The 107048-nt window shown below is 46.6% G+C and overlaps 1 protein-coding gene across 1 annotated transcript; it reads left to right on the top strand.

Moving 5' to 3' along the window:
- The first annotated feature begins 27868 nt into the window (after window positions 1–27868).
- LOC137524536 (cytochrome P450 2K1-like) lies at window positions 27869–98483 on the top strand. The gene is made up of 9 exons (XM_068244523.1): window positions 27869–28070; window positions 36730–36892; window positions 37728–37877; window positions 70836–70996; window positions 83903–84082; window positions 85975–86116; window positions 93538–93725; window positions 97243–97384; window positions 98102–98483. The coding sequence occupies exons 1-9, from the start codon at window positions 27876–27878 to the stop codon at window positions 98287–98289; spliced, it is 1509 nt and encodes a 502-aa protein (XP_068100624.1). The 5' UTR covers window positions 27869–27875; the 3' UTR covers window positions 98290–98483.
- The last annotated feature ends 8565 nt before the right edge of the window (window positions 98484–107048 follow it).

Here is a 107048-nt window from a genome sequence, read left to right as displayed (position 1 = left end):
ATGGGCGAAGGATTACTGGGAGTGGTACCTTTATTGCGTTGTACTGTGACATCACCCTTAAACGCACTGTAAAGCATAGTTGCCAGCTTGTTCTGCAAGTGCTGCATCCTTTCTGCCTTCTGGTGATTTGGAAACATCTCAGCCACTTTGTGCCTATACCGAGGGTCTAGTAGCGTGGCCACCCAGTACAGTTCATTCACCTTGAGTTTTTTTATACGGGGGTCCCTCAACAGGCTGGACAGCATGAAAGATACCATCTGCACAAAGTTGGATGCAGACGTACTATCCATCTCCTCTTGCTCTTCCTCCATGATGTCAGCTAAGTTCTCCTCCTCTCCCCAGCCATGAACAATAACACGGGAAAGTTGAGCAGCACAAGCCCCCTGCGACACCTGCTGCGGTTGTTCTTCCGCTTCATCCTCCTCCTCCAAAATAACACCTTCCTCATCATCTGACTCCTCTTCCCCAAACGACTCTTCCTCCTCCTCCTCCTCCTCCCCCCTCTGTGCTGCCGCAGGTGTTGAGGAATCATCTGCTTCTGCTGAGAATTGATCCCACAATTCTTCCTCCTGTTCCTGTTCCTGTTCATGCTCCTCCACAGCTTGATCCACTACTCTACGCACGGCACTCTCCAGGAAGAAGGCACATGGGTTCAAGTCGCTGATGGCGCCTTCACTGCAACTCACCAGGTTTGTCACCTCCTCAAATGGCCGCATGAGCCTGCAGGCATTTCGCATCAGTGTCCAGTGCTTCAGCCAGAACATCCCCCATCTCCCCAGACTGTGTCCTTTGACTGTAGTTGTAGAGATACTGTTTGACAGCTTTCTCCTGTTGTAGCAGGCGGTCAAACATCAGGAGGGTCAAATTCCAGCGAGTCGGGCTATTGCAAATCAAGCGTCTCACCGGCAAGTTGTTTCTCCGCTAAATATCGGCAAAACGTGCCATGGCCGTGTAAGACCGCCTGAAATGCCCACACACCTTCCTGGCCTGCTTTAGGACATCAGGAAGCCTGGGTACTTAGACACAAATCTCTGAATTACGATATTGAGCACATGTGCCATGCAGGGTACATGTGTCAACTTTTCTAAATTCAAAGCAGAAATGAGATTGCTGCCGTTGTCACACACCACGTTGCCGATCTCCAGTTGGTGCGGGGTCAGCCACTGATCCACCTGTTTGTTTAGAGCAGCCAGGAGAGCTGCTCCAGTGTGACTCTCTCCGCTTTGAGGCAAGACATGTCTAAGATGGCGTGACACCGTCGTACCTGGCATGCAGCATAGGCCCTGGGGAGCTGGTGCTGTGTAGCTGGAGAAAGGATCGCAGCACCAGTAGAGTTGCGCTGCCACTCAGCCAAGGGCAGGAGGACGACAGCGAAGAGGATGTAGCAGGAGGAGAGGAGGTGGCAGCAGGCCTGCCTGCAAGCCGTGGAGGTGTCACAAGTAGGTCCGCTGCACAGCCACGTACTCCCTGCTTGTCAGCGGTCGACAGGTTGACCCAATGGGCTGTGTAAGTAATGTACCTGCCCTGACTGTGCTTGGCAGACCAGGCATCCGTGGCCAGATGGGCCCTTGACCCAACGCTGTGTGCCAGAGATGACACCACTTGCCTCTCAACTTCATGGTACAGTTTGGGTATCGCCTTTTTAGAGAAATAATTGTTGCCTGGTATCTTCCACTGTGGTGTCCCAATGGCCACAAATTTACGGAAGGCCTCAGAGTCTACCAGCTGGTATGGTAACAGCTGGTGAGCTAACAGTTCCGCCAAGCCAGCTGTCAGACGCCGGGCAAGGGGGTGACTGGCAGAAATTGGCTTTGTCCGCTCAAAGATTTCCATCACGGACACCTGATGGTTGCTGTGGGCAGAGGAGCAGGAACCGCTCAACGTGAGAGGCGGAATGGAGGAGGGTGGCTGTGATTTTGAAGGTGCAAGGGAGAAAGAGGCTGAAGATGCTGCACCTGAACGAGGAAGAGGAGAAGGAGGGTGGCTTTTCTTTTGTGTGCTGCTTGTCCTCTGGTGCTCTTTCCATTGCAGTTTGTGCTTTTTCTGCATGTGCCTTCGTAAGGCACTTGTCCCTACGTGAGTGTTGGCCTTTCCATGGCTCCATTTTAGGAGGCAGAGAGAACAGATGGCATTGATCTGATCTAAGACAGACACACCAAAAAATTTCCAAACTGCTGAGCCCCCCTGGGGTGATGGCACTTGGGTGGCATCAGCAGCTTACGTTGGCTGACTGTCCATAGATGGCGATACATGGCGCCGGACACTGCCACTAGCTGTTTCTGACGACGAGCTCCCCCTGCTTCTTTCAGGAACCCGTCTCCTCCTACTCCTCACTGACTCCCCCTCTGAACCGTCCCCTTGGTCATCTTGTCTCTTAGGATCCCACACGACATCTGTATCATTGTCATCATCATAATCATCCTGCCCAGCTTCATTTGCCTCAGGCGCCTCATAAGCTGCACCAACAGCAGATATTTCATCATCCTACTCCTCACACCTTACGTCCATAGTGTCGCCTAACTCAGACATATGAGGTGGTGTAACTTGCTTAGCGCCTTCATCGTGTTCTAACAGTAGTTGCTGTGAATCAGTTAATTCCCCACCAAATAACTCCTGCGAAGTGTCAAATGGAACGGATGTGGTGCTAGTAGTAGCACTGGTGGCTGCGGAAGATGAGGTGTTCTGTGTTAAATAGTCAACCACATCCTGACAATCTTGGGAGTTGATGGGACATGCCTTCGTCTGAGCACTGTACTTTGGTACAGGGCCGCACAAAATCACATCAGCACAACCTCAAACAGACCTGCCAGGTGGCCTTCCTCTGCGTCTTCCTCTGCCTCTACCTGTTTTGTCCATATCAGGGAGGATGAGGGGAAAGGTATGCGCTGACTTGACTAATACAATGTGCAGTCACACAGGTGCAGTTAACAGGTATGCACGGACAGGTATATCACACTGCGAGCGCTCATGGTAGGTAGGTGGGTGCACTGAACAACAGGTAGGTATATGCAGTGATGGGTATTACAAATGTGCACCTGTCACACACGTACCGTGAACAGGTACAGTGACTGGTGGTATTAAATAGCACACTGCGTGCGCTCACGTAGGTAGGTGGGTGCACTGAACAACAGGTGAGTATATGCAGTGCTGCTGGGTATTACAAATGTGCACCTGTCACACACACGTACCGTAAACAGGTGCAATGACTGGTGGTTATAACAATGCGTGCGCTCACGTAGGTAGGTAGGTAGGTAGGTGGACTAAACAGTGAACAGGTGCAGTGATTGGGATTACAAATGTGCAGCTGCCTCACACACACAGGTAGTCACTGAATGTACTGGGCCTGGGAGTGGCACGGTAGGAATTAAGGGGCCAAAGGCCAGCTGTGACTGACTAACAGGGCTGTATATAAATATAATGCAAGTGGGCCACACACACACAAAAAATAGATCACAAGAACAAGATTAGCTCTCAAAAGAGCTGTTGAGGGGTGCTTTTTTAGCAATAAAAATCAAACAGGAGCAGCTAACAAGCCTACAAGAGCCTAACTAAGCTTTCCCTATGAGAGTCTGCAGCAGCTCTCCCTTCTCTAATTACTGCAGGCACACAAGTGAGTCCAATGCCTGATGCTGCCTGCATTTTATAAGGGGGGGAGGGCCTCCAGGAGGGAGTGTAGCCTGATTGGCTACAATGTGCCTGCTGACTGTGATGTAGACGGTCAAAGTTGACCCTAATGATGTACTATGGGGGCGAATCAAACTTCCGGAAAAGTTCACGGTTTTCCGCGATCGCGAACACCGGAAGTTCGCCGGCGAACCATTCGAGCCATCTCTACAGCTAAAAATGATTTTATCGCCACAAATTAGGCTTTCTTTGGGTGGTACTTTTTGCTAAGTTACTTTATTTTATGTGCATTTTAAAGGAAATGAACAGAAGAAAATGAGAAAAAAAAATCATTATTTCTCAGTTTTTACCCATTATGGTTTTAAAATAAAACATGCTACTGTAGATAAAACCCACAAATTGTATTTGCCCATTTGTCCTGGTTATAACAATGTTTAAATTACAGTATGTCCCTGGAAATCAAGGTGTATTTTCTCCATTTTTGTGTTTTTGGTTCTCTCATTGTACTCTATCAATAATTACAAGCCCTCATAATAGCTGTTATACACGCTCATGGCATACATGTTTAAAAAGCTAAATCCCTAACATAATGCATTGTTTGTTTTTTAAACTCAGTCAATTTGGCTGTGTTATATGGTGGTAGGGAGAGGGACGAAGGTGTTAAATGAGCTTGATATAAGTATAGAAAATGTATTTTGTATTATTTTGTATATTTTGTATTGTATTTTTTTCCCCACTAGATGTCCCCACACACTCTCCTGTCTCCTGCATTCTAGCAGCAGGAAGTTACTTTTTTTTTTTAATGTAATGATTACTGATGCTCATTGTAACCGTAATCATTATACATTAGACACTTAAATTGGCTTTGGGAATATATGTTCCTGTGCATTACCGTGTGACAGTGTAGGAGCGCGTGCGCCACTTGTACACAGGAAGGGACAAGTATCTATGTCCCTGAGAGCTCAAGTGCAGTTTTCAGGGACATAGATATTTCTCCTGCAGGAGGGCAAGTGGTTAATAAGCACAATTCAAACGTAGTTGCCACTAGCATGTAGCTTTTTCAAAAAATAGATGGCAGTATGGGATTTAATTTGGTTTCACAGGTTACTTTTTTTCACGCCTCACTCTTTGTTAACATTGAAAGGCAGCTTCTCCGAGGCAGAACCTTGAAATGCATTTATCTTTAAAAATAGGATTATTGTCATTGAAGCTGTGAGACAAGTATTTAGACTCTCTCCTTATGCCCTAAGTCAGGGGTGCCCACACTTTTTCGGCTCGCGAGCTACTTTAAAATTTGCCGAGGCCAGGAGATCTACCAACGTCCCAAATGCTAAGCACGCCCCCCCCCCGACGTAGGTTAGCCAGGTGTATGTGCCTGCAGCATAGGTTACGTGCCCTCAGTATAGGTTAGCCAGGTATATGGGCCCTCAGTATAGGTTAGCCAGGTATATGGGCCCCCAGTCAAGGTTAGCCAGGTATATGGGCCCCCAGTGTAGGTTAGCTAGGCATATGGGCCCCCAGTGTAGGTTAGCCAGGCATATGGGCCCCCAGTGTAGGTTAGCCAGGCATATGGGCCCCAGTGTAGGTTAGCCAGGCATATGGGCCCCAGTGTAGGTTAGCCAGGCATATGTGCCCCAGTGTAGGTTAGCCAGGCATATGGGCCCCCAGTGTAGGTTAGCCAGGTATAGGGGCCCCCAGTGTAGCTTATCCAGGTATAGGGGCCCTCAGTGTAGCTTAGCCAGGTATAGGAGCCCTCAGTGTAGCTTAGCCAGGTATATGGGCCCTCAGTGTAGCTTAGCCAAGTATAGGAGCCCTCAGTGTAGCTTAGCCAGGTATAGGGGCCCTCAGTGTAGCTTAGCCAGGTATAGGAGCCCTCAGTGTAGCTTAGCCAGGTATATGGGCCCTCAGTGTAGCTTAGCCAAGTATAGGAGCCCTCAGTGTAGGTTAGCCAGGCATATGGGCCCCCAGTGTAGGTTAGCGAGGCATATGGGCCTCCAGTGTAGGTTAGCCAGGCATATGGGCCCCAGTGTAGGTTAGCCAGGCATATGGGCCCCAGTGTAGGTTAGCCAGGCATATGGGCCCCAGTGTAGGTTAGCCAGGCATATGGGCCCCAGTGTAGGTTAGCCAGGCATATGGGCCCCCAGTGTAGGTTAGCCAGGTATAGGGGCCCCCAGTGTAGCTTATCCAGGTATAGGGGCCCTCAGTGTAGTTTAGCCAAGTATAGGGGCCCTCAATGTAGCTTAGCCAAGTATAGGGGCCCTCAGTGTAGCTTAGCCAGGTATAGGAGCCCTCAGTGTAGCTTAGCCAGGTATAGGAGCCCTCAGTGTAGCTTAGCCAGGTATAGGGGCCCTCAGTGTAGCTTAGCCAAGTATAGGGGCCCTCAGTGTAGCTTAGCCAAGTATAGGGGCCCTCAGTGTAGCTTAGCCAGGTATAGGAGCCCTCAGTGTAGCTTAGCCAGGTATATGGGCCCTTAGTGTAAAGTGTAGCTTAGCCAGTTATATGGGCCCTCAGTGTAGCTTAGCCAGTTATATGGGCCCTCAGTGTAGCTTAGCCAAGTATAGGAGCCCTCAGTGTAGCTTAGCCAAGTATAGGGGCCTATATTTGGCAGCAGATGCACACAGTATCCCCCCCCCCCCACACACACACACACACAGTGTGACATGAAAGCCCCCCTCCCAACCCCCGTATATTTGGCAGCAGATGCACACAGTATCTCCCCCCCCCCCCCCCACAGATACACAGGTACCCACATTTATAAACTTAACCCCACTAGCACTTAACCCCACTAACCCCCCCCCCCCCCAACGATCGTTCTCCCCCCCACACAGCACATGGCTTCTAATATTACACTAAATCCCCTTCCCCCTGCACATACCACTACCCCGCAGTAAGAATCCACTCGACCTCAACAGCGACCGACCCGACACACCACGTAATGTGCCCACCTCAAAGCCTCTCCGGCGCGTCTCACAAGACAAGATGGCGGTCAGGTGTCGGCCTCGGCGCGTGATTGTAAGACCCGCGGGACCTGGGGGGGCGTGGCCACAACTCCTGCCCATCAGAGAGGAGAAGCTCGCAATTGGCTCCTCTCCCCTTCAGCCACACCTCTGTGCTGTCAGCCGTGCCTCTCCCCTCCGTGTGCTGGGAGCCTGGGAAGCATTTTCTGACAGCCGCGGCCATTTTCTGACAGCCGCGGCTGATTAGTTCCAATGCGCGGCTGGTGTATCAAACAACACGCGGCCAAAAGGCCGCGATATTTGTCAAGACGCGGCCAAGAGGCCGCGATCTACCAAATAGGCGGTCGCGATCTACCGGTAGATCGCGATCGACCTATTGAGCACCCCCGCCCTAAGTGATTCAGATAGGTGATATGTCTACATGAAAGCATCCTATGGCAGACCTCAGTTACACGCAGCCCCTCCATGACAGACGCAGTAATAGACAGCACCCTATCCAATCTAAAAAAAAAAAACACACTGGAGGGCGCTGCTAAGATAGTGTAAAGTGATCAAAAAAGCTTCCTCCTGCTGCAACCGCCCAAGGTGTGGTTACCCCCCTACCACACCTGACCTCTTAAACTGATAAATAATGCACTGGGTGGTGCGCTGGATATCAAATAGTACACAGTTCTGATATAAATTAAAAATGAGAACGTGTTTATTAAAATAGTGTTCCAATTAATAATGCTATAACTCAAGCACATATGTATTGCACACAAACAACCTTTCACACAAGAAAAGCATGCTAGTTCCCCTTAAAAAATCATGAATAAGTATCCAGCAGATCTGCAAAAAAAAGGCATATAAATGTATCCTCATAAAAAATATAAAAAGTTAATTCATGGAATTGAAGACTCATAGATACTGATTGCATCCCCTGTTAGGTAATGGAGCTTCTCTATGGAAGGAATCAAAGGAGTAGATTGCACCGCAGATGTCAGGACAAAAGCCCCACTACACTTGATAAACTTGTTACACTGCGGACTTCTTACCAGGTCCTGCCGCTTGTAACGTTCATGGGCAGTCTCCTTCCCGGAGAGTCCTCTGCTCCTGTCCAGTATAGTTCTGAGGATGTATCGCACAGTGCCGCTCCGGCGGTCAGCTGTAGTTTCCCGAGCGCTGCACCGCAACTCACTCTGATGGAAGACTTCCGGTTCTCCGATCTCAGGGCAAAGACGTCACTTCCCTGTGTACGTCAGCCCGATAGCTGAAAGTGATTTCCTTGCGTTCCACCGCTACAGATCCACTCGTGGGTCACAGTCAGTAGGCGACAGGTGGACAAAAGCAAGGAGTCAATCTATAATCAATGGGGCGCCCCTATAGAGTCAAAGACAGCAACTTGATTGACATGTTTCGACGACACGGTCGTCTTCGTCAGAATCTGGGGAACCATATGGAAGTCGCTATCTTTTATAGGATGGTGTTTCCTAATTAGCCCCTCCTTATGTTGTATTAAAGTGGTATTCCTCTCCTTGTCTTCTTGTTAATCACAGAAGGACTTTTCCTTAGAACTTGATGTTGTATAAGTGGAGAGTTACAACTTTTCACAGCAATAAAGGGGCACTCTATACCAGTGATTTCATACTTCACAGAAATGGAGAGTTCTTACTTCTCGGATTCCTGTTATATTAAAATGGTGCTCCTCTCCTTATCTTCATCTTATTCACAGAGGTACTTTTCCTTGTAACTTGATGTCGTACAAATCGATAGTTCATACTTTTCACAGCAATTAAGGGGCACTCTGTATCAATAACTCCATACTACACAAGGATTGGAAATTATTGCCCCTCAAATTCTTGTTTCAATTTATTTAATTTAATAGATACCCCACATATCTCTAAATACAATCGCCATTACATGATTGAATTTCACATTCATATGATCACACATAGAATGTTTTGTTAATATTTTGGGGGAATCCAGCAGTGCTTTAGAGAACCAGAATGCTTATACCACAAGAGGTGATACACTAGCTCATAAAACCAAACAGTTCCATCTCATCATTCAGACCTTTAGGTATTAGGGTGTCTAGATTAAAAATCCACCTACTCTCCTGTATTGACATTTTGGCTATATAGTCACCCCCCCCCTTATATCTCTATGTACAACCTCCAGGCCAAAATATATCACCTCCCGTACCCTACACTTATGGAATTCCCTGAAATGTTTAGACAGCGGATGTCCCTCCCACCCCTTCCCAATATTGTTTAAATGTTCACCGATTCTGCTCGATAGGGTTCTTTTAGTACGGCCAATGTACCTTTTATTACATGGACAAATGAGGCAGTAAATAACACCCTCAGTATCACAGGTGATTAGATCTCTGATTTTGAATGTGTCCCCCCCTTCCACTACTTCCACTATCTTTGTGTAATTCTTGGTCTTTTTACAATTAATACATCTCCCACATCTCACAAATCCCCCATTGTCTCTCAATTTAGGGGCATATGTATAGCTACTGGCCGCCGTTGCTACCTTAAGGCCTATATTGCTAGATCTTCTGTAGACAATTGAGGGTTCTATAGGCAGGATCTCATTCAGCAGCTTGTCCTGTCTCAAGACACTCCAATGTTTAGAAATGATGTTGCGCACTATTCTACTACGTGGTCCATATCTCAGGTTTAGTTTTAATGAATGATCCTGTGTTTCCCCTCTTTTTTTCTGGCAGTATTACGTGGAAGATGGGGTAATGAAGACGCGGACATACTCCAAGCCCACGGACGTTAATAGCTATATATTAACTACAAGCTGCCACTTCCCCCCTTGGTTGAACACTATACCGAAGGGTCAGTTCATACGCCTCAAAAGGAATTGTACAGAGGTTGAAGAATATAAAAAGGAGGTATCAACACTCTCGGTGAAATTCAGTGAAAAGGGTTACACCAAAGATAATATTGAAGCAGCAAAGAATGCTGTAGAGGGTATGGAAAGAAAAGACTTACTCATTAAGAAAAAAAGAGGGGAAACACAGGATCATTCATTAAAACTAAACCTGAGATATGGACCACGTAGTAGAATAGTGCGCAACATCATTTCTAAACATTGGAGTGTCTTGAGACAGGACAAGCTGCTGAATGAGATCCTGCCTATAGAACCCTCAATTGTCTACAGAAGATCTAGCAATATAGGCCTTAAGGTAGCAACGGCGGCCAGTAGCTATACATATGCCCCTAAATTGAGAGACAATGGGGGATTTGTGAGATGTGGGAGATGTATTAATTGTAAAAAGACCAAGAATTACACAAAGATAGTGGAAGTAGTGGAAGGGGGCGACACATTCAAAATCAGAGATCTAATCACCTGTGATACTGAGGGCGTTATTTACTGCCTCATTTGTCCATGTAATAAAAGGTACATTGGCCGTACTAAAAGAACCCTATCGAGCAGAATCGGTGAACATTTAAACAATATTGGGAAGGGGTGGGAGGGACATCCGCTGTCTAAACATTTCAGGGAATTCCATAAGTGTAGTGTACGGGAGGTGATATATTTTAGCCTGGAGGTTGTACATAGAGAAATAAGGGGGGGGGGGGGGTGACTATATAGCCAAAATGTCAATACAGGAGAGTAGGTGGATTTTTAATCTAGACACCCTAATACCTAAAGGTCTGAATGATGAGATGGAACTGTTTGGTTTTATGAGCTAGTGTATCACCTCTTGTGGTATAAGCATTCTGGTTCTCTAAAGCACTGCTGGATTCCCCCAAAATATTAACAAAACATTCTATGTGTGATCATATGAATGTGAAATTCAATCATGTAATGGCGATTGTATTTAGAGATATGTGGGGTATCTATTAAATTAAATAAATTGAAGCAAGAATTTGAGGGGCAATAATTTCCAATCCTTGTGTAGTATGGAGTTATTGATACAGAGTGCCCCTTAATTGCTGTGAAAAGTATGAACTATCGATTTGTACGACATCAAGTTACAAGGAAAAGTACCTCTGTGAATAAGATGAAGATAAGGAGAGGAGCACCATTTTAATATAACAGGAATCTGAGAAGTAAGAACTCTCCATTTCTGTGAAGTATGAAATCACTGGTATAGAGTGCCCCTTTATTGCTGTGAAAAGTTCTAACTCTCCACTTATACAACATCAAGTTCTAAGGAAAAGTCCTTCTGTGATTAACAAGAAGACAAGGAGAGGAATACCACTTTAATACAACATAAGGAGGGGCTAATTAGGAAACACCATCCTATAAAAGATAGCGACTTCCATATGGTTCCCCAGATTCTGACGAAGACGACCATGTCGTCGAAACATGTCAATCAAGTTGCTGTCTGTGACTCTATAGGGGCGCCCCATTGATTATAGATTGACTCCTTGCTTTTGTCCACCTGTCGCCTACTGACTGTGACCCACGAGTGGATCTGTAGCGGTGGAACGCAAGGAAATCACTTTCAGCTATCGGGCTGACGTACACAGGGAAGTGACGTCTTTGCCCTGAGATCGGAGAATCGGAAGTCTTCCATCAGAGTGAGTTGCGGTGCAGCGCTCGGGAAACTACAGCTGACCGCCGGAGCGGCACTGTGCGATACATCCTCAGAACTATACTGGACAGGAGCAGAGGACTCTCCGGGAAGGAGACTGCCCATGAACGTTACAAGCGGCAGGACCTGGTAAGAAGTCCGCAGTGTAACAAGATTATCAAGTGTAGAGGGGATTTTGTCCTGACATCTGCGGTGCAATCTACTCCTTTGATTCCTTCCATAGAGAAGCTCCATTACCTGACAGGGGATGCAATCAGTATCTATGAGTCTTCAATTCCATGAATTAACTTTTTATATTTTTTATGAGGATACATTTATATGCCTTTTTTTGCAGATCTGCTGGATACTTATTCATTATTTTTTAAGGGGAACCAGCATGCTTTTCTTGTGTGAAAGGTTGTTTGTGTGCAATACATATGTGCTTGAGTTATAGCATTATTAATTGGAACACTATTTTAATAAACACGTTCTCATTTTTAATTTATATCAGAACTGTGTACTATTTGATATCCAGCGCACCACCCAGTGCATTATTTATCAGCACCCTATCCAATGTTCGTAGTAAGGGTTGGCACCCCCAGTAATTGAAAGGTCTTTTGTCATAGATCCGTTTACAAAACCAGTGCAAGCAAAACCAGTTCAGCAGGTACAGTGACAGCCCTCTGCTTCAGAAAATGCACTCTTTCTCAAGCTCTATAGCTCATCAAGTCTCAGGAGGAACCATCAACTTCCATTTATTTGTAGCTCACAAGTCAATCATCATCATCAACAAACAGAAAATTCAAACCAATCATCTCCCAGCTGGTCAGCAACAGACCTAATGAAAAATGGCAGAGGTCAGGAGGTTGTTGTTGTCTCATGATACCTGATCAGCTATACAGCTTTTGAAAGTGTGTTGCCCGAAATAGTATGCTGTCGCTGTACTTGCTGAACTTATTCTGCTTGCACTTGTTTTGAATTTTAAAAGCATTGCCAGTAAAAGAGCTTTTTAATTACTGTGGTGCTAGCCAGGGGCGTAACTAGAAATCACTGGGCCCCCCTGCGAATATTTGGATGGGGCCCCCCCCATAGGTGCCAAATAATCGTAATGGGGCAGCGTTTTACTGTAAATTAATTGTAAAGTGGGCAGCATTTTACCAGACAATCGTAATGTGGGCCAGAAAATTGTAATGTGGGCAGAGTTCACCAGAAAATCGTAATGTGGGCCTTTAGAAAATCATAATGTGGGCAGAGTTCACCAGAAAATCCTAATGTGGGCACCAGTCACCAGAAAATAGTAACGTGAGCAGCAGTCACCAGAAAATTGTAACGTGGGCAGCATTCACCAGACAATCGTAATGTGGGCAGCGTTCACCAGAATATCGTAATGTGGGACAGAAAATCGTAATGTGGGCAGAGTTCACCAGAAAATTGTAACATGGACAGCATTCACCAGACAATCGTAACTTGGGCAGTGTTCGCCAGAAAATCGTAATGTGGGCCAGAAAATCGTAATGTGGGCAGCATTCACCAGAAAATCGTAACGTGGACAGCATTCACCAGACAATCGTAACGTGGGCAGTGTTCACCAGAAAATCGTAATGTGGGCCAGAAAATCGTAATGTGGGCAGAGTTCACCAGAAAATCGCAATGTGGGCAGCAGTCACCAGAAAATCGCCATGTGGGCAGCAGTCACAAGAAAATTGCAATGTGGGCATCAGTCACCAGAAAATCCTAATGTGGGCAGCAGTCACCAGAATATCGTAATGTGGGCAGCAGTCACCAGAAAATCCTAATGTGGGCAGCAGTCAGTCACCAGAATGTCGTAATGTGGGCAGCAGACACCAGAAAATCCTAATGTGGGCAGCAGTCACCAGAAAATCCTTATGTGGGCAGCAGTCACCAGAAAATCGCAATGTGGGCAGCAGTCACCAGAAAAATCGCAATGTGGGCAGCAGTCACCAGAAAATCCTAATGTGGGCAGCATACACCAGAAAATCGCAATGTGGGCAGCAGTCACCAGAAAATCGCCATGTGGGCAGCAGTCACCAGAAAATTGCAATGTGGGCATCAGTCACCAGAAAATCCTAATGTGGGCAGCAGTCACCAGAATATCGTAATGTGGGCAGCAGTCACCAGAAAATCCTAATGTGGGCAGCAGTCAGTCACCAGAATGTCGTAATGTGGGCAGCAGACACCAGAAAATCCTAATGTGGGCAGCAGTCACCAGAAAATCCTTATGTGGGCAGCAGTCACCAGAAAATCGCAATGTGGGCAGCAGTCACCAGAAAAATCGCAATGTGGGCAGCAGTGACCAGAAAATCGTAATGTGGGCAGCAGACACCTGAAAATCACAATGTGGGCAGCAGACACCTGAAAATCGTAATGTGGGCAGCAGACACCAGAAAATCGCAATGTGGGCAGCAGACACCAGAAAATCGCAATGTGGGCAGCAGTGACCAGAAAATCGTAATGTGGGCAGCAGACACCAGAAAATCATAATGTGGGCAGCAGTCACCAGAAAATCGCAATGTGGGCAGCAGACACCAGAAAATCGCAATGTGGGCAGCAGACACCTGAAAATCATGTGGGCAGCAGTGACCAGAAAATCATAATGTGGGCAGCAGACACCTGAAAATCACAATGTGGGCAGCAGTCACCAGAAAATCACAATGTGGGCAGCAGACACTAGAAAAAAAAATGCACCTGTGAAAAAAAAACATTTCACTTACCTGACAGAAGTCTTCTCCTCTCCCGGCATCTGGCTCGCAGCTCCCCGAGTCCTCCTGCAGCACATCTCCCGCGCTGACAGGCAGAGTGCAGGGCTACGGCAAGATGGCTGCCGAAACCCTGTACTAGAGACACAAATAGTCTCCAGTGTAGGGCTTCTTCGGCGGCCATCTTGCCGTAGCCCTGCTCTGCCTGCCGGAGACTATGCAGGCTGCTGGTGGAGCGGGGCTGCGGGGAATGAACTGGCAGACGCTGCGGCCAGTTGAGCACCTTGCTGGGGGGTCCAGAGCAGCGCTCCCCCCACGCACAGTGAGCGGGCCCCAGAGCAGCCCCGGGCGGCCGGCCCCCCCTGCGGCTGAGAGAGTCGCATCCCCGGTAGGTACGCCGGTGGTGACAGCCTTTCCTCCTCCGGGCCCCTGACTTGCTAGGGGCCCCCCTGCAACTGCAGGGGCTGCAGGGTCTATTCCTACGCCCCTGGTGCTAGCTCTTACTATGAAGATGGGACTACAGTATCTAGCAGTGTAGTGGATGTTGGTCTCGGCACAAAATCCTGCAATGCATTGGTGCTCTCCTACCATGAGCATTAGGTCCAAGTAGCAGACAGCACTCCATGAGAAGCCCTATCTATGCAGCAAACAGCACCAAGTAACCGACCCCAGTTACAGACTGCACCCCCATGACAGCCCCCCATGTACCAGACAGACTTACATTACAGACCCCAGTTACAGACAGCCCCCCCCCCCCCCTTAAAAGCGGATTCTCATTCGGATTCTGCGGAATTTAAATATCCGCATTTCTGAAACCAGAAATCGAAATTTTGCATAAATTTATGGGAACTCGTTAATTTTAGTCCAATCACACCTAACGGATAAACAGTAACCAGCACAACTGTCATCTTCGTGTTTATCATTTATCTGCATCAGTGTTTTACTTCAGCTTACATCTGGAAATATGCCTGAAGAAGGGGACTAGATCCCAGAAAGCTTGCATCATTTAACTCTATTAGTTAGCCATTAAAAGGTATTATTTTTTACAAAAGTTGTTTTTTTCTACCTATATAGTCCAATCACAGAACTCGGAAGCATTGAACTAATCAGAGAATGCAGAATTTTTCAGCAAATTTTTAAATTAAGACCAATCACAAAAATGATTATCTGTTTTTCCGATTTCTGTTTTTCTGATTCGCGCCTTTCCAATTTTTTTCTTAATTTTTTGCATCCTTAAATTACAAACCCCAGTAGCAGACAGCACCCCCATGACAGTCCCCCGTGTACCAGACATCCTTACATTACAGACCCCAGTAACAGAACCCCCCATGACAACCTCCCCATGTACCAGGCATCCTTACATTACAAACCCCAGTAGCATACAGTACCTCCATGAGAGTTAGTATGTACCAGACAGCCTTTCATTACAAACCTCAGTAATAGACAACACCATATGACAAATCCTCTAGAGCAGACAGCATCCCATGACATACCCCTAATAACATACAGACTCCGATGCCAGTTTTTCTGTAATTGATAGCACTCCTATAGCAGACATCCCCCTCCTGTAATAGACAGGCCACCCCACTCCAAATGCATACTAGTAACAGAGAGTTCCCATGGCAGACACCAATATCAGACAGCACTCTATGACAAACCCAAGTAACAGCCAGCCCCTTCCCCTGAAAAACACCTGGAAAATAAAGTGTCTTCACCCAGAACATAAAGCACCCTAGGACAGTCTGCAGTAAGAGGCAGCACCCACTCACCATAACACCCCAGTGACAGACCCCAGTAACAGACAGCACCTTATGACAGATACCAGTAAAAGGAAGCACCTCACCATGACAGGCAGCACCCATGATGGCTGTGAGCAGCTCAGAGCAGCTGTCAGCAGTTCGGAGCAGACAAGCATTCTGAGCAGCTGACAGTTTTTTTCTAATAGACTCTCTTCCTTAACACGATGAAGCAGGCAGAGACCCATGAAACGTGTTGTTTTTAAGTGTTCTATTGAAAACTTGTTTGCCTCATACAAGTCGTATGACATCTTTTGAGGTAAGAAAATGTCTCTATCCCTTATATGGATTGTGACCATTTATTATTATTTTTTCCTTGGGGAGCCTCAAGTATACTGCCCACCTCTCATGTTTATTGAGTTATGCTACAAATTGTACAAGAGCTTTAAGCAACCTTTTCCTAGAGCGCAACCCATCTGGTCAACAGAAGACCCAAGAATACGAGTGAGGGCGGATTTTCCTCACATGCCTGATACTGTGGTTGTGGTTGTTGACAAGTCACACTTGTGAGTGAGTACTAATTTGTTAAACACACTAATTGATCTGGTGCCCTAAATACTACACTATATAGAGCTCCTGTGTTCTCTGTGTCTGTCTCCTTTTTCTGGAAGGTCCTACGGACTCCTCCAGAAGTCTCACAACATTAGCTCGAAACAGACTCACTATTCTTTTGCCCTCATTCTCTGCTGCCATGGCAAAGCAGCTTTCACACAGCAACAGCACCTGCCCTACCAGGCTCCAAGGTCATGAGCATATGAAAGCCGCTCCACCAGTTCTGTACCTTCCCATGATCACCTGGATTACTGTAGCAGGAAATCCTTCAGGGGTGGGCTACAGTCAAATTTTTCTCAAAAAAAGTAGAAATTGGAGTTTGCTAATTCTTACACACAGCTTAAGTGTTATAAGTGTTGCTTTACATATTTTCCAGTGTTATTTGTGATATACTGATCAAAAGGTATTTGAATTTTGTATTGTTTAAGACTGCAATTCATTTCTGTTATTTTGTTTTGGACAAACATTAGGTTTGCACCCAGCAGAGAAGATTCACATCATTGTGACATAGTCACCCATCTAATAGCAAGGTTTTGTGGTATTGTTTTTCCTCTATTGTTTTAGTTTTTTTGCTTTTTTCTTGTGTACTGTATGTATGTTTTTATATATTCAGACTTGCTCTGTACTGTGCCTGTCCCAAAGGACAAAAAGCACCCAGTACCAGCTTGTATAGTCCATTGTGAGAGTATAGAATGTACAGTTCATAACCTCTATACACTCACAAAGGACTGTATTAACAGAATGTATACTGAACATTAGTGATGGGCCGAACCTCCGATTGTAGGTTCGCGAACCGGGTTCGCGAACTTCCGCGGAAGGTTCGGTTCGCGGAAAAGTTCGCGAACTGCAATAGACTTCAATGGGGAGGCGAACTTTGAAAAATAGAAAAAATTATGCTGGCCCCAAAAGTGATGGAAAAGATGTTTCAAGGGGTCTAACACCTGGAGGGGGGCATGGCGGAGTGGGATACACGCCAAAAGTCCCGTGGAAAAATCTGGATGTGAAGCAAAACAGCGTTTTAAGGGCAGAAATCACATTGAATGCTAAATTGCAGGCCTAACGTGCTTTCAAACATCTTGCATGTGTATACATCAATCAGGTAGTGTAATTAGAGTACTGCTTCACACTGACGAACCAAACTAACTGTGTAACGCACCGCAAGTTACCAGCTGTTTGTGTAGTGACAGCCATGCTAGACTACTGCGCAACATGGCGAGATTGCTCTTCCTCACTCAGTGATGTCAGGTAATGTGTGACTGCCTTCTCAACTTTCCATGGCATTGTTAAAAAGCTTACGTTTTGTTTTTAAATTACATTTTCTACTTGTAGCGGTACTTGTTCAGTACCGCTACAATGAGAATCCTATGGAGGCGGGCAAGTCTGGCATTGTGACCCCGGGTAATGGCCGGGGAATGAGGGATGGAATCCGGTGTGGAGCCTGAGCAACGGCTACCATTACACATCCAAGGAGGGCAGCAGGCAGGCATGCACGCCCGCCCCAAGGTAGTGACCAAAAATAACAATACAGGAGGACTATCGAGGGCTTGCTGTATTTGAAATGAATGTACTTTAAATCCTTTAACGAGAACCAGTTATGGCGGGCAAAGATGAAACCACATTCCTTTCAAGAGAATCATATGGAGGCGGGCAAGTCTGCCATTTGTGACCCCGGGTAATGGCCGGGGAATGAGGGATGGAATCCGGGGTGTGGAGCCTGAGCAACGGCTACCACTACACAGGCAAGGAGGGCAGCAGGCAGGCATGCACGCCCGCCCCGAGGTAGCGACCAAAAATAACAATACAGGAGGACTATCGAGGGCTTGCTGTATGGCGGGCAAAGATGACACCACATTCCTTTCACGAGAATCATATGGAGGCGGGCAAGTCTGACATTGTCACCATGGGTAATGGGCGGGGAATGAAGGTTGGATTCCGGCCTGAGGTGGGAGCCTGCTGAGACCCATGCTGTAGCTGCCCTGACCGTGCTTTGCAGACCAGGCATCTGGGATCAGATGGACCCTTGACCCAGCGGAAGACAAACCGAGTCGAAAGGATTTGCCAAGAATGTTTTACGAAGGGCAAGTTTTTTGCCTTTTTTTCCATTTGTTTGAAACTGTAGATGGTTGTATTTTTAAATTGTTTTAAAATGTAGATGGTTGTATTTTTAAATTGTTTGAAAATGTAGATGGTTGTATTTTTAAATTGTTTGAAAATGTAGATGGTTGTATTTTTAAATTGTTTGAAAATGTAGATGGTTGTATTTTTAAATTGTTTAAAACTGTATCCATTCAAGTGCAAGTTATGCACTGACTGCCAGGTATAATGTGCAGTCACAGATGCAGTGAAAGGTATGCAGTGACTGCAAACAGCCGTTTGTGTAGTGACGGGCATGCTGGACTGGTGCGCATCATGACAAGAGTGCAGGTGATGGTGGCTTTTCAGCCCATATGGTCGCCCGGCTGATGTAGCTGAATGACAGAACAGTGACTGTCCAGCTGATCAAATTTGGTCTGACCACAATGAAACAACGACCTTATTACCTTTGGTGTGCCACCCCCACCCGAGACACTCATATAGCCGGCGGTCATTGCTTCATTGTGATACGCAAGCCCCTTCACCACGGCAAGGTAATGATCACGAAGGGGGATGGGCACATGTACATGCCTTTTGTTTTTTTGTTGCAGCCGCCTGCAGTTCAGCCAGAAAAATTAGGCAGGCATGTGCACGCCCCAGAAAAATTAGTATAGCGGCCGCTGCTAGCAGCGGCCTTAAAAATTCTGGAATCCGCCTAGAGTCCTGGACCCTGGTGGTGGTGGCGGCAGAAGGCAGTCAAGCGGCCTGCAGGCAGAGATGCTGTGTGTGGGGACTGACTTAGTCTTCGGCCGTGCAATAGCCCTCAGGGATCCATGCCTCGTTCATTTTGATAAAGGTCAGGTACTGAACACTGTCATGACTTAGGCGACTTCTCTTCTCAGTGACAATGCCTCCAGCTGCACTGAAGGTCCTTTCTGACAGGACGCTTGTGGCTGGGCAAGAGAGAAGTTGTATGGCAAATTGGGACAGCTCTGGCCACAGTTCAAGCATGCGCAACCAGTAGAGCAAGGGTTCATCGTCGCTGCTCGCAGTCGCAGTGTGTACATCCACACTTAAGGCCAGGTAGTCGGCTACCTGCCGGTCCAGGCGTTGGTGGAGGGTGGATCCCGAAGGGCTACTGCGAGGCGTTGGACTAAAGAATGTCCGCATGTCCGACATCACCCCGAGATCGCTGGAGCGTCCTGTCCTTGCCTGCGTGGACTGGTGAGGAGGAGGAGGAATACTGCCAGTGGTACCTTTATTGCGTTGTACTGTCACATCACCCTTAAATGCATTGTAAAGCATCATTGACAGCTTGTTCTGCAAGTGCTGCATCCTTTCCGCCTTGTGTTGAGTTGCTAACAGAGATAAAACGAAAAAACCGAGAGCCCAGTATAGTGTAGTATGTATTGGAGGATGTAGGGTAAATGAACAGGTAAGTATTATACTCACAAACATGGGTTGCCGTCCAGGCAACCACTATATAGGCAGGTGGGGAGATTAGACCTGTCCCCACTCAGGATTAAGATGTTGCTCTCTGAAAGAAGAAAAGGGTGCAACACCCTTCCACCAAGGGTGAAAAAATTGATGTAGCGAAGTACAGAGGCGCCAATAGGATAAAACACACTAAAAAGTTTAAAAATATTCCGGTGGTGGTGGTGGACCAACCAACCCAAAAACAGACACAATGCTGTCAGTATAGTCAAACAATTTATTCATATACTCCAAGAACAACTGCGATGCGTTTCACGGGCAAAATCCCGCTTCTTCAGGCATTAAACAACTGGAGTATCACACTATAATGCAAATGACAGCGATAACACCAAATCAGAACGCTGCATGTGTACACATGTACATGAACATTAATGAGATTGGTATAATATATTGCTTATAATATATTGCTTGGTCTAATTGACTTTTCAGAATATATTTACATATATCCAACAGTGTGGGGGGGCTTCCTATGTCAAGTGTAAGGTGGGTTGTGGTAGTAAGTGAAGTGTGGAGGCTTTACCTTGGGGCGTAGTGAGGGAACAAACTATCAATTGCTTCATGTAGTAACAGGTGGGGAAGTTCAAACAAAAAACGCTGGGCTTAAGGTGGAACGAAAATTATGTGTAAGGCAAGGAGAAAACAGTGGGTTGAATCATTAACCAGCCCTGTGTAGGTGTAAAAGTATTATTATAAAGTTACTTACCAGCTCTAGGTCCCAATCAGGTTTGGCACCTCTGTATTAGTCTGACCTGTTATGTAGCCGGAAATAGATTGATCAGGGGGATTGCAGGTGGGCAGTGGGCGTGGCGGCTGGCCGTGTTGCCTGGCCAATAGTTGTGGCGAAGAGGTGGGAGGTGGGAGGGGGAGAAGGTCTAGGCTGGTGGAGTGGGATGTGTTCAGTGACGTGGATGGGAAGTGTGTGCGAAGCGTCTTGCCGCCCAGCCTACCGCACACGCGCACCCGACGTCCATGGGTGCCGCGCATGCGTATATGCGGGCAAGGTCACGTACAGCGCACAGCGGCGGGGAGCGGCCCACGCGCATGCGCCGGAGGCAGCAGCGGCCATGTTGGGTTTGGGAAGGTTGGGAAGTAGTTTGAATTACGTAATATGGGTATTCAGAAATGAAGAGGGGGTGTGAGTGAAACGGGGGACACACGGGGTGAATATTAACTGGAGTGGGGATGTTTGGAAGGGAAAGTTAGGAGATTCTGGACGTTTTGTGTTGGAATAAGGTTTCACATTCTGTTGTGGGGGAGCGCTGCCCCCTAGTGTCAATGTTTGGAATACAAAGTGCAGATATAATATAAGACATTCTAGTTAGGTTATTTGCATGTATCTTAATTTTTTGGGGGGGCAGTTGTATAAAACAGTAAAATTGTAAAATAGACATATAAAAGAAGATCAAAATAGCATGTGACAAACAATGCATAAAATAATGTATGGAATAAAAACAAGACTCATAAACATCAATTCATATGGATAAAATTGTAAGCAGTAGGGATAAGAGCGTATATAATATAATGCATAAGTACCGATGTGAGACATGGAGTCGTGCACAATACGCTATAACGGATCAATAATGAACGATAACCATTTGTAATCTATATACAATATATAAGGTATAAAAGATTGATAAAATTCTCTGTGAGAAAGCTGATAAAATGAGAGCACAGATTAAAAAGAGAAGTCTGTAATTGTTTGAGGAGTGAGGCTAATAGATTTTCTCCAGTACTTCGTTGAGACCGTCCGGAGTTAACGTTTTGAGAATTTGTATCCAATACATTTCTCTCTTTTTAAGGGAGTCAAGGGAATCCGGAAAGTGGTGCGGAATAGACTCGATAAAGGTGATACGGAACTGTGCAGGGTTGCTGTTGTGATGTGTGGAGAAGTGGCGTGATATACTGTGTAGGGGGTAGTTTTTTATTATATTCCTTTTATGTTGTCCCACTCTGCTTCTAGCAAGTTGGGTGGTTCTGCCCACATACTGTAGCTGGCACGGACACGAGATGACATAAATTATGTATTTTGATCTGCAATTGATTGCGTCTTTAATGTAGTAATTAGTATTGGTGATTGGGGATGAAAAAGTGGGTGTGTTGAGGACAAATTGGCATGCTGAGCATTTCTGATGGTTGCATGGGGCACTTCCAGGTGTTAGGGTGGTGGAGGGCTGTGTATTGTCTGATGGTGGCTGGCGTAACCTGCTAGGGGCCAGTAAGCTGCGGAGGTTAGGAGCGCGTCTGTATGTAATAGGTGGTTTTGTGGGTAAAGAGGGTCTCAAGTGGGGGTCTTGGAGGAGGATCTCCCATCTTTTGTTCAAGATACTGCGGATAGACTGGTGTTGGTAACTGTATTTCGTGATGAACCGGGGCATGTCTTTAGTTTCTGTGTCGGGAGGTGGTGCTGGAGGTTTGGGGGTTTTAGCTTTTTGGTGTGCGTCTCGTAGGAGTTTTTTTGGATATTTACGGTCCGTGAATTTTGTAGTCAGGATTTTGGATTGGATGTTATACTGTTGGATATCTAACACGTCTGCCCCTTTGTGCCTGTACCGAGGGTCTAGTAGCGTGGCCACCCAGTACAGGTCATTCGCCTTGAGTTTTTTTTGATACGGGGGTCCCTCAACAGGCTGGACAACATGAAAGAGGCCATCTGCACAAAGTCGGATCCAGACGTACTCTCCATCTCCTCTTGCTCTTCCACAGTGACGTCACGCAACTCCTCTTCCTCCCCCCAGCCACGAACAATACCACGGGAACGTGGAGCAGCAGAAGCCCCCTGTGATGGCTGCTGCGGTTGTTCTTCTGCCGCTGCCGCCTCTTCCTCCTCCACAGAAACACCTTCCTCATAATCATCCGAGTCTGACTCCTCTCCTTCCCCACACGACTCCTCTTCTTCCTCCTCCTCCCCCCTCTGTGGTGCCGCAGGTGTTGAGGAAACCTGTGGTTCGGCTGAAAATTGGTCCCACGACTCCTCCTGCCGTAGCTGTTCCTGTTCCCGCTCCTCCACAGCTTCATCCACCACTCTACGCACGGCACGCTCCAGGAAGTAAGCGTAGGGGATCAAGTCGCTGATGGTGCCTTCAGCGCCACTCACCACGTTGGTCACCTCCTCAAACGGCCGCATGGTCCTGCATGCATTTCGCATCAGTGTCCAGCTGTTGGGCCACAACATCCCCATCTTCCCAGATTGTGTCCCTCTACTGTAGTTGTACAGGTACTGGGTGACGGCTTTCTCCTGGTCTAGCAGGCGAGAGAACATGAGCAGGGTGGAATTCCAGCGAGTCGGGCTATAGCATATCAAGCGTCTCACCGGCAAGTTGTTTTTCCGCTGAATGTCCGCAAAGCGTGCCATGGCTGTATAAGACCGCCTGAAATGCCCACACAACTTCCTGGTCTGCTTCAGGACGTCCTCTAAGCCTGGGTACTTTGAGACAAATCTTTGCACGACCAGATTCAGCACGTGTGCCATGCAGGGTACATGTGTCAGCTTTCCCAAATTCAAAGCGGAAAGGAGATTGCTGCCGTTGTCACACACCACGTTGCCGATCTCCAGCTGGTGCGGGGTCAGCCATTGCTCCACCTGTTTGTTAAGAGCAGCCATGAGAGCTGCTCCAGTGTGACTCTCCGCTTTGAGGCAAGACATGTCTAAAATTGCGTGACACCGTCGTACCTGGCATGCAGCGTAGGCTCTGGGGAGATGGGGCTGTGTAGATGGAGAGGAAGAGGAGATGGCAGCACCGCCAGAGTTCAACTGACACTCAGCTGAGGAGTAGGAGGTTGACAGCGAAGAGGATGTAGCTGGAGGAGAAGGAGAGGAGGTGGCAGGAGGCCTGCCTGCAAGCCGTGGAGGTGTGACAAGTCGGTCCACTGAACAGCCACGTACTCCCTGCTTGCTGCCATCGGTCACTAGGTTGACCCAATGGGCTGTGTACGTAATGTAGCGGCCCTGCCCGTGCTTGGCAGACCAGGCATCCGTGGTCAGGTGGACCCTTGACCCAACGCTCTTCGCAATAGATGACACCACTTGCCTCTGAAATGCACGGTACAATTTGGATATGGCCTTTCGTGAAAAATAAGTGCGGCCTGGTATCTTCTACTGCGGTGTCTCAATGCCCACAAAGTTACGGAAAGCCTCTGACTCCACCAGCTTGTATGGTAATAGCTGGTGAGCTAATAGTTCCGCCACACCAGCTGTCAGACGCCGGGCAAGAGGGTGACTGGCCGAAATTGGCTTCTTCCGCTTAAAGACTTCCTTCATGGACACCTGGCTACTGCTGTGGGCAGAGGAGCAGGAACCGCTCAAGGGCAGAGGCGGTGTGAAGGAGGGTGGCTGTGAAGGTTCTGTTATGATCATGTCTGCAGCGTTTACTGCTGGCTGCAGTGGTATTGTAACCCAAGCAGTTCTGATGTCATTACATGCATTTTCTTGCATAGTTTGGTTTGCACTTAAACTAGTTGCTGATTCCATCTGCAGTCACTCTGAAATTAATGACAGTTTAACATGCTCTTGTGTAAACAAACATTGTCTGCTGCAGTGGAGGGGCAGTCCCTTTCCTGCAGGCTGCATATCATTGTCTGCCTTTTCCTGCTATCAGCCTGTGATTAATTACCATTCACTTGTGTGGGAATCTGCAGGTCTGCTCCCATTGGATGACCTCAGTATAAAGAACTGCTTCCTGCAATGCCTCATGGGCTACCATAGTCTCAGATTCTATCTGTTACTCTGCTCGTGCCCCACCTCGTTCCTGGTCCGTGTGGACTGCGCTGACTCCTGCGAAGGGGTCAGCGAGTCCTCCTAGTTCTGCTCTTGTTCTAGAAGTTGTTACTTGCTTGTCTTGTGTCATATATTGGTTCATCGCCAATATATACGCATACTTGCGCATTTTGTTATTTTCCTTGTATTCGTGTTACGTTGATACATCAGTGTCGCTGATATATACGTACACGAACTGTTTATATCCTGTGTTCCGTTAGTCAGCGTTCCAGCACGCTGAGCTAGTTATCCTGTTCCTGGTCCTGTTTGTGGATTGCGTTCATCTCTGCGAAGAGATAGCGAATCCTTCTGAGTCCTGTTCCCTGTATTACTCCAGTCTTAGTCAGAGTTCCTGCTTATGTCATATATCGGTTCATTGCCGATATATACATATGTTAGTCAGACGTTACGAATAGTTTCATTGATAGCTGTAATTGTAATACGCTAGGAAAACATACTTATTGTGTATTTATCTGTGTTACGTTCATCTATCTTGATCCTGCTATTTTCTGACTATTCTGTCCTGTCTTTGTGAGGCACGCCATCGCCGCAACGCATTGGCTGCCTCATTCCAGTCTGTCTGGTTTTGGACGCTTGCTATCGCTAAGTAGCCGCTAGCTAGCAAGCGTTCATTCTGTCTACTTGTTCTGATCTCCTCAGTCCTGGTTTATGCGCTCAGCGCTACTTTGCGCTGAGACGTTATTACGAAAGTGTTGTTTGTGGCTGTTCGGATCTGCACCGGCTCTGTGCACCACAATCTCCTATTGGAGTCAGTCCTCTCCTCCACTAAACTGGGGATATCCTGATCCCTTGTGCTGGTGTGTGTACCTCCTTCACGTCAGCTTATGTGTTGTATGCTGACTGTGGAGATTACACCTCCAAGCTTAACAGGTTCAAGGGAGAAAGCGGATGAAGACGATGCACCTGAAGGAGGAAGAGGAGAAGGAGGGTGGCTTGTCTTTTGAGGGGTGCTGCTTTTCCTGAGGTTTTCTTCCCATAGCTGTTTGTGCCTTCTCTCCAGGTGCCTTCGTAAGGCACTTGTCCCTACGTGAGAGTTGGCCTTTCCACGGCTCAATTTTTGCTGGCAGAGACAACAGATGGCTTTGCTCCGATCTGAGACACACACGTTAAAAAATTTCCAAACCGCTGAGCCCCCCTGGGGTGATGGCGCTACGGTGGCATCAGCAGCTGACGTTGAAGGGCATGTTGGCTGGCTGGCCATAGCTGGCGATACATGGCGCCGGACACTGCCCCAAGCTGTTTCTGAGGACGAGCTCTCTCTGCTTCTATCATGGAGTCGTCACCTCCTCCTACTCCTCTCTGGCTCCCCCTCTGAACTGTCCCCCTGGTCATCTCCTCTATTGGGAACATACGTGGCATCCGTATAATCGTCATCATAATCCTCCTGCCCAGCTTCGCTTTCCTCAGACAACTTCACAACTGCACCAACTTCAGGTGGTTCATCATGCCCCTCCTCACACATTACGTCCATACTATCGCCACCTAACTCAGACGTATGAGGTGGTGTACCTGCGCCTTCTTCTTGTTGTTGCAGTAGTGGCTGTGAATCAGTGATTTCACCACCACCACCACCAAATAACTCCTGCGAAGTGTCAAATGCAGCGGATGTGGTGCTTCTACTAGCGCTGGTAGCACTGGCTGCGGGAGATGAGGTCTTCTGTGTTAAATACTCAAGCACGTCCTCACAATTTTGGGAAGTGATGGCACGTGCCTTCTTCTGAGCACTGTACTTTGGTCCAGGTCCGCACAAAATCACAGCAACACCACCTCGCACAGACCTGCCAGTGCCAGGTGGCCTTCCTCTGGGTCTTCCTCTACCTCTTCCTCTACCTGGTTTGTCCATTTTGTCCATCTCGGGGGGAAGCTAGGTATATGCAGTGAGGTGAGTTCACTCAACAGAAAAGGTAGATATGCAGTGAGGTGAGTTCACTGAATGCAAAAGGTAGCTATATGCAGTGAGGTGAGTTCACTGAACACAACAGGTAGTTAGATGCAGTCAGCTGAGTTCACTCAACACAAAGGTAGTTATATGCAGTGAGGTGAGTTCACTCTACAGAAAAGGTAGATATGCAGTGAGGTGAGTTCACTCAAGTTAAAAGGTAGTTATATGCAGTGAGGCAAGTTCACTCAACAGAAAAGGTAGTTATGTGCAGCGAGGTGGGTTCACTCAACACAAACGTAGGTGTATGCAGTGATGAGGTGGGTTAACTAAACACAATAGGTACTAGTAGTAGGTAAATGCAGTACTGGGTAGGTAGTACAATGTGCAGCTCCCTGTCACACACACAGGTGTCACTGAATGTGCTGCTGAATGCTGGTGGGCTGCTGGCAGTGGGACACACACATTATGAATTAGCAATGCTGTCTAAGCAACACAAGTGTCTCACACACACAGGTAGTAGTCACTGAATGTGCTGCTGCTGCTGCTGCCAGTGGGACACACAGTATGAATTAGCAATACTGTCTAAAAAACACAAGTGTCTCACACACACAGGTAGTCACTGAATGTGCTGCTGCTGGCAGTGGGACACACAGTATGAATTAGCAACGCTATCTAAAAAACACAAGTGTCCGTTTCAAACACAGAAAAAAAAAATGATCACACGAGCAGGATGAGCTCTGAAAAGAGCTTTTCTGGGGCGTTATTATACCAATAAGATTCAGCTAAGCAAGCTAAGAAGACAAGAGCCTGACTAATCTGTCCCTAGGAGAACAAGTCTGCAGCAGCTGTCCCTATTCTGTCTCTAGCAGGCACACGAGTGAGGCTAATGGCCGCCGGAGCCTGCCTTATATAAGGGGGGGGTGGGCTCCAGGGCTTAGTATAGCCAGATTGGCTACAATGCGCCTGCTGACTGTGATGCAGAGGGTCAAAGTTGACCCTCATAGAGCATTATGGGGCGAATCGACCTTCCGGGAAAGTTCGCCTTCGCCGGCGAAGGTTAACCACCCGAAGTTCGCCTGGAACCGTTCGCCGGCTAACCGTTCGGCCCATCTCTACTGAACATCCAGGATTTACTAATTCTTATGGGGCATAGGAACTGGACTGACTACAGGATTACAATAAGTCCGGTACATGGAGGCACTGCAGTCTGTGTTCCTGAACAAATCACCCTGACATACTCAGGCTCTGCAGTTTTCATTATCAGTGTATGAACTTTAATACCTGGCATAAATCAGAGCACACAGCATGCAACATGATTACATGATAAAACAAACATTCCATATCAACTTTATTTTATTTTTTGTAGCTGCAAGTAAGGGAAGCTGGCCAGTAATGTGTGTCCTAATGAAGATTAATGTTAATTATTAAGCCATGCTTATAAATATGTGCCGCTAGCACTCTGAGAAAATCATTTTAATGGTTATTCCGCTATGGCGATTCTCAGCTACTTTCTAACACGGGTTGACCTGCTATTATATGTTACAACTTGCATTGTACTGTTCCTCTACTGGATCAATGGATCTAAGAAGAGCTCAGCAAAGATGCCTCCGGGCCCCAAACCTCTTCCTCTCATCGGAAACTTTCACCTGCTGGATCTGAAACACCCACATAAGTCACTAATGAAGGTAGAGTCTGCTAAATTGAATACTTTAAAATTGTCCGTCACCCATTGTAAAATCTTTCCTTAGAAAAGTAAAAGCAAGAGCTCTTCCATGGTATAATACCAGTTTAATGCTAGTGGAAATTTACCAAATTGTAAACGTACAGGATAAAATCTTTTAACAGGCTTATCTCACGTAACCAGAAAATGACTTTTGCATCAGGTGTCAGCTGTGGCCGGTGGGGTACATTGTGCAGGCATTGTGTGGGGGTGGTGTCACTTCATGAGCAGACACAGTGTGACTGAAGGACAACTTGTGTCTGGAGTGTCTTCTTCACGTCCTGATAAACATACTTGCTGTGTGTTAAAATGCGTAGATCTGATGAAGACATGAAGACATCCATTGTGTGTTGAAACCATAGCCGGCCTTTGACCTGAGCGACCGGAGCGGTTACTCACAGCACCAGCTTCCAAGGGCACACAGCACAGTGTCGCCACTTGCCACCCCATTCTGTCTCTCCCCGCCTCCGCTCCCACCTGTAATTAGAGCAGGCCTACAAGAAAATGGCTGCCGATGTCCACAAATGCGGACATCAGTGGCCATTTTCTTGTAGCCCTGCTCTAACTACAGATGGAATGGAGGCGGAACAGTGACATCAGCATTGGAACTTGCAGTGATGGTGAGCGAACCACCACCACTGCCGCTGGCACATACACTGAAGGGAACCTACAGATGACTACCTATACTAGAGGCACCTACAGCTAGCAACTTGTATTGGAGGTATCTACAGCTGGCTATCTATACGGGTTGCACTTACACCTGACTTCCTACACTGGAGGAACCTATGCTTGGCTACCTATACTGATGCACCTACACCTGACTTTCTATACTGGGAGAACCTATTTTTGGCTACCTATACTGAGGGCACCTACACCTGACTTTCTATACTGGGGCATCTATAGCTGGCTACCTATACTGAGGGAGGGCACCTACACCTGTCTACCTATACCGAGGGCACCAACACCTGGCTACTTATACCGGGGGCACCTACACCTGGCTACCTATAGGGGAGACCTACACCTGACTTGCTATACTGGGGCACCTATACCTGGCTACCTACCTACCTACCTATACTGAGTCTGATCGCTTATTTTTGGTGGGGGCGCACTGCAGCTATAACACGTGGTGCAAACTGTCGGTGCTGTGCTATCATTCCAAATTGGGAAGGGGGGCCTAACTATCCCACTGTTTCTAGCCTTCATTTTTAAGCGTATTCAGGATAATGCACTCTTTCCATCCATTTCGTGGTTATTATTAGTATTTTTCTATTATTCTTATGTGATGTGTCACAAAGATCTGAGCATTTGGCGTCATGTATCACGACTTTAAAAAGGTTGGGAACCACTGTCCTAGGAGATAACTCAGGAGAAAAGGTGAATTGCATATGGGCCTGTGTGTGTGTGCACACACGCATGAAAAGGATGAAGGTGGGGCCCAAAAATCAGTTTTCGCTCAAGGCGGCTGACGCCTGATGCAAAAGTGGATTTCTGGTTACATGAGATGAGCCTGTTATACTATTTTAACCTGTGCATGCACAAATTGCCACTAGCATTACCATGAAAGCGCTTTTACTTTTGTTTTTCTAGTTACTTCAAATCCCATACTGTTTAGTCTGTCTACAAGATACCGTCCAGCTGAATAGCTCTCAGTGATGGAACATTATTAATCTATATCCTTTGTCTGTACGGTCTAAGTTCCTTGCATTGATTGGGCACAGAACATTTGTTGTTAAAATCTTTCCTCACTCTGAAAAGGGTGATATCAGGGGATGTCTGTGGAAGGATGGTTTACTGTAAATTCTGAAGCCCAGGGGTCGAGTCCTGCGTGGACGCGGGTGAACGGCGTCCACCCACTTATTCTCCTGGCTTGTGTGGAGGGGAGCAGAGCAGAGAAGGCGAGCTATGGGGACATCCCCCCCCCCCCATCCATCACCTTCGTGCTCCCCTTCCTGCCTCTCCCCTCCGGCGTTTTGAAATGTCGGGCCCGGCAGTGAAAGTTGGCGGAGACTTTCCGCGTTCCAGTCGCAAGGGACGCTTCGCTCTGTGTGCGGCTAGAAGACCAGACTAGTGTTGGGGGAACATCTAGATGTTCGGGTTCGGGCCGAACAGGCCGAACATGGCCGCGATGTTCGGGTGTTCGACCCGAACTCCGAACATAATGGAAGTCAATGGGGACCCGAACTTTTGTGCTTTGTAAAGCCTCCTTACATGCTACATACCCCAAATTTACAGGGTATGTGCACCTTGGGAGTGGGTACAAGAGGAAAAATTTTTTAGCAAAAAGAGCTTATAGTTTTTGAGAAAATCGATTTTAAAGTTTCAAAGGGAAAACTGTCTTTTAAATGCGGGACATGTCTGTTTTCTTTGCACAGGTAACATGCTTTTTGTCGGCATGCAGTCATAAATGTAATACATATAAGAGGTTCCAGGAAAAGGGACCGGTAACGCTAACCCAGCAGCAGCACACGTGATGGAACAGGAGGAGGGTGGCGCAGGAGGAGAAGGCCATGCTTTGAGACACAACAACCCAGGCCTTGCATGAGGACAAGAAGCGTGCGGATAGCAATTTGCATTTTGTCGCCATGCAGTCATAAATGTAATACAGATGAGAGGTTCAATAAACAGGGACCGGAAACGCTAACCCATCACAGATGTTCATTGTTCATGTTACTTGGTTGGGGTCCGGGAGTGTTGCGTAGTCGTTTCCAATCCAGGATTGATTCATTTTAATTTGAGTCAGACGGTCTGCATTTTCTGTGGAGAGGCGGATACGCCGCCGATCTGTGACGATGCCTCCGGCAGCACTGAAACAGCGTTCCGACATAACGCTGGCTGCCGGGCAAGCCAGCACCTCTATTGCGTACATTGCCAGTTTGTGCCAGGTGTCTAGCTTCGATACCCAATAGTTGAAGGGTGCAGATGGATTGTTCAACACAGCTACGCCATCTGACATGTAGTCCTTGACCATCTTCTCCAGGCGATCGGTGTTGGAGGTGGATCTGCACGCTTGCTGTTCTGTGTGCTGCTGCATGGGTGTCAGAAAATTTTCCCACTCCAAGGACACTGCCGATACCATTCCCTTTTGGGCACTAGCTGCGGCTTGTGTTGTTTGCTGCCCTTCTGGTCGTCCTGGGTGTGCGGAAGTCAGTCTGTCGGCGTACAACTGGCTAGAGGAGGGGGAGGATGTCAATCTCCTCTCTAAAGTCTCCACAAGGGCCTGCTGGTATTCTTCCATTTTGACCTGTCTGGCTCTTTCTTCAAGCAGTTTTGGAACATTGTGTTTGTACCGTGGATCCAGAAGGGTATAAACCCAGTAATTGGTGTTGTCCAGAATGCGCACAATGCGTGGGTCGCGTTCAATGCATTCCTAGGCCGAAGAGGTCATAGCCTAGGGTCACAAAACCTGTTTATTTGGGCAATTTCAATGGTGGCGAGTCTGACGTACATAAATCGCAGCAATGGCCGTTAGCAACGTCTGAATCTCACGAAATGTCTCATGCAGGTAGAAGACATATTGTTAGACTTGGGCTCCAAAGATGGGTTCCCTACATCTCTGCAAACCAGAGTTACAGGGCTCCAAATTTGGTAAAATCCCCCATAGGCTTTCATTGGGCCTCCTATTTACAGTTCCAAAATCTCACATCTTTTCAAAGGGCAATTACTCAGCAGTACCAAATTTTCTAGCATTGTAGGGACCCTTAGGGGGAACATGACTGGTGAGTTTCGGGCCCCTAGGCCGAAGAGGTCATAGCCTAGGGTCACAAAAACCTGTTTATTTGGGCTATTTCAATGGTAGTGATGGTGGCGTACATAAATCGCAGCCATGGCCGTTAGCAACGTCTGAATCTCACGAAATGTCTCATGCAGGTAGAAGACATATTGTTAGACTTGGATTCCAAAGGTGGGGTCCCTACATCTCTGCAAACCAGAGTTACAGGGGTCCAACATTGGTAAAATCCCCCATAGGATTGCATTGCCTCCCTATTTCACTTTCCAAAATCTCACATCTTTTCAAAGGGCAATGGCTCAGCAGTACCAAATTTTCTAGCATTGTAGGGACCCTTAGGGGGAACATGACTGGTGAGTTTCGGGCCCCTAGGCCGAAGAGGTCATAGCCTAGGGTCACAAAAACCTGTTTATTTAGGCTATTTCAATGGTAGTGATGGTGACGTACATAAATCGCAGCAATGGCCGTTAGCAAAGTCTGAATCTCACGAAATGTCTCATGCAGGTAGAAGACATATTGTTAGACTTGGATTCCAAAGATGGGGTCCCTACATCTCTGCAAACCAGAGTTACAGGGGTCCAAAATTGGTGAAATCCCCCATAGGATTGCATTGCCTCCCTATTTCACTTTCCAAAATCTCACATCTTTTCAAAGGGCAATGGCTCAGCAGTACCAAATTTTCTAGCATTGTAGGGACCCTTAGGGGGAACATGACTGGTGAGTTTCGGGCCCCTAGGCCGAAGAGGTCATAGCCTAGGGTCACAAAAACCTGTTTATTTGGGCTATTTCAATGGTAGTGATGGTGGCGTACATAAATCGCAGCCATGGCCGTTAGCAACGTCTGAATCTCACGAAATGTCTCATGCAGGTAGAAGACATATTGTTAGACTTGGATTCCAAAGATGGGGTCCCTACATCTCTGCAAACCAGAGTTACAGGGGTCCAAAATTGGTAAAATCCCCCATAGGATTGCATTGCCTCCCTATTTCACTTTCCAAAATCTCACATCTTTTCAAAGGGCAATGGCTCAGCAGTACCAAATTTTCTAGCATTGTAGGGACCCTTAGGGGGATCATGACTGGAAAATTTTTTCCTCTTGTACCCACTCCCAAGGTGCACATACCCTGTAAATTTGGGGTATGTAGCATATAAGGAGGCTTTACAAAGCACGAAAGTTCGGGTCCCCATTGACTTCCATTATGTTCGGAGTTCGGCCATGTTCGGCCCGAACCCGAACATCTAGATGTTCGCCCAACACTACACGTGACCCGTTCGGCCAATCACAGCGCTAGCCGAACGTTCGGGTAACGTTCGGCCATGCGCTCTTAGTTCGGCCATATGGCCGAACAGTTTGGCCGAACACCGTCAGGTGTTCGGCCGAACCCGAACATCACCCGAACAGGGTGATGTTCTGCAGAACCCGAACAGTGGCGAACACTGTTCGCCCAACACTAGACCAGACTAGCCGCACACAGAGCGGAGCGTCCCTTGCGGCTGGAACGAGGTAAGTCTCCGCCCACTTTCGCCGCCGGGCCCGACACTTCAAAACGCCGGAGGGGAGAGGCTGGAAGGGGAGCACGAAGGTGAGGAATGGGGGGGGGGGGGAGATGTCCGCCCATCCCCTCTGTCCCCATAGCTCTCCTTCTCTGCGCTGCTCCCCTCCTGCTGGCTACCTGGGCACATATCCCCCTGCCTACATATACTGGGCACATATACACCTGGCTACATATACTGGGGACATATACACCTGGCTACATATACTGGGCACATATAAACCTGGCTACATATACTGGGGACATATACACCAGGCTACATATACTGGGGACTACTATAGCCCTGACTACATATACTGGGCACATATACCCCTGGCTACATATACTGGGCATATATACCTCTGCCTACATATACTGGGCACATATACCCCTGCCTACATATACTGGGCATATATACCCCTGGCTACATATACTGGGGACATATACCCCTGGCTACATATACTGGGCACATATACCCCTGGCTACATATACTGGGCATATATACACCTGGCTACATATACTGGGCACATATACCCCTGCCTACATATACTGGGCACATATACCCCTGGCTATATATACTGGGCACATATACCCCTGGCTATATATACTGGGCACATATACCCCTGGCTATATATACTGGGCACATATACCCCTGGCTATATATAATGGGCACATATACCCCTGGCTACATATACTGGGCACATATACCCCTGGCTACATATACTAGGCAACTACACCTCTGGCTACATATACTGGGGACTACTATACTCATGGCTACTTATATTGGGGACACCTATAGACCTGGCTACCTGGGGGTACCTATTTTGGGGGAACTGCTGTCAGATTATCTGCATTTTTGTGGAACCGCTGTTATGTATTTTGGGGAACAGCTGCCAGATTATGTGTATGTTAGGGGAACGGCTGCTGCCAGATTGTGTATGTTTAGGGGACCACTACTGCCAGATTATATGTCCTTTGGGTGTTACGTGTATTTTGGGTGATCCGCTGCCATGTTTCGCGTATTTTGGGGAACTGCTTCCAAATTATGTGTATGTTAGTGGAACTGCTGCTGCCATATTGTCTATTTTAGGGGAACCACATCCATATTATCTGTATTTTGGAGGAACTTCTACCAGATTATGTGTCTTTTTGGTGAAATGCTGTCAGATTACATCTATTTTGGGGGATATACTACGGCAGAGCTCAAACTTCCTCGGCAGACCTTTTACATCACTGCTAAGGTCATGTATATTTGGCCCCACCCATGACCACACCCATGGTGTGCTTGACCACGCCCATTTTTGGCACGCCGCGCAGAGGTTCTCCAAGTGAGTCCACTCACTTCTTTTCCCAGGACTAGACCCCTGCTGAAGCCGGTACAAAATATACCTGGCCTCCCAGAATGCTCTAGGGGAAGATTTCCTCATAGCTAATCACAGGGGCATAACTTGAAATCACTGGGACCCCCTGCAAAACTTTGGATGTGGCCCCTACTACCCCACCCCCTCATTTTTTGCATAGGTAAACTTAGAACCAATGTTATTCAATTAACTAGTGCACAGTTGAATGTGTTTTCCCCATGCAGATAAAAACAGACAGCAGTGAAGCACTGCACACATTTTCTCTATCAATTACATTAGCTTCTTTGTTAAATATGCATGTTTTCACACCTACAGACACACATGGTGTGCAGGTAACAGAAAGCTTTTTTTTCTCAGTGCCCATACTCCTCAAGCATCACTACAGCACTTGAAGAGGGGTAGAAAGGCTGGGGGTAGAGCACCGCTTTAGATAAGACTCTGCTTAACATTGAATAGGGATTGTCTACAAAACTTTGTCTGCAAAATTTTGTATGATTCCTTATCAGTGGATGTGCAGATGCAGTCATTAGAACAATTGTACAGAAATCTTTTTCTCTCGGTGCTCTTAGTTGTCAGTCTCTCAGGACAGGGAAAATAAACTTCTCCCCTCACAGGGCTCCCTGCTGCTTCTGAGCCCCCCTGCAGCTGCATCCCTTGCAGAGTCTATTGTTATGACCCTAGCTAATCAGCCTAGGCTAAACATCACTAGAAGAGAGCAGGGCTACATTTAATATACAGCAAAATGTAGATATTGAAAGGGTTTCTAATGCTGAAACCAGGAATATTACTACTATATGTCACTACAGTTCCTCTTTAACTGTGTTATCAAGCATTGTCTTATTTTATACAGTTGCCGAGTTGGTTAGTTACAATGTTCTGATCAGAATTTACCTGTAGGTAACTAAGGCACGTTGTTGAAAGTGATCCATTCTCTCTTACACACAATAAAGCTATAGACAGATAAGTGTAAGAAGCGTACATATGGTTACGCCGCTGGTCAGCTGGGCGCAGGGCGAGTTGAATGATGAATCGCCCTGCTGCCACTGAAATTCCTAGTGGCGAAAATACTATTCCCCCTCCAAGTAGTAGAAACTTGGGGGGGGGGACATACCTGGGGGTATGGCACCCAAATTACAGATAAGCAGGTGCGGACTATAGCATTGCTGATAAAGCCGCACCAATAACAGGCGGTACGAAGACACATGCGTGTGCCCACATGACCTGATCAAACCAGTGTGGTACTGTTCCCTCACCCCTCATAGCAAGTAGCGCCAGAACCCCTGCCCCCCACACAGCAAGTGAGTCCCGTGTAGTACTGCTCCCCCCCCCTCCCCATGGCAACCATGGGCAGAACTCCGAGGGGGCTAGAGTTTGTTTAGCCCCCTGCTGAACAGTATAAGCTTAGCTACCACTTGAAAATAATAATAAAGTCTCGTCAGGTATTGAGATCATAGCAATAGTTTGCTTTCCTTAAAATGGGATAAAACTCTGAAATAACATTCAATAAGCATGGTTTTCCCACTTTTTATTACCCATACAGTTAATGTATTTGCTTTTGTGGACAAGTAATAATGTGTGTTTACAAATTACAAGTTCCTAAAGTACAGTTTATCTGCTCTGAAAGCTGCCATTGCATTTGACTGCATAGCAGCTGTATTTATATAATAAAATCTATCTAGTGATCACTTCTCAGCTTCCTGCTTCTACAGCAGAGAGAGCTCATTTTCAGCACAGCTAGGAACGTAGCAGACAACGGAATGTAAACAAAAATTAATGTTATCATCTCTTCGAATGGGTCATAAGCTGCCCACTGAAGCAAGGAACTTTACACTGCGGAACAAAGTGTTGTGTTTAACTGTTTAAATGCTGTTCTGCTACTTTTTTTTTTTTTTTTTTTTTTTTTATCTGCAAAGCCTATGTCTGTCTATTGAAAATATTCTTGGTTAAGGTTGGTGGATGGATGTCTTTTTTCCCATTAAAATAACTCTGTAAATTGTATTGCAGCTTTCTGAGAGATATGGGGAAGTCTTTACTGTGCACTTGGGATCCCAGAAACTGGTGGTGCTTGCTGGCTACAATGCAGTGAAGGATGCCCTTGTCAACCAAGCAGACGATTTTGTAGAAAGACCAGATACACCACTTTACAGACTATTTAGTACCGGAAAAGGTAAACTTCAAATGATGACCTTAACCTAGGAATTAATGGTAAATTTTATGTGTGCATCCAGCAGACATAAACTTTACTTGTGTTTATACAAGCAACTGAAAAACTGATAAAAAAATATTTAGGTTTATATATAATAGTGTATGTGGGTGTATTTTTACTTTTCTCCACAAAATTTCACCAAATTTACTGTAATTCCTGTGTACTGTGAACAGTACACAGGGAGCACAGAAAGTATTCTGTGTATCCGTTTTACATTCACTTTGTGAGTGAATACCCGCATCTTGGTGACACCAACTTTCATTCATCACAGGCACTGTAATTGACTTTGGGAACAGCTGTTCCCATTTACTGATCACAAAATGGTGGGATGGCAACGTAAAGGAACGTGATCGGCGAGGTAAATAAACATGTACGCGTATGTACGCCACTGGTGTGTATGTTAAGTTTAAAGGTGTGGAGATATGCATACCAGCAGTGGGGAAGGGGTTAGGAGATGTCGCACAAATAGGTTGTGTAAGGTACTGTATATTACAATGTCACATCTCATGTACATAACATGAATTGCGCTACTTGTGCAACTCATGTTACATTTTATTTTAGTTTTAAATAGTGTGAAAAGGGTGTTAAAACTTTTGGCACTTCTTATTGTTGTCTGAGTACTCCTGAACAGATTTGGTTGCATTACCTGTCTCCAGCACTTCTGGGGAACTCTGTGGCTTTAATATGAAGACTGGTAGTCCTGGGCACTTATTGGTTAATGTACTTTTCTTTTCTTGGAAGTCTTGGTGTTACAAATTAACTACATATTTGCTACATATCCCTGTCTGTATTTTAGGAATAGTATTTAATAATGGGGAATCTTGGAAAACCATGAGAAGGTTCACACTGTCAACCCTTCGAGATTTTGGAATGGGGAAGAAAACAGTGGAAGCCAGAATCCAAGATGAATTAATTTACCTTATAGAACATTTTAAATCTCACAATGGTAAGAAGTCCTATGAAACGTCATATGTTTAAAATTTGTACAGAAACGACTCATTGGGATTTTCACAGGGATTAATTAATTACTCATAAAAGGGAGGAGAGGTTTTTTTTGTCATAAATCAGCTCATTTGTCCACAGTTCATCTCCCCTCCCCCAGATCCCCTCCCCCAGATCCCCAGCGCTTGCTGGAACAGAGGATTTACTTACCGTGGCCTCTGTCCAGTGGCAATCAATCACACATCCTCCCCAGCCATGTACAGCTCCATCTACTGTCTACAGTACTGGGACGCGGCTTGATGATGTCATGAAGCAGTGTCTCAGTACTATAAACAGTAGATGGAGTTGTATGCGGTGGGGAGGATGTGTGATTGCCACTGGAGAGAGGCCACGGTAAGTAACATCTCTTTTATGCACAGCACGGGGGATCTCTGGATAGGGAGGGTAAGCACGGGGGTACCTATACCTGGCTACCTATACCTGTCTTCCTATACTGCGGCACCTACAGCTGGCTACATACACTGGCAGGACCTATACCTGGCTACTCATACTGCAGTACCTACGACTGGATTCATATATTGGTGGCACTTATACCCGGCTACATATACTGGCGGTACCTATACCTGGCTACATATACTGGTGGTACCTATACCTGGCTACTTATATACTGTGGTACCTATACCTGGCTACTTATATACTGTGGTACCTATACCTGACTACTTATACTGTGGTACCTATAGCTGGCTACCCTATACTGGGCGTACCTATACCTGGCTAGCTATACTGCGGTACCTACAGCTGGCTACATATGCAGAAATCCAGTGGAAATGGAATGCCAGGGGGTTATTTCCATAGAAAAGCAAACGTGAATAAGAAGTAGAAACAACATGATTAAAAGTTTCAACCAAAGCACCATAATCAAATTCATATTAGTACATAATTAAAAAATGCCTAGTTGATGTGCCCCAATAATTCAGGGGTAGTTGAGGTCCCAGAATGAACGATTGACACTATACAGTAGGCCATCTCTCACTGTGAGTAAACACACTATTTAAAGCGGAATATAACCCAGCATTTCAACTTTGCTCTAAAACATTAATTACAGCATATTATATGCAACCAGCATTTATTTTTACTAGACCAGCATTCAAAGGGTTACAAACAGAGCTTGAAAGTTCCATGCAGAGAAATGCTGCCGCAGCCGAACTTTCAGGTAATGATACATTTGAGTAAACACAAGATAACAAGTGTGGAATGTGACACATTCTCTGACTGGTGGACACAGAGTCAAACCATGCCTGGCTGTAATGCATAATGTATAAAACCAGTTATTAATAAAATGCAAAGTCAGCTCACAAAGCAAAAAACTGTACTTTTGGGAACCTATATCTTATAAATGAATAATAATACTAATGCACAAATGCAAATATGATAACCGTATGGCATATAAAAAGTAGGAAAACATGTTTTTATTGAATATTATGTCAGGGTTTTAAACCGCTTTAACCATTTAAGTACCAGCGGTTTCTGCCCCCTTAAGGACCAGAGACCGCTGGTATAATAATCCAGATGAATCGCTGCTCATAGCCGCCGCAATCGCTGTTCCCGCCGCACGCTGGACTCCTTCTAACATCCGCTTTCATTGGCTCCTGACCGTGCCTATCAATGTAAGCCAATGGGAGCGCCTTACATTGATAGACACGGCCAGGAGCCAATGAAATTCGCTCCTTACCGATTCACATGGCTCTGCCATCATAGAGACAGGCAAAGCCAGTGAGCTCTGGAGCGAGATGTTGGGTTTTAGCAGCGCAATCTGCGGGAACGACGCAAACGGTGGATGCGCACTGCGGGCGGTGATTGAAATCTACACCCTGCCAGCCAGGAGCCCACCAAAACAGGGCGTAGATTTCAACTATTATGGTCCTTAAGTAGTTAAAGGGCCACTATTGCAAAAAAAAAGTAAGCTTTTGGACTAGTCCATCGCTTCATGGGGGATTTTCAGGGTTTTCTTTGTTTTCAGAAGCACTTCCTGAATGGCAATTTAACTGCCAAAACAGTAAGATACCAGCCAGCCTTACTACTCACTTGCACACTATTTTGGCAGTTAGACTTGGCAACTTTGGCAACTTGGCAAAATGCTATTGAAATCAAAGAAAGGCTCGAGATTCCCCCATGATGAGATGGACTGGTGTAAAACCTGATGGACTGGTGTAAAACCTGTTGGTTCTGTCAACTTTTAACTGCTAACTTCTTTGTGATAGTGGTTCTTTAAGGTAGTTAAACATAACACAATTTAATTTATTAGAGCCACCATGAACTCTTACTCAGTAAATTTTAACCCCTACCTAGCCTTTTAACCCCTTTTAAACCCCTGACATACCTATACATGTAAGTGTTACTGTATATCACTTGGATGTGAAAAGTCATGAAAATGTTATTGTCCTTTCGATAGATATACAGTTCAAGTGTCAAAATTGTCAGTAATGTACAGGGTAAAAACTCATGAAGGAGTAAAATGAGCGTTTTTCATTGCAACATGGTGGCTAAGCAAACACAAAGTTTGCACACCTCCAAAAGCTATAAAAGTAGAAAACTTTATTTTATTATCCATAGAAAAGCATATAAGGCCACAATGACAGCAACAGTGTTTCTTTCTGCCCTTGCCAGATCCTTAGTCATAATAATTTTAATACAAGACATGTTAGACTTAAAGTGAACCGAGGTGAAAATAAGCTGATGTGATAAACAATAGTATTTATCCTCCTACTCCTAAAAATGACTTTTTTTTTAGATATCCCATGGTTTTGTTTTGTATTTAAACATTTACAAAGTAGATTGAATGTTTTATCGTCTCTGTTCAATGGCAGTCTATTAGGAGTCTCAGAGTTAAAATACATGAATTATTGACCCTTTTCTATATCTCCCATGCGTCACAAGTTGTATTTTACCAGGAAAACGTTTATGGCTTTAATTTGCTTATTGGTGATCTTTACTTTATTTCTGACAAGCTACTGACAAGACAGAAGCTGTCACTTCCATGCCCGAAAAGTAACTCTTTCAAGCAGCAAAATAAAACAAGTAAAACAGCCTGGTCCTTAAGATGTTTTTCACTGTACATACACATGTTTATCTCATCATGTCACATGTCACCTCGGGTACACTTTAAAGGACTTACGAGCCCAAAACAGTAAAAAAATTGTCTGTACCTGTATGAAGTAGCGTGGATCGGGGAGGGAGGCCCAGAGCTGCGCAGCCGCACTCGCGTCGGTGCGGACTGCGCAGCCGCGGCCTCCTCTGGCGGCCATATTTGAGGAGGCAGGAGAGCCCGAACCGAGCAGTGGGGTCGGGGTCCGGCCGGGGGGAGCATAAGCAGCGGGGAGCCAGCGGAGCTGCACGGAGGGCGCGGATGGCGTCCTCCGTGCCTTCCAACTTCATACAGAAACAGACATTTTTTACTGTTTTGGGCTCGTAAGTCCTTTAATAACCTTTAAAGAGGGATTGTCAGCTACAAAATCAAATTCCATTTACCCACTGCCCTGTGTTCATTGTGCAGTCAGGAACCTCTCCCTGCAGTGCAAGCTCTCCAATCTATCCAGGAATCTTTCTGCTGTAATAAATCTTATCGTACAGTCAGCCTGGCTCTATTCTTGCCATCGCCGAAGAAGAGCGCTTGTCATCACCCCTCCCACATTCCTGCTCCTCATTGATTGGCTGAGAGGCACTTCAGTGTGAAGCTGCTGAGATAAAATTGGATGCTGTGCTCACACATTTTACAAGCAAGCTAGCTAGAAGACAGCAGATTGGAGGAGAAAAAAAAAGAGTAAGGGAGGATATTACATCAGGATTGGCTTCAGTTCAGAAGGAACCAAGATGACAAATGCTAGGAACAGAATTCTCTTAATTTACTATATGAAATTCACTGAAATAAAAACGTGGACAGTACAATACATGTGTTATGTAAGTAGAACAAGTAGTTATCTACTTATTTATGTGCCTATGTGTTTTTTTCCTGGCATAGTATGGCTGACCATGCTGCTTTAACCACACTTATTTCCCTCAACACCCACTAATTAGACCATTTCTACTTAAAGAGCATTTGCATATCACATGGGGTAGAAGCGGAGCATATGTAAAAACATCAGTGCAAAACGCCTACAATGGCTCTGCAATAGATCAGCAAAAAAAACCAAATCTGATCCAAATTTTAGATCCAAAAGAGAATATTAGCAATTCAGTTAATCAAAGTTGCAGCAAGTATAATATAGCAAATAGTGCATAAGTATACATTCAAACAGAGAGCAACATCCCATCTGTAATGAAGAAACCCCGGGGCTCCTTAGTCTCAAGAGTAACATCCAGAGCGTCTCATGTTCTAGGAAGTTTTCTTTGTTGATCCCCAGTATGAACATTTAACCTTATTCTCTCTATGCTATGGAAGGTAGGCCATCTCTCAATTATGGCAGTTACAGAAATGCTTACATATGATAGAAGGGTTACTATAAGCAAAGCAGGAAAAAAGTACTCAGGAGTCCTTTTGGAAAAGATGGCGCTGCTTTAGGCGCCTGTAATAAAAGCCACATTTTGCAACATGGCAGGGAAATTTTGGTGCACAGCCGCTATCGGGCGCCTCTGGATGCTGAAATGTAACTTTTTTGCTGCAAATTGTGGCTTATAGAATGGGCGTGATATGCAGCAAAGAAGGCACATTTTGGCGCCCAATTAGCAGCAAGAGGCCTAAATAAAGTAAAATTCGGTGCCCAGAGGTCACCAAAATGTTACCTTTTTTGCTGCATATTGCATCTGTAATGATCAGCAGTGATCAGCTCAGCGTGCTACTGACATCAGTATACTGTAACCTCCTTGACGGTTTTCCCAACCTGAGCTCGGGGTAGAAAAAAGAAGCTGTTAGCGGTGATCCCGAGCTCAGGTCGGGGTAGGGAGTGCAGCACTTTACCTGTAGTTGTGGAGTCCCGCGCGCGATCGCGCTGCGCAGCGGGACTCCAGCCTCTCTCCTCGGCAGTGTGGTGTCTTTCCCTGGCCACCGGGATCCCCATGTCCCTGCTATTCTTCCGGGGACCCGGCGGCCAATCGGAGCAGCGGAGCGGCGTGACGTCATCAGGGGCGGGGCTAATATTTAAAACGAACTTCTCTATATTAGAGAAATATAGAGAAGTTAGTTTATATGTATATTAGTGCCATCTTGTGGTCAAAGAGAAAACTGCAGCGCAGGAGCCCAGGAAGGTAAATTTTTTATTCTACTGCAGATCTCCCTGCCAGAATGATTTTTTTCAGGTTTTAGGGTCTGAAAGAGAGGAAAAAATTGCACCTCTTTTAGACTCTAAAATCTAGAAAGAATCAGAACGGCAAGGAGGTTAATAGATGTATATGCAAGTGTTTGGTGCACACGTTTTCACAACAGTAAATATAATAGCAATACAGAGGTAGTAACCTCCAGTGGGGAGGGCCCACTGGTGGGAGCGAGGTCAGACAGGCAGAGGTTGGCAACAGATCAGATTGGTAAAGGTACAGAATCGTAATGCAGAATCAGAGTAAGTATTCAGGCAGAAGTCGGCATCAGATCAGATTGGCAGAGGTACAGAATCGTAAGGCAGAATCAGAGTCAAGAATAGGCAAAGAGTCATCAACAAGTAATCAATACAATGTATATATATTAATCCACCAATCAGCAAAGAGAGACAGCAGCCAGATGTCAGCTGACCGGCCGATCAGCTGACTCGTCTCCTAAGCCCATAAAGGTCCTGCCACTCCGTGCAGGAGTGTGCCGACCTGACCTGATGTGCAGCAGAGAGACCTGTTCTGCCGGAGGCCAGGAGAGACGCCTGTGATGATGCGGCGACAGGCGCCATGACATCAGACACAGAAGCGGCGGTCGCGTTGCCATCCGCCACTGAGGTAATTTCACTATTCCTAACATAACCCCCCCCCCCTCCCTTGAGACGTGGACTTCGTACACGCCCAGAATGGTTTCTCAGGATGTGATAAGTGAAATTGTTGTTTTAATTCCTCAGCATGAAGACGATTGGCTGGTACCCATGACCTTTCCTCAGGACCATAACCCTTCCAGTGGACCAGATACTGCACAGAATTCCGCACCTTGCGATAAATCCAGGATCTCCTCAATTTCATATTCAGGTTCCCCATCAATCACTATGGGGGGGGGGGGGGAGGAATCCACATGCACAGCAGGTTTTAACAATGAAACATGAAAAGATTTTACACCCCTCATACTGGCTGCAAGAGCCACCCTGTATGTCACCTTCAGTAATGGGATACGGACCAATATAATTATGCCCCAACTTAACTGAAGGGTGTCTTAAGACTATATGCCGGGTGGAGACCCACACCATGTCTCCTGGTGCGAAAACCCACTCAGGAGATCGCTTTTTATCAGCTTGCCTTTTTTGAACCTCAAAGGCTTTCTCCAGATTGACTTTCACCATGGCCCACGTTCTCTTTAAGGACTCTTGCCATCCTTCCAATGCAGGGAAGGGAGAATTACTCACAGGTAATGAAAAGGTGAAAAGCTTGAGGACGAGTTTCTAAGATTGTTATGTGCAAATTCTGCGAAGTGAAGGAACTTAACCCACTCATGCTGAGCATCTGCCACATAACATCTAAGAAACTGTTCAAGGGACTGGTTCATCCTCTCTGTTTGACCGTTCGTCTGGGGGTGATATCCAGAAGAAAAAGACAAGGTCAAACACAATGACTGACAGAAAGCTCGCCAAAACTTGGAAATAAACTGAACTCCCCTGTCTGAAACCACATTCACCGGTATCCCGCGCAGCCGGAAAATGTGGGTGATAAATAAGTCAGTAAGTTCTTGGGCAGAAGGAAGTTTTTTCAAAGGTACAAAATGAACCATTTTGCTGAAACGGTCCACTACCACCCATATGACTGGCTTCCAGGCAGAACTGGGGAGCTCCCCCACAAAGTCCATGGGAATGTGAGTCCAAGGCTCCGCAGGCACCGGCAATGTTTGCAGTGTCCCTGCAGGAGCTTGCCTGGAAGATTTGCTCCGAGCACAAACTGAACAGGCCATCACAAACTCCTTGCAGTCATTCTTAAGCGACGGCCACCACACATATCGGGACAACAGTTCCTGGGTTCTGGTTATGCCCGGGTGTCCCATATTCTTATGACCATGAAACAGTTGTAAAACATGAAAACGCAGATGGACTGGAACGAACAGGAGATTATCAGGTTTCCTCTCTGGAGAGTCTTGTTGATAAGGCCCCAGGGTGGTAGTTAGATCCTCCTGAGGTTCCGTAGCTGCCACCACTACACGCTCAGGTAGAATGTTTACAGGTGATGAGGGCTGAACTGTCTCTGGTTCAAAGCATCGGGACAATGTGTCTGCTTTGATGTTTTTGTTACCCGGTTTATAAGTTATTATGAACTTGAATCTAGAGAAAAAGAGTGCCCACCGAGCTGGTCTTGGGTTGAGCCTCTTAGCCCCTTCAATGTACTCCAAATTCTTATGATCAGTATAAACCGTGATCACGTGCTCAGCTCCCTCCAACCAATGACGCCATTCCTCAACCGCCATTTTAATTGCCAACAACTCCCTGTTACCAATGTCATAGTTTTTCTCTGCTGATGAAAACTTGCGAGAAAAAAATGTGCATGGGTGCAAACGTCCCTGAATGTTGAGACAGAACAGCCCCCACTTCTATCTCAGAGGCATCTACCTCCATAATGAAAGGACGTGTTACATCCACATGTCTGAGGATAGGGGCAGAAAAGAAAAGTGTTTTTAACTGGGAAAATGCTGCACAAGCTTCCTCAGACCAGTTGCAGACATCTGCCCCTTTCTTGTCAGGCTAGTGAGAGGAGCAACCACAGACGAGAACCCTTTGATACATTTTCTATAATAATTTGCAAATCCCAGTTATCTTTGGAGTGCCTTCAAACCAGAGAGTTGAGGCCACTCCAACACAGCAGAGATGTTCTTAGGGTCCATGGACAGGCCAGTAGTGGAGATAATGTATCCCAAGAAAGGAACCTCAGAGACTTCAAAAAAACACTTTTCAATCTTTGCGGACAAGCAATTTTGTCTTAGCTTATTCAACACAAACTTAACATGCTCCCTGTGTTCCTCGAGGTTTCTAGAGAAAATCAAAATGTCGTCTAAATAAACGACCACGAACCGGCCCAGTACATCTCTGAAAATGTCATTCACCAACTCCTGGAACACAGCTGGAGCATTGCATAGCCCAAAGGGCATGACCAAATACTCATAATGGCCATCAGGTGTATTGAAGGCCAAGTTTTACGCCCCCCTCAGGTCCAGTTTAGAAAAAATACGAGCTCCTGATATCTGAGAGAAAAGATCATCAATCAGGGGCAGCGGGTATCGATTCTGAATAATAATTTTGTTCAAAGCTCTGTAATCAATGCAAGGGCGGAGTCCTCCGTCTTTCTTTTGAACAAAAAAGAATCCTGCCCCTGCCAGTGAGAGTGATGAATAAACCCTTTTTCAAGATTTTTTCTTTGATATACTGTTTCATGGCAATCTGTTCTGGACCTGAGAGGTTAAACAGATGACCTCTGGGGGGTATGGTACCAGGCCTTAATTCAATGGGACAATCAATCTGTAACCATCGGTGTAACACAGAGAGGGTCTGATTACCGGTGATCTGCAGTATCACCGAGAATGCAGAATATACCCGATTATTGATGATCTGCAGTATCACCGATAATCAGATATATATTCTAACCTCTGGACACCTGAGAGATAAGAGCGTTTTGGTGTAACAGTAATACTTAGAGTATTGCACCTGAGGGGCAGGGGCGAGGCAGTACAAGTACTGCACAAGAGACAAGTTCCTTCCACTAGCCTGGACTCTCCCGAGAGAGGAGTCAGGCTGGAAGTGGGAAGGACAGAGTGAGAGTGACACCAGTGAGGAGGTGTCACTAACAGATCTGGGAACTGCCTCTAACAGTAAGGTCAGTTCTCGAGGTCGGGCAAGCCAGGTCGTTAACACACAGACAGATAAGATACAGAATCAGAAGACAGATACGGAATCCAATGGACAGGCAGAGTTTGGCAACGGAGTATCAGAATGGCAAGGTTCAGAATCAAGAGGCAGACACAGAGTCCAGGAACGAGCAGAGTTTGGCAACAGGATATCAGAATAGCAAGGTACAGAATCAGGAATCAGAAGAAGGGTCAGGCAGGCAGAAGGTCATAACAAATAATACAATACAATATTCCTAACGCTAAGGTGTGAGCTCCTTGATCATCAACACCTTTGGAAACTGAGCTAGAACACAGATACTGACAAGGTCTGAGTGCTACCACGTAGTGATCGCAATGCCAGACGCCAGAGAAATGACCAGCATCCAGTATATATACTATAGCGCTCTCCAGCGCCACCCCTAAGTGCTGGACCAATGGAAGGTGGTGAAAATGTCAGCTGACCAGCTTGGTCAGCTGACTCTTCTCTGGCTGTCATATAAGCTCTGCCTCTCAGCGCGCGCGCGCGTCCTTATGAACCTGTGTGGACTAGCAGTCCCAGCCACACCAGACATGTTTTGCAATGTATCCGCTGATTCGGGCGCGGGAGCCGCCGCGCTGCTCTCCAAGCAAGCGGCGGCTTCCCTGCGTCCAACCACAATGTCAGTAGCATTGTTATGCGCGCAATCCGCCGCATCCAATGCAGACTCCACCGCTCTGCCCATGCAGCATGCGGCGGTTTCCTCGCGTTGTGCCGCCATGTTGGACATGGAAACAGCCACCTCATACTGAGCACTTGTGGCGGCTTTTCCGCGTTTCCTCACAGTACCCCCCCCCCCCCGAGGAGTGGACTCCGGACAGCTCCTACCAGGCTTCTCAGGACGCAACGCGTGGAACTCCCTTCTTAGCTTGTCCGCATGCATGCGACACTCAGGTACCCAATGAACCAGATATTGTACTGAGTTCTGAACTATACGTGAGTCTAAAATCTTCTCTACTTCGTACTCAGGTTGGTCATCTACCATCACAGGAGGAGGAGGAGTGGGACCCACATGGACTGCTGGCTTAAGCAGGGATACATGAAAGGATATTACGCCACGCATGCTGGCAGGAAGATCAATGGCAATAGTAACATTGTTGATCTTCCTAGTTACTGGAAATGGACCCACAAACCTGGGGCCCAACTTGGCTGAGGGCTGTTTCAGGGTCAAGTGACGTGTGGACAACCAGACTAAGTCTTCTGGTTGAAACTTCCACTCTAAGGAGCGTTTTTTGTCAGCTTGACCTTTTTGACTCTGAAATGCCTTCTCCAAATTATTTTTCACGATCCACCAAGTGTCTTTCAATTACCTTTGCCAGGCCTCCAGAGCTGGGAATGGAGTGGAGGCGACTGGCAATGGGGAGAACTTAGGCAACTTCCCAGTCACTACCTGAAATGGACAGAATCCCGAGGAAGAACTTTTCAAATTATTGTGCACAAATTCTGCGAAGGCGAAAACTTGACCCAATCATTTTGCGCTTCTGCAATGTAACACCTCAAAAACTGTTCCAATGACTGATTGACTCTCTCCATCTGACCATTGGTCTGTGGGTGGTAGCCCGACGAAAATGACAGTTCCATGCCCATTTGGTGACAAAATGCCCTCCAGAATCTAGAAACAAATTGGACTCCCCGATCTGACACTATGTTTTCCGGAATGCCATGCAATCGGAAAACGTGGATGATGAACAAATCGGCCAATTCCTGGGCCGAGGGGAGTCCTTTCAAGGGCACAAAATGGGCCATCTTACTGAAGCGGTCGACTACCACCCAAATGACCGACATGCCCTCAGACCGGGGAAGCTCACCCACAAAATCCATGGACAAGTGGGTCCACGGCTCACTCGGGGTGGGCAAGGGCTGCAACGTTCCCACAGGTGCCAGCCGGGAGGGCTTACTTTTTGCACACACCGCACACTCTCTAACATACTCTTTGCAAGCTGTTGCCAGAGAAGGCCACCATGCACACCTGGCAACAAGATCCTGAGTTCTGGAGGCCCCAGGGTGTCCCGCATTTTTGTGTGAGTGGAACATCTGTAAAATCTGAAGACGGAATGGCAGTGGTATAAACATAACCCCTTCGGGCTTTCCCTCCGGGACGTCCTGCTGAAAGGGACTTAAAGTCTCTGTCCAGTCTTTTCAAGTCTCTGTAGTTGCTAGCACCAATTTCTGCGGGATAATGGTTTCCGGGGAAGAGGGCTGTGCTGTCTCTGGCTCAAAGCATCTGGACAGAGCATCTGCCTTAATGTTTTTGCTACCCGGAGTGTACGTAATTACAAATCTGAACCTCGAGAAAAACAATGACCACCGAGCCTGACGGGGGCTCAATCTTTTAGCTCCCTCGATGTATTCCAAATTTTTGTGATCAGTGTAAACTGTAATCGTATGTTCTGCTCCTTCCAACCAATGACGCCATTCTTCAAAGGCTAATTTAATGGCCAGGAGCTCCCTGTTGCCTATGTCGTAGTTTCTCTCTGCCGGAGAGAACCTACGAGAAAAATAGGCGCATGGATGCAATCTACCCTGCAACCCTGACCGCTGAGACAGCACAGCCCCCACCCCGACCTCCGAGGCGTCCACCTCAACAATAAAGGGATAGGAGGTGTCAACGTGTCTTAGGATGGGTGCAGAGCAAAACAAATCTTTCAGAGTGGAGAATGCATGTAGAGCTTCTGGAGACCAATGGGTAGTATCTGCCCCTTTCTTAGTGAGACTGGTGAGGGGTGCAATGACAGTGGAGTACCCCTTTATGAACCTTCAATAGTAATTAGCAAAGCCTAAAAATCTCTGAAGAGATTTTAATCCTTCTGGCTGAGGCCATTCCAGAACAGCAGAGACCTTGGCAGGATCCATAGACAGGCCCAAGGTGGAAATTATGTACCCCAAAAAGGTGACAGATGTTACCTCGAAGATGCACTTCTCCAATTTCGCGTAAAGCATGTTCTGCCTTAATTTGTCCAGTACAAACTTGACGTGTGTTCTGTGCTCAGAGAGGTTGTTTGAGAAAATAAGTATGTCATCTAGGTATACTAGAACGAATTTGCCCAACACCTCCCTGAATACCTCATTAATTAGTTCTTGAAAGACGGCCGGGGCGTTACACAGCCCGAAGGGCATCACTAGGTACTCGTAATGCCCGTCGGGCGTGTTAAAGGCCGTCTTCCATTCATCGCCCTTTCTAATCCGCACCAGGTTGTATGCACCCCGTAAATCCAATTTTGAAAAAATCTTAGCGTCGGTAACCTGCGTAAATAAGTCGTCTATCAAGGGCAAAGGGTAGCGATTCTTCACTGTGATTTTATTCAGGGCCCGGTAATCAATGCAAGGCCGCAGGCCTCCGTCTTTTTTCTTAACAAAAAAGAAACCTGCGCCAACAGGCGACCGGGAAGGGCGAATGAACCCCTTGGCTAAATTTTCACGAATGTATTCCTGCATGGCCACTTTCTCTGGGCCAGACAAATTGTAAAGATGGCCCCTAGGGGGCATACAACCCGATCGGAGATCGATGGGGCAATCAAAGGGGCGATGTGGAGGTAACTTATCTGCAGCCTTGGGACAGAACACATCAGAATACTCGGAATATTGTACTGGTACACCCTCCAAATGAATCCTGGTTTGGCCCAGTGTCACCTTCTCTAAACACTGCTGAATACAATGATCTGACCAACTTGTTAGCTGACCAGTGGCCCAATTGATCTGTGGGGAGTGAAGGTGCAACCATGGCATGCCAAGGATGACTGTAGAGGTTGTCATGTGTAACACAAAAAACTGTAGTTTCTCCTTATGTAGCACCCCTATAGTGACTTCCACCTCTGGTGTCTGAGACAGAGAATGATTATTTTGCAGGGGGGAATCATCTACTGCTGTAACCTGAACGGGTGGTCTCACCGGGGTGAACGGAATACCCAATTTCTTTGCAAATTCGAAATCCATAAAATTAGCTGCAGAGCCTGAATCAATAAAGGCCTCAGAAACCTCAGTTTTATCTTCCCATGTAACAGTACAAGGAAGAAGTAACCGTTTATCCTCTAGGGGTAAAAGTCATGCGCCTAGGGTGTTACTCCCTACAACTCCTAGACGGTAGCGTTTCCCGACTTGTTAGGACAATTACGTACCCTATGACCCCCTTCTGCGCAGTAAAGACACAGTTGCTCAGACATCCTGCGTCTTCGCTCCACTTGGGATAGTTTCGACCGACCAATTTGCATTGGCTCGGGTGGAGGCAAGACTGGAGGAGGTGGAGTCACCGGAGGCGCAGCGTAAGACACCATCCTTACACGGTTACTACCCCGGGTCTGCCTCTGATAGCGCAGCCTGTGGTCGACTCGAATGGCCGATGAAATGGCCTCATCGACTGTTTTAGCTTCAGGCTGACTTAACATAAGATCAGAGACCTCATCTGACAACCCTGATAAAAAACAATCCAAGAGGGCATAGGTGTCCCACCTGGCTGAAACTGACCACCTCCTAAATTCTGCTGCATAATCTTCGACCGGACCCTTGCCTTGACTCAAGAGCTTGAGCTTCCGCTCAGAAGTCGCAGCAAGGTCCGGGTCGTCGTAAATTATTGCCATAGCTTTAAAAAATTCATCCACTGTAGTGAGGGCTAAGTCTCCGGTGGGCAGACTGTACGCCCAGGTCTGAGTATCGCCTGATAACAACGTCTTAATAAATGTGACCCTTTGGGCCATATTTCCAGAAGATCGGGGTCTCAACTCAAAGTAAGATAACACTCTACTTCTAAAATTTCGGAAGTCAGATCTGTGACCAGAAAATTTCTCAGGTACAGGCAAACGTATGTCAGAGCTAGGAGGGGATCGAACCTCGTCCACTGCTGTCTGGAGGGTTTGTAAAGAACCAGATAAGGCGTCAATCATAGTCTTGTGACTACCCAGCACTTGGTTGATGTTTTCCACCGAAGTGGCAAGTGCGCCCAGACAGTCAGTGTGTGCGTCCATTTGCATTTTGGTCTGGCGTTCTGTAACGATCGGTGTAACACAGAGAGGGTCTGATTACCGGTGATCTGCAGTATCACCGAGAATGCAGAATATACCCGATTATTGATGATCTGCAGTATCACCGATAATCAGATATATATTCTAACCTCTGGACACCTGAGAGATAAGAGTGTTTTGGTGTAACAGTAATACTTAGAGTATTGCACCTGAGGGGCAGGGGCGAGGCAGTACAAGTACTGCACAAGAGACAAGTTCCTTCCACTAGCCTGGACTCTCCGGAGAGAGGAGTCAGGCTGGAAGTGGGAAGGACAGAGTGAGAGTGACACCAGTGAGGAGGTGTCACTAACAGATCTGGGAACTGCCTCTAACAGTAAGGTCAGTTCTCGAGGTCGGGCAAGCCAGGTCGTTAACACACAGACAGATAAGATACAGAATCAGAAGACAGATACGGAATCCAATGGACAGGCAGAGTTTGGCAACGGAGTATCAGAATGGCAAGGTACAGAATCAGGAGGCAGATACAGAGTCCAGGAACGAGCAGAGTTTGGCAACAGGATATCAGAATAGCAAGGTACAGAATCAGGAATCAGAAGAAGCGTCAGGCAGGCAGAAGGTCATAACAAATAATACAATACAATATTCCTAACGCTAAGGTGTGAGCTCCTTGATCATCAACACCTTTGGAAACTGAGCTAGAACACAGATACTGACAAGGTCTGAGTGCTACCACGTAGTGATCGCAATGCCAGACGCCAGAGAAATGACCAGCATCCAGTATATATACTATAGCGCTCTCCAGCGCCACCCCTAAGTGCTGGACCAATGGAAGGTGGTGAAAATGTCAGCTGACCAGCTTGGTCAGCTGACTCTTCTCTGGCTGTCATATAAGCTCTGCCTCTCAGCGCGCGCGCGCGTCCTTCTGAACCTGTGTGGACTAGCAGTCCCAGCCACACCAGATATGTTTTGCAATGTAACCACTGATTTGGGCGCGGGAGCCGCCGCGCTGCTCTCCAAGCAAGCGGCGGCTTACCCGCGTCCAACTACAATGTCAGTAGCATTGTTATGCGCGCAATCCGCCGCATCCAATGCAGACTCCACCTCTCTGCCCATGCAGCATGCGGCGGTTTCCTCGCGTTGTGCCGCCATGTTGGACGCGGAAACAGCCGCCTCATACTGAGCACTTGCGGCGGCTTTTCCGCGTTTCCTTACACAATCTCTCTGTGTGGAGGAAGTTTATCGGCAGATTGTGAGCAAAAAACATCAGAGTAAGCCCGATACTGTGGTGGTACACCATCAATTTGAATGTTAGTAGAACACACATAATTTTCTCCAGACAGTGATCTTGACAAGCAGAAGACCAGGCCAGTAATTGACCAGTGTGCCAATCTATTTGGGGAGAGTGTTTGCGTAACCAAGGCAACCGAAGCACCACTGTAGAAGAAGCCGTCGTTAACACATACAATTGAATCTCCTCCTTATGCAGTGCCCCTACCCTCAAACTAAGAAGTGGTGTCTGAGAGAGGGGTTGTTTGTTCTGTAGAGGAGAGTCATCAATGGCGGTTACATAAACCTGTCTGTCCATGGAAAGCATAGGTATCTTCCATTTTAGATCAAAATCAAAATCAATGAAATTAGCTGCCGAACCTGAATCTATGAATGCCTGAGTTAGTATCACAACTCAAATTCTCTAATGAGATAGAACAAGGTAATAACAATTTACCCTTTTGAGGAGGTAAAACTGGTTCGCCTAGGGTATTACCTCCAACTACACCTAGGCTGAGAAGTTTTCCGACTTCTTATTGCAATTTTGAATAAGATGACCCTTCTCCCCACAACACAAACAAAGGCCCTCTCTTCTCCTCCTACTTCTCTCCGCTTCAGAGAGCCTGGAATGGCCTAACTGCATCGGCTCATCTGAAGTGGACGTAACTGAGGGAGTGGAAGATAACCTGTTGAAATGTGCCTCAGACTTGCCCTGTTTGTGGAACCAAATTCTCCGGTCAATTTTAATGGCCAAAGAGATGGCCTCATCCAGGGATTTAGATTCTGGATGACTTAACACAACGTCAGCAACAGATTCTGATAACCATGTGAGAAAGCGGTCTAGCAGTGCATAATGTTGCCACCAAGAAGAGACTGCCCACTTCCTAAATTCAGAAGCATAGTCCTCCACAGTACCATGCCCCTGACGGAGATTTTTTAACTTTCTCTCCGCTGTAGCTGCAATGTCTGGGTCATCATAAATGACTGCCATGGCCTCAAAGAATGCCTGCACGGACGTCAAAGCCTCATGTCCGACATGTAGACTATAGGCCCAGGTTTGCGAGTCACTGTGTAACAATTTTTTAATTAAAGTTACTCTCTGTAATTCAGTGCCTGAAGCGATAGGCCTCATTTCAAAATAAGACATACATCTATTCCTGAAATTCCTAAAATCTGACCTGACTCCTGAGAATCTTTCTGGGAGTGCCATTTTAGGTTCCAAAACATGAACGGGAGGCAATGACGGTGCAGGTGCCTGAAAAGTACGTACAGCACCAGACAAAAGGTTTAATTGTGTCTGTTGTGAATTGACAGTGTTGGTCAATTGATTCACTGCCGTGGTAAGGGTCTGCACCTGCCGACAAAGTGCCTCCATAATATTGGTCTGTTGTTATGTAATGATCAGCAGTGATCAGCTCAGCGCACTACTGACATCAGTATACTTTAATAGATGTATATGCAAGTGATTGGTGCACAGTGCACACATTTTCACAACAGTAATTATAATAGCAATACAGAGGTAGTAACCTCCAGTGGCGAGGGCCCACTGATGAAGGTGAGGAGTAACCCCCAGTGGGGAGGGCCCACTGGTGGGAGCGAGGTCAGACAGGCAGAGGTTGGCAAAGTGGTAAAGGTACAGAATCGTAAGGCAGAATCAGAGTAAGTATTCAGGCAGAAATCGGCATCAGATTGGCAGAGGTACAGAATCGTAAGGCAGAGTCAGAGTCAAGAACAGGCAAAGAGTCATCAACAAGTAATCAATACAATGTATATACAGTATATTAATCCTAGTCTAGTGTGAAATCCCCGGGGTCCTGCCGGATCAAAGCACACAAGGTTCTGACTAAGGTCTGAACGCTAGCACCGCAAAGTATTTGCAACAGCAGACAATGGGCTACTGACATCTCCAAGCTTAAACGCAGACAGGCAATTCCAAATGTCCCACCCAGAATACTTCCACCAATCAGCAAAGAGAGACAGCAGCCAGATGACAGCTGACCGGCCAATCAGCTGACTCGTATCCTAAGCCCATAAAGGCCCTGCCGCTCCGTGCACGAGCGAGCTGACCTGACCTGATGTGCAGCAGAGAGACCTGTTCTGCCGGAGGGCATGAGAGACGCCTGTGATTATGCGGCGACAGGCGCCATGACGTCAGATGCGGAAGCGGCGGTCGCGTTGCTTTCCGCCGCTGAGGTATATTCACTATTCCTAACAGCATGTTTGCAGAAGGGGGTAATTAGGATGGGCATTTAGGGTTAGGCGCCACTAGAGATGTCCTCCGATTTTCGGTTCGCGAACCCAGTAGACTTCAATGGGGAGGCGAACGTTGAATAATAGAAAAAATTATGCTGGCCACAAAAGTGATGGAAAAGATGTTTCAAGGGGTCTAACACCTGGAGGGGGGCATGGCGGAGTGAGATACATGCCCAAAGTCCCGGGAAAAATCTGGATTTGACACAAAGCAGCGTTTTAAGGGCAGAAATCACATTGAATGCTAAATTGCAGGCTTAACGTGCTTTCAAACATCTTGCATGGGTATACATCAATCAGGGAGTGTAATTAGAGTTCTGCTTCACACTGACACACCAAACTCACTGTGTAACGCACCGCAAATAGCTGTTTGCGTAGTGACGGCCGTGCTGGAGTGGTGCGCACCGTGGCCAGAGTGTAGGCCGTGGCGTTTTTCAAGCCCATATGGTCGCCGGGCTGTGGTAGCTCAATGATAGAACAACAGTGACTGTCCAGCTGATCAAATTTGATCTGACCACAATGAAGCAGCGACCTTATTATCTTTTGTGTGCCACCCCCACCCCAGACACTCAAATAGCCGGCGGTCATTGCTTTATTGTGATACGCAAGCCCCTTCACCGCGGCAAGGTAATGATCACGAAGGGGGATGGGCACATGTACATGCCTTTTGTTTTTTTGTTGCAGCCGCCCGCAGTGCAGCCAGAAAAATTAGGCAGCCATGTACACGCACCAGAAAAAATAGTGTAGCGGCCGTTAAAAATTCAGGAATCCGCCTAGAGTCCTGGACCCTGTTGGTGGTGGCGGAGAAGGCAAGCGGCCTGCAGGCAGAGATGCTGTGTGTGGGGACTGACTTAGTCTTCGGTCGTGCAGTAGCCCTCCGGGATCCATTCCTCATTCATTTTGATAAAGGTCAGGTACTGAACACTGTTGTGACTTAGGCGACTTCTCTTCTCAGTAACTATGCCTCCAGCTGCACTGAAGGTCCTTTCTGACAGGACGCTTGCGGCAGGGCAAGAGAGAAGTTGTATGGCAAATTGGGACAGCTCTGGCCACAGGTCAAGCCTGCGCAACCAGTAGTCCAAGGGTTCATCGTCGCTTTTCGCAGTGTCTACATCCACACTCAAGGCCAGGTAGTCGGCTACCTGCCGGTCCAGGTGTTGGTGGAGGGTGGATCCGGAAGGACTATGGCGAGGAGTTGTACTAAAGAACGTCCGCATGTCCGACATCACCCTGAGATCGCTGGAGCGTCCTGTCCTTGCCTGCGTGGACTTGGGAGGAGGAGGGTTACTGCCAGTGCTACCTTGACTGCGTTGTGCAGCCACATCACCCTTAAACGCATTGTAAAGCATCATTGACAGCTTGTTCTGCAAGTGCTGCATCATTTCCGCCTTCTGTTGCGTTGTTAACAGGTCCGCCACTTTGTGCCTGTACCGAGGGTCTAGTAGCGTGGCCACCCAGTACAGGTCATTCGATGTTTTTTGATACGGGGGTCCCTCAACAGGCTGGACAACATGAAAGAGGACATCTGCACAAAGCTGGATGCAGACGTACTCTCCATCTCCTCTTGCTCTTCCTCAGTGACGGGACGCAACTCCTCTTCCTCCCCCCAGCCACGAACAATACCACGGGAACGTGGAGCAGCAGAAGCCCCCTGTGACGGCTGCCGCGGTTGTTCTTCTTCCGCCGCCTCTTCCTCCTCCACAGAAACACCTTCCTCATCATCACCATCATCAGAGTCTGACTCCTCTCCTTCCCCACACGACTCCTCTTCTTCCTCCTCCTCCTCCCCCCTCTGTGCTGCCACAGGTGTTGTGGGAACATCGGGTTCAGGTGTAAATGGCTCCTACGACTCCTGTTGCCGTAACTCTTCTCGTTCACGCTCCTCCACAGCTGTATCCACCACTCTACGCACGGCACGCTCCAGGAAGTAGGCATAGGGGATCAAGTCGCTGATGGCACGGCACGCTCCAGGAAGTAGGCATAGGGGATCAGGTCGCTGATGGTGCCCTCATCGCAACTCACCAGTTTGGTCACCTCCTCAAAGGGCTCCATGACCCTGCATGCATTTCGCATCAGTGTCCAGTTGTTGGGCCACAACATCCCCATCCTCCCAGATTGTGTCCTTGTACTGTAATGATACAGGTACTGGGTGACGGCTTTCGCCTGGACTAGCAGGCGAGAGAACATCAGCAGGGTGGAATTCCAGCGAGTCGGGCTATTGCAAATCAGGCGTCTCACCGGCAAGTTGTTTCTATGCTGAATGTCCGCAAAGCGTGCCATGGCCTTGTAAGAGTGCCTGAAATGCCCACACAACTTCCTGGCCTGCTTCAGGACGTCCTCTAAGCCTGGGTACTTGGACACAAATCTTTGCATGACCAGATTCAGCACATGTGCCATGCAGGGTATGTGTGTCAGCTTTCACAAATTCAACGCAGCAATGAGATTGCTGCTGTTGTCACACACCACGTTGCCGATCTCAAGCTTGTGCGGGGTCAGCCATTGCTCCATCTGTTTGTTAAGAGCAGCCAGGAGAGCTGCTCCAGTTTGACTCTCCGCTTTCAGGCAAGACATGTCTAACACTGCGTGACACCGTCGTACCTGGCATGCAGCATAGGCCCTGGGGTGCTGGGGCCCTGTAGCTGCAGAGGAGATCGCGGCACCAGCCAAGGAGGAGGAGGAGGATGACGACAGCGAAGCGGTGGTAGCAGGTGGAGAGGAGGTGGCTGGAGGCCTGCCTGCAAGCCGTGGAGGTGTGACAAGTCGGTCCGCTGCGCAGCCACGTACTCCCTGCTTTCTGCCATCGGTCACCAGGTTGACCCAATGGGCTGTGTATGTAATGTAGTGGCCCTGGCCGTGCTTGGCAGACCAGGCATCTGTGGTCAGGTGGACCCTTGACCCAACGCTGTGTGCCAGAGATGACACCACTTGCCTCTCAACTGCACGGTACAGTTTGGGTATGGCCTTTTGTGAAAAATAATTGTGGCCTGGTATCTTCCACTGCGGTGTACCAATGGCCACAAACTTACGGAAAGCCTCCGACTCCACCAGCTTGTATGGTAATAGCTGGCGAGCTAATAGTTCCGCCACGCCAGCTGTCAGACGCCGGGCAAGAGGGTGACTGGCAGACATTTGCTTCTTACGCTCAAATACTTCCTTCATGGACAGCTGGGTACTGCTGTGGGCAGAGGAGAAGGAACCGCTGAAGGGAAGAGGAGGTGTGGAGGAGGGTGGCTGTGAAGGTGCAAGGGAGAAAGTGGATGAAGACGATGCATCTGAAGGAGGAAGAGGAGAAGGAGGGTGGCTTGTCTTTTGAGGGGTGCTGCTTTTCCTCAGGTGTTCTTGCCATAGCTGTTTGTGCCTTCTCTCCAGGTGCCTTCTTAAGGCACTTGTCCCTACGTGAGAGTTGGCCTTTCCACGGCTCAATTTTTGCTGGCAGAGACAACAGATGGCTTTGCCCCGATCTGAGACACACACGTGAAAACATTTCCAAACCGCTGAGCCCCCCTGGGGTGATGGCGCTACGGTGGCATCAGCAGCTGACGTTGAAGGGCATGTTGGCTGGCTGGCCATAGCTGGCGATACATGGTGCCGGACACTGCCCCCAGCTGTTTTTGCGGACGAGCTCCCTCTGCTTCTATCATGGAGTCGTCTCCTCCTACTCCTCTCTGACTCCTCCTCTGAACTGTCCCCCTGGTCATCTCCTCTACCGGGAACATATGTGGTATCCGTATAATCGTCATCATAATCCTCCTGGCCAGCTGCGCTTTCCTCAGACACCTCCTCAACTGCACCAACTTCAGGTGGTCCATCATCCCCATCCACACACGTTACGCCCATACTATCGCCACCTAACTCAGACGTATGGGGTGGTGTACCTGCGTCTTCTTGTTGTTGTTGCAGTAGTGGCTGGGAATCAGTGATTTCACCACCACCAAATAACTCCTGCGAAGTGTCAAATGCAGTGGATGTGGTGCTTGTTGTAGCGCTGGTGGCTGCGGGAGATGAGGTTGTGATGATATATAACATAGGACACTGGCAAAGGCTATTATGGAAAGGATCCAGGTGTTTATTATTCCACCAACACTACTATTCCAGCAACACAACACTTAAATAACAGCAGCATAAGCAGAGCTACCATCATCTGTAGTGTTCACAGATAGAGAACTCCAAAAACAGTCCAAGAAGTCCAAAGGTAAAGTCCAGGCAATTAATCCATTATTCCATATACAGGCAGTTGGATTTATTCACTGCTGTGACTATTGGATCCAGGGAATTGGAGAAACGCCATAGCTTGCTGTCCCCTTCACTGACTCACACCAAAAAGCCCCAAGTCCCTGACCTTATATGGCAGATCCAGGATCCTATCTACCTGGAGACGCCTTGCTCCCAGACCATTCAGTAGATACAGTCAATTCCCTCCTCCAGGAGCTGTGTGGTCCAGCAGAAAGCAGTCAGATCATTGTCTATTTGGTAAACAGAGAAGATAAGGACAAGTCTGCTAGCAGACAGAACTATAGAAACTTCAGCAAGCTAAAACCAACAAGACAATATACAGATCACATCAGGAAAAAAATACATTTAACAAGAATAATAAATACCATACATCGCATTCCTCCCCCCATACTTCCATGGACCCCCAGGTGAACCCTTAATTGGGTGAAGCTGGGGAACAGGTACATGTTAAATGTGCATAATTACTCCTTCTTAGTCTTGGTGGGAGTTCATAGTTCATTTTTCTGGTCCTTGTTCGTGCCAGCTTAACTTTTACGCGATGCCCACACAAGATCTGTCCATTCAGCCCAGCTACGGCCCTTTCTGCATCTGCTGGACTCTCAAAGTCTACAAAACCAAATCCAGGTGGGCTTCTTGCAACCTAAACATGATGTACAGGTCCGTAACGGCCAAACGCCTGTCCCAACTCCCACTCGTTGCCCCAGTTTCCTAAGTTTCCAACATAGACCTTGGATCCTGCCCTGTGAACTTTACCAGATCTTTTCATTTCAGACATGGCACCAGTCAATACACCACTTGACAAACTAATGCAATTAATCCCCATGGCATCCTCTCTCTCTCCTGTGGTACTCAAGTTTGGGGAAACATCTGAGGAACCGATCATGACATTTCTGCTACTAGCAGGCTGAGGATATCGGGCAGCTCTTTTGTCTGTGGTGGTTTGAGGACATGCTGCCACAAGGTGCGCATGCGATCCACAGCCAAAACACAACTTTTGACTGGGAGATCTTGAGGTGGAAACAGGATGATATTGAGCCCCACTTACCGCAGTTCTTGAGGGTTCCGTAGGTCTTGATCTGGGTAAGGAAGGAACGACTATCGGAATCTGTGCTTGAATCTCTACAAACTGGTCAGCCAAATGTGTAGCCTCCTTCATAGACTTAGGATTATGGTCCAAAAGCCAACGTTTTATGTCGGGGGCACAGGTATTTAGAAATTGCTCCTTAAGAAACAGTTCCTTTAAGTTCTCCATAGATTGCACTCCACTACCTTGAATCCATTGATTAAAAACATGGTCTAGTTTCATTCCAAATTCTGTGTGGGAATCCTGTGGTAATTTTGTTAAATGGCGAAAGGACTGACGATACGTCTCTGGAGTCTTAGCATAACGAGTAAGAAGGGCTCGTTTCACTTCAGGATAATTAATCCTTTCAGAAAGAGGCAGTGATCTAAAGGTTTCACTGGCCCAGCCAGTAAGTTTTCCCAAGAGGATGCGATGCCATTCCAGGACTGGCACAACATGGATTTCACATATTAGTTCAAAGGTTTGTAAATATGCATCAATCTCCTCCTTCCTTTCATCGAACACGGGAAATAGTGTATACAGCTTAACCACTTCCCGACCGCCCACTACACAGGGGCGGCGGGGAAGTGGAGCCCTGCAGGACGGCCTCACCCACAGAGGCGGCAGTCCATTTAAGGGCATGGGCGGAGCGATCGCGTCATCCGTGACGCGATCCTCCGCCCGGGATCGAAGCACGGGCATTTTGTCTCCGCTCGCCGGCCACTTAGCAGAGCCGGCGAGCGGAGGAATCCGCAGGATCAGCCAATCCCTGAGTATAAGGCACTTTGTTAGGTAAACAAAGTGCCTTATACGTGCTTCCTCCTCGCCTCGTGGTCTCATTGTTCCAGAGACCACCAGCGAGGAGGAAGCACTTGTAAGTCTCACTGCACGCAGCTTGATTTTGCCCACAGCCTCCCTGATCACCCACCCCAGGCCTCATACCCCCCCTGATCACCCCAGCAGACCCCTGCCCAGCACCCTTGCACCCCTGCAAAACCCCCACCCCCCCCCACCTGCCACTAACTAGCGACGCTGCCCCTTAGTTTAGGTCCCTAACTGCCTCCTAGTCACCCCTGATCCCCCCTCCCTACCTTTAGATCACCCCCACACCCCATCCCAGACTACCCCCCTGTATACTGTATACATTTGTATACAGCTACATTACCCTCTGATCCCCCTCTGATCCCCCTCTGATCACCTGTCTATCACCTGTCCATCAGCCCTCAGCACCCCCACCCATCAGAGCAGACCCTAACTGCCCCGCGGGGGTAACCGATCACCTGCCCAGGCCCTCGATTGCCCTCGTACCCCCCTTCTGATTACATCCCCTGCTGTTTGTTTACATCTGTCCTCCCCAGCAATCACTAACTGATCTTTGATCAGTAACCCCCTGTGTCTGCCTCTCATCAGATCAGGACTCAGTCTGCCCCGTGCAGGCTCCTGATCAACCCCCCATCCCCTCAAATCGCCCTCAGACCCCCCCCCCCCTAATCACCGTCCAAGTGCATTGTATTTGACTGTGCTGCGCTTGTATTCGATTGTGCTGCGCTTGTATTCAATTGTGGTGTAATTGTATTTGATTGTCCCGTGATCGGCTTCGATTGCCCCGTGATTGTTTGATTGCCTGAGACCCCACTTCCCGCCACACCCAACCCCACCCTCCCCCCCACCACACCCAACCCCCCCCCCCCCCCCCCCCCACCACCACCTCCAACCACCACCTTCCGAGTGCATCAGATTTGCTTGTGCTGTGATTGGAGTCGATTGTGCTGTAATTGTATTTGATTGTCCCGTGATCGACTTCGATTGCCCCGTGATTGTTTGATTGCCTGAGACCCCACTTCCCGCCACACCCAATCCCACCCTCCCCCATCACCTTCCGAGTGCATCAGATTTGATTGGGCTGTGATTGGAGTCGATTGTGCTGTAATTGTATTTGATTGTCCCGTGATCGGCTTCGATTGCCCCGTGATTGTTTGATTGCCTGAGACCCCACTTCCCGCCACACCCAATCCCACCCTCCCCCCATCACCTTCCGAGTGCATCAGATCTGCTTGTGCTGTGATTGGAGTCGATTGTGCTGTAATTGGATTTGATTGTCCCGTGATTGTTTGATTGCCTCTGAGACCCCACTTCCCACCAACCCCAATACCTCTCAAATACTCCCTTTTTGCTAGGTAGGTGCTCTTTTTTTCTGGGTAGTCTCGGAGGAAAACCCCATAAATTTAGCAATCCAAAATGGCAAGAAGGGGGCTTTCCGATGACGAGGTATACAGGTACATGGACCAGTCGGATGAGTTCTTTTGGGAAGAATCATCCGTCGAATCTTCCGGGTCCGATTTTGAACCTGTAGAAAGCAGTGGTTCCCTGACCGATACTGATGACGAGGCTATGGTCCCGGCTAGAGCCAGGCGTACCAGACCCCAAGTCGTTAGACCGCAGGTGGCGCAGGATCCGCCTCAAGGGCAGCAGGGTGGTGCTAGCGCTGTTGATAGTTTTCTTGGTGAGGCAGGCACCAGCAGCGCAGCATCTCCTGGACTTAGTGCCAGTGCTTCCGTAGACCCTGACGAAGTGGTGAGCGTCAGCATGGAAGTTGAAACTGGTACGGTGGCAAGTGCAGTAGTACCCCCGTCGCAGCCACCAACAAGAAGACGGGCCCGTAGTACCCATAGACTCCCAGAGGTGCTGGCACAACCAGATTGGCAATCCCCTGATTCCGCCGCACCCGTAGTGCCCCCTTTCACCGCCCAGTCTGGAGTCCAGGTGGCGACAGCTCATCTAGGAACGGCCCTAGACTTTTTGCAGCTGTTCATCACCCAGGTTCTCTTGGACTTAATTGTGGTTGAGACCAACCGTAAAGCCACACAATTCATCACCGAGCACCCGGAGAGCATGTATGCCCAGCCTTTCGGGTGGAAACCAGTCCAAGTTTCCGACATTAAAATCTTTTTGGCCCTTATCCTTCACTTGGGACTAATGAAACAGAATGTACTGCGGTCGTATTGGTCTACGAACCCAGTAAATCATGTTCCCTTGTACCCTGCTGCCATGTCCAGGACACGATTTGAGTCCATCCTGCGCTTCCTGCACTTCAACGACGACAAAACCTGTCATGAAAAGGGCCACCCTGCTTATGACCGGCTCCACAAAATTCGGCCCCTCATAGACCACCTGTCATCAACATTTGCAGATGCTTATATCCCTGAACAGAACATCTGCGTAGACGAGTCCCTCTTACGCTTTACCGGGCGCCTTGGCATCAAACAGTACATCCCAAGCAAGCGCGCCCGGTATGGGGTGAAACTGTATAAGCTCTGTGAAAGGGCCACAGGCTATACATGTCGTTTTAGGGTCTATGAGGGAAAAGACTCAAAATTGGAGCCGGTCGGATGCCCTGACTACCTGGGGAGCAGTGGAAAGGTTGTGTGGGACTTGGTGTCACCCTTGTTCCAGAAGGGGTACCATCTTTTTGTGGACAATTATTACACAAGTGTGGCCCTCTTTCAGCACTTAAAGTTAGAAGGAATCCGATGCTGTGGCACTGCGCGGCCTAGTCGCCAGGGCTTCCCCCAACGGCTCGTTACCACCAGACTTTTACGGGGGCAGAGGGTCGCCTTGCGTACTGAAGACCTGCTCGCGGTGAAATGGAGGGACAAGAGGGACGTTTACTTTCTGTCCACCATTCACACAGACACGACAGTCCAAATTCAACGGGCAACTGCGGTCATTGAAAAGCCCCTTGTCGTCCACGAATATAATGTCAACATGGGAGGGGTGGACTTCAATGACCAGAGGTTAGCGCCCTATTTAGTTACCCGGAAAACAAGACGCTGGTATAAGAAAGTGTCTTTTTATCTGATTCAATTGGCAGTTTACAACAGCTTTGTTCTCTACAGTAAGGCTGGGAGAACTGGATCTTTCCTCCAATTTCAGGAAGAGATCATTATGGACATCCTGTATCCAGGAGGTGCCAGGCCCCCCCCCCCCCAGATGCAACTAGCCGACTGCATGGAAGGCATTACGCCTATCAGCTTCCGTGTGCCCCAGGTCAACGCATCCGAAGAAAACGTTGCCGTGTCTGCAGCAGGGCTGGAACAAGGAGTGACACCGTTTATTATTGTCCCCGCTGTCCTGACCAGCCTGGTCTATGCGTAGGGCCGTGTTTTGAGAGGTACCACGAGCAGGTACACTATTAGAACCTAGGGAACTCCAGACACAGGAGTAGGCACACACTCAGTGGTCTTTCGCACATTGTCGCAGGGAGAGGAGAGGTAAGCTTGAAGACCAAACGGGTAAGCATAAAAATGGGAAGAAGGATCGGTTTCCATGCTTGATATTGCTGATCTGTCCTGGGTTGGCGATATAAGACGGCATGTTTGAATTTCCCTTGAGTGTGGACACCCCCGGTTTATATGTGATTTGGGCCTATGATGATGCTTTAATGCCACACAGAGTCATCTCTATTGGCAGGCATATTGCTGTATCCTACAGGCATAATGCTGTATACTAAAGTTCTGAGGCCCAGTCACATAAGTTGGTGGCTCACCCTGAGTGCAGGGTGGCACGGGGTGTCTCTCTCCTGAGGTTATCACTGCCATTGATGTGGAGGAAGATCTGCCATTGATGTGGAGCAAGGTATGTTTGCCGTTCATTTTTCCTTTCAGCCCAGAGTGCATTACTTGTATACCCAATATAAGGAGTATAGCAGAAACTCCTAATACTGGCCATACATGTAATGATTGCAGAGACCCTAAAATGCCAGGACAGACTCCACAAATGACCCCATTTTGGAAAGAGGACACCCTAAAGTATTATGTGAGGTGCACGGTGAGTTCATAAAAGATTTTAGTTTTTGTCACAAGTTAGCAGAATTTTTTTTTTTATTTTTTTTTAACAAAGTGTCATTTTCCGTTAACTTGTGACAAAAAATAAAATTTTCAATGACCTCACCATTCCCCTCATGGAATACCTTGTTGTGTATTCTTTCCAAAATGGAGTCATTTGTGGGGTTTGTTAACTGTCCTGGCAAGTGGGCGGGGTGCTAAATTTTGAGCACCCCTGTAAAGCCTAAAGGTACTCATTGGACTCTGGACCCCTTAGCGCAGTTAGGGTGCAAAAAGGTGCCACACATGTGGTATCGCCGTACTCGGGAGAAGTAGTACAATGTGTTTTGGGGTGTATTTTTACACATACCCATGCTGGGTGGGAGAAATACCTCTGTAAATGACAATCTTTTGATTTTTTTACACACAATTGTCCATTTACAGAGTTATTTCTCCCACCCAGCATGGGTATGTGTAAAAATACACCCCAAAACACATTGTACTACTTCTCCCGAGTACGGCGATACCACATGTGTGGCACTTTTTTGCACCCTAACTGCGCTAAAGGGCCCAAAGTCCAATGAGTACCTTTAGGATTTCACAGGTCATTTTGCGGAATTTGATTTCCAGACTCCTCCTCACGGTTTAGGGCCCCTAAAATGCCAGGGCAGTATAGGAACCCCACAAATGACCCCATTTTAGAAAGAAGACACCCCAAGGTATTCCGTTAGGAGTATGGTGAGTTCATAGAAGATTTTATTTTTTGTCAAAAGTTAGCGGAAAATTGATTTGTATTGTTTTTTTCACAAAGTGTCATTTTCCGCTAACTTGTGACAAAAAATAAAATCTTCTATGAACTCACCATACTCCTAACGGAATACCTTGGGGGGTCTTCTTTCTAAAATGGGGTCATTTGTGGGGTTCCTATACTGCCCTGGCATTTTAGGGGCCCTAAACCGTGAGGAGTAGTCTGGAAATCAAATTCCGCAAAATGACCTGTGAAAGCCTAAAGGTGCTCATTGGACTTTGGGCCCTTTAGCGCAGTTAGGGTGCAAAAAAGTGCCACACGTGGTATTGCCGTACTCGGGAGAAGTAGTACAATGTGTTTTGGGGTGTATTTTTACACATACCCATGCTGGGTGGGAGAAATACCTCTGCAAATGACAATCTTTTGATTTTTTTACACACAATTGTCCATTTACAGAGATATTTCTCCCACCCAGCATGGGTATGTGTAAAAATACACCCCAAAACACATTGTACTACTTCTCCCGAGTACGGCGATACCACATGTGTGGCACTTTTTTGCACCCTAACTGCGCTAAAGGGCCCAAAGTCCAATGAGCACCTTTAGGCTTTCACAGGTCATTTTGCGGAATTTGATTTCCAGACTACTCCTCACGGTTTAGGGCCCCTAAAATGCCAGGGCAGTATAGGAACCCCACAAATGACCCCATTTTAGAAAGAAGACCCCCCAAGGTATTCCGTTAGGAGTATGGTGAGTTCATAGAAGATTTTATTTTTTGTCACAAGTTAGCGGAAAATGACACTTTGTGAAAAAAACAATACAAATCAATTTTCCGCTAACTTTTGACAAAAAATAAAATCTTCTATGAACTCACCATACTCCTAACGGAATACCTTGGGGTGTCTTCTTTCTAAAATGGGGTCATTTGTGGGGTTCCTATACTGCCCTGGCATTTTAGGGGCCCTAAACCGTGAGGAGTAGTCTGGAAATCAAATTCCGCAAAATGACCTGTGAAATCCTAAAGGTACTCATTGGACTTTGGGCCCTTTAGCGCAGTTAGGGTGCAAAAAAGTGCCACACATGTGGTATCGCCGTACTCAGGAGAAGTAGTACAATGTGTTTTGGGGTGTATTTTTACACATACCCATGCTGGGTGGGAGAAATAACTCTGTAAATGGACAATTGTGTGTAAAAAAAATTAACAAATTGTCATTTACAGAGATATTTCTCCCACCCAGCATGGGTATGTGTAAAAATACACCCCAAAACACATTATACTACTTCTCCTGAGTACGGCAATACCACATATGTGGCACTTTTTTGCAGCCTAACTGCGCTAAGGGGTCCAAAGTCCAATGAGCACCTTTAGGCTTTACAGGGGTGCTTACAATTTAGCACCCCCCAAAATGTCAGGACAGTAAACACACCCCACAAATGACCCCATTTTGGAAAGTAGACCCTTCAAGGTATTCAGAGAGGGGCATGGTGAGTCCATGGCAGATTTCATTTTTTTTTGGTGCAAGTTAGAAGAAATGGAAACTTTTTTTTTTTTTTTTTCGTGTCACAAAGTGTCATTTTCCGCTTACTTGTGACAAAAATTAATATCTTCTATGAACTCACTATGCCTCTCAGTGAATACTTTGGGATGTCTTCTTTCCAAAATGGGGTAATTTGGGGGGTATTTATACTATCCTGGAATTCTAGCCCCTCATGAAACATGACAGGGGGTCAGAAAAGTCAGAGATGCTTGAAAATGGGAAAATTCACTTTTTGCACCATAGTTTGTAAACGCTATAACTTTTACCCAAACCAATAAATATACGCTGAATGGGTTTTTTTTAATCAAAAACATGTTTGTCCACATTTTTCGCGCTGCATGTATACAGAAATTTTACTTTATTTGAAAACTGTCAGCACAGAAAGTTAAAAAAATCATTTTTTTGCCAAAATTCATGTCTTTTTTGCTGAATATAATAAAAAGTAAAAATCGCAGGAGCAATTAAATAGCACCAAAAGAAAGCTTTATTAGTGACAAGAAAAGGAGCCAAAATTCATTTAGGTGGTAGGTTGTATGAGCGAGCAATAAACCGTGAAAGCTGCAGTGGTCTGAATGGAAAAAAAGTGGCCGGTCCTTAAGGGGTAGAAAGCCCTAGGTCCTCAAGTGGTTAATAATATCCAAATGCTGTTCCGATATTAGTCTTTGAGCCGATGCTCCTTGTTGACACATTGCCAAGTCACTGACTAGTCGCAAGAGGTTTTCATACCTATCAGAGGTGTCAGGGTCTCTTGGCTGTGCCTCCAGCTGGATTTCTGGACTTTGTGCTAAACGATCAATTCCATCAACTGTCTCTGCCAAAAAACTCACAATATCCTGGTTTTCATTGATGTTCTGAGCCGATTCCAGTAACAGCTGAACCATGGCTGCTTTCTTCAATCCATCAGGGTTCAGTCCACGATTCCTGCATAGTTTACGAAGTGTTCCCAAGCGTAGTTCAAGTAGTGTATCCTCCATATTCTAGCAGTACCAGCGTCCTGGATCCCACCGCTTGCCACCAGATGTGATGATATATAACATAGGACACTGGCAAAGGCTATTATGGAAAGGATCCAGGTGTTTATTATTCCACCAACACTACTATTCCAGCAACACAACACTTAAATAACAGCAGTATAAGCAGAGCTACCATCATCTGTAGTGTTCACAGATAGAGAACTCCAAAAACAGTCCAAGAAGTCCAAAGGTAAAGTCCAGGCAATTAATCCATTATTCCATATACAGGCAGTTGGATTTATTCACTGCTGTGACTATTGGATCCAGGGAATTGGAGAAACGCCATAGCTTGCTGTCCCCTTCACTGACTCACACCAAAAAGCCCCAAGTCCCTGACCTTATATGGCAGATCCAGGATCCTATCTACCTGGAGACGCCTTGCTCCCAGACCATTCAGTAGATACAGTCAATTCCCTCCTCCAGGAGCTGTGTGGTCCAGAAGAAAGCAGTCAGATCATTGTCTCTTTGGTAAACAGAGAAGATAAGGACAAGTCTGCTAGCAGACAGAACAATAGAAACTTCAGCAAGCTAAAACCAACAAGACAATATACAGATCACATCAGGAAAAAAATACATTTAACAAGAATAATAAATACCATACATCACAGAGGTGTTCTGTGTTAAATACTCAAGCACCTCCTAACGATTTTGGGAAGTGATGGCACGTGCCTTCTTCTGAGCACTGTATTTTGGGCCAGGTCCGCACGAAATCACAGCAACACCACCTCGCACAGCCACAGACCTGCCGGTGTCTGGTGGCCTTTCTCTGGGTCTGCCTCTACCTCTTCCTCTACCTGGTTTGTCCATTTTGTCCATCTCGGGGGGATGCTAGGTGTATGCAGTGAGGTGGGTTCACTCAACACAACAGGTAGTTAGATGCAGGATGAGCTCTGAAAAGAGCTGTTGCTGTTGATGGGTGCTTTAAAAGCAATAATAATCAGTCAGGAGCAAGCAAAGCAGCCTAGAACCTAACTAATCTGTCCCTAGGAGAAAAAGTATGCAGCAGCTGTCCCTTTCCTCTCTCTAGCAGGCACACGAGTGAGTGTAATGGCCGCCGGACCCTGCCTTATATAAGGGGGGGTGGGGCTCCAGGGCTTAGTGTAGCCTGAATGGCTACAATGTGCCTGCTGACTGTGATGCAGAGGGTCAAAGTTGACCCTCATAGTGCATTATGGGGCGAATCAAACTTCCGCAAAAGTTTGCCTGGTGCAGGCGAACGCGAACCCCCTAAGTTCGCCTGGAACCGTTCGCCGGCGAACCGTTCGCAACATCTCTAGGCGCCACCACAGGGGTTAGGTTTAGAAACCGGCAGGGGGGGTTAGGAACCACCAGGGGGGGTCTTAGGGTTAGGCACAACCACGGGACTCTTAGGGTTAGGAACCACCAGGGGGGTTTTAGGGTTAGGCACTACTGGGGGGGGGTTTAGGGTTAGGAACCACCAGGGAAGGTCTTAAGGTTAGGCACCACGAGGTAAGGGTTCTGTGTGAGAGTAGGGTTAGCTTTAGCCAGTGGCTGGATAGTGTACTGGTTGAGGGCACCACATTTGACATGGGAGACCAGGGTTCAAATCCTCGTTAGGGTCAGTACCTATTCGATAAGGAGTTCAAGGCAAGACTCCCTAACACTGCAGGGTGGCCGCTTGAGCGTGTCCCAGTGGCTGCAGCTCGAGTGATTTGAGTCCGACAAGAGAAAAGCACTATACAACTGTTCGGATTATTATTATTATTATAGTCATGGTAAAATATTGGTAAATGTTACCATCACCGATATTTTCCTATCAAAATCCAGTAGTAGAATATCATTAATTTTAGCGATATTTTACTAGTGGCAATACCCTGCGTCCTTTTCCAGCTAGAGTTTTAAGCTTAAGACTAAAGACAAAATAAATTACATGGTGTCTTACATTCTCTTCCTGTTTATGTGGATTTACTTTGGTTGATAGATTAATTATCTTCAAATTAAATTGGCCCTAGACAACAGTAGGGACATTAGACTGCTTACATAAAGAATGATAATAATTCTGGGTTTCCTTGTTTCATTGAACATGTTTCAGGAAAACCATTTGACACTGAAATCATAATGAGCAATGCAGTGTGTAATGTCATCAGCTCTATTATTTTTGGGAAAAGGTTTGAATATGAAAATCCAGTATTTAAAAAGCTCCTAAAACGTATAATCGATAATGAAAAACTGGGAGGATCTCCAAAGCTTGTGGTAAGTATTACTTCTATAATTTGTATGAACATTAGCATAGACCTGTGTTGTTTTACTATTACTAAACCAACATATTGGTGGTTATATAACAATTTTTTTAAATAATGCAATGCAGGAAAATGTCGCTATGTTCTCTATGTTCACTTTAAACCTCCAATCAGATAAACATAAACCTAAAAGCATACAACAATAGCTTCACAGCATGAGATGTAAATAATCTCTTATAGAAGTAGAGTATTGTACTACATTAGCCAAGGGTTAAAGCAGAAAGGTTTGATTAAAGGTCCGTACACACGCCGGACTTTAGGCAACGACGGGTCCGTCGTTGCCTCCCGCTGGGTGGGCGTGCCAGCGACAGTCCGGCGTGTGTACGCTCTGTCGTCAGACTGATATGGCTGTTTCTGAGCGATCCGCCGGGCGGATCGCTCAGAAACAGCCGTATCAGTCTGACGACAGAGCGTACACACGCCGGACTGTCGCTGGCACGCCCACCCAGCGGGAGGCAACGACGGACCCGTCGTTGCCTAAAGTCCGGCGTGTGTACGGACCTTAAGGATGATACTGTAATGATCTGCTCAGCTGCCTGTGCAGGCAGGCAGCTTTTTGACCATTGTTTAGGTTTGCATGCTGCAGGACTCTGGAAAGAAGAGCTTCTGTCAGTTTTGCAGCTTGTGCTTGCTGAGGAATTTGCATACGTTGTCATGCAAATTGCCTGGCCACATTTATTGGAGGCGTGTACTATAAGTACTATGTGTTTCCCACAATGCTTGGCTGGTCATAAGGAGTCTTCCTGTGAAACACTCTGGAGAGTGTCAGCCATGCTCTTTGTTTGAAGATCAGCTTAGAGTAATTCCTGGAAAACTGCACTAGGCAGGTTCCCCTAGTGCAGTTAGGATTGTTTATCTGTTTTGTTTGTCTGTTGCAATGGTCCTGTCCCAACGGTGGTCGACAGGAAATCGTTCTGATCTCTGTTCTTGGAGTATAGCTGGTGCAGCGGTTGCTACCAGCTATCTCTTCTGATCTGTCTCACTTGGAACGCGCTGGCATCTTGCGCTAGCGCTGTGGATCCTTCTGTTCTGTCTCCTTGGATCGCGCTAGCCACTTTCCGCTAGTGCTGTGGATCCTTCTGTTCTGCTACTCTGTACCTGGATCGCGCTAGCCACTTTCGCTAGTGCTGTGGATTCTATCTCTCGCTTGTCCCTGTTTTCGTGTGTCTGTCTTGTCTGCTACGAACGCTTGCTGGAGGCTCGGTGAGGTAACCGTTAAGCAAGCGCTCGCGTCCTCTGTTTCATGTTTGTCTGTCGATGGTTAGTTAGGCGTGCTTGTCTCTATTGTGCTTATCACGTGGAGACCGCGCATAACCGCGTGCACTGTTGCGAATGAGTGCGGTGTTCGCGGTTAGCTAACGTTTGTTATTTTCCGCATCTCCTCATTGTATGATTTGCTGTGCCTTCGCTATCCTCGTATTCTGTTCTGATCTGCCTTGTGTCACTTTTGGCAATCGCCTTTCTTGCGGTTGCGTTTCTGTTTCGTATTTGCTGTTGTGTGTGCACTGTCGCGGGGTGGCGACTAGATTGGCGCACACACACATACAACCTGTCCCTTTGCTTGTTCTCATTCGCAATCGCCTCTCTTGCGATTGCGTTCTGCGCTTCGTACAATTCCTGTCTGGCATTTGTGGAGGTACAGAGGATTGGTTCCTCTGCACTCCCCAGCGCCATCTGCCGACAGGAATTTCCCTCTACGGGTGCGTAGCACCTTTTGCTGGGTGCCTGCAAATATACGCTTGTGGAGGATTTCCGCCGTTATCAGCGCACGCGTTGTGCGCTGATCACGGAGAAAGTTCCACAATCGTTACAGATACCTTTTAATGCATACATCAAAAATAAGGGTGCCTGGGAAAAAAGGCGCATGGTATAGCTGAAATTTTAAGATATTGTCTATAACAATAATATTAACGTTTCTTCAGCTTTATCTAACATAGAATAATAAATATGTTAAAATAATGGTGATAAAGTCACAAAATATTGTCTATAATAATAAAAAGGAAAATATAGTTACAGTCCTAATAAGCATAGTAAAACATTAGTAAATATCACCATTCTTATACTACAACTACACCTAACCCTAAACTCACACAGAACCCTCCTACCTTCCGATGCCTAACCTTAACCACTCCCCCTGGTGGTGCCTAAACCTAACCACTCCCTCTGCAGAAACACTCTTTTACACATAGTAACAATAATATCTTTGATAACGTAAAATCTGTACATATAAACAAAATAATATGACAAAAACTATAACGTTGCAAGCTTCTAAAATGATAACATACTCAAAAACTATAATGTTCTAATGTTGTTAACGATATTTATCACAGCGCCCCTTTTTTCTGCTTTTTTCGCCGTATTAACGATAATTGCATTAAAGTTTATGGCAGCGCCCTTTTCGTCCACCCTCAGCCAGCACCCTTTTTTCCTGCTACCCGAAAAAAGGGCACAAGACGAGGGTAGACGAAAAGGGTGCAATTAATGCAATTATCGTTAATACGGCGAAAAAAGCAGAAAAAGGGCACCACGAAAAATATTAACAACATTAAAACATTATAGTTTTTGAAGTAGTTATCATTTTAGAAGCATGCAACTTTATAGTTTTTGTCATATTATTTTGTTTATATGTACAGATTTTACGTTACCAAATATATTATTATTTTGATATGTAAAAGGGTGTTTCTGCAGAGGGAGTGGTTAGGGTTAGGCAAACACCAGGGGGAGTGGTTAGGCTTAGGCACCACCCAGGCGGCGGTTAGTTTTACGCAACACCAGGGGTGGTGGTTAGAGTTAGGCACCACCAGGGGGGTGGTTAAGGTTAGGCACCACCAGGGGGGGTGTTAGGGTTAGGCACCACCGGGGACGTAATTAGGGTTAGGCACCACCGGGGGGGTAATTAGGGTTAGGCGCTACCAGGGGAGTGGTTCGTTTTAGGCACCACCAGGAGAGGGTTATGTGTAAGAGTAGGGACGGGTTAAGCTGTATCGTTGAATTACATACCAATTTTTAACGTTAATATCTTTTGTTATTATTTCCCGTCTGTTATTACAATGGTATTTATCATTAACCAAGCTTGATAATGATGTTTATCATTATGAGAATTTGTTATCCACTCGTGCCATTTGGTTATCCAGCCAAGCCCTTTTTTCACTGCACCCTTTTTTCATGCACGCCTTTAACTACTAAACGACCGCTCCACGCCAATTGGGGTAGACGTGGCGGCAGCCCCGGGACCACTCAATGCCAATTGTCGTAAAGTCCTGGGGTGGGGTTTTGCAGGAGATCTCGCCACTGCGCACGCAACTCCGCTTGAATGATGGAGCTCCTGTAACAAGGTGTCAGCGAGAGCATAAATATCTGATTAAGTGGTGATCTGCAGTATCACCACCAATGCAGATATATTTTGACAAAAGCAATCAGTATCTTTCTGATAGTAGATCAGCGGAAGGCTCACTAACACAATCAGTACTTTAATAAGAGTGTGATCACAGGTGATTAATGCACAGTATACAGGAGTACTTCTATGTGATAGCCCCCTGGCTTTAGGGACTATCACTAGTAGAATGGTCGTACAGGCAAAGTCGGTAAGGATCGGTTAGCGGCAGTACAAAATCGTAGTCAAAGAGGAAGCTGAGGTCGGTAACGGGTCGGACAGATAAGGTACAGAATCAGGAGGCACAAATCAGAGTCAAAGGTACAGGCAGGAAATCGGCAACAGATCAGATAGAATCAGAAATACAAGCAGAGGGTCATACACAATAAACCATCAATATGTTCAGTTATAATTATAGCTATCAAAGGTCTGAGCGCTAACACAAAGTATTCGCAACAGCAGACACTGAGCAACTGACCTCTCCATGCTTAAATGCAGAAGGCATGTTCAGCTAGTCCGCCCAGGGGGCTGGAACCAAAGTCAGTGTGTGATTGGCTGGCTGGAGTCAGCTGATCGCCGGATCAGCTGACCCATCTCCTCAGAAGAGAAAGGTCCTGCCGCCGGGCGCGCGTGTAGCCCTGAGCCTGTGCATGGCAGAGAGACCTGCTTGCGGCGACCTGATAGTGTGTGCGGCGGGGATAGCGGCGGTGGTCATGCCACTGGACCCCGCCGCATCCCCGCTGCTGGTTACAGCTCCACTCCATCATCAGTCTCCCAATGGCGATCGCCGCTAGGAAACTGTTAGACAGCGAAACCACCATCTATTTACATGGTACAGCACTGCAATCTACGGCAGTGCTGTACTGGTGACAGCCGTGTCACTCGACTGTCCCCTGGGCAGATTCACAGAGCAATCAGCTCTCATAGGCTCATGTCTATTAAAACTTCCTCCAAGGTACTGCGCTCTCATGCATCAAAAATCTTCCTCTGTGTAATAGTGTTGCTCATATAAAAACAAACAGAAACAAAACCATAGCATGATACTGTATGAAACTTTTTCCCCATGCACCCAATGCTAGAAAACAGGCTTCTGTGTATGCTTCCACCAGATGAATAGGTACCGCAGGTCCTCACCATATATCATAGCTGCCAGGTAACAGACCGCATTCATTCATTAATTCACCGGCGCTGGGTCACGTTGGCGGAAGTGGATGAGCGGCCATATTGGAAAAGGGAATTTGTGACGATTGAGTGAATTGTAAGTAAAGAATGGTATTTAAGCTGCCGACTAGCCAGACGCCTCCAGCTCCTGATGAGTATGCATATACAAAACACGCAGGGAGGAGTTACAGGCGTGGAGGGTCGGCTTGGAGGAAATTGTATTATGATATGGTCTTTTTTACTCTGGAACATGTGAGTGCACTACCTTTTTAAAAATTTTAATACATGAATGGTTTTACGCTATGAGGAGTTCCTTTAGTTGATTGGTTATGCTAAACAAGAACTGGCATTGCTCCGTGTTGTTGATCCACTTGGTGAGGCTGGATTGCTGATTACCTGCTGGAGATAAACTAAGTGTGGCGTGCTCAGGGCCGGTCCTGGACTTTCTGCTGCCTGAGGCAAAGACCGTGAAGGAGCCCCCCCGATAACCCCCCTCCTCCAGCCGATTGACACAGTCCGGCCGGCCGAGTCAATGACTCACGGTGTGTGCAGGCACGGAGGCGTCACAGCCAGGACTTCACTGCAGAGTCTGCACTGCAGCCTGCAGGCAAATTGAGGAAGCAGCCAATCACTTCCTCGTTATGCCTGGTGCCCAATGGTGTACCTAGGGCATTTGACACCCAGTGCATGCCACGGCGGGTAATGTCAGATATGGGTGCCCCCAGTATAGGTATCCTGGGATTATTACCACCAGTTTAGGTAGTGTAGTATAGCCACAGTATAGGCAGTGTTTCCCTACAAAATACACAATGCAACAGCAGTGTTTTGCCAAAATATATATAATGTGGCAGCAATTAGGTAGCCAGATAATCCCCCCCTTTAGCACAGGTAGCCAGATGAACTCCCCATTTATAGTATAGGTAGCTATATAACCCCCCATTTAGGATAGGTAACCAACATGATACCCAATTACAGTATACATAGCCAGATCTCCCTTTAGTATATAGCCAGAGTCCCCCTTTAGTATATAGCCAATGTATATATTCAGATCACCCCTATATATAGCCAGATCCCCCTGTACACAGCCATTGTATATAGTCAGATATAGTCAGATTCCCCTTGTATATAGTTAGATCCCCCTGTATATTTCCAATGTATTTCTGGCTGAGTGACCACCTTGTGAACACACATATACAGACACACGAGAGCGAGAGAGAGAGGACAGGAGGCAGAAACATAAAGAAGGAAGAGAGAGCGGAGAGAGAGAGAGCAGAGAGAGACAGGAGGCAGAAGACAGGAGGGAGACTGAGCAGAGAGAGAGACCGAAGAGAGAGGGGAGAGAGGGGAGAGAGAGAGAGACCGAAGAGAGAGGGGAGAGAGAGAGAGAGAGTGACAGACACACACAGGAGGGGGAGACTGAGCAAAGAGAGAGAGAGAAAAATAGAGAGAGAGAGAGAGAGAGAGAGAGACACAGGAGGGAGAGACTGAGCAGAGAGAGAGAGAGAGAGAGAGAGAGAGAGAGAGAGAGAGAGAGAGAGAGATAAACAGAGAGTGAGAGAGAGAGAGAGAGAGAGAGAGAGAGAGAGCAGAGAGAGACAGGTGGGAGAGAGAGATGGGGGGGAGAGAGCAGAGAGAGAGACGGGTGGGAGAGAGAGAGAGAGACGGGTGGGAGAGACAGAGCAGACAGAGAGAGAGAGCAGAGAAAGAGAGAGAGAGATGGGTGAGAGAGAGAGAGAGAGAGCAGAGAAAGAGAGCAGAAAGAGAGAGAGAGACAAGTGGGAGAGACAGAGCAGAAAGAGAGAGAGACAGGTCAGAGAGAGAGAGCAGAAAGAGAGAGAGAGACAGGTCATAGAGAGAGCAGAAAGAGAGAGAGAGACAGGTGAGAGAGACAGGTGAGAGAGACAGGTGAGAGAGAGACAGGTGAGAGAGGGACAGGTGAGAGAGAGACAGGTGAGAGAGACCGCTGGGAGGGACAAAGCAGAGAGAGAGAGACAGACAGAAGGGAGGGACAGAGCAGAGGGAGAGAGACAGGGGCGAGGGACAGAGCAGAGCAATGAGAGAGAGAGAGACAGGGGTGAGGGACAGAGCAGAGAGAGGAGGGAGGGACAGAGCAGAGAGAGAGAGAGAGAAGGGAGGGACAGAGCAGAGAGAGAGAGAGAGAGAGAGAGACAGACAGAAGGGAGGGACAGAGCAGAGAGAGAGACAGAAGGGAGGGACAGAGCAGAGAGAGAGAGAGAGAGAGAGAGAGAGAGAGAGACAGAAGGGAGGGACAGAGCAGAGAGAGAGACAGAAGGGAGGGACAGAGCAGAGAGAGAGAGAGAGAGAGAGACAGAAGGGAGGGACAGAGCAGAGAGAGAGACAGAAGGGAGGGACAGAGCAGAGAGAGAAACAGAGCAAAAAGAGAGAGAGAGAGAGAGAGAGAGAGAGACAGAAGGGAGGGAGGGACAGAGCAGAGAGAGAGAGAGACAGGAGGGGTTGACGAGAGAGAGAGAGAGAGAGAGAGAGAGAGAAGGAAGAGACAGGTGGGAGAGACAGGGGAGAGAGAGACAGGAGGGGGGACAGGAGAGAAGGAAGAGAGACAGGTGGGAGAGAGAGCAGAGACAGTCAGAGAGAAGGAAGGAGAGAGAGACGGGGGAAGAGAGACACTGGCAGCTGGCAGGGATGGTGTACTGACCGCAGCGGAAGGTGCAAGTAAGATCCATACCTGGTGTTCTCGGATGGTGTGCCTGGGTGGCCCAGCTGGTCGGGACTCGGGAGATGAGCAGAGCAGCCAAGAGGAAGCAGTGGCTGACATGGTCGCAGGCAGCGGTGGGCCCGCCTCCCGTCTCTGGGATCCCCATGATATGAGCCTGCCTGGAAGGAAGAGCAGAGCACTGCCATCGGGCAGTTGGCAGCATCTGATTGCCCCAGGCGGCAGTGCAGCCGTGGCGGCAGTGCAGCCGTGGCGGAAGCAGCAGCGTCAGGGATACGATCCTCCCCAATGCGGCAGAGATCCAAGTCCCACGTGAAGCCCCGGGTGGGAAGAGAGAGAAGGAAAAGGAAGAGACAGGTGGGAGAGACTGGGGAGAGAGAGAGAGACAGGAGGGGGGACAGGAGAGAAGGAACTAAACATCCTACAAAGTTGAACTAGCCGCGGAGTTGACGGAGGCGGGGCAAATGGGGTCTGAGCTAGCTGCAGTCTAGCAATGAAGAGAAGGGAGACGGAGTGGTGCCGCCCCTCCACTTCCTGCCGCCTGAGGAACCCGCCTCACCCCGCCTCATGGGCGGGCCGGCCCTGGGCGTGCTGTCTTATAATTTGGACGGCAGAGCATAAGGTGAGAGGCCACTTGTGTCTTTGTGGAAGGTGTGGTGCATTGGAAAGAAGTGTGGGTACCTTGGAGATTTATGGTGCTTTTAATGCTTTCTGTTACCTGGCAGCCATGATATATGGTGAGGACCTGTGATACTTATTCATCTGGTGGAAGCATATATGGAAGCCTGTTTTCTAGCATTGGGTGCATGGGGGAAAAGTTTCATACAGTATCATGCTATGGTTTTGTTTTTGTTTGTTTTTATATGAGCAACACTATTACACAGAGGAAGATTTTTGATGCATGAGAGCGCAGTACCTTGGTGAAAGTTGGAATATACATCATATGCTTGGTGACTAGTGCTGCGATCCATGGACACATAATTAATTGATGGACTAAAATTGGTCATATGTGGATGTATTAACACTGAAATTTGTTGTCATTTTTATATTCTTTATATTTTTGTATATTTTTTAATAATTTGTTTCTAGGAATCTGGGCAAGTGAGCGCACATATACATAGAAATTTTATTGATGTCTATTAGAGCCGATCGCTGGGATTGGCTGGCGGGGGAGGGAGGGATGGTGGGGAATGTAAATTAAAGAAAAATTCAAAAAAATTCAATTTTTTAATAAAAGATAATAACAATAATATTTATTAAGAAAAAACAAACATGCTGACAGGGATCAGAGCCCACCAACAGAAATCTCTCTTGGTGGGCAGAAAAGGGGGGGGATCACTTGTGTGCTAGGTTGTAAGGCCCTGCAGCAAGGTCTTAAAGCTGCAGTGGCCTAATTTATACAAAATAACCTGTTCACTAGGGGGGATAAAGCCTGTGGTCCTCCAAAATTACATAATTAAAGAATACAGCTTAACCTAACCCTACTCTCACACAGAACCCTCCCCTGGTGGTGCCTAAACCTAACCACTTCCCTGGTTGTGCCTAACCCTAACCACCCCCCTGGTGGTGCCTAACCCTAACCACCCCCTGGTGGTGCTTAACCCTAACCACCCCCTGGTGGTGCCTAACCCTAACCACCCCATGGTGGTGCCTAACCCTAATCACCCCATGGTGGTGCCTAACCCTAACCACCCCCCTGGTGGTGCCTAACCCTAACCACCCCCTGGTGGTGCTTAACCCTAACCACCCCCTGGTGGTGCCTAACCCTAACCACTCCCCATGGAGGTGCCTAACCCTAACCATCCCCCCTGCAAAAACACTCTTACACACATAGAAAGGATAATGTAACTGATAACGTAAAATCTGTACATACAAACAAAAAAATATGACAAAAACTATAACGTTGCAAGTTTATAAGACAATAACATATTTCAAAAACGTTAACCACTTCAGGATTCTGCATACGCATAAGTACGCCCCTGAATCCTGAAGTGGTTTCCATGGAAACGGCCGCTCGTATGAGCAGCCGTTCCATGTCAGTTCACGGAGGGTGTCTCCGTGAACACCCTGCGAGCCTCCCATCGCGGCTCGCAGGGTAAATGTAAACACGCGGGGAAGATCTTCTCCGCTGTTTACATATATACGGCGCTGCTGCGCAGCATCGCCGTAGAGGAGATCGGCGATCCCCGGCCTCTGATAGGCTGAAGCCTATTTGAGGCGGCGCAGGACGGATTTCCGTCCTGCGCAGCCCATAATGAAGAGGGGAGGGAGGGAAGGAGGCAGAGGGAGGAATAGTGCTGCGGAGGGGGGCTTTGAGGAGCCCCCCCCCTGCTAGGCACAGTAGCGCGGCGGCGATCAGACCACCCCAGCAGGACATCCCCCTAGTGGGGAAAAAAGGGGGGAAGTCTGACCGCCCTGCCTGCTATCTGATCTGTGCTGCGGGCTGAAGAGCCCCCGCAGCACAGATCAGGCTGTAATCCGGAAATCCGGAAGTGGTTAATGTTCTAATGTTGAAAACGAAATTTAGCCCACACCCTTTTTTCTGCATTGTGTGCCATATTAGCGATAAATGCATTAGTCTATGGCGGCACCCAAATCGTTCACTCTCAGCCGGCGCCCCTTTTTTCCTGCTTCCCAGATAATTTTTATCTTCTTCAGACTCCCATCTGGTATACTTATACTTCATAGCAAAACTATTGCTTACATACATTAAGCCATGAAAAAAGAGGTACGCAAACCAATGCCTTTAAGTTATTTAAAAAGGAACTCTAATGAAAATAACATAATACAATTTGTAGCCGCTATTTGCAGCTGCTATTTTTTATATGTAGCCGCTATTTCTAGTCACTATTTGTAGCTGTTATTTTTAATGTATAGCCGCTATAGCCACTACAATTTGTAGCCGCTGTTTGTCGCTGCGGATGGAGATTAAAGGTTAGGAACCACCAGGAGTAGGGTTAAAGGTTAGGCACCACTGGGGGGAATTAAGGGTTAGGCACCTCTAAGGAAGGGTTAAGGGCGAGGCACCACCAGGGAAAGGTTCTTTGTGAGAGTAGGGAGAGGTTAGGTCATAGTAAAATATCGGTAAATATTAACAATATTTTGCGATATCAGTGTAGTGGCTGAATAGAGTAATGGTTAAGGGCTCTGCCTCTGACACAGGAGACTTGGGTTCAAATCTTGGCTCGGCCTGTTCTGTAAGCCAGCACCTATTTCAGTAAGGAGTTTCTTGGCCAAGTTTCCTTAACACTGCTACTGCCTACTGAGTGCGCTCTAGTGGCTGCCTCGCAAGCGCTTTGAGTCCGACAGGAGAAAGGCGCTATACAAATACTGCAATTATTATATCAACTTGCGGCTTTTTAACCTCCCTGTTGTTATGATTATTTCCAGATTTCGCAAACTTTTAGACCCTTAAAACAAGAAAAAAAACTTACCACAGAGAGATCTGCAGCAGCTCCTGCATATAACTCACTCAGGCACGGGATTACCGCTCTGAGCTTCAGACTTCCGTCCCGAGTTTGAATCGGGATTACCGCTAAGGAGGTTAAATTGTATGCTTAAAGTGGACCCAAATTAAAAATACAAGATTTCAGAAATAATATTTATTTTCTAAATTATAATAATAAATAGCAGCCTTTTTTCAGCTGCATGATGACAAAATATAAAATATTTTACATTTATTGGAGAAACCCCTCCTTTCCTTTCAAATCGCTGGGACAAAATCCGGCAAACTGGTAAAGTAGATGGTGTCCAGCAAAGGAGGAATTGCTAATGGCTGCCACCTGTATAACCCTAGTTATGGAAAGAAAAGGGTGAAAAGTATGCACTGAAATGCTCATAGGGTTGAAGGAGTGTTTATTTATCTTTGTATGTGTCAGAGTGGTGCAACTAAATATTTTTAATTAAAAAAAATGTTTGGTTTGGGTCTGCTTTAAGGAGACCACTAGACATCAGAGAAAAATATATAGATATATAGGGGACCACTAGACACCTGGATACTTATAGAGGACCACCGGTCACCAGGGATAGTATATTGGGGACCACTGGGTCATGGCTTGGCTTCTGAATGGAGGAAGCTAGCAGAGGCGGGGAGCGGTGGGGGGGGGGGCTGTAATGGAGGCAGCAATGCGGAGGAGGCTGAATGAAAAGCGTCAGGTAAACAGACAGCTAGCAACAAGCAGATTGTCGCTAGCCGGGCGATATTTTCACTCAGAACAGCAGAGCCATTTTCAATTACAAAGTGCTGAAAAGTTATTTCAAACAGAAGATGAAAATGATCTAAAAGGAGAAAAAGTGAATTGGATCAGGCCAATTGATTGCTGCCTCTTTTCTATCAGGCTCAGAACACAAGGGGGTCCTCCATTAAAAAGAATTCCAAATTAAGAAATATTAAACCTTTGTCACCAAGGATGAGTGGTAAGATCCCTGCTGTATACTGGTGTTGCTATGGCGATAGGGTTTTTACAATGTGCCAACATTCTTCTTGGTCCCTAAAGCGTTGTGTGTGTGCACTGCGTTAAACCAATTTTTGCTCTATATAACTGGGTACTATATAATGGTGTTCTTCTATGTAAGCTGAGAATGTTTTGTGTACTTGTTATTAACTTATCATGCTCTGCTCTGCTCTTTAAAAAAATTAAAGTTTATTTAAAAAAGGATGAGGGGGAGCAGTTTCATGAAATGCTAATCTGCTCCAGGCATTTTTGCGGATGCAGTCGGTAGCAGAAGGAGTTAACTTAGTTACTGTATGTACAATAGGAGAAAGAGGTGCCCAAGTTAAAAGCACATCAGTGAGAGGCAGCAATATAGGAAATATAACCGCTTCTGCCATGGACCGTGCCCTCATACATGTTGGGACAGTTTTGCATTCTGTAAAACCATTCCTGTTTAATTCTTTTTGTCACTTCACGTGTCTGTAAACTGCATGCTGAATGCATTGTTATTTAGCCCATCAAGCAAATCCTTAAAGTCCCTTCATGAACCGGTTTGGGACTGGACGGATGAATTGAAGCACTGTCACTACCACTTTCCTAAAAATTAAAGGACTATCGCGAAAAATTGTAAAATTAAAATACATGTAAACATGTACAAATAAAAAATATGTCTTTTTCCAGATTAAAATGAGCCATAAATTACTTTTTTTCCCACATTGCTATCACTTACAGTAGGTGGCAGAAATCTGACAGAACCAACAAGTTTTGGACTAGTCCATCTCTTCATGGGGGATTCTCAACAAGGATTTTATTCTTCATAAAGACAATTTCTGAAACGGATTTATACAATGATGCTGGCCAGCCTCCCTGCTCGCTGCACAATTTTTTGGCAGTTGGACAGAGCAACTGCCATTCACTAAGTGCTTTTCAAAATAAACAAAACTCTGATAATCCTCCATCAGGAGGTGGGCTAGTCCAAAACCTGTCGGTTCTGTCAGATTTCTACTACTTACTGTAAGTGACAGAAACATAGGAGAAAAATAATTTATGACTTATTTTACTCTGGGAGAAGCACATTTCTTATTCGTATTTGTGTTTACATGTATTTTAAATGTTATGATTTTCGCAATAGTGGTCCTTTAACTGTCATTTCAAATATTTTAGTATAAAGTCCTAATTACAATTAATTTGTCTCCACAGCTGTATAACTATTTCCCTCGCATCATGTCCTTTTTTCGAGTAGAGAAGAAATTCACACAGAACATTAGTGAGGTCAATGAGTTTCTTTCAAAGCGTATTAAGCAACAAAGGCAGGAGTTTAATGCGAATGATATCTCTGGATACATAGATGCGTATCTTCTGAAGCAAGAACAGGATCAGGTAGGTACATCTCTCATTTACTATGTGCTGGATCACTGCATGAAATAGTTTTCAGAGATGCAGTCCAATTCCCTGAGAAATGAGGTCCTAGTGATATAATCTTTGCTTATAAATGCTCACCTCTAAACTTTCTCCGCGTATCTATATATGGTACAAGTCCCATTTATCTGGAACTCAGACATATGGAAATCTCAAGCAACAATTAGGACATGGTGGGGATGGGGGAGTTCCTTTCTAATTGTGCATAGCAGTGAGCGGCAACAATACTTACAAAAACTTTGAGGGTTGGTCCTCTTCACTCCTGCAGCTGCCGGCTGCTCTGCTGCATCCTCGAACGGCTCCCTGGTATGTCCTCTGACCTGACCTAAGATCTACTTACCCGGTGCTTCCTCCAGGCCCTGGCAGCCTACATGTCCCATGCCACAGCTCTGCTCTCAGCCACTGGCTCCCAGTCCCCCCGCTGCAGAGGCCGACCTCGTGAGGTCATCCTCTACTGCGCATGCACGAGTGCCACTGTCAATCAAGTCCACGTTGTCCGGAGTGTACTGTTTTTTACAGAGCCTGGACATACCCTTTATGGTTCTTTAAGTAGGTTAAGCTGCACACTGGTCAGCATTTCATCTACGGAGGGAGATTAATGTTAATTTTAGGCCTGGCTGCTCGAATGCTCAAGCAAGCATCAAGAACACATATCCGGCATCAAGAAATCCCCACCTGTGCCAGATAACGGACTTTACTGCAACACCTTTTTCATCACTTAATACCAGAGGCTTCATTTCACTACTTTTTACTTGTACTTGTGATGTGCTGTAAGGCTCATTTCATACTATGTGGTTGAGGACTATAATAATAATGCAATGATCCAATAATTTCCTATGGACTAGTTCACATTTTCCCATTTAAGTCACTTGTGGACTCCCCGGACCCTGCAGTGGCCCTTGTCAGTGGTACACTGCATCCGTCAATAAAATACTACTTTGCCATAGTGTGAACCCAGCCTTATGCTGGTAATACACCATGATTTTGGCTGACAGATGGTTCGATAGATAATTTCCATCATGTCCGATATGATTTTTGATCGTTTTTCTGATCAATTTCTCATAAAGGTGAATGGAAATTGATCGGAAAAACAATTGGAAAATCGATCGGACATTAAATCTACTGAGAAATCTCATTGTGTATTACCAGCATTAGAGAGGAACTTTACTGAATATGTGACATGATAAGATTAACATGTGTATGTACAGTGAAAACACAATAATAATCTTTAATCAGGAATTAGAGAGATAGCGGTGAAGACAGAGAAGACCAGCAACGCGTGAAGATCCAGTGCATGGAAGGCGACAGTGAGGTGAGTCTCCGTGCCTGGCCACCTACTGTAATTCTGGAGGAGGGTATGCTGAAGGGCCTAAGATGAGGGAGAGGGGAGTCGCCCCCCCCCCCCCCCCTCCCTGTTGCTGTGTGTGCCTGCTGCTCCCCCCTTCAGGCTACCTATACTGGGTTCACCTATACCTGGCTACCTATACTGGGGGCACCTATACCTGGATACATATACTGGGGACACCTATACTACTTGTCTACCTAAACTGAGTCAACTATATCTGGCTACCTATACTGGGGGTAACTACCAGGCTGCCTATACTGGGAGCAAATAGACCAGGCTACCTATACTGAAAGTATGTTTTGTTTTTATATCTGCCTGGCCCGCCTTTCCAATTTATGCTATGAAGAGGGCGGGGGGGGCAGTGATTTCTAGTTACGCCCTTGGCAGGTGTTCTTAATAAAGTGCTCAAGTAGTGTAAGTATGTGAAATAAATATTATACTCCGAGAATTAGAAACAAATGTGTAAAGGCTAGACAGCTAAGCATACAATCTGATTTCTTTGTTTCAGACCTCAAACAAGACCGAAAAGTACTTTAATGATGGAAATTTGGCTATGGCAGCTTTTGATCTCTTTACAGCTGGGACAGGAACAACATCTACAACACTTCAGTGGGCCATGTTACTGATGATGAAATATCCAGAAATACAAAGTAAGTGTATGATTATACAGTAATTAGAAAGTGAAAACATTTAAAAGAAAGAACTGATTTCTTTGAGTTGTCTGCTTTATTTACACTTTGACATGCTTTGCAGATTGCCTAGCTGTTGTTCTTATGCTTGAGTGACATACTCTCCACTTACATAAACAAAATTATTGGAAAATTAGTTTACTTAAATGGTGTATGTTTTGGATGTGTGAATACAACGTTACAGCTTATTCTTATCTCTGCTCTCCTCCTGCTACATAGTTGTAGGGCTGTACCAGTTCAGTACAAAAAACATATAATGCACACTTGAAATGAGAAAATTAAAAGCACTTAGGCCCTTATTCATTGCATTTTTCCATTGGGATTTCTCCTTGTAGATATTTTTCATCGTCTCTATATAATAACACTTTCAAATTTACAATTGCAAAAGTACTAAAAAGTAGGTGAAAAGTAGTGTCAAAATTATTTTGAATACTTTCCCGCTTGCTGTTGTTGGCTTGAAAAGTATTTTATTGATAAGGTTATGAAAATATAACCTGGGAGAAAACTCAGGACTTGGAGCAACAGTTAACCACTTGCCGACCGCACGCTTATACCGTGCGTCGGCAAAGTGGCAGCTGCAGGACCAGCGACGCAGTATTGCGTCGCCAGCTGCAGGCTGATTAATCAGGAAGCAGCCGCTCGTGCGAGCGGCTGCTTCCTGTCAATATACGGCAGGGGGCTCCGTGAATAGCCTGCGGGCCGCCGATGGCGGCTCGCAGGCTAAATGTAAACACAAGCGGAAATAATCCGCTATGTTTACATTGTACGGCGCTGCTGCGCAGCAGCGCCGTAAGGCAGATCGGCGATCCCCGGCCAATCAGCGGCCAGGGATCGCCGCCATGTGACAGGAGACAGCCTGTCACTGGCTGCACAGGACGGATAGCGTCCTGTGCAGCCCGGATCTCCAGGGGGGGGCAGGTAGGAGAGGGAGGGGGAGGATTTCGCCGCGGAGGGGGGCTTTGAGGTGCCCCCCCCCCCGCAACACCCGGCAGGCAGAAGCGATCAGACCCCCCCAGCACATCATCCCCCTAGTGGGGAAAAAAGGGGGGCGATCTGGTCGCTCTGCCTGCACGCTGATCTGTGCTGGGGGCTGCAGAGCCCACCCAGCACAGATCAGCTAAAACAGCGCTGGTCCTTAAGGGGGGGTAAAGGGTGGGTCCACAAGTGGTTAATTGAATAGTGGGTCTTAGGGTAAATTCTTTAAACTCGCTTTATAACCCCTCTACATCTTACAAATTATAAATTTGGCATATCATTTAAAGCATTAACTTTTTTAGAAGACAAAATTCTTACACTTTTTTTTGACTATTGCTAAGTATGAACCAGATTTGTGGAGGTCCTGAATTTGTGTCTGACATGTTGGATGATTTCTCTTGCTTTTTCCCTTTACATGAAGCAAAAAGGCAGTGAATTTGATGACTTGCCTTAACTTATATCAACATGTTGACTCTAGGAAAGCAAATTATCTTATTGTCTAATTTCTTGAAGGCTTAACATCACTATACACAATTTCTCCATCTGTGTCGAAAAGCACAGTTAACATGTATGTAACCTTGTGACCTACTGGAATTATGATATGCACACATATAGACAAAAAATCTGACTGTAAACATTTAAAAAAAATGTATTTTGCCCTGCAGAAAGTAGATGTTTTAAACAATGTTTCAGATTTATAGAGTTTCTTTTTGTTTGTTTGTTTTTTATAAAATCTGTGATGGGGGTATGAAGTAAGCTTTAGGGCCCTTTTCCACTATCAATCGCATTCGCTAAGCACAAACGCTAGTGATTGCAATTGTGGATTTTCATTCATTTGGTTAAGCAATTGCGATTGTGATTTTACATGTACAATGCATTTGCATTGCGAAATCGCCCCCGAAAGTGATTGCACTTTGCAAAAAAATGGAATCAAGGTAGTGGAAAATACCTACCGCGATTCCTACTTTAAAGTAGCAACTCTAGCGATTTAAAAATCGCTAGCGTGTTGTGATTTTGCGATTGAGTATTGCAATCGCCTGCAGTGGAAAAGGGCCCTTAACCTCCTTGCCGGTTATCCTGAACACAGTTCGGGGTAACCTGCGCAGGAGGATTTCTCAGGCCCCGCTGGGCCGATTTGCATAATTTTTTTTCCTACACGCAGCTAGCACTTTGCTAGCTGTGTGTAGTACACGATCGCCGCCGCTCGCCGCCGAGCCGCCCCCCCCCCCCGCCCCAGACCCCTGCGCAGCCTGGCCAATCAGTGCCAGGCAGCGCTAAGGGGCGGATCGGGATTCCCTCTGACGTCACGACGTCAATGACGTCGGTGACGTCATCCCGCCCGGTCGCCATGGCGACCGGGGAAGCCCTGCAGGAAATCCCGTTCTCAACGGGATTCCCTGCATACTCTGATCGCCGAAGGCGATCGGAGTGGGTGGGGGGATGCCGCCGCTCAGCGGCTATCATGTAGCGAGCCCTGGGCTCGCTACATGATTTAAAAAAAAAAAAATTTAAAAAGTGCAGCGCTGCCTCCTTGCCGGATTTTTTAGAACGGCAAGGAGGTTAAAGTGTATTTAAATATTTGACTTCAGCTATAGATCATCATTAAACAAGTCATTTTACAACTGAATTCTATTAAATATTATTGTTCACCTTTTGTTGGTAGCTGCTATAAGCACTTTGGATAGAAACCATGGCAACAGCATTTGACTTAGTATCAATGTTACCCAGAATTCTCATCTCTCTTTGTGGTTCAAAAGTCTGCACAAAGTAAGAAGTATATTTTGTTGCGTTCATCATACTTTTGTATCCTGGCAGCAATGACGCATTTATTTCACAGGGAGAAGGGATCATTCACACATTCAGGTATGCTGAGTACCTGTATGTACTGGGAGGAGAACATTTTGTGATGCCATAGAACCGCATTTACTTGCACAGTGTAAGTGTATCTGAACTTAAAGTGAACCTCCGGACTAAAAATCTGCTCAGCAGAACTGAAAAGGCTTGGTGTTTCTTTAACAGGTTCACAGCATCAGAACTTTGTTTTTCTTACCAAAGCATCATTTTTAGCTGCATTTTTAGCTAAGCTCCACCCATCAAAGAAAACTGCCTGGGCTTTTTTTTTCCTGATGCTGTGCACAGCATGATGGGATTTCCTTTGTTGTTGTTCACGTTGCCTAGCAACTGGGAGCGGTGCTCAGGACACAGGACAGTTGGAACTGTGTCTCATGCTTCCTGTCACCTCCTTTCAACCAAAAAGATGGCTGCCCTCATGAAATCAAACATTTGCCTGTTCTTTTAAAACAGTGTGGGTAAGAGATTATATTACATATCTATTTTAATTAACATAACTAATGTAACTTAATGACAGTATGTTTGTTTAGGTTGAAGTTCCTCTTTAAGAATTATATTTCCATTGAAAAGGTAGCCTCAATGAGATGTATACACTAAAGCTGGCCATACACTGGCCGGATTTGCCGCCGTTTCGACAGCAGATTCGATCACTGGGATCGAATCTGCTGCCAATCGTTCGCGCTACACGCCGAATTTCGATCCATTTCGTCCAATCCCGTCGATCGCTTCATGCGGAAAATTACCGTTGATCGCCCACGAGTAGGGAGCGCATCGCTAGTGGCGTTCGAGTGCCCGATGACCGACGCAATAGAGCGGCAATACATTACCTGCTCCGCCGGCGCGACTACCCCCGGTCACCGCTGCTCCGTGTCCGCGCAGGTCTCCGGCATGCTTCAGTTCCTCCTGCCTGGAAGGAAGTTTAAACAGTAGAGGGCACTCTACTGTTTAAACTTCCTGCCGGGCAGGAAGAAGTAAAGCATGCTGGACCTGGAGACCAGAGCGGAGACAGAGCAGCGGAGACCTGGGGACTGGAGTCACGCCGGCGGAGCACGTAATGTATGCGGGGGGGGGAGCGGCGGCACCACCACCACCACCACCACAGATTGTGAACGGTTTCAGGCTGAAATCGGTTCACAATCTGTTTGCAGTAAAGGCAGCCATACGATCCCTCTCTGATCAGATTCGATGGCTAACTTTGCCTGGCAGGGGAAGTAGGGTGGAGGTGAAAGCTGGGCCAGCCAGCACACTTGTGGTGCAGTTTGGTGGGGGTTTGTAGGTTCATGGAGGGCAAAGTCTAAGGTGCTAGGACATTTGTGCCTATAGGCTCCTGTAATGTAAATGCGGGCCTGTAGGCCTGGTATGGTGTGGGATGTGCTAATGAGTCAGTAATCAAAAATACTCAAAATACCAACCCGACTCAAAATTGTCACAAAATATTATAGAGATAGGGCCTCTTCTAGAAGAGGGAGTGCTCATGAGATGCATTAAGGCGGTCTGCGTTGGGTGTACCCTGGTCCTCCTCTCCTAGAATCAGCACGTGAGCACTTTTTACTCTATCGTAATTTCCTTCTTGCACTATTGCACTTTTGTTCAGGCTCTGTAGATATTTTTCTAGCCTGCCTTTTTCATCAATACAGTGTTACACACGGCTATTCAAACCTATTGTTACCTGTTTTTTTTTTCACTTTTTGAAGATACCCATTCTTGGCTTTTTGTATATGTTTATGAAAATTGGAATTGTACTTCATATTGTTAGAGTTGGCGGTCCTGTTGTTATCCATTACCTAGTTATTGATAGATCATAATAGTACACAACCTGTAGTCATTTTAATTAATTTTACTCTTGATTTATATATTCTCAATCAAATTTATATAATATTTTGTGACAATTTTGAGTCAGGTTGGTCCTGTATTTTGGGTACTTTTAGCTGTGGCTCTTTACACTGTGGTTAAACATCATTAACAAGGTGAAGATTACGCTGAGACATAGGAAAATTGTAACAGATAGTTAGGTATGAGGCCAGGAAGGGGTTAAGGCTGGGCATTGAGTAAAAGGCAAAGCAATCTAAAGGTTCCCATACATGGTACAATTTTTCATTTTTTTTCAATTAGATAATTTCGTTCGATTATTCCGTTAGATCGAATATAAAGATTTTTCCAGCATGTCCAATGAGATTTTGTCGAAAAAAACGGGATAAGCGTTCGAATTTCTTGATCCAAAAAAAAATATTTTCTACTTTCACTTGATTAAATCATTTAGATTGAAAAAACAGGAAAATCGAATGCTTTTATTGCATCGTGTATGGGCACCATAAGGGGAAGAGTGTAGGAGCTAAAGACGAGTTTCAGATCATTTATGAACAACAAAGAGTATGTTATGGCTAGGCTTGGGGAAAAGGTCATGGTTAGGTAACAGTAGGAAAAGAAGTAAGGTTCCATTAACGTTAGGACTATTTAGGGAGCAGCTAGGAAGGGGCTTAGTTATAGTGAGGTATAGCAGAAAAGCAGAATCGGTATGCATCAGATGTAAGTATGTAACGGAAGCTATAGATACAAGTACCTGTCCTGTGGGATCAACTATACAAAATCAAATCTAGAATCTATGCACACCTTAGAAGAAATTTGCAACACAATTTAGATACAGCGGCTGCATCAAAGAAAACAACATGTTATACAAGTATTAACAACATTTTTTTTTTTACAAAGCCATTAAAGAGAGTCTGAAGCAAGAATAAATCTCGCTTCAGACCTCATAGATAGCAGGGGCATGTGTGCCCCTGCTAAACCGCCGCTGGTATTATTTTAAAAGGAAAAATCCATATCCTTCTCAGTTTAGGTTCCCTTTAAACCCTGCATTAATGTTGAATGTTGAACGAGTTAATGTAAAAGAGCTTTATTACTGTATATCACTGAACATTTTAATGTTAATGGAGTCATCAGTCAAAAAAAGCTCCCACCCACCCCATTCTACTTGCCCGGGGCTTTCTCCAGCCCCTTGCAGCTGACATGTCCCACGCCGCAGCTCTGCGCTCAGTCATTGGCCCTGGGTCCCCACTGATGCAGAGGGCGACTTTAAAGAGGAGCTGTTAGGTATAAGGTCTCAGAGAAAATAAACACATATATCAGTAGCTAAAGATTGGCTGTACTTACATTACATATGCATTTCACTGTCCACGTTTGGATTTCACAGAATTTGTATATAGTATATGCAGAGATAGATGCTCCTGACAGCTCATGGCAGGCTCCATGTTTTTCTGTCAAATGTGTCGTCATGTCCTGCCTGCTTCCTGATCACAGATAAGCTTGTACTAAATAACACAGTGTGCAGTGAATATTAATGAGCCATGTGGCTAGGAACAATAGCTGACTCCTGCAGTGTACTCTGCCCGGAGATTTATCAGTGCTACGCGATTACAAGCTGCTGTAACGTCTCATTAGCAGCCGAGGGGAGAGCCCCAGAATGCTTTGCAGTAATATGCGGCTTGCGTCTTCTTAAGAATAACAGACTTGCTGATAAGCACACATCAAAGGTAACTGAGATTTTTATCTTCACTAATTGCTTTTGGGCTTCCTTCTAAACTGTTTAACACAGGAGAATAGAGGTTTAAATTAGCTTCTGCAGCCTGACAGTTACTCTTTAAGGCCGTCTCTACTGTGCCTGTGCGAGCACCGATGTCAATCAAGCCCACGTTGTCCGTGGTGTACTGCGCAGGTGCAGAAGTACTGCACCTGTGAAGTACACCGCGGACAAAGGGGACCTGATTGACAATGGCGCTCAAGCAGGAGCACTAGAGAAGGTCGGCCTGTACACCGTCGGGGACCCCGGGGGGGCTGCAAGCGGAGCAGTCAGCGATAGGACATGTCAGCTGCAAGAGGCTGGAGGATTTCCCGGGCAAGGAGAGCGGGGGTGGGGGGAGCTTTTGTTGATTGATGACTCCTTCAACCTCTTGAAGACTGCAGTGGTAAACCCCCCTAAAGACCAGGGCTATTTTCAGTAAATTGGCCACTGCAGCATTAAGGCCAAGCTGCAGGGCCGCACAACAAGGCACATGAGTGATCCCCGCCCCCCTTTTCTCCCCACCAATAGAGCTCTCTGTTGGCGTTGGGCGGTACTGGGGCTGCCGCGGCGGCCACGCCCATTGGCGAGGGGCGGTCAGCAGGTTGTTAAAATAGCTTTGTGCATCTTGCAATCTTGCACACTCCATTTCATATTTGCCGACCTATACCTTTATCATACCACCCCCTTCCGCCCCCCCCCCCCCCCAAAAAAATTTTTACATACAGCTTGGCAACATCTTAAAGCCATAATTGAATTCACATTTGGTTTTCCTTGAGAGAGTCGGTCAGTTTTTCTGCTGTTTGATACTTTTATCATTTGATTTAATTATTATCTTACTGCATTTTTGCTGTATTTATAATAGCCAACTCAGATGTACCTTTCATATGAAACAACATTACTTTTTTTATGTGCTATTTGCGAAAGAAAATAATAATGCTGAAACCATGTTCAGGTATTGCGGTGCTGCTAATGAAATACGTTTACTTTTATACTGCAGAGAAAGTACAAGAGGAAATCCGGGCACATATTAAACCAGGACAGATGCCCGCAGCTGATGATAGGAAGAAAATGCCGTATACTGACGCAGTGATACACGAGGTGCAGAGGTTCTGTAATCTCGTCCCTATGAGTGTCTCACACACAACAACAAAGGATGTGCATTTCCGGGGATACTGCATTCCTAAGGTAATTTATTAGTACAATCACAGGCCAAACTGAAATTTTGGTCACTTAATATTAAAGAGAACCTGGGGTGGGTTTGAAGAATATTATCTGCATACAGAGGCTGGATCTGCCTATACAGCCCAGCCTCTGTTGCTATCCCAAACCCCCCTAAGGTCCCCCTGCACTCTGCAATCCCTCATAAATCACAGCCATGCTGCTGACAAACAGCTTGTCAGAGCTGGCTGTGTTTATCTCTATAGTGTCAGTCTGCTGCTCTCCCCGCCTCCTGCAGAACTCCAGTCCCCGCCTGCATCCCTTCCCTCCCTGCTGATTGGAGGGAAGGGACGGGGGAAGGGGCCGGAGCTATGCAGGAGGCGGGGGAGCAGCTGAGACTGACACTACAGATGTAAACACAGCCTCACAGCACGGCTGTGATTTATGAGGGATTGCAGAGTGCAGGGGGACCTTAGTGGGGTTTGGGATAGCAACAGAGGCTGGGCTGTATAGGCAGATCCAGCCTCTGTATGCAGATAACATTCTTTAAACATACCTCGGGTTCTCTTTAAGATTAATTCATCCAGGAAATCTTTATTTCCACTGAAAAATTGTGCTGCATGGTTGCTGAGAAGTTGTATGTAGACATATCTGACAATGTAAAATACATTTTTGCCAAATTTTTGCGAAAATATATGCTCACTAAAAGTAGATGAACGAAAAGGTAAAAGGGGTCTTAATTAAATGTTTATGAAAATGTACTTTTCTTATAAATATTTCATGAAAACATAGAAAAATGTATAGAGATATGTACAGAAAATATAGTTTTGTGAAAAAACTGCAGGAAACACTGAGGCTAGTTTCACATATGGTGCAATTGTCCTGCAGCAGGAGAGCCCAGAAAAGGACAACTGCACCACACCATGTCCCCTTGCACATTACGGCAGAGTGCACAGACAGGGTATTATTCATCAGGGCCTGCCTTAGGTTTCACAGCGCCTTGAGCGAAACCAGATTTTGGTGCCCCCTCCTCATTCATCCTCTTCGCGCACACACAGGCCCATATGCAATTCCCCTTTTCTCCTGAGATATCTCCTAGGAGATAATTTTCATCTTCACTTTAAAATAACTTTTCAGCATTTTACAATTGAAAAAGTTGGTGAAAAGGTGCTATCAAGATCCCCTCTTTAGTGTATATAGTCAGATCCCCATTTTAGTGTATAAAGGCAGATATCCCCCCCCCCCCCAAGTGTATATAGGCAGGTCCTCCTTTAGTATATATAGGTAGATCCCCCCTTTAGTGTATATAGGTAGATCCCCCCTTTAGTGTATATAGGTAGATCCCCCCCTTTAGTGTATATATAGGCACCATTGACTGCCCTGCCACCCCCTTTCCCCAACCGGGAGGCAATTGGGGAACCTTACTTTTCTGGCTTGTCCACTGTGTAGCTGGGGACAGCTACAGCAGCCACATATGGAATCGGAGCCCACAGCCAGGTAAAAATGCGGCCAGGTCCAGTCCAGAGTAGATGAATATATGCGCCCCCCCTGGAAGCCGGCGCCCTGAGCGACCGCTCCAGTCGCTCAGGTCAAAGGCTGGCCATGTTATTCATAGCACCGCCCCCTGAACATGCTCCGTGCTGGACAGGAAGTACCTCACTGTTTTTCGGGTGATCAGTGCATGCATGCCGCACTGCCACCACAACAATCTAAATAGATCCAAATGTTGGATTGACTTCTTATCAGTCTTATCAGTTGTGTGAGCAATAGCAAACAACTTTTTTTAGTTGTTTCAACTTGTTTTACAACAAAAGTTGTAATTGTGCTGTATAAAAGACCGCTGTTGAGCGTTTGTATGGGGCTTTAGACTGCAATGCAATTGCCTGCCTCATGGTACCGCTTGTACTGGTCAGCAACACATTGCAGAGTCTGCGCCGCAGTGCGTCGTCCAAAGCACTTTCGCCACATCGCATGACACCGTGGGTAGTGTGGCCAATTGAGATTAACATGACCACTGTAGCGGGGGAGCACACTGTGACACCGTGACGCGATGCGACACTGTATGTGTGAAAGTAGCCTGAACTGTGGGATAAGGATGCTGCAGGATGTAAAAAGGCAAATAGCCAACTTCACCTCATGGCAAATTTAGACTGTACAAATCCCAAAATCAAAAAAATCTCACCTTTTAGAAGGAGACATAGATGACACAAATTAACAGTTTTTGCAGCATTAACAAATTTGTGAAATCCATCTGCTCATCGGAATCTTCAAATTCATCTGCATAGCTACATCTTCTGCTTGTTTCTTATATTGCTGGTCTTGTTGCTCTATTACCTCTCCAGAACTCCTGGGCCCATATGCAATTCCCTTTTTCTCCTGATTTTTTCCTAGGAGATCATTTTCATCTTCTCTTTAAACTAACTTTGCAGCATTTTGCAATTGGAAAAGTACTCAAAAGTTGATGAGAAAGTACTATCAAATTTATTTTGAGTATTTTATTGATTGGCAGTGGCTTAAAATGCATTTTATGACAAGTTGTGAAAACTCAGGTGAAAAAATAAATTGCATATGGGCCCCGGAGTCTTGACTTGCTGTTACATAGTTAAATTATGCTCTATTTGCACAGAGGAATCCTGCTGTGTAACATTCTCCAATATAGTTAATTAGCTAGGAAATTACTGCCTAGGCAAGTCTAGACTAGAAAATCAGCACAACTGATGGTTAAAAGAGGAATTTTACTGAATATAACTGACAAAATTGTTTATTTTTTACAATATTAATTGATACATTATTTAGTGAGTGACAATTGTAAACTCTTTGCTCACTTTGATTTCCATTTTGAAATTTACCAGAGAAGGTGACATCTTTACTGCTGACCATTGCATCACTGCAGAATGTTTGTTTGTTTATTGTTTGTTACAAAGTCAGCAGAAATAACACCTGGAGCCATATGCAATTAATTTTTTCTCCTGAGTTTTCTCCAAGGAGATAATTTTTCATCTTTGATTTTAAATAACTTTCCAATATAACTTTGCAACTAAAAAAGTACCAAAAAGTTGGTGAAAAAGTACTATTAAAATTATTTTCAGCATATTCTTGCCTTCTGGGGGCTTAAAATGCATTTTATTGACGAGTTTAAAAATATCACCTAGGAGAAAACTCAGGTGAAAAAGTGAATTGCATATGGCCCCTGGTGTCCCAGAATGCTCTGGGAGGAGAGTTCTGCATAATAAACAGCTTAGGCAAAAAATCTGAAGAAAAGATTAGTGGCAGCCATAGTATGATGCCCTCCCTTTTACTACTAGAGCAAGGGGTGCAAGATTCCTGAGATGCTCATGTTTCCTCACTCAGACAGCATGGATCATAAAGATGAATAGAGAGAAGGCTGAATTTTTATTAAAACTTTTTTCCAGGACATAACTCCTGAAAGGCAGAATATGATAAAACCATCTGAGTTACAAATGTTATTCCTGTTCAGTGCGCAATCTAATGACAGGTCACCGAGTTCTCATTTAAGCCTTGTACAATGTGAATGTGTTTGCAGGGTACAGAGGTCATTCCATTCCTCACATCTGTTCTGTATGACAAGACTCAGTGGGAAACACCTTATGAGTTTAACCCAAATCACTTTCTGGATGGATCTGGCAAGTTCGTACGCCGAGATGCGTTTATGCCCTTCTCAGCAGGTAGGCCATTAAACTAATCACATTGTATCTAACTGCATAATTATTGTTGCAACCAGGGCTGGGACAAGGTTCTCCAGCACTAGAGGCACAGAACCCAAAGTGCGCCCCACCAACTGTGTCCTCTCCAGTACAGATAGCAAACGTGTCCCAGATATTGGCTCCCACCCCAGTACAATAGCCAGCTGGTTCCCTATACAGTATTAGGCAGCACCCTCCCCCTTATAACAGCCAGATGTGCCCCCTCTCCCTTCCAGTATTGTAGTGAGATGTGCTCTCCCCCCTCCCCCCAGTATTGTAATCAGATGTTACCCTCCCTGATGCCCTCTCTTTTTCTTGCTTGAAGCCACGCACCCAGAGGCAGGAGCTTACCCAGCCTCTGCCTCGGCCCGGATTTGGTTGCAACTAAATTAAGATTGATGGAGACCACAACCAAGAACTCAAGAGCCTATAGGTACAGCAACTCTACTCCTCAGCAGGTTCCACCCTCTAGGGAGGCTGGTCATATTTAGCCAATTTTTCATCACCAACTTATATGGATGGAATTTGCCACAACATGGATTCACCAGCAGCAAATTCCTGTCTCATAATGCTCAGCATGACCTGCCAAGGTTTAGATGGGCTTTAAAATAGAAGGCATTTTGTTTGCATATTTTAGTTTTCAGCAATGTTGTTTGTCTTCAAAAGTCTTAATCTTCTTCCTCCTGCTTTATTTCATAGGGAGAAGGATTTGTGCTGGAGAAGGCTTAGCGAAAATGGAGCTTTTCCTGTTCTTTACTGGACTTCTGCAAACCTTTACTTTCCTCCCACCTCCAGGAATTTCAAGAGAAGATCTAGATCTCACTCCTGGGTCTGGGTTCCTCCTAATTCCTCATCCATACTTGTTGTGTGCAAAGCTTAACTGTTAGCCAAAAACAACAGTATTTTCTGTATTTTTTAATGATGTGTTGTGGTTTAGGTAGTGCAGAGTAGTGTAGTGAATCAAGCAATGAATAAGGACAACTTGTCTGAAATGCATTAGCTGTTTTACCCTGTTTGTGATTTGGACCATCAATAAAGTGGACTGTGTTGCTACAGCCAGTGTGTTTGCACACACACACAATGGATCATTGCTAATTAAAAGGGATGCTCTTACCGTACTGAGTACTAAGGAGAAAACAAATCTATAACAGTTCCTTTGTTATCCTTGGTCATGTGATCTTGATGATTGTTATTATTAAAATTGAAAAAAGTACATCTACATCTCGGAGCTTGTTCACAGGTATACTAGAGATGTCGCGAACCTCCGATTTTTGGTTCGCGAACCCTGTTCGCGAACCTCCGCGAAAAGTTCGGTTCGCAAAAAAACCCCAATAGACTTCAATGGGAAGGCGAACTTCATAATTTTAAAAAAATTCTACTGGCTAGAAAAATGTTATATAACATGTTCCAACAGCTCTAATACCTGGACCTCCCTCCCCTTCTACCTATTTCTCCTCCCTCCTACTGGAGGGAGGAGGGTCTCATTTGCCAGGGCACGACAGTATTTCAAAAACCAGCTATTTACCATGGGTGGGATTTGAACCCAGGTCTCACTGTGTGGTGGGCAAGTACCTTAACTGCTGTACCACAGCAGTACTAACTGAAGCTGGCCTAGCATTTACCATTTATGCTCAATCCAAGAGAAAAATTAGACAAGACAAATAACATTTATATCACGCTTTTCTCCTGGCGGACTCAAAGCACCTGTGCTGCAGCCACTAGGGCACACTCTATAGACAGTAGCAGTGTTAGGAAGACTTGCCTAAGGTTTCGTACTAAATAGGTGCTGGCTTACTGAACAGACAGAGCCGAGATTCGAACACTGGTCTCCTGTGTCAGAGGCAGAGCCCTTAACCATTACACCATACAGCCACTGGATATGTAGCTAGGCATGGCCTTGCCTTGTGGGTTCAACAGTTGTCAAGAGAAAAAATAAACAAGACAAATAACATTTTTATCACACTTTTCTCCTGGCGGACTCAAAGCACCAGTGCTGCAGCCACTAGGACACACTCCAGCTGATCTCTGTGACTGCAATAGTGGCTGAATCACACCCTGAAACAAGCATGCAGCTAATCCAGTCTGACTTCAGTCAGAGCACCTGATCTGCATGCTTGTTCAGGGGCTGTGGCTAAAAGTATTAGAGACACAGGATCAGCAGGCGATTCAGGCAACTGGTATTATTTTAAAAGGAAAAATCCATATCCTTCTCAGTTTAGGGTCCCTTTGTAGCATAAAAGCCAACTCACATTGGCTGGGAATTGAACCTGGGTCTCACTGTGTGGTGGGCAAGTACCTTAACCGCTGTACCACAGCAGTACTAACTGAAGCTGGCCTAGCATTTACCATTTATGCTCAATCCAAGAGAAAAATTAGACAAGACAAATAACATTTATATCACGCTTTTCTCCTGGCGGACTCAAAGCACCAGAGCTGCAGCCACTAGGGCACGCTCTATAGGCAGTAGCAGTGTTAGGAAGACTTGCCTAAGGTCTCCTACTGAATAGGTGCTGGCTTACTAAAGAGACAGAGCCAAGATTCGAACCCTGGTCTCCTGTGTCTGAGGCAGAGCCCTTAACCATTACACCATCCAGGCACTGCTTAAGGATTTAAGCCAGCACCTATTCAGTAGGAGACCTTAGGCAAGTCTTCCTAACACTGCTACTGCCTATAGAGCGTGCCCTAGTGGCTGCAGCTCTGGGGCTTTGGGTCCGCCAGGAGAAAAGCGTGATATAAATGTTGTTTGTCTTGTCTAATTTTTCTCTTGGATTGAGCATAAATGGTAAATGCTAGGCCAGCTTTAGTTAGTACTGTCGTGGTGAGTTTTGCTCACGAGTGACTGTGACGTCATGAGTGACGTCACGCTTATGCGCAGAAAGTGCCTGGCAACAGGAGCGCGATCTAGGACGCGCTCCGACGGGCAGCGCAGGCGTACTACTCCGGGTCATTGCGACCCGGAAGTAGTAGAAGGCCCAGAGAGATTCGCCTGGTGAACGGTTCGGGCCATCTCTAGTCATAGACAACGTAGACTGCAAAGTTTATCTGGCTACAAAACAAGCCCAAGCCAGCACCCCTCGATCACCCTGCTTGACAATTGGTGTAAAGCATTTGTGCTGATATACTGTGTTTGGTTTTCACCAAACATTGTGCAGTAAATTATGGTCAAAAGTCTCAACTTAGGGTTTTTCTGTCTTACGGTTTGTTCAGATGCAACTTAGCAAATCTAAGCTGTGCTAACATGTTCCTTTTAGAAAGAAGAGGCTTTATCCTGGGAACTCTTCCAAACAATGGATAATAATAAAAAACATGCACACCAGCAGAAATTGATTTGAATTGCACTTATTATTTCTAATCAAAAGATGAAACCAGTATACAAATAAGCCCCAATACAAAAACAGGATACAATTGCATATAACACAGCAGTGCGTATTTACAGAAATGACGTAAGCAACATGGCAATTGCAACAGCATCCTGTGTAAACAGAGATGGAGGAAAGTCCATTTACCCAACAGCAGCGCTGTTTCGAGGCAATAGTGCCTCTTGATCACGGGCAGATAAAGTCCAAGGCAGAAAGGCAGACAAGCAACGTATGCAGCAATGCAGAGCGGCGTCCTCTTCATTCTGTGTCCAGAAGCTGCTTCAAATACACAATCCCTAGTTGCTGATTGGCCCAAAGCACCGGGGCCGGCCCTCGTGACGCATGCGTACAAGCGGCACTTGCCGACGTACGCAATGACATCACTTCTGCATCCGCCAACCTCTATAATGTGGAAGTCGCAAAACCTCATTGCGAAGTTGCCAACCAAATGCAGAGACCACGCACTTAAGCACGGAGGCAGGCGGAGCATTGTCCTGGAAACCTACAGTAACTTCCTAGTGCAAGTTGCGGTGCTTTGAAGGGCATAAATCTACAAATAAATAACACAGACATAATTTTAGAAAAAACATATAAACTTATGTACATCCCAAATACATAATAGCAGTAATACAGCAGATTACATCTCGATTTTCCTCATTAACAGCAAACAGCAATCTCACAAAACTTACAGATCTACCTCCTCATTCAGACCAAATGGAGATTTGGTCTTTAACTTATATATCCAAAATAGTTCTCTACACTTAAGTTTCTGCTCCATATCACCACCTCTCCAAGGTTTTTTCACAATCTCCACCACCCTGAAACGAAGTTGTGATATACAGTGACCTGCAGCATAGAAGTGGCGTGCCAAAGGAGAATCCGCATCACCGCAGCAAATATTGCTGCGGTGTTCACAGATACGTGTGCGTATGTCCCTGCTGGTCTGCCCAACATAGAGCATACCACATGGACATGAAATTATATAAATTACCCCTTTACTAGAGCAGTCATCTTTTAATTATAAATAATAAGTGCAATTCAAATCAATTTCTGCTAGTGTGCATGTTTTTTATTATTATCTGTGAGGGATAGCGGACCCGCTGCCAGCAGGCATGAGGCAGCGGGCTCCGCTTCCCAGACTCTCACCGCCGGCGTGCCACAGAGCGGGGCTGTGTGGTCGGCGGAGTCCGTATGCTCGGCAGACTCAGCCTTCTGTGGGATCCCTTTCGCCAGCACTCACCCATCGCATAACGCGCGCGCGAGGAGGCAGGATCTTTATGCCTCGAGACGGGGAGTCAGCTGACCAGGCTAGTCAGCTGACTCCATCTCCACTGGGGATTGGCTGGGGCTCTGGGGCGGCGCAGGGGAGCTCTCTTGCTACAAATAGGACTTGCTAGTCAATAGCAAGTTGTCTGCTGTCGTGAATACATCCGTGTTAACGCTCAGACCTTAGCTCAGTTTCCTAGGTGTTGATACCAAGGACGTCACACCTTAGATTAGGATTGAATTGTATTATTACCTGTGTTTTGACTCTAGCTATCCCTGACTATTCTTTACGCTAATCGCTCTGTACTTCTGCCTATCTGATTCAAGTTGCCGACCCTGCCTGTTTACCGACTCTGAGTCAGCCTTCCGTTTCTGTACTTTTGCCTATCTGATTCAAGTTGCCGACCCTGCCTGTTTACCGACTCTGAATCAGCTTTCCGTCTCTGTACTGCTACCGCCCTCTCTGTTGCCGAACCTCTGCTTGTCTGACCTTTCTCCCTTCAGTGGAACGTCTCCCACTGACAGGTTATCTCTGAGGCTTGCCTCTCCGAGACGCTTGCCCCGGCAGACGATTACTGCCAGGGGCTGAGATTCCTCTCTTTGTCTGGCCTTGAGGATCTTGCATGCGGGGTTCCCATTCAGAGGTAACCACACCTCTGAGGATTTGCCGTGTGGTGGATATTTCCACAAGTGTACGAAATATTACTGTTCCTAATTTGAGTTACTGGGTTAGGTGTTCAGAGGTTAGTTTTACTCGTATTATTGGTGATTCTGCAGGTCATCAATAATTGGGTATTTATCTGCATTATTGGGGATTCTGCAGATCGCCAATAATCAGATTCTCTCTCTGAGCACCGTCGCCTACCGTTACAGAACAGCAGACCAAATATTATAGATGCATTATGCAGCCAGGTTGAGGCCTTAACTACCTCAGTAAATAACCTCATCGAGATGGTTAATACACAACAGACCCAGATCACCCAACTGTCTGGGTCTGTGCAGCTCCTCCAGACGGCTGTTGTCTCTATGCAACCCCCTCCAGTCACAGATTTGTGTTTGTCACTACCTGAGAAATTTTCTGGACACAGGTCTGACTTCCAGAATTTTCGCAACCGAGTGTTGTCCTATTTTGAATTGAGACCCAACTTGTCGGGTACTGAGTCCCAGAGGGTGACATTTATAAAGACATTATTAACCGGGGACTCACAAACCTGGGCATACTGTCTACCGCCGGAAGATACGGCATTGACTTCAGTTCAGGAATTTTTTAAAGCAATGGCTATAATATATGACGATCCGGACGCTTCCATCACTGCCGAGAGGAAGCTTAAAAGTCTTAGACAGGGCCGGGATTCTGTTGAAGTCTATGCGGCAGAATTTTGAAGGTGGGCTGTGTCGGCTAGGTGGGGGTCATATGCGTTGTTGGACCGCTTCCTTTCAGGTCTATCAGACGCGGTCTCTGAGCTAATGTTGGGTCATCCTGAACCCAAATCGATTGATGACGCTATTTCGTTGGCCGTCCGAGTGGACCGCCGGTTACGTTATCAGCGTCAGTCAAGAGGGAAAAGTGCGCTAAGGTCACTGTCCTATGCCTCCTCGTCACCTACCCCATCCACAGATGAACCGATGCAGATCGGACATTCCCGCCTGACCCAAGCAGAGAGGGATCGCCGGAGGTCTGAGAAGCTTTGTCTGTATTGTGCAGAGGAGGGTCACTTTGCAAAAAATTGCCCCAAGAAGTCAGGAAACTCTGCTGCCTAGGAGTAGTTGGAGGTAGCACCCTAGGCGAGCAGACGTTACCTCTGAACAATAATCGTCTACTCTTACCTTGTACTATTCTTGGGAAGGCCGAGCTGCATGTACTGAGGCTTTGTGGACTCTGGCTCGGCGGCCAATTTTATTGACTACGAGTTTGTGAAAAGACTGGGAGTCCCGTTACATTCCTTAAACCGCCAACTGGTTGTCACTGCAGTAGATGACTCTCCATTGCAATACAGACAACCCCTCTCTCAGACCCCGCTGTTGTCATGCACGATAGGGGTTTTACACAAGGAGGAATTACAGTTTCTCATGCTACGTATGACATCTTCCACCATTATCCTTGGCATGCCCTGGTTGCAGCTCCACTCCCCGCAGATTGACTGGGCCTCAGGCCAATTACTCAGTTGGTCACCGCATTGCCAAAATCATTGTTTGGCGAAAACAGCTATTTGTACCACCAAGGTGGAGGTTAAAGGGGTGCCAAAACAATACATTGAATTCACTGACGTCTTCTGTCCTAGGTCCGCTGATAAACTCCCACCTCATCGGAGTTTCGACTGCCCCATTGACTTGAGATCTGGTTGTATCTCTATAATCTGTCCGGGCCGGAGAAGCTGGCAATGCGGAAATACATTGCAGAAAATCTGGCAAAGGGTTTTATCCGACTGGAGCAGGGTTCTTTTTTGTGCAAAAAAAAAAGATGGTGGTCTTAGACCTTGTATTGATTATCGTGGTCTAAACAAGATCACCATAAAGAATCGCTATCCTCTGCCCTTGATAGACGATCTTTTCGCTCAGATAACTAGTGCCAGTATCTTTTCAAAATTGGACTTACGTGGGGCATACAACCTGGTGCGCATCAGGGACAGTGACAAGTGGAAGACGGCTTTTAACACGCCCGACGGGCACTATGAGTATCTAGTTATGCCCTTCGGGCTGTGTAACGCCCCGGCCGTCTTCCAGGAGCTGATTAACGAGGTCTTCAGGGAGGTGCTGGGAAAGTTTGTACTTGTGTATCTAGATGATATATTGATTTTTTCCCGTAATCTTGTTGAACATCGTAAACATGTGAAATTCGTATTAAAGAAATTGAGACAGAATTCGCTCTATGCAAAACTAGAGAAGTGTCTCTTCGAAGTCACTCAGATTCCTTTCCTGGGTTACATCATTTCCACTTCAGGCCTCTCTATGGACCCAGAAAAGGTCTCCGCAGTCTTGGGGTGGCCCCAACCGGTAGGCTTGAAAGCTTTACAGAGATTTCTTGGCTTCGCCAACTACTACCGGAAGTTCATTAAGGGGTTTTCCTCAGTAGTTGCCCCTCTTACCAGTCTTACCAAGAAGGGGGCTGATCCATATCATTGGACATCAGAGGCCCAGACAGCCTTCGATACCCTAAAAAAAGTTATTTTGTTCTGCACCCATCCTGAGACACGTAGACGTTACCCTTCCCTTCATCTTGGAGGTAGATGCTTCAGAGATCGGGGTAGGAGCTGTGCTGTCTCAGCGTTCAGGACTTCAGGGTAAACTGCACCCATGTGCCTTCTTTTCCCGTAGATTCTCCCCGGCGGAGAGAAACTACGACATTGGTAATCGGGAATTATTGGCCATTAAGTTGGCCTTAGAGGAGTGGCGCCATTGGCTAGAGGGCGCAGAACACACGATCACGGTCTTCACAGACCATAAGAACTTGGAGTACATTGAAGGGGCTAAGAGGCTTAGTCCTCGGCAGGCCCGATGGTCCTTATTTTTTCACGTTTCAGATTTGTCATCACGTACACCCCGGGTAGTAAGAACGTCAAGGCGGATGCTCTCTCCAGATGTTTTGAGCCTGAGACAGCGCAGTCTGCAACTCCTGAGAGCATTCTGCCTCGCAAAGTGGTGCTGGCTGCCACTGAGACCTGGGAGGATTGGGCAGTCACATTAGCTGCCCACCAGTTAGATACTCCGGAAGGGAAACCAGAGGGGGTTTTGTTTGTACCACTTCCTTTCTGATTACAGATCATGCAGTTGTTCCATGCCCATAAAAACGCAGGCCATCCTGGAGTTACTCGCATTCTGGACTTGCTCACGAGGTGTGTTTGGTGGCCTTCCTTGGCCTCTGATTGCAGAGAGTTTGTCAGGGAATGTGTTGTATGTGCCAGAAGCAAACCTTCTCGCCAGGCCTCGGTAGGTACCCTGCAATCCCTGCCAGTGCCGAGTGAACCATGGACCCATCTGTCCATGGACTTTGTTGGCGAGCTTCCTCGGTCCGAGGGTATGACAGTCATATGGGTGATTGTAGACAGGTTCAGCAAAATGGCCCATTTTGTTCCCCTGAAAGGATTTCCTTCAGCTCAAGAGTTGGCAGATCTCTTTATACAACACATTGTCCGCTTGCATGGGATTCCGGATGATTTGGTTTCCAATAGAGGAGTCCAATTTGTGTCTAAGTTTTGGAGGGCTTTTTGCCATAGTTTGGGTATGATTTTGTCCTTTTCATCTGGGTACCACCCACAGACCAACGGGCAGACCGAAAGGGTTAATCAGGCACTAAAACAATTTCTCAGATGTTATGTGGCGGATGTGCAAACGGAATGGGTTAAGTTTTTGCCCTTCGTGGCGTTTGCGCACAACAACCTGAAGAGCTCCTCTACGGGGGTTGTCCCCTTTCCAGGCTGTATCAGGAAGGTCTCCTAAATTCTCCCCTTTGCCGGTGTTTTCCTCTCCCTTCCCAGCCCTGGAAGAGTGGCAGAGGGTGTTAAGGGAGCTTTGGGCACAGGTGAAAAAGAATTTAGGGGTAGCCTTTCAAAGTCAGAAGAAATAGGCAGACAAGAGGCGATCTGTTGAGTGGCACTTTACCCCGGGGGACATGGTATGGGTATCAACCAGACAACCGTCCACCAAGCTGGGTCTCAGGTTCATAGGGCCTTATCCGGTGGCTAAAAAGATCAATGACGTTTCTTATGTGATTGATCTCCCAGCCAGTATGAGGTCTTGGGTGCCAGAGGGTCGCATGCATGCCAAGAGATTGAGGAAGAGGTTTCATCAGTCACATCCAGAGAAACCAGGTGGGAAGTGTCCGGAGTCCACTCCTCAAGGGGGGGTACTGTGAGGGATAGCGGACCCGCTGCCAGCAGGCATGAGGCAGCGGGCTCTGCTTCCCAGACTCTCACCGCTGGTGTGCCGCTGAGCGGGGCTGTGCGGTCGGCGGAGTCCGTATGCTCGGCGGACTCCGCCGCGCAGTTGCCTTCTGTGGGGTCCCTTTCGCCGGCACTCACCCA

This window comes from Hyperolius riggenbachi, chromosome 7 (genome assembly GCF_040937935.1).
Source record: "Hyperolius riggenbachi isolate aHypRig1 chromosome 7, aHypRig1.pri, whole genome shotgun sequence".
Classification (NCBI taxonomy): Eukaryota; Metazoa; Chordata; class Amphibia; order Anura; family Hyperoliidae; genus Hyperolius; species Hyperolius riggenbachi.
Note: the sequence above shows the minus strand (reverse complement) of the source record. Positions and strands in the feature narration are given on the sequence as shown.

Excerpts from the sequence above, each read along its gene's own strand:
- LOC137524536 (XM_068244523.1), top strand. The coding sequence starts at position 27,876 with ATGGCGATTCTCAGCTACTTTCTAACACGGGTTGACCTGCTATTATAT. Across the intron at positions 84,083-85,974 it reads TGAAGCAAGAACAGGATCAG|ACCTCAAACAAGACCGAAAA; the intron begins GTAGGTACATCT and ends TCTTTGTTTCAG. Across the intron at positions 97,385-98,101 it reads GTTTATGCCCTTCTCAGCAG|GGAGAAGGATTTGTGCTGGA; the intron begins GTAGGCCATTAA and ends TTTATTTCATAG.